We start from the raw sequence: 144,179 nt of genomic DNA on the forward strand, positions 1-144,179 counted from the left end.
ATCCGTCCAAAGAGAATTGGCACTGCTCTTGGGTGGAGGCAGAGTGAAATTTCAGTTTGCATTGTTGTAGAGTGCTGTGTAGTGGAAAGAGTGCAATAATTGAACAGTGACACAAAATTGCCGAAAATTTTACTTATGTCTGTGCTGTGTGCTCCTTATCTGGTCTTAAACTCTTAAACTTGTGTTTGTAATTTGAGTTTTAATGCAGCAGATTCAGACATATGTGCCCTTCAAGTCAAAACAATGTACACTGAACTTATACAATAAACTCAAGCTTACATGTTGCCCTGATTTCAAAATGTAAACTTGATTATAAATAATTGAATGAATGAGTATTGAGTGAAGGACAGTTGTTACCATGTGTTAACTGGGAAGTGTCCTAAATAGTGTAGCCATGACTATTTAAGTTGTGTGTATGTATTTTACAACTCCAGTATGCATGTCTTGAGAATGGTTTGGAAGGTGAAATGTGGACTACTTGTACCCAGATTCTTCATTTGGCTCTGGGCTTTAGAATGTGCGATAAATTTAAATTTAAAAGGAACGAATTTTGTTTTGAATTTCCATACATGCATGTATCACCCTTATTTCTTTCACTGAAGCAATATGTGAATTTATAACAGGTAATAGGTAGTGTGTATAGTGAAACAATCAGTTTTAGACATGTTATTATTTATGTAGATAAGTTTGGAAAGCTTTAAAAACCAACTAACACTAGTTTGGTGTGCATTATTTAAAAAAGAGCATCTGACATAGAGCAAGACACTCACACCCATTGAATATTTAAAATTTTTTGCAATGTCTGTACATCATTTTCTGACAATTTATGAATTTTCCACACAGCATGGCAAACATTTTAAGCTACCATGAATGCCACAACTTAATGAAACAATTCATGTATGTGTAGGACCATCAAGTCACCTCAAGGTGGAGCCAAGCAATTAGCAATACTTGAAGTGGAAGCTTTTGCAAAAAATCTGACTAAAAGGCAGCACTGACTGCATATAAATATAGCTGTGTGTCTGAATATAAAAACAGCATCTTTAGAATGTGATTTAGTGTTATTGAATTATATAAGACTTACAAATAAAGGCAATGATTTTAAAAATGAATTATGATACTTTATCAGATTTATTAGTTAAGAACACCTTACTTTTTTCAAAATTTTAAAGAATAATTTATTTGTTATTTATGACAATAATTATAAAGATAAAATACTGAAGATGGATATGAACTATTATAAGGTGTATTAAACTATGGTACCACTAGATGGCAGTTGTGGACAGTGGACAACAAAATCACAGATGGACCCGCATAAGGGGTTAGGGTGTATGACTGCAGCTACCTCATGCCCTGAACTTGACCTTGACCAATTGGTCACTGTGTCTGGGCAAAAACCGCCATACAGGACTAAGGGCCCCTAAACAATCACAGTTCACTTCGAGTAAACTTTTAAATACAGAGCATTACACTGAGCTAGATGTGCTTTCTCTATATAGGCAACTTATCAACAGAGGTTCATACAATAAATTAACTTAGTTACAGGCAAGGGACCCCAGACGTGTCACATTTATATTAATATACAGAAATTAAAATTGCCACAAAGTGAATAGCAGGTTCCATCTTGTTCTACAAAGACATATTTCAGATGATTGCATTCACCTTTTTGCATTAGTTTCTACCCAATAAATATTAGATATTCTTATGCCTGTCGTATCTTCATGGTAACCTTCTCTGTCATTTGGATTATTTATTCTACTTAAAACCACATCACAACAACCTGTGTTTCATGTTACTGTATTGGTAAGCATCAATCCTCACTTTCAAAGAATGATCTATCTTTCCTAAGAAAGCCATTTCCATGGCTGGTCATGATGAGGGCTGTCTGTGGATTGTCCTTTAGGGGGCAGTATGCAGATGTAATCACTGGTCCACTGGTTTTAAATGGTGTTGCTGTAACATCGACATTATGTGTCTGCCAACAACAAATAATTTTTTAAGCTCCACGTAATCATTGCTTAATTACAAATCGATTGCTGTTTATTTGCTTGCGAGTCACATTAATTGGATGCAAAGAGTCTAACATAAAATTTAAAAATCATATTGTTCAGAATAAAAACATCATAGCACAAACATTGTCAAAGATTGCGCTGATGCATCTTACGTTGTATGAGATGTCTATGTGTATTTGAGATGCTAGCTAATCAGGCAGCCCTTGCTGAGAGTTGAAAACGCTAAACAGCTCTGCCCCACCCCCCACCTCTGCATTTTTTGATAGTGCGCGTGCGCCGTGAGCCTCTAAATATGGCTGAAGTGTCTTCCACAGAGATCATGAATGATAGTGCCACCCTACCACCCCCTTAATAATACAGATGAGCGGGTGTCTGCTGACTGCCTGGTTTGGTGGAGGGGGAAGCCTTCTGTCTCCAACTGGCTTGACATTGACCTTGACAGTGAAGCCTGGGCTGCCCTGCCTCAGCTCCCGCCACCGGCCCACCAGAAGGCAACCTGCTATCACCAAGATCTAAACAAAGGAGGGGAGCGAGGGGGGACGGAAGGCATCCTGAAGAGGGGGGGGCTTTGCTGAAAGGAGGAGGGGACACGGGGAGCTCCTGGGAGGCACGGTTGCCATGGGTACCTGGAGCCATGCCAGGGAAGGGAAAACTCATTTGCATGTATTCAAATGATGCATGAATAATTTACTACCAAGCTCTTGAACACAGCAAACAATAGGTCTTCACATGCACACACCCAGTCTTCTTCATTCTGACCTTCACTGACTGTGTGGGAAACACGGGAGATTGGCGGCCAGACGGGCAAGGGGGGGACGGGATGGAACGATGAAAGAGTAGAAAAAAAGGTCCTAATTTACATCTGTCAAGACAGACTGCCTTTTTGAAAATATACATCTGGTTGGTAAAATATTCAGTTACGATGTGCTTCGCGCTACTGCTGTGATTTCGGTATTAATTGTGCTCCTGTCCTCATGTGCTTTTCTGAGAACTGAAGTCACCGGGTGGCTGATACACGCCATTCGCCCAGCTGTAACTATTTAAGATATAAAACAACAAAGCAGAATCCTACAGCACCTCTGCCGTTTACATCTGCCCGAGATCAACGCTGAGAAAACATGGCTGCCCATCTTTATCAGCAACCCTGTGGCACTCCTAGAGCTCTCTGGGTATTGTGCTGCAGTTATTCAGATAGCCGCTGTTAGCTTCACAGATGTCCACTGTTGGCTTTCATAAATTTTCCTGTATTAAAACACCCAGAAACACATTATGGTCCTGTAAAGCTAGCCAGTAAAAAACGACAATGCACACTCTTTGTCTTCTATGAAAAATATCTCTGTAGACCCTTTATTCATGTTGGAAATATTAACATTTTACAACACTTCGACATCCCAACCCCCAACTCACTTCCCTACCTCTGCTCTCCCAGTCTTGTTAATTTTATAAGATCCAGCATATTGCCACTTATCGGCTGGCAGTGTTGTAAAGGCACTGAGGTCACTGCATTACTGAAAGCCTGCGCTAGAGACTTCCATTACAGGGAGTGTTCAGACTACACTGTGCTTCACTCAATCAAATACAGTCTCCATGCTGGCATTCAAAGTGCACATGGTGTGTACACTTTAATGGAAACTCCCTGCCTCCTTTCTGTGGCAGAACTAAATTACACATAAATTTAAAACCCCCAAGAGCTGTCAAAAGGGTCTTAAAACTTCCACAAATGCAGCGCCTTCAGATTTTTGAAGATCACAGACATGCCATCAAGGGAATATGTTTAATGATGAAATATGATATATGCCTACATTATGGGAAAATCATTGAACATTGTACAAACAGGTGGACCAAATCTAACTGAAATCCGCTTTTCTCAAAGGCCAAAAAGGGGACTGAGGGACTGGGGACTGAGTCCTGGAGACTGAACAGTTACATTCTGAAGAGAACTGAAACAGGCTGCTGAATGTATGCCCGTCTTGAACTGGGAAAATTCTGTTTTGCAGAAAAACATAATGAAGGTGAACAGAATTTAATTCAAAGATATTAACATTTTAATATGTTTTCACTGGCAACCATAGTAAATGTACATTATTTCACTCCCACATATGTCACCACTTCCCAGTCTTGTTCCTGGTGCTTATTGTGGTTGTCATTCCAACTGAAAATCCAGTTTCTCAAGTTTAATGAGTTTTTAGCTAATGTCTTGTCTAAATTATTTTTATTGACCTGCTCTAATAAATGACATTATATCAATTAATATGTTTATCATGAAGAAGGAATGTTCAATTTACTAATCAATTGGAGTAGTGCTTTAAGTTTATTAAGTATGGCTTTCATTTAAGCCATACTTAATAAAAGAGATTCTTTTCAAAAAGGAGGTAGTCCTTTCATGCATTGATCCATTTTCAGAGCTGTAGTCTAACCTGAAAAGCACCAGGGCACAAAGCTGAAACACCTTGGACAGGATTCAAGCTGACCGTAAGGCACACACACGGCACGCATGGGAGGGATACAGCACCAGTTATTCAAAGAAAGCTTGTCTTTAGACTGTAAAAACAGAAAAAAAAAACAGACTGCCCATGGAAATCCAGAGCAGATATAAGGAGAACGTACTAACTCAACATCAACTGCGCTCAGGTTTGGACACCAGATCCTGGATATTTAAGGCGACACTGCTAAATGGAACATGTGGGAGCCCACTGGAGTGATATATGTTTGTACACCTGTTAACAGGAATGATTCTGGTAAAATCAGTTTTAAGACAACCCATGGAAGCATGGAAGCCATTTCAATTACCTTAATTAACAGACTGGAAGCCCCAGGTCAGCGTTTTGGGAAACCTTTATATAAGTAATGTTTCTGTCTAAAACTATCTATACAATTATATATGTGATGTGTAAAGGTCACCAAGCACATGGGTAAATTAACTGTGCAATACCTTTTTTATTTTCTCACAACAAACGTTACACACCTGATCCATCAAAACAATCAGACAGCGTTCACATTGGAAACTTAGAAAATATCTTAGAAAAATTGGGAAACTATCTTAGAAATCACAAAAGTATCTGATTAGTGCATCACAATGTGCTAACTGATTACATCTCACATCACCTCCAGATGTTTTCCTCCAACAACGTAAGTACAGAAGCTAAGTATTTTTACATATTAAAACACAGGTCATACAAAATTTTACAGACACAACCAGAAGATAACTGAGACAGACAAATAATGATTTCGAATCCTGTGGTTGTGAACATGTTGCCTCTTTTGCGAGGACTAACTTCTCTCGTCTACTCCCCACCCCAGACTATGCATTATAACACTATTGTTATCTCACATAACCTTGCATACTTCATGACACGCCAGGGATTGGGGCAGTCCTTTGCAATGTGCGTTTCATTGCCGGCTGCATTGAGCGACTGGTCATTTACAAATATATATGTATTTTTGAGGGGGGAGGGCTGGCTAGCAGAGTTAGCATGATAAAAGCCGAGGTCCTGTGAACCTTCTGCTCCTTGTGTTTGGTCTGACATTGCGTTCAATAGCGGCGGAATGGTTAGCATGACAAACTGCACGCAAAACTCTCGCGCCTCCCCAGGCAAGACTCAACATGTCAGTCTCGCTCCCCTGCAAAATGCTAATTGGCTTTTTAATCAGTAATCTAGGCCTGCGAGGCTAGAGGGCAGTACTGTATACATTTTTCGAATCCTACAAAACACTGCCAAACATTGAAACATACCTGAACTAAATTAATTTTACTCCGTAGTAAAATGAAACTATTTGCTGGATTTTATTCAACAACTTGTTGAAATCTAAAAAATGTTAGCAGCTAATAAGAGAGGACAGAAATGCACAGTGATAATATGGCTATAGAAATGTAACATTTAAGGTATCACCCACTTACTCGTTCAAGCGCGCCGCATACACTCAAATAAATACATTGATACGAAAAAGAACTGTTTCTAATTCTGATACCGATTGTTGATATAAAACGTAAGAAAGGTTCATCCACGACAGATAAAGGTATGCTTCACATTTTGAACTCAAAATCGCATGGTAGACTATTTTGGTACGGCTTACTTTCTCCTTTCTGTTTCAGTGTTGAGAATATGGTGCAAGTTTTATAATATTCATTTGCCATGCAGTGGGCAATTAATAATGATGAAAACAATTAAGCTACCTCATGTAATGAATATTAAGGGTAAAAAATAAACTAGTAAATGCATAAATTCATTCGAAAAACAAGTTGTGGTGAATTACAAAGTGTTGAGATAAGACTCACCCCTCCTCCCCCACCCCCGTGCTGTCGATATGCATGCATCAGGATGAATCCTATCGTCATTCAGTACAATTAAACGTATTTCGAAATAAAACATATTAAAGTGATGGACACTGCATAATTTGTTTTATGATTTTATGACCAAAACATTTGTATATGTGATCTCCAATATGTGGTCTGACTCTCCTGTAGGTCTTGTGTTCCTTTCTTTTCATTTTATGCTGATTTATCTTGATGATGAAACCATTATGGGAAATATTATGGTAGTGGGTGAAATACTAAAAAAAAAAAACAAAAAACAACCATAAGTGAAACAAATTACATTGTCTCATGTGACTGTATTTTAATCATACCTGGCTCAATCACTGGAATCCCTATGGGTTGTGCACAGTATACAGGCTTGTGCAATATGATTGCGCATGTGAGGCCAAGGCCCCAACAGGCATTCCCTGATTGGATGTAGTCTCAAATGCCTGAAAAGCAGACCTCTTGGATAGTAAAGGACCATTTCAGTTACACTTTTGATGTCATCACTTGGACATTTTAAAAAAGTAAATTTCTTACACAGTGCAAATGTCAAAACCGTGCACAGTATGCATCTTTTCCATGACAAAACACAGTCCTTACAAACCGAATTATCAATAGGCTTACTGCTGAACCAAGTGTTTGGATTGAGCCATATCATTACTAAAATGAGTGTTACATTCACACCAGAGTCTGAGCTTGGGATTTTGACTGTTGCTTAAACAGTTCTGGCAATGCTACAACAGAAGATATTATACTCCTAAAATATTTGCATATAACAAGACCAAACTTCCATCATAGTATGTTTGACTTTCCTTTTAGATGACCAGAGATGTTTAGGTCTATGTCACTCCATTAGACCTAGAATCAGTGCTGGAGCATTGCGATTCAGACAACTGTGCTTTAATCATTAGAAATAGGTTTAAATAAAAACAACACATTCAAAATGGCAGCAGTGGTGCATTTAGATAATAATCCAAATAAAATACTAAACTTAAGTATTTTTGATTCAGATATGAAGAAGGACTACATGAATGCTGATAAATTATTACAATGAAATAAACAGATTTTGCTGAATGCAATTAATGTTTGACAATATGGACTTGTTCACATTCAAGAATAAATACTTGCTGTGTCTGGCTTCTTTGAATCTTAAAAACAATACACCTGTACAGTGTACTCTTCCAGGGTAGTTCTTGTGAAATTGTCTTTGTTTGCCATACTTGCAAATACGCTTGAGAATGAACTGTATATTTAAAGGCGCTTTATCAATGTTTGTCAAATATGGACAAAAGCCCACAAATATTTGTCCACTAGGCGCACTTCAATTGATGAATTAACCTCTGGCTGACCACAGGCAGCACAGACCTTGCAGACCACAGTTCATTGGCCTGTGACACCTTTTCCTGGTCACACCAGGTTTCACTTTGAAAAGAAGAGGTACCCACTGTCATGAAAAGTCACTAATGTGGCAGCATGTATGTCTCAGCAAATGTACTTTTTTAACATATATTTTTATCCATCAAGAATAAAACTGACATTCAACTGAATTCATATTTGAATGAAGTTAGAAGAACAGAGAAATCATATTCGACAAATAAGTATGTATGTGTCCTTTTTCTTTAGCACAGGTTAATCATCAGTCTTTTTATGCACCATTTTTCATGTCCCTTATAGGAATTGGAATGTAATACTTCTACGTCCTCCCTTCCTGCTTGCATAATGTTCATATAATCTGAACAAAAAATAAATAAAATCAATATTTTTATGAAAAGGGCACCCTGCATGTGTGTGCCACCCCCCCTCCCACACATACATTCACACACGCACACACACAAAACTCCTGAGCATTTAAATTGTATTGCCTGCCTCATAGCAATGACTTCAGTGACTTCAGTTGACCTACCACAACTGACTGATATATTTAAAGAGCACAGTAGGTGTTCTTTTATTTCTCTATAAACCCAGTGTGTTTAAATCTGTCAAAAACTAGGAAGCTACATAATAAGCATTGACAGAAAAGGCTTACATATAATAGCTGAACAGTTGTTCCTTCAGGTGTCTTTTTTCTTAATATTGGGAAGCCATTCCTTAGATGTTATAGAAGTTTTAATTGTAGACAGGTTCATATTCATATTGCAGGGTTGTTACTGCAATACACAGTTATGATTCCCCTCTTTTATGGTGGTAATAAGAGAATGGGCCAGTGATTTGTTTTTCTTGTTTGTGTTTAGTAACAATTTAGTAAAATTATTCTGATTTTTCAGCCCCACCTTAGCAGGCTATCAAAATCTGTATATGTCTACAAACTGTGCAGATGGCCTATCAAAATGTCTTCTAAGAGTATATTTCAATGGGCCGTGTGTGGTATTATGGCACACAAAATTACTTTTTCTAAAGCAAACTCACCACAGTTAACTTTGCTATGATCTTACCTGGGCTCAGGTTTATTTATTATTCTATTTTTGCAATGGGCATTGGAGTTACCTTCTATCTCTGGATGAAGTGATGGGGTACATATCCATTTCTTTGTCATTATTACTGTTATATCAAAATGTATTTCACCCTTTGAGGAGCACCATCTCCTCAATATGAGAGATTTGTTCTTTCCAAATGGTCCTCCATCTCCTCACAGGGAAGAGACAATGAAAGGCCTGGATAAGTTCCTAATGGAGGTTTGAGAGGTGAGCAAAGCAGGAGGTGGGACCAGGTTGGTGCAGGAGGAACCGGGGTGGGTTGCTGTAATCTCCTGAGTGCTGTTTAAAAAGGAGGTTTGTACTCTGAAGTTTATCCCCGGTGAGAGTAGGGGAATCTGCCATGCTCGGTAAGCATGTATACCAGGCCATCTCACGGCTCGCTGGAGTCTCGGTGGGTGGCCCCTGGTCAATACCACACTGTTCACTGGCCAGACAGAATGGGATAATCTCCCTCTTTCTCTCAGCCGAGAGCCTCCCCTCCCGGAGGCCGAGTCACGGCCAAGGCGGCTTGGTCCTAATTTTGGGTCAAACTCTGTTACAATCAGAGCTTCTGGACTGAGGGGGGGGGGGGGGCTGCGTGTGGCGCTGCCCCCATGGTCCTGCGTGCAGGGAGCTCCGGAGCCCATTTCACCCAGCGCACTGGAGCGAACTGGAGCGTTGCGGTGAGCGGCTACTGGGGAAAACAATGGGAAGTGTGATCTCCACCAACAACAGCAGTGTGTGTCTGCGGGCAGCATTTTCTTCTGCCTCAGCGGCTCATCTCAACACCCCTCTCACTCGGGGAGCTAATTGCCACCGGTCAGGCTGGACGTGTACTGGCTTTAACGGTCAGCTTTCCTGTATCAGCGGTTACCCCAGATAATTGTGATGATAGTGAAACCAGCACAGTTGGGCTCACACTTTGCAATCATCACTTTGCATGACTTACAAGGGACATTTGCAGTATGTCTATGCTGAATACATTACACTGTGACCATTTGGTCATTTCAAATGAGCAATGATGTGATTTGAATGTACACTCTTCATAAACCTATAACACAATTCTCTTTACCAAACAAAATGAAATAAAATCAGTCAGACACAAGTACTTCAGTTTAACAGTTTTATTGAAAAGGCACAGATATTCATGACAAAATTATTTTTTGATTTGTTTTTTGATTTAAAAACAATCATTCAATAATTCATTATGTAAGTATAATTCTTACTTTGTGTAACCTCAATAGCCAGTGATAAGCTTGTAAAGCTATATTTTGTGACATGATTACATGAATGGGTACAAATCCACAAGCAAATAAATAAATTGAGCTGTCATTAATCTACAAAATACGTTGATGAGGGATACAGCAGAACGACTTCCTGTGCTGCCAACCATCATTTGACGGCAATGAAGGACCCCTTGGGAACTGAAGAGGTCTGGCCATGAATATTCCAGTGTCAAAATAAAGGAGCTTTCTGCCGCTGCTAATGCAGGCAATCAGTGTCTGGTGTCTGTTAATCCTTCTGGTTTGATATTATCACAGTCTGTTTAGTCTGGGGATCATTTAAATCTATACTTACATATTCTATGCCACTCTCCTGAGAAGTGTGCGCAAGTCAGGTTTGTGGATTATTTTGTTACAGTATTGGAGGATACAGAAATATTAGATGTTTAAAATATTCTATTACATTAGAAGCTACACCGATTTTATGTGAATAAAAGCTTAACTTTATATAAATACTCACCTGCTTTTTCCAGCAATAGAAGTCACTTACCGTTCCTGGGACATACTCCTAGTGTGATGTAGCAGTGTCTAAGGCATCATGTTCATTTCAGATGTACATGCGGATATATCTGAGCTATCAGAAGCCTTAGCTTCCTCTGCCCTTCACAGCTGTCCAGAACCGCAGACAGAGAGTCCACAGACAGAGGCACTGTTTGGTTTGGGGTTAAACACAGTGGCTATCCTTTGGCGACGTGCCCAGAGTTAAGACCTGTGACACAGTGCTGTCTATTGTAGACGTGTTTGCTTTGGGGCCATCCTGAGTAGTGCCATTCTGGGTTTCATCTGCAACCAGCTTTCACTGTGCCTGCAGAAACACAACAGAGTAGAAACAAAAATGAGTACCCGATAGGACCAGTTTCAACACTAGCATGGGAGAAATGCAGACCAGACCAAACTGGGATGACAATGCAGAACACCACAAGGTAGAATAGGTGACAGCAATGCATACACGTATGTGGCACAACATTCGCTCGTGGCTGCAGTAGGAGGAACAGAAGGAAGAGGCGTGTGGCTCAGTAACACCGCACAGGCTGCAGACACACGCGTGCTCTGACGGCGGGGGTGACGTGGTGCGCTGCCCTAGCCACGCTTTGGTGCTGTTGTTTACGTCTGGAGGAAGGGGCGGCATGCAGCCCTTATCAGCTAGGAGGTTGACCCTGAGCCCACAGACAGGCACAGGTCACAGCACAGCCTGTCTGGGCACTCTGCTTGACCCGTGAGCTGCTCTACATAAGGGGGAGGGGGTCAGCTGGGACCAGACAAATATCACCTCTGGGATTAAGATAGGGACACTCTCACTATTGACCCCACTCATTCACAAACACTGCACCGGTTCATGCTTTTGCTTTGTCACAATTTGCACAATAGTTGTGACACAGCAAGTCAGGGACTGCTGTCTAAGGTACAGTGATCAGGCAGATTTCCTTCTTATGATTAGTCAAAGGTTGAGGAAAAATGCTTACTTCTATGCCCATTATGGTTGGTATGTATTACTCATGACAAAACAGATATACAGACAGATACATACATACATATATGCATACATACATGGGTCCATAAGCTTTACCAAAATGCTGTGTATTTCAATCTGAATGGACAACTCTTTTCACTAGGTAAATATATTCAGCTAAGCACAAAGCTAGAAAACTGCAAAATGGAATTACACAGTTGACAAGTGCGTCAGTAATGGGTTTAGTGTTCATACCTTGAAACCTTTTATTATGGTTATGTCTGTTTAACACAACAAACGGACAGTCGCTTTCAAAGGGAACCTCACGGGCCAGTCAGGTGTGTACAATACCAAGCAGGCATCATGGTGGAGGAGTCTCAAGACTGAAGAGCGCAGATGAGGGGGGTGCAGTGTCAAGTTTGGGACAGAGCGGCTTGGGAGATGGTCTGCCACAATGTGCTGACTGGAGGCCAAGGGAACCACTTAATATATTCAGAGTTTGGCTGGGGGTGGATGGTGTCTGGGACCCCCTCAATAGCCCAGGGAGGTGGCGGGGGTTGCGTATGTGTATAGGGAGGGGGTGGGGTAGGCAGGGGGTCTCTGGGCCCTTGTTCAATTCAGACTGTCTGTCTGATGTCCCATGAAGGTTTGGGACAGGGCCGAGGGGGATGGCGCTGTTCAGCCCCTGCTACACTGCTGTTCTGGGGCTCCATTATTTAAGAAGAGCCATCCACTGCATACTAATTCTGCATCACCCAGACATGAATTGGGGCCTGCATAAAAAAACAGGGTGCTTGAGGGAAAAAGGAAAGAGGGAACAGAAATATCTAGTAGGACAGCGGCATATGTTTTAGTGTTTAAATACCATCTGGGAAACTAGCAAGGGTCCAGAGGCTTGAAGTAATTGTAATAAGAGCAATTAGTAATTGAGGTAACATAATTACTGAGTAATTAAGTAAGAGCAGCTCACAGAGTTGGTGATATGCTGTAGTACAAGATGATGACAGATTACATTCACTTGACAAATCCTGGTGATTATTTCTCCTTCCCAGGATTCCACTCCAGACAAACACAGGGACAGATTTCTTATTTTACATTGATATTGAGGAAAATAAACTTTCACATTCAAAAGGGAAAGGTGTTTGCTCAAGGGAGTTTTTAATCATCCAAAGAACAGTTTCATTACACAATGAAAAAATGTTATTTTCAAACTTGTCCTGAAATCCTTTCACACAAAGAATGAACTAAATATTCCACTTGTGTAATGTCATTACATTCTTAAACTGCAAAATTATTGGATTCATATTTCTTAAGAAAGCAGACAAACGAAAAAATTAACTATTCACGCTGTAGCAGTGGGGAGGACTGGTCTCTGATGACATTATCATGGTAACTAAGAGTTGTGGTATTGGAAGCAGAAGAAAGGCTCTCTGTGGTGCCTTTCTGAGGCAGGGGAGGGAAGCTCTGTGTGCTTTTGTCTCTGGGCCCTGGCTGGCCACAGTGGGTCTGAGAGCCTAGCCTGCTCTCCCAGCCTTGATATTGTGTCTGCCCGACAAAGACGTAGACCCTCATTAAAAATACATGTCATTGGATCACACCTCGCATGAATCAAGTGATTTTGCTCTGCCATAAGTGAGCATGACTGAGCCGTGAATGGGGGGCCGTGGACGGCTATGCCAATAGAGCGCCGTGCAGAGTCCCCATGGGAACCACCTCTTCACCAAGGGGCGCTCATTTAGCCATTGTTCATCTGTTAACCACAGCTTTCCTAAAACTCCTTTTTATAGACACTGCAAAGCAAACCTCAGCCCACATGTTTATGCCGAAAAAAAAAGAAAGTATGAAAGAGAGGCAGAGAGAAAGCGGGGGAAACGGCAAGAGAAAGACAGAGAGAAGAAAATTAAAATAGCAAGAAATGAAACTGATCAGAAGTAAAATGGACAGGACCACAAAATGTCCTGGGTTGAGATATGTGTGTATTTTCTGTCTGGATCTAACGATGTTAGGCATCACTGGGAGTCGATAGGTTTGCCACCCGCCCCCACCAGCCTATCCTCACTTGTTTTCCTGTACTTAGTCCACTGGTTCGGTGCATGGCTCAGAGCGCTTTACTTTCTTCCTTTTTTTAGCCCGTTATTCTTAAGATATCCCATAATACATTATCTAATAGTGCTCAGGTCATTGAAACGATACCTTGTAATTATCTATCTAAGGGAATGAGGCATGGTTGTATTGAAACCAGGTCATTCAGCGCTGTATCTGCAGCCTCACCAGACCTCTGAGGCACAGCCAGTCCTGATTCATTTACTGGGAGGATTGTGCAATTCCCACTAGAATCCACAATGAGGACATCAAGTGTGCACTTTCCTTTCCAATGGACACTGAGAGCAGTCTGTTCTTCTGGTTACAGCAAACTTTTACTTCAATCTTTGTTTAGAAAAATAAATATATTCATGCAGCTTTTGACAGTCTCTCTACACTTAAATGTGTCCCAGAGGGACAGCACAGAGTATGTGAATGACAATGAATTTGCCCAAAGTGAAGTTCAAAACACAGCAAAGGCTATATCTGAGGCCAGGGAGGACAGGACAGATCAACACTGATTCTGGGCCACAGAGAGAGTGAACTTGGTAATGTTGGTAATATGAATACAAAGGAACATATACGTGTGTGTGTGTGTGTGTATGTGTGTGTGGGTGCGCACACCTGTGTGTGTGTTGGTTTATGGTGTTGTGTACATACACTCCAGAATATATCAGTCGCATATATATCAGCACACAAATAACCCTGCTTTACAGGAATCACAAATATGGGAGCTTGCACATCCCCCCCCCCCCCCCCCTCCCTTTCCCACCTCCTTATGCTCACAGAGCAAGGACCCCTGGATTCTTTTCTGCAGCTGTCTGCTGTGTGCCTGATTGAAAAGTAAGGTGGCACGGTGCATGCTATTTCAAAGGCGTGAATACATGTTTAAATAAGTGCCCGATCGATATGTGGTATTTTACCGTATTATGTCAGGAGATTGAAGCCAATGCCACTTGCATTGATAACAACCTCTTGTATGCCCACTTGTATTGAAACCTGGAAATACTCATCTCCTTTGGGGTGAACCAAGTTCTGCAGAGCTGATGGTTTTTAAGCAAGAATAATCTGAATAAATTTGAAGAAGGATTATGCTGCGTTAGCTGGGACTTACCTTATCCCAGAATCCACCATGCAAATCAATGTCTAAAAATAATGATGATGAGAAAAAAAACATCAGGTTTATTCTAAAGATAACACGGAAGATGTGGTCATTGTAAGTGCTGCATTGGTAATATTATGTGCAAAAAACATTATTACTAATACACTGGGCACAGCGGTAAATAGGAACTGCTTGATTAAAAAAAGAAATTTTCACTGCCTAGGAGTCTTTTAAGGCTGTATGAATATCACCATTCATATTCTTCATCTTTATAAACACCAGCAGCACATCATCCTCCAGCTTCATGCCGACTGACTCACAGTCATGTCCTCATTTAGCTGCATTGTTCTCATATGTATATGCAAACCACTAAATGTACTATAACCAAGGATCTTAACAGTATGTAAAAAAAGCCAGTGCGGTCGAATGCATAGTGCAAATTACCTGAAGACATTTAGCGCTAATGGAGGTACAAAGAGTTCCTTCTAAATTGACAAATAGGTGTGTTTGTTTGCAGGTCAAATTCGAAGACAAATTATTAGTAGTAAAGGGCTCTTGATGTCAAAAGGTTCTCCTCAGTCGTTGTTTTTTAATATTTCCTGGGCATGTTCAGAGCTAGGAAAAACCCCCTTTTCTTATTATGCTGCATGTGTGTAGAACAACTTGCAACAACTTCTGAAATTAGACGTCGACATATCATTGAGAGACTTCAAACTCTTTGGGCAAAATACTGTTCGCAGTGTAATTGTTCAGAGTTCAGAGTATAACTGTTTTTCATCGGCTTGACTATTTTATTACCATCTTTGTATGACTTTACATGACATGTATATTGGTGTGTTGTTGTATTCTGTATTGTTCAATTCTGTTTTAATTTTTTGCTAATTCTTTTGCTCTCTTGGCCAGGTCTCCCTCAAGGAAGCTATAACACTAGGGACATCCTCATTAAATAAAGGAAATAAATGTCAAAAACTGTTATTTTACAACATTATAATAGACTTGTATGTTATGAATTTAATCTTTGAAGTAATAGGGACACAAGCATATGATAACAAGTAAATTTAATTATCAAATAAACTGACAATTTACAAATGGCTCTACACACTGTTATAATGCTACATTGCTACATAAATGTAGCACAAAGCTACATTTGTATGAGCACTCCGTAACAGTCATGATACAGTTATGGAATAGCAGTGTCAACAAAAACTTTAAAATTTAGCAGAACTGTATGGGTGCAATATTTGAGAAGCACAAACTAAATTTTTGTTGGTAAGATAATATGTTTTGAGCCAAAATCAAATATTAATATTCATTCACAAAAAAAGAATTAGCAAGCTAGTTTACACTCATTTTCAGTGTAAGAAATAACAAGGTGCAATGGGCAGCAAAGGCAAAGCTCCAGGGGCGAGAGAAAGTGAGAGCGAGAGAGAGCGAGAGAGAGAGAGAGAGAGGTTGGCAGGAAGGAGGATAAACCCCAGAAGCGATTGTGTGTCAGCCCCAGCTGAGCAGACATTTTGTTGACACGCTGATAGGGATTTAAGCAGTGGGTGGGTGGGTGGCTGAGCTAGGTGAGAGAATGAGGGAGACAGGGGTTTGGGGGGAATGAGAGACGGCTCACAAAAGTGCCGTTACTAAGCTTGATTTCAGCGCAAGTTGAGACGATTAGGCAGGGGAGCGATTGGGAGGTGGGGGCTCCTCCAGGCCAAAGACATGTCTATTGAGGTGATGAGGAGGGGGGGTCTCTTTCAGCTCAACTAATGAAGCATAAGCTCAGATGAATAATGGAATCTACCAGAGGGTGGGATGGTGTCTTCCTCGCCTGTTCAATCACTTCCTTTCTTTTGAAAACGTCTTATGAGGTATAAGCCCCACCTCTTAAAGGAATAACCATCTATATACTTATACAGTGTATATAGTTCATGTACTGTAAACAGTATTCATATTTACACAGGCACAGTGATGGTAATATGTTATTATTACCTAAGAAGTTCCTGTGAGAGATGTGCTGGTTTGTGCTGAGTGCTAATTTGACATGCCTTACAAAATTGGAAGTCACTGGTTATCTTTCACATATCTATACTTTTCCTACCATGATTTTCTCTTTCCTACACCTTCTGATATTATTTGGTATTTGCTAATCCAGCACCCTTACCCAGGGGAACCAATAATGCTGGCATGTTCTGTAAGTGATTTCCATGTTTTAGGTAAAGTATGTTGCTCCAGGTGAAATACTGGGATTCAAGTCAGGTCTGTAGAAAAACACTCTACCCACTACAAACACCAGCTTCCCTAGATCATGAGCCCTGATCCCACAAAATCCTCTGCTCATGGCCAAAGCTGCTTCACTACCCTTTTATACTGGCAAGCTTCCTATAGTTCTCCATGTTTCATTCAGCAGCAAACTTTGCCCCCACAGTGCGTCAGTTTCCTAATCAAATGCAAAAACAGGGCCACATGAACTCTTCGCCCACAGTAATGAGGTGCAGATCTATTCCAGGGCTCTGGAGTTCACTTCTTTCAGACTGGGTTCCGTGAGGTCTGAAGTCAAGGCAATGATCAAACTGAAAATGTATGTGAGATGTATCTTCCTACAGCTAAAGAGCAACAAAGTTTGTATTTTCCAAACTTCCACTTCTATATTCAAGTGTACTCAAGGTTGTTCCCTCACAAAGTCAGACCAAGGAAAAGTTTGCTCAAACATATCAATTATACATCAGTCTGTCCAGTTAGTCACATGTAGGGAGTGTGCATGGGTTGTCCAACCATATTCCTGGAGTCTAATTTACAAATACTAGGGAGACTTTCCTAGACATCCTAAGATTAAATCCAGCCTCCAACTAGATACATATTAAGGTTAAGCACTAAAGATGAATAAACTATGGTGGCATTTCAGGAACCTACACATTGATTTCACAAAAGACCAAAAATATCAGCAAAAAGAGCAAGTAAATTAATGTTTAGACATAAAAATACATTCAGGTTTAGATGAGGTGATCTACCTCAATATTCACACAAGTGTGTCTCATAAGCAACACAAATGCATAAAGTGAGGAGAGATGTGGCAGGGGGGGCTTATGCATATAATCAGATGAGTGTGAAACGGCTTTATACTTATAGAGACAATGGAGGCCTGCCCATCAGACAGCAGTGTCATAAACCAGTGAGATGGAGAAGTACAGACAGCGGAGGAGGGGGATGGAGGGAACAACTGACTGGAGGGCTGTGTGAGTGTGTGGTGGTGCGTGGGGAGACTGGTTAGGTCGTCTGGCCTGGAGCCCGTCTCGCCTCTAAAGCAGCCTGAAGTTGTCAGGTATGCAAACGAAGGCAGCGCCACTTATTCAACGACCAAACACATTTGTGTCTGGGCCCAGACAGCCAGAGCTGCATAACAGATGAGACCCCGTTCTGACCTTGACCTCTGGGGTCCTTCTTCACCTGCTGCTGAAGCATTCAGCGCAGCTGGGCTGTCTAGCCAGGGCCTGACAGTACGGCGTACACTTTCGCCCGTTCTCACGCTTGGTTACTGGTCCCTCAAATTCCGGCATGTCTCCCCAGCACAGTATAATATTTATGTAGTGCATTGTGCTCGGCTGCCATTATCTGAATGCCTGTGCCGGACCTCCATCCTTGGCATGGACTAGTGTATGCCGGGGCGGGTTGGCGGGGTCAGGGCTTGCCGACGTTGCTCCCCACTTCACCTGATTTTGGTGTCTGTTGAGTGTGCATCTTTCGTTCTACATGCAAGTTTCAGGGTTGGTTTTCAGGCCTGCTAAGCCCCTGGCCTACAGCATCTTCACTCCATATTTATCTGAGCTCTCTGTCTTGCCCATTACTCCCCTGTGCCTCTCAGTGCCCCCTCACATTCTTATTAACACACAGGCCCTACCCTGTGCTTCCACACACCCCTGGCTACAAAGCAGATAGTTTAATGACACATCTAGTGCTCCCTTGTCTGTTCCCTTTCATACACCTGTGTATTTCAGTGGTGCTCCATAATGCTGTTTGGAGCACTGTCTCCACTGCTGAGTGTTCCAGGAGTTTCTAATGACATAATCAGTGACTTGGATGAATGCATGAATACATTTCCCCTCAGCCTGCAATCTGGGCTGTTCCTTTGAATTGCATTTTTAAAGGCACCCCAACATTTCGGAGTACCCTTCAAGGGCATCAGTGATGCTTTCATTTGCATATTCCATTACTGCAATGGGCAAGGCACAAATAAAACTTTTTTAAAAATCAGACTTAAGCATCCTTGTAAAATACACTGCACAAAGGGGAAAAGTGCAAGTCCAGTCTGAGACATACATTTTTCAATGAGACTGGGCCTAAAAGCTAGTGGCTTGAAATAGTTCAGACGAAGCTAAATAAACATGTTAACAATAGTTCATACTTTCTTTTTCACATATATATATATATATATATATATATATATATATATATATATATATATATAAAAGACTGACAACATCTGGTGAATGGCACAGGAACTATTTTACATGTCTCTGAATAAGAACTCCTTTAAAAAAATCTAATTTCTATTAACATCAAGAAAATATATTATGAAATTTACAAAAAAAAGAGTTACAACCATAGTACTGTGTAAAACGCTACTGTAACTCATTCCTGGATAATATGAATATTTTGTTTGCAAAATATATATAATGCAAAACAGCAGAAGAAATTAATGACTCATAAGGTGTTTTTTAAATGTGGGAATTGTTTCTCTTTATTTGAATTTAACTTGCCACCTACACCATCTCATTATTTGTAGGAATACACACACACACACAAACACACAAACACACACACACACACAAACACAGAAAGGAAAATGTTAAATAGTTCTGGAAGGCTTAAGAAACTGCAGTAAATTATTTCAACAACATGAGAGGACCACATTCAATAAATATCTTGGCAAATAAAAGTAATGGGTCCTTACAGTAAAGAAAGCTTTATGAGAAAAAGCTGTTTAAGGACAGTGTATTTTAACAGCAGGGCTGTTACTGTGAATGAAAATACATTAAAAAATAAAAGCGATATTCTAATCGATACTAAAGCGATAAACAAATCATGTTAACCTATAAAATATCATTAACATGACATTATTTATTGTCATTAATATATTAATATACCTATTCCATTTTCTTTTTAGGCTCTTCATTGATGAGCACTTACGTGAAAAATAATCGTAATTTTGTATTTCTTTGAATAGAAAAGAGCATATATGGTTATTCTCGATCTCTCATGTTATGCATACACACACCATATATTGAGAGGGCCTGGGAAGTTCATCTGTTCTCACATTGTCTCATCATGGGCACGTTTGAGGACGTCTAAGCCTGATTGGCCGCAAATGAAGGCTGGTGTTAAATGTGTCGGAGTGTGGTCCTCTCTCGGTTTAACCCTGCTCTGTCCTGCTGCCTCTCTGTGAGCGGGGCACTGTCTGACTCTCTTCCTGCCGGAGGTGTACGTTTCCTCATCTCTAGCACCTAAGGGGTGAAGTCTGGCCGCCCCTCCCTCCGCCGCATCGCCTGCCTGCTCCTGCTCCTGCTCCCGCTCCTGCTCTTACAGGATTTAGTGTACCAGCCTCCCTTTTCTCCCAGTGCTGAATTATGCATAATTGTAGTGGCGTACTTACACACATGCCTCCGCTAAGCATTATCATAAAAGCATTTTTTTGTTCATGGAAGTGGGGGGGGGGTTATGTTTTCTAGTGAATGCATGAACATTCACTTTGAACTGTAAAACACCGTTGATTTGGTGTGCGTGTATGCGTGTATGTGTGTCTGTATTTGCCTGGGTGTAGCGGAGGGGGGGAGGTGGCTCTATATAATTTTGTTTGGAGCATCTGAAAGCATATGGGCTCCCCAGCTGTTCTGAATATGCAAATTGGAAACACAAGCGTGCACTCACTGACCCAGACACACCATTCTTCCTCTGATTTCCCCTTCACATGTGTACTGTCCCAGCCAGACAGTCTCATCCCCCAAAAATCCTCCCTCTTTATACAACCCATGCGCGCCCTCTTTCTCAACATCGCACGACTACAGACAACAACTTGATAAGCATGGCCGCCATTTTACCCACAAAAGCGACTGTACAGTCCCTCTCTAGCTCTCATGGGCAAACCCTGCCATCATTTTCCAAACTGCCACTACAATGCAGCTTGGCTGATTGTGGACTTGCTTCAATTAAAATGGCTTGAATAAGAAATTAACAGGGTGCTGCGAGGAGCCCCTCTTTGTGTAATTGAGAGCGCATGCGATTCCTTATCCCCCCTCATTGTTACAAGTACTCCCATTTTGCAAGCTTTTTCTCTCCTCCGTTTTAAATACGTTCTTTTATGTAACCCCAACGCCCAGCTCAATGATGACACTCCTGTCTAAACAGATCTGAACACAGATCTGAAAAAGAACTGTGTGGAAAATCGATTATACCCTTAACACCATTTTCAACAACTCTTAGTTTGATGTGGTCTGTCTTAATGTACAATAATTGGCTTTGAGGTTTATGAAAAACATATGGTTTAATCACAATGACATTATATCAAAAATACTTTCTACGTTCCCCTGTATGCATCTATTGTAATTTTGCGGTATGGTAGCTCACAATAGATCTACAGCCCCATTACGGATTGTCAAACATATTTCACACTCCTCGCATGCTCTGACACCACACACCAGCTACACTGCTTTGTCCTGTCTTTATGAAAGGACTGAGCGCTAACCAGTGTCTTCCAAAGTGATTCAATTGCTCAGACACATGAGAGCGCAAGTAAAAATGATATGATTACATGGCTTTCAGTTCCCTGTCATGGTTCCCTCATTGTGACAAGTCGGTCTGTGGAGTTGCTGTTGGACATCCTATTGCACTGCTATGGGTCTCTGACTCACTGCATAGCAGCTAAATGCTTAAAGAGCACCAAGGGCTAATCACAAATTTCCCTCACAATGAAAATCTACCATGTGCATGTGATTCTTGAGAAAGAATAACCCCAGGAGTCATGTAAAGGGATGGCCACACGTTGCTTGGCTGATAGTAATTTACTAATAACTTCTCTCTTTGGCAACGTAAATGTGTCAAAAAATGAGATGGAGTACAAATCCTTTAAGGCATTTTTTATGAAGTTCAGAGGAAGGACAAATCTTCCAAAAATCCCAAGGGCCTCCATGCAATTAAGAGGGTTATGGTTAAAAATGGATTTCCTAGCATGTTATTTCCTTAAAACTCTCAAGTGAAAGTGACTACACATGGTAACGAGTTTGAATCGCTGACTATATGACAGCGGAATTACATTACGTGAATTACAAAACTGAGTGTGGGCGTTTTTTTTTTTAATAACCAAAAGGCATCAGATTATTGATTCCTTTTTATCCTTTAATTGTCACATCACTCTGCCGTCACAATCAAAGCCAACAGCTTTCATCACAATATTAAATCAATCATTATGTGGAGCAGGGGTGCAATGCAGTGGATAATATAGAAGGTGTATTTCAAAACCTTTGCTGGACGGGCTTGATGAAACCCTGATTCACCGTAAACCCAAGAACAAAGACCTTGCACTGATGAACATGAAAAGAATATGCAACCCACACTCTCGCCCGCTCTGTGGCTTAACCGCTGATACCGTGATCCCATGCACGCTGACGAGGCCCCAATGAAACGAGCGTGAGGCGCAGCGCTGTCTGGAGGCGCACGGCGCCGCACGCCAAGCAGGGTGTCAAGGCCGCGCGCGTTTGAGTCCCACAAAACAGAAGCACACCAGGCCCTATGGTGGGGAGTGCTGTGCATGGTAATGAGGTCATTATGGTGTGTCTGTCTGGAGCTCGGTGTGGCGCTCCTCTTTACAGTGCGGGATTTGCATACGGGAGGCCGCATAACGCAGACGGTCACAGATGTCCCATATGGCGCAATGTGCGGATGCTGCGTGAGAACAGAGCCGCGCCTCTAAAACACTAAGAGCCACCAAATATTACCATTAATGACATGAGGACAAAAATAAACAGACAAAGAATAGGGTACCAAGGAACCCTGGCACATTGCGTGCCTCTATGCATCCGTGCACCTGCACGTATGTATCATCACCTCGCTGCCCGCTACCTGTGCTGTGCCTTCAGCCGGAGCACAAAGGGTTGATAAAATTAAGAATATGCTAATGTAATTAGTGTCCATTTGCATATTTTCACAGACAGGCAGATGGCATACGTTAAAAGCGGCGCCATCTTCAGCCATGAGACAGCCGGCAGACTGCGGCGGCCATTTTGTCAGCAGCGGTGCCCGTCAGAAGGGGATCGCGGCGCCAGCCTCCCGACATCAGCAGCCTGGCGTGGGATCCCGCAACCCACTCACATCCCAGGGAGTGGGCAGCCACTGCCCGTCCTGACAGCTGCTGTGGCAAGACCCTAACCATTAGATATGCAAGTGAGACAACATGCTAAGCACTATGCCTGCCATTTATTAGCAACGGCTGGAAGCTGGCCTCTGCATTCTTGTGCCACAGCAGAACCTGAGCCGTGAGTAAACAGCATTACGTGCCAATCCGGTCTGGACGGCTGGGCTTACCATGTGAATCAGGCATTGTGGAGCCTCCCCCTCGCTCAGCAGGTTGTGCCCGTGCTAGCCAGAGCTCGCTCTCCCCGACTCCTCGTGGAGGTCCATTTCACCCTGCGCTCACTGCGATGACGGTGTATTCTCTCCGGTCAGGACCAGCATCTCCCATTCGCAGGGGTCAATTCAAATTCATGACAGGATCTTTGTAATTTGCTTCAGACACTTTGGTAAAATAACAAAAGAATATGTCCATCCTCATTCCACAGTGTTTGTTTGCCTGCAGGTGTGTACCACAAAGTGCAGATTGGAGAGCATTTCAAAATCATCAAAAGGTTAGAGAGCATCACTTTAAAAAGGCAGTTGAGAAAGGTCACATGTTGCTTTCAGACAGATGAAGATGCCACTACGTTGGCAACGTGCTCGTAGTCCATTTGTTTCCGCCTTTGTTTCAGTTTGACTTTTGCACTTTTGTTGTCCTGGCTGAGCTTTTTGGGAATAACCTCTCCACAGGGTCCATAACCTGAAATCCATTGTGTTATGAAATTAAGCAATTTGCCCCACAGGAAATATTCAATGTCATTCCTCATGCATCCTGGTAGGATCAGCAGGAGTGAGTGAAGGAAAATTAGGGGTGAAATGCAGATCTGAACCTTGCCTTAGCTGAGAGATCGCTATTAATATTTTTTTTCACAAAGTCCTTTTAGCCTGGTTCATCCGATGCAGAGCTTATGATACATGCTTGGAGGAGGGCTAAAGTAAGGAGGCTGCTCACTTCGATGTCAGAGAGCTCCGTGCTGAATTCTCATGCAAACAGTCAAGGGGAATGTGTAATCAGAAAAAAATAGCAAAACAAGGACCTTTGCCTTTCTTTTTTATTCATTTTCTGGCAAACTTTTATGAGGCAGTGTAGGGCCGAAGAGCCCCTTGGGCGGAACCACACACACACACACACACACAGCGGCTGAGGGTTGAGCCCAGGCCTGATGCGCGCTGGCTGGGACCAGGCTGGGGGAGAGCTGAGAGCTGGGAGGTCCCTGGGCTCCGGTGGCCGGGGGCTGTGTTGGGCGACCCCTAGCAGCCTCTTTCCTCCGTATTGATTTCTCCCGCTGCTTGCTACTGGGGCGCGGGTAGCCGGCGGGGATAGCAGCCCGCCTCGCCTGCCCACTCCGTCGCTCCCTGCTTGGCCTCGACCGGCTCCCTGAGACCCAAAGACTGGGAGAGGGGGCCAGAGGAGGAGAGGAAGCGGAGAGCCCGTGGCGATCAACAGCTGTGCTCGCCTGCTCCAAGTTCACTCTTCCACCCAGACACCGTCCTCCTCCTCCTCCCACGCCCGCTCCTCCTCCTGTACACAAACAAGCAGAGAGAGAGAGAGAAAAAAAAGAAGTTCAGCTTTAACTTTCTGCATTTCGCCCATTCCGCGTTCCATGCAAATGCCAATCCGCCCCTTTGATCAGGGAGATGTGGAAGGTGAATATTTTGGCATCAGCTCAGTTCGCGATGTGAACTCCATAACCTTAAAAGAACAGCTGAAATGAGAGAATTTTGAGTTAACCGCACAGGCCTGGAAGAAACTACCTGCCAAGAAAACTCACTTCCATTTCCAAGACGACTTCTTATGGATGAGCCAGTGACAGTGGGATTGGGCCTATTATAAAATCACCAACACTCTAGAGGCATTCATTAAAAATGTTATCTCCCCAAAATGCACCTTTTACCCACAACCCCTCTTGCAATGAGGGTGTCACACTTGCAGATAAATACTTCCAGTTTGTTCAAGTGTTTTGTTCGTCACTAACAGGATGCCTGGAATACAAACACATTTCCATAACTTGTGTACAGAGTAGGACACAGACTCTCAACAGCTATACCATTCTTAATGTATAGTCTATACGTGTTCGCACAAAAATGTCCCAAAGCTAAAAAAAATGCCTTTCCACTTGTGTTATTTGAAATTATTCAAATGGTTTCAGCAGCCTGTTATCATGTTAATGGCTGCACACACATTCCTTTATGGACTCGCAGTCCCATTGTGTCCTTAAACTGTGAAAGACCACTGGCAACCCCCTGCCCCCTGCCACACACACTCACACAAGCACCTCCAAAAGTGGGAAAAGGGGAATGAAACAACCCTAGAGATGGTTGAGATAAAGAAATAAAGTTTGGAGAGTTACAAATAGTTTGAAAAGCAAGCACTGGAGTGAGCCTGGGATGGCTGAGACAGAGTGCAAGAGATAGAGAAAAAGAGAGCGAGAGAGGGAGAGAGACTGCAGTAGGGGGTGGGACGGGGGGCAAGGGGGAACTGGGGGTGAGGAGGATGTCTCAGACACAATAATACTATTCATTGGGCCCAGACATGGGTGTTAACTCCCCTCCGACAGGACACAATGGGGTTCCCTGGCATTCAGACAGCCTTGGTGATATTGTTAGTTCAGGGCTGCATTTGCCCCGCCACGGGATAAAGCGACGCCATTGTGCGGACCGGCAGGATGGATGGAGGGAGGCTTGAGAAGTGAAAGGCAAAGAAAGAGAGAACAGTGCATTTGTATATCTGTCAGCTCGGGGGGGGGGGGGGGGGGGGGGGGGGGGGCTAAGCCCCATGGCATTGGACTTGTGTAAAAAAAAATTAAAAAGGGAGAGGGGGAGAGACGAAAGATCGCACTATAAATATTATTGAAGCAACCAAGCACAGAACTAAAGAACCGCGGAAGGGGGCGGGAGAGAAAGGAATATAGGAATGAAGGAAGGCTTTTTGGGGTGGGTTGGGGCAAATATGGCAGTGATGCTAGTAGTCAATGTATTTTTTTCCACCCTGCCTTGGTAGATAGAGAGAGGGAGCTGAAAGAGAGAGAAGAGCGACAGAGGGAAAAAAGAGGAGAGAGAGAGAAAGGTGGCATGTAGCTGCCGTAGCTGCCGCTTGGCTTGAGATCAGGCTGAGCTGACGTCCAACTACCGCGAGATGCGCTTTCCTCCCGCTCTGTATCCCCCATCTTTTTTCAGTCCGTATCTCGAGAATGAGCGGAGGGAGAGGAGAGGAGAGGAGAGGGGAGAGGGTGACGGGTGGGTGAGTGCGATACCAGCTCTGTGCGCATGGCAGGGTGAGGAAAGGTTGTGGCCAGGAGCCCCCCCATCGAAAATTCAGGGTGCGCATACACCCTGGCGCACAAAACTCAATGCACACAGTCCATTTACACCTCCGCGGGCGTCTCCAAACGCATTTACACAATAACACGCGGGATAGGACAATGAGATTGCAGGGGGCACTTACGAATTTACCTATTTTCTGTTTATACACCGCCATACACTATGGAACATTCTTTATGAGATACAGTCCTTGTTTATTACCCAGGGTGGAGGTAGCAAGCAGAGGGAATAAAATTATAACCACAGTCTCTAAAAACAAGCAACAAATGATTTAATTTTTGCAATGTACGAAATAATATTCCAGTCTTGCTCTCTTAAAGTGCATCTTTATGGTTCACAGGTTTGAACTTAGAAGGACTGTGCTGTCCTCAGTCTAAGTGAGTCACAAGGGAAAAAACCCTGATATTAAATGTGGAAAGCACTGACTGCATGCACCGATTGGTTGACAGCCCGATAGTTCAAGTTCAACCCACGAATAGGAGCACTCACTCAGGGCAGTGCTGTCATTGTATGGATATCAAACACACCAGTCTATCAAAATCTGTCTGAAAGCCCTTAAGATATTCTTAAGAAATTACATACATTTTAACATTAATACAATTAGGCGGTATTGAAAAATGCATTGTATCACTTCTTTCCAAAAGACCAACTTGAGGACACATTTTTAGACAATGTAAAAATGGGTAGATTGCATAACAGTCATGGGCAGTGTTTGCACATTGTGTGAAAAAACACAACCAAGTATGCCAACCCCAGATGCATTGTCTACACGTTAGCATCCGCTACAGCTGAATCGTGCTGGATCCTTATGTGTGAAGATCTTTTTCCAGTGAAGCGTTAATAAATTTAGTGGGAGCTGTCCCTGATCTTGATTCCTTTTGCGCACACACACACACACACACACACACTCCTCCTGTTACACGATCGCTGCCCCTACTGCACCGCGCGCGCACACACACACACACACACACACACACACACACACACACACACACACACACTGTACACAACCTGCTTTTACTAACATCACTTTGTTTGTTCCCCCTCTGGTTAACTCTGACCATTTGTTCCCATGGCAACCTTGCCTCCTCTACTCTCCATGAGTGACGCTGGGCCAGAGGAGGTGCTTCCCGCTCTCTCGTTAGGGGGAGTCTCCCTGATCTCACCGCTGCTGTGCCACTGATGAGGACAGTTGGACAGGGAGAGAGGAGAGAGGGAGAGGAACAGAGAAGGGGAAGATGCTGTTTCTTTAGACCTCTGATCTTATTCTGCCGAGTGGTTCTGAAATTTAGAGGTAAATCATGCAAAATGATGCCTTGAGAAGCAGATGGTGGCTTGGGAACATCTAGCTGTGAGAAAAAAAAACAGATGAAACAGGTTGTGTAAAAGAATGTAGGCATGTGTTTATGAATGTATGCATGTCTGATAATTTTTGCATGAACGCAAACACACACACATACACACACACACACACACACTGTTATAATAATAGGATTTGAATTATCGGAATTTCTCATAGAACTTGCTCCTTCTTCTGCCTTGAATTTTTTTCAGTTACAAAAAATATCTGCACAAAATATATACACATTTAACACATTTAAGCAGAATATGGGCTTTTTCACTAGAATTGTTTTATTTTTTGATATACTTTATGTCCCAGATGTTCTCCCCCAAAGTTGGCCCTTGGTTTAAAGCAGAGCCAAAGGACTAAATCAAAACAAGTACCCTCAAAAAAATCCAAAGGTAAACTCACAAAAACTGTAAACATTTCTGCAAACTTGTTTCTATCACAGTCCCTGCCTGTGTTTTATTTCTTTGTAAGCTATTTCATGTCTTAGCCAAAATTTACTTTGATATTTATCTAAAGGAAAAAATTATTATAGATGTGGATGCAAAAGCAGGTAACACACAGAGACCTCTCTCTGTCTTAAATTATGATGAAAAGAAGCTGGGACACCTTGGATGCACCTGCATCAGGCTGGACAAATGTGTTGGGAATTTAGGATTTCTAAGTAAACATAAAAATCCTTTAGAATTTTCATATGCTGTTGAGCTGAGAAAGGAATATATTCATGACTGAGTCCTAAAGACAGCCACTTCAGTAAGCCTATTTTGCCTCTTCACAATACTGAAAAAAATCATGTCCCTGACATTTAAAAAATGAATAGTCAAAACACTTGAAACACTTTGAGAGTCTCCCTGCAGAGGACTTGACACTTTACTAAATTTGAAAAGATATTCAGCATTAAATTACAGTTTGTTCAATGCATCTGTGAGGAGAAAACCTGTTAAAAATGTCAATACCTTATTTTTATTATTGATTTACACTTGGATATTTAATATATTTTTCAATTAAATTAACCAACATCCTTTTTTCATAACTATAAAGCATGTTTGGGATATGAAATAAATGTCCTTTCAAAAAGCTGCAGCTGTATATTTCTCAATTGTAATATGAATTTGTGCTACAGACTCCCTTCCTTTGATATTGCAGTGCTTTTATTCAGCTAGTGGCTCTACAGAAAGGACCCATCTCACTTTCCATACCTCTGACCCTCAACACCCACAGAGGAGAACATTTTAGTCTCAACGGGCACCTTCCTGGGACATGTTCCTAAATAAACACACACACGTTGGCCTCAGCTTTGATGAAGCAGAGGCCCTGTGAGGGGCATTGTAGAGGGGTGTATTCTGGGATGGGGCTGTTTAGGGGGTGGGGTATAGCCCTTCCCTCCTTGGGGGGCTAATGCATCTCAGTGGCTTGGGGGGGGCAGCCATTGTCCCGGCCGAGGGGATTACATTGGCGGGACAGGGCAGACAATGTCCCCCTCCTGTGAGGGAGGGGTCCTGAGCTCCTGAGGAATGAAGGAGGCGGGGTCAACTGCTGACTGACTCAATTAAAGCACAGGGAGAGGGAGGAAGGAGAGAAGGAGATCTATGAGGAGACACTACCGGAGAGGGCGTAGGGAGGGAGAAAGGCTGGGGGGGGGGGGGGGGGGACGGGGTGGAAAAAGGAAAGTAAGAGCATCAGCTAAAAGGTGGCGAAAGGAATTCAAGAAGGGTTTTAGCATGGGATTAGGGGAGGAGCACAAGATAAGACTGGTCTGATAACTCAAAGGAAGCAAAATATTCAGAGAGAGGGGAAAACTGAAGTAGTGGGAAGAGGAGTGGGATGAAAACACGTGAGGGAGGAGCAAAGACAAGGAGAGGTATTAACAGGAGGAACGAGGAGAGGGGTGAGAGCGAAATGGGCGGCTGAGGCGGTGCTTGTACAGTCTCTAATGACTAATGTGTCTCATAACTAGTTGATTCGATTATGAGCGACTTCTACAAAGGATTTTCAAAGATGCGGTCAGAGAGGGCAGGGAAAATGCAGCAAAACCGCAACAAAGAGCGCCGTGGTTCAGCAACACTTAACTGCGGGGATTTGGCAGGCCTGCAGATTGAATGTGCCAGAGCCCATTTGGCAGAGAGGTGTGCGCGTTGATATTGACATGGAGACGGAGCCCTCAAATGTGCGATGCTGGCAGGCGGGCGGGCAGCACTCCCTGTCCCTCCAGGCTGCGGCGGAAACCCCCCGGCCACGCAGCCCCATCCCTAACGCCAGGCTGCCAGACACAAACGCTGAGCCGCTCTCCGACGATTATTGATCCTGAGAGGGAGCAGGCAGCAGAACCAGCACTCCTGCACCATACGGCGCTTAAGCCAACAACTTTCCCCTCACACTGCCGCTTTTATCGAGGTTAAGGAGCTCTTGAAACGCAAGTGGGGGGTCATGATAAAGTTATCTGACATCTTCCGAGAGACCTCTCTAGGCATAACAGTGAAAGTGGATGCTTTTCTGAGACCCTTATAAAACCACAACCTCATGTAAATGCCTGCTGAAACTGCTCATAGGGTTACTAGACACAGGTAAAGTGACAGTAAATGGCAGGAAACCATTTAAGGGAGAAACAGTATGAATTTAATTACAGGAAGACATTTAAAATTAGAACAAAGTCTGTTCTTCTCTGAGAACCGTAATGAAGAGAAGGGATCCAGATATATTACATTTCATCAATTTACATGGCAAAAATGTCAAGCCTCTCTGACAGGACACAGGCTTACTGGTGGCACTATATCTAAATGATTTTACGTGAAATGTCTTACAGGCATTGTCCAAAACAGCCCAGTGAAAACTGGCTGTAAATCTCTTTCTTTTTACAGCTACGCACTTCACAAAGAGTGGAGAGGGAGTTCCAAACAATAGAACAGCCACTCCGGACAAACAGCAAATTAACTTCCTGTTGGTTTTCCCACATTGTGCTCAGTGATTGCCACAATGCTTCTTCTCCTTAGCCTAATTAAGTGAGTGTCTTCTCACGCTGTCATCTCCATCACCATTTGAATTGTGGTAGGATGGGAGGGCAGGAAGGGTGGCCATGTCCTCATGTGTGTTTACAAAAAGGCAGGAACAAAGGCTTGCTGTCCCTGCTTGTAGGGGGGAGATGGTTCATAAAACAACATAAACAGGGCTGGAGAAGGACTGGGAGGCCACATCAATGAACCTGCATGCACACTGATAGGAGTTTTGGGTTGCCAGTGCTCAAGGCACCAGTGTTCCCACTGTGAGACATACACACATTATAATGCTTAAAGAAATTAAGGGTGCTTTCACAGTAGAGCCTTTGGTGCAGACCCGGGTCCGCTTGAGCCGTTAGTTTGGTTCGTTTTGTTGATGTGAAAGCTGTTTTCTGAACTTGGGTGCGCACCAAGGGACCGTACCCAAGTCCTCCAGAAAATGGGGGTCTGGGGTACGGTTCACCTGAACTCCAGTGCGGTTCGCATTTGGTGTGAAAGTTATCCAATCTAAAACCAGGAAGTGAATGCTATTGATGACGTGTAATTTGTGACTAGGGGACAATCACGTGGCAATTCACCCATCTACAAACTACTCGGGAAATAATTGCAGGTAGCCACACTGTTCGCTCACCTTGAGGGTATGCGTGTATGCTCTGCAAGCAAAGCTGCAAATTCATTTTGCATTATCGCCTGTCTCCGCAAAAACCTCCTTATCCAAGCAGCTTGCATCACTCTCAGATAGCGGGATGCATTTAGGGCATAGTGAAAATGCCGAACACGGTTATTTTGGTTCTGACACCATATTAACAAAAAGATGAATAAGAAAACAAATATAGTGTGGCTTTCCATTTTGCCTCCCATTTGCATCGCTGCCTAGCGACAGTGGTAAATAAAAGCTGCACGTTCCTTACGTGTTGGTGACGTAAATGGACCAGGGTTTGCAACCAAAAAATGTAATGTGAAAGGAGACCAGCGGGGGCAGGGGGAGGGGGGGAATAATCGCACTCGAGTTCGGACCAGCAAAACGGACCAAGTGTGAAAACAGCCTAAGCAGTAATTCCGTAATCAGTTTTCCCAAGATCCATCTGATGATGTTTATGAAGAGTAACAGGACATGAGGAAGGCTTCTTCTTGCCCTTGTTCTGGTCTAAGGCCAACCTGCCGTTACTCTCCCTCAGCTACCCCACACCTGCTTCAGTAGTTCAACCGTTCTTTATACACCTTTTTCCACAGCACCCAGAATCCCTCATTTCTCCTTGGGCCACAAAGGATTTCCTACTCAAGAAAGTTTTTCATACTGCATTAAAACTGTTGTCACGGATCACTTTCTAACCACCGTGGCCTTTTTTTTCTATTTTTTTTTTCCGTTGTGTGAATTCTTGCTTTGATTATAAAGGCCTTGTCTTGAAAAAGCAGCAGATTTCACTGCTAGTTAAGACCACAGAGCTGAACTGCCAAAATAAAGCTCCCCTCTATTATTTGGACATAGATCACAGGTCTAATTGAAAATCCAGCTTTAAGACATTCCTGGAAAGTTGCTATGTCTCCTGCCAGCTCTCCCGCCCTGTTTAAATTAGCTGTCTTTTACACTTCAGCCCAGGCAGCCTGGCTCTGCCTCAGTCCAGACAAGGAGGTGCACATGACTGCTGTGCCCCCAGGTCCTAGACCCTGCGCACGCCAAGCTTCAGTCGAGTGTGAAACGAAACACGGTGACATCACAGCCGGGACACAGGCTGACACCGTGCACGGCGTCTGGACCTGTGAGGGAGGTCTAAGCAAAGCACCTGCATGCCTCACCTTCTCCTGCACCTTTACTGGCTACATTGATTGAACTGATAAGCACAACGTGTGACACAGAAAAGTTCGGTTATGTTCGACAATCTGCTGTAGGGGATCTATGCATGTGTGCGACAATGAATTGTCTATGAAATTGAGCAGGCTATAAGATAACCTGTTTTTGTGACCATAAAGTTACAAGAAACAGCTGAAACGATCACAAGATCCAGGTTAACATTTCTGGTTATGGTTTGCCTGTATAATGCACAGCGAAATATACCAATAGATACAATTTACAAAATATTTTTTTAAGGCTGCAGTGAAAGTGAATTAAAATAAACTTTACTTAAATAAGTATTATCACTAATATGAAAAACAAAATAGGAATGCAATCTCTTCATCATTGGTGTAAATGCAATCTCAGTAAAAAGGCATACAAATAAAGACAGAAAACCTAGTGTTTTTCATTTATGTGTTTTTGCCCAACATTGCTAATTTGGTGACCACTTGGGCCAGAGCACAGCTCTTTGTAAGACTGGCAGGTGTCTCAGTGTCAGTGTGTGGGTCTCCGTGTCTGCTCACAGATAGCTTGTTAATTTGCAGAACCTTAGACAGTTGGTCAAGAACTAGACAATGGCTCCAACGTATTAGAGACTAGTGTCAGTGAGCTCCCTCTCCCTCTGTCTGTGTGTGTGTGTGTGTGTGTGTGTGTGCGCACATGCATACTTATAAGTGTGTCTGTCTGTGTGCACACATTAAATCAATGAGGGATGTGTATGTATTGTATAAGTACACAGACCCTGTGTATATATTAGCAATGTGATTTGACCCTGGCAGGCTGAACTACTGTTTTGCGTCGCACTGGGCGTGGGAAAAAGAGGAGACTTCTTTTCACAGCTGCTCTGGCCGTTGCATTGAACCAATGGAGGCCTACACCACAGCCACCCCCCCCCCCCCCACCCCATTTCTTTCCCATTCACTTAGCAGCCTGCTGCCTTTCAGAGTACTCCCCCCTCCTGCCTTCATAAATACACCTCACTATTCAAGGCCTAGTTTGCATGGAAATGCCAGAGGCCTGCTCTACTGGTGAAGCCTGCCGTTTTCCTGCTAGAAGAAATCTCTCATATGCACCGTTCCACTGGACTCATGTTCACATTTACACACTCCCATTTCTGACCCTGTGCTCTTTCCAAAGCCCAAACTCACTCCAGCTACTCTTTTAGACATTCCTGAAACTCATTATCGGTCAGATTATTTTCCGTCTGTTTCTTCATTCAGAAAGAACACTCTCTACCTAACGCCACTGTAGATAGACTTTAATTTATGTTAACATACGCCAATATTCCCCTCCTGGACCCCCCCCCCTCCCCCTCCCTTGGCTCCCCCTATTCACTGAATTCATTTAAAGAGATTTATTTCCTATCAAGCCGTATAATGCGGGGGCATAATTTAAATCAACTTATAAGAACAGCCGTGCAGAACAGTTTATGCATACAAATCTGTAAAGCTCAGAAAAATCTTGGCAAGTCACAGGCTTTCCAACAAATGCAAAGTTTGGCAGCCATGAATATTTGCACAAACCTGGGATTAGCTGTTATTACTGAGCCACATATCAATCTTATATCAAAAATATATGTAATATTTCCTATTTTTGACTATTTGTTTCACAGATGTGCTCTTGGTAATATAGCAAAGAGAAACAATAGGGGCTGGGAAAATAACATTCTCTCTAAATCTCCCAGTTCAAAGCAAGATTAAGAAATGGAGTTACAAACTTTATAGAGCAACATCTAAAATTATACAGACATTATGCATGGCTGAATTTCTCTTTTTGCCTAACTTGACAAATACAAAATATTAAAATGTTTTCACCAGTAGACAAGATGTAAAAATAATTGGTCAAACTTAAAACACATGTTAATGTACTAATGCTTAGCCATGCTATTGTTTAAAAGATTAACAGTATTATTGTACTGTTGTATTACAGTATTGTTTACAGTATTTTACTATTACAATCATGGAGTACCATATACAGGAGCAGCTATCACTTCACAAATTACTTACCCAGACATTTTGACTAAATTGTAGCAAATAAATTCTGGACTTGTGTCTATGTCCTTTTTAGCTAAACACAACATTGCATGGCAGAGTGTTGCAATGGCACACGTTTTTAAATGGCATCTCAGGACCAATGGCCACTGATGGAGCTAATATTCATTAGAGGATAGACCGTGAATATCCAAAGGGCATTGGCAGCAGGGTTAGACAAGAGAAATCTGCTGGAGAACCAGGGAGGAGCCCCTCTCTTCAGCCCAATAGGCCATGAAGACTAGGACGGAACCTGCAGGGGGGGGGTTGAAGCCAAAGATATGGCAGGGCAGATGTGGGTCTGCAGCACTGTAAATGAAGGGATTACTTCTTCCATACTGGAGCTTATCCATAAGCATAGGAAATGGTGTGGAACAGTGCTATGTGTGTGGAGACAGCAACCCGGCCTCCATTTCAAGAATCACTCTGGCATACATGAGCTTTCTTACACTGGATTCCCACTCCTACAAACATTAATACAGTGCCTTGTTTTGCAGGTTAGCTTCTGTTTTTATGCATATTTAATAGTTACTAGCTCTGTAATGCACAATTGACAAAAGAGCAATTAATTGTCAGATTGTAAAGGGCATACCACTTAATGTGTTAAGGCAATCCAAAGATGGTCTTTGTGAATTGCAGTGGTCTGCAATATTGAATCTGCAACTGAAATAAAAAGGAATTCACTAAAATGCATAAAATATTTACGTGTTATGTGTCTGTTAGTTAAATGTCAACCTCTGCACTCCATACATATTCCTCCAAAGCCCGTCTTCATCGATCCATCTACTTTGCAGATCTGATATTGACTGCTTATATGAAACCAGCAGCTCTATTGAGTCGAAACGAGAGTGCAGCAGAGAGAGGTTGAAAGGTGGCTGAAGAGTATGGATGATAGCCACAGGGTTTAAAATCTCCTCTGATCTTCTGTTTCTGATTCTCAAATGCAATTCTTCCTTTGGGCAACACTGATATAGAACTAGGCCAGTGTCACTGACTGTATTTTTTTTTTGGCCTTAAAGAAAAGCGTTTTTTTTTTTTTTTTCCTCGATGAAGGACTTCCTTTCACTAGACCTGCTTCACTTTTCTGCCTCCCTCTTTTACACTCCTTCTCTCCAGGAGGCTCTCCTCATGCTACTCCCTGAGCCAGCCTGCATGGTGCGGAAGGCAGCCTAGGTTAGCAGGCCAGTGCTGAGTGAAGTGAAGGCCCACTCAGTAAGCAGAATGTTAACGGCTGCATGACTCACTCTCTGGCTTTTTTCGCCATGCATTATGAAAAGTAATCAGAACCCCGTGCATTAAATTGAAAGGACGGGCAGGTTATATATGGCTTCAGCTCCACACTGAAAGCCTCCTTTACAGCTCCTCCTTGTGCAAACCGACCAGTTCCGCTAAATGCGCCGCCTGTTAACTAATGCTGGGAATCAGCAGATTAACACTGCACTCACACCAAAAACTGTGAAATTACAAAGAAATTATGAGGCATGTCGTGGTTTTATATGAAACATTAAATTCCATGTCTTTACAAATAAAAAATGGATAACTTCTCATTGCTTACTGCAACCCCTCATTGCTTTTGTTTCCACCATCAAAATGTGACATCAATTGTAAAATTGTGAAATATCAGGTCCCACAGTAGCAGGAAAAGAGTTTTAAATGCATGGGGTGAAATAGGTAGTCTGAGACATTTATTTGCTGAAAAAGTGCTCTTTTTTCCAATCTGTTTCAAAGTCCCTATGTGTATCCAGAGAACTGTAGCCAAAATTAAATTCAGGAGGGAAAGCCCCAGAACCCCCATCTAGAAAAAAAAGGGGAAAAGTATAGAGTGAGCAGAGAAGAAGGTGGCATTGAACTCTGACTTGAGATTGTGCTGTGAGAGGAGTGGGCGGGGAGGGTCTAGAGAGGGTCAGAGAGAGGGCTTAGGGGGAAAGGAGGCGGGGCTGGGTGAAGGGAGGGGGGGTGGGGCAGTGAGGGAATTAGAAGGGTGAGGGACTAAGCCACCCTCACAGCGTTTCCACATGAGCACACCTTACACATAGACTCTGCCAAGGTCCCCCAAGTATCTCCAAGGGATAAGGAGCTGGGACAAAGGAATTCAAATATAGATTACACAAACGGCTACCCTGCACCTTATCTGCCCGAACGGAGGCTCCTGACAAATTGGATCAGACGATTTAAAGGGAGGGAAAGAGAGAGGGGAAAGGAATGAAGGGTGGAAAAATACAAACATTTCAGAGAGAGTGGGTTTGACTGTAAAATGCATTTCTCATAACGCAGATTAATGGAAGGTTGAGAATACTACATTTCATGTGAAAGTGAGCACGCTTGCTTCCCTTTCTTCAAATAAAATCGCAATAAAGTTTAGAGAGGTGCCATTTATTATGTGGGTTTCATTACAGTGCAAACAAACTCAGATCTGGAACACCATATTCATAAACCTCACTTATTAATCAAAGAAGAGAAAGTGAAATGAAACAAGGCCAGTAGATTCAGATTCTCCAAAATCTGGGACTCAAGTCCCAAACTGAACGCTGGAGGATCCACCTAAATAGAAAGGCCATATTTGGGAATTACACCCATCTTTCACTCATTAGATGAAAATAAGTTAAGGAACCATTTCTGCTCAAAACCCTCACTACCTGCACTCAAATCTTCTTACATGACAGGGCATACATCTTGATTTAATCTCATAGTAATACAATTTGTCCTTAAATATGTATCAAATATAAACAAGTGTAACTTCTTAAACACTAGTGTGAGCTGTGCATTTGCAAAAAGGTTAAGGACAAATAACATTGCAGTTGCGAACACAGGTCACATTGCAGAGATACTTGATTCTTCACGCAGGCTCTGAAGAAAACCAAAAGAATCCAACATGTTTGTTTCATTCTGAGGACTTGGCCTCCGTTGTAATACATTGGGTGGTTTTTTGACACAGAAGAGATATCCTTGGAGTGAATTATGATATGTAATTACTGAGATACTGAGAACACTTGAGTAAACACTCCTCACATTCAATTGTAACTAAATAGAGAAATAAGGATCTGGCCACTTGTTTGCGACAATGTTCTCGGTCATTGTACAGGATTGACAATTACTGACTGTTTAAGTTGTAGCTACACATTAAACAATCAGAGTTTTGTAAATGCCCAACAAAGACGTTGAGCATTCAGCCAGGGCAGTTGTGATATGACGCATGTAGCCTGCACTCACAGGGCCTTGCACTATACAGCCCTTTCAATTATTTTGCCATAGCCAAGGAATTCACATTTTTTTACCATTCAGCAAATGGTTAAGACTTCTGTATTAAAGAATGTTGCTGCAGCCATATTGTACTGCAGTGGATGGGTCGTAGCATTCCTGACATTCTGAAAATGGCACATTCAAGGACTCAGAATACTGTATGACTGTGGCTTCTGTTTCTATTGTTTCCTAGAAATAATCTGATTAACTTTTAACTAACTACTTTTAACTAAGTTTCTGACTACTGCTGTTGAAAGTGAAACTAGGCCTTTCTCAGGTGTGTTTTTGTGTGGACTGGCTATTCTCTCATTATTTGCTTGTATCAGGTATTTCAGCACACTAAGACAATTTTTTTGTCATTCAATTTTTTTCAAAGATTGTCTTTTTTCAAAGATCTTTTCAAAGATCTTTTTTTCACTTTGCTGTCATGAAAAGCATCGTTTTATTTTATATTATGTTATTTTATTCATGTTAATCATGTCTTTGAATCAGAAACAACAATTACCTTCAACAATTACCATAATCCAAAAACCAAATCTTGACATTATGTATCTTTACACTCAAATGACAGCAAGGACACTGGCAAATGAGGACATGAAGTCATGTCACGATTAAAATCCTAACATTCTCTTGTTAAGAATCAGCCATTTATTGCATATTACTACATGCTTCCCATTCTCTTCTGTAGCTCTTATAGCCTTCCAGAAGCCTCTAGAGTGTAATTCTCTGTGCCACATGATACCCAATAAAGAGACCCCAACAGACACATGTTCCAGGCTCTAGACTGACAAACAGTGGCCAAAAAATATCAGAGGGAAGATATTTATCTATCTTCAGAGACTGGTATTGATCGTGAAGAATGACCTCTGTATGTTTTCAGTGAATGCCAATGAGAAACTGCAGGTACCAAAGCTTTGCTGTATCTATTTGAGGTTGTCCTGCATTTGCTGCCAGTGTTATTAGGTGGATAGCCGATACAGAACAGAGGTTGTGCGATTAATTCTCAGATGTGGCACTGATCAGCCAACACAAGTAATTTCATATGCAAACATAATACTGACAATAACCTCTTTGGCAGTAGTTTGAAAATGGGAGAAGACTAATACGGCTTTAATCAGCATTGTAGACATCAAACAGGTGGTTCACCAGAAAATAGTGTTGCAAGGTGACTTTATGCTGCTTTAAACAGAGGTAAAACCAAATGGTAGCAAATGGTAATGACTTTAGTAATGAGTATTGTAGGTCCCACAGTTATGAAAGAGGAGGTGTGTGACACATTCACCATCTCACGTCTCCATGCATCCGGCAGGCATCCCTCAGCAGGGCCTTCCATATGCAGAGAACAGTGAGATGCAACAGGAAGTTGTGCCCCTGGTGCTTATTGAACCACTGGACCCACAACACTCGTTTACCAGCTTTCATGACAACCTTTAGTCTGCACCCGAAATAAATGGTTGAAACATTTGGCACTAAGGTTCAGAAGTCCTAGATTTGGACATTTAACACGTTTAACACAACATGTAAGAACTGCCATGACTTGGCAAATATTGCCTCCACATGGCATGAAAATACTACTGCTAATTTGCCGTTTCTGCCAGCTTTAGTACAACGTTTTTTGCTATGTACATAAGAGTATTTTCTTTTTTTATAAAAATGTATTTATATTTACAGTGTTGCACATATACATGTAGACAGAGAGAGATAGAGAAAGCAAGCAACGAGTAACACCTACGGGTAAAACCTATGGATATATTGCACATTTTCCAATAAAGTTTAAGTATGGAGTAAGTATATATATAGATTGCATTGTAATGTATTATACACCTGTGATGATTTTCTCTGGAGGGGCACTCTCCTTACCTGTGTATCATGGCCATCCCACAGATCCCAGGTAATCTGCCCACCCAGCTGTCATTGGCCATTCCAAGGCTTTAAATTGAATGTGTCCAGGACTGGCATCTCTCTAGCTGTGCAATACAGCTCCCTGCAACACCAAACAAAGAACTGAGAATTTCGCCCGCACTGTAGCTGCAGTCCCAGTAGTAGGTAAAAAGGCAAAAAAAAATAAAATAAAATATTGAGCATAACATCCAAAAAAAAAAAAAACAGTATTGGACATAATGTAAGGATGATTGCTTTTTTACCCCTCAACATCCTGGTTTGTTTGCTCAGATAAATGCTAGAAAGCACAGAAGCATAAATATACAATATCTTGACAGTTTGTCTCTCTTCGTCTCAGTCTCCTTCTATCTCTTGTACAGACATGCACACATGTACTCATGTAGGTATGGTATTTCGGGGAGATCTCAACATTGTTCAAGTATAAGCTTTACAGATAAATCACAGTTACAAATTTTCCAAGTTACACATTTTCCACCTAAAAACACTGACAAATACCATTTTCGTTTCCTTAAAGTTTCATTAATTGGAGTCAATGAATACTACTGCAACATTCTAGCAGTAACAGAAAATATTTTGGTTGGGTTTGAAACGCAAATATTTATACCAGAACTCTATCTTGCCTAATATGGTAGATGTTTCTACTGTACCAATATGATCTGTAAAAATTTCATAACAGATACCTTTACCCAGGACAACATAAAATACTGACACTTTTTCACTTTTTATACATTACATGAGGCATTTATAACATTTGACATAATGTATGCTGTACAAGGGTACAACAACAGTGTCCCACTCAGATTTCACAGCCACAACTATAATGTCTTGAATCCATCACACTAATGATTCCTCCACAATGTTGCCCTTGTGTACGCAAGGTAGGTCTTACAAAGGTGACACACTGGTGCACAGGGCCAAGCTCTTAGCCGTGTAAACATCCAGGTCCTCACTGTGCAGAAAGCGGGCTTCACAGCTCCACGCTAACATCACATGTAGGGAGAAGGACTTATACATCAGCTGTGCTTCATAGTCAAATATGTACATCCACCAGTTAAAAAATCTCAGATTTAAAGTTGCCAAAGAAGATGTTAATATGAAAAGATATGGAGTGGTTGATTAGGAGAAAAATGACAATGTCCATGCCTCCAGTTTGTTGTGAAGTACTTTCTGCCTTGGATGCTAAGCCACTCTTCAAAATTTGCCATTAATGAACACTCACAACAATAGTAAAAACATGATGATGATAATAATAATGATGCTTATACTGATACTTATAAACAACAATAAATAACAAGAACAGCAACACCATAAAAATAATATCTGGTATAGACAAAATAATCCAGATTTTTGGATATTATAAATATTTAGAATTAAGATTAACAAATGTATATTTACAGTACTGTTCTTGAGCAAAACGGGACATGAAATGGGTATCTGTAGCACACCAAAGAAACTTAAAGAGGCTATTGCCACTGTATATAATCACACTATACTAATAACACATACTGAAGGTCAAATGGTCCCAAAGTTATTACAGTTACCATTCTATGATTATGAACTAAACTGCACAACAAAATCCTGACAATGAATTAAGCATTTAGCAAATTTACAAAAAAGGTGGGGTGTCCATGTATTTTTTCATATTTTATTCATGTTTCTGAAATGACCTCAATTTATGTTTATGAAATAGACTGTATTTTCATCATGACAGCGAATATATTTTAACTATGAAATTTTGCATGCTGTACATGATCTATTAAATTAAAATTAAAAATCTCAAAAAAGTAAAAAATAAAATGAATAAAAAGAATAAACACTCCGGAGAATAACACATTTGCTTCTAAAAAACAAAAATGATGCAATTCTGGTAAATGTTAGATGATAGCCAAACCCACTGTAAGACCGTATAAAAGGCCTTGTTGTGAGTACTGCTTAAGCTATCAATAGAAAAGCCAAGAGTACAACAATACATTCTGAAGATTGTATCCAAATTGTTATCTAAAAATAACAATCAGGTTTCTTGAAATTCTACAAACGGACAGACAGAATTTTGGAATTACAGTACAACAAGCATCACAGTATTCCTTCATAAACACAAAAATCACATGGCATGTCATCCACAGTAGCGCAAGTCTCATAGTCAACAAAAGTAAAAGCCACACAATCAGATGTACAATTACTGTTCTGCTATCTTGAAAAAATGTGAAATTGAGTGCATTACTATAACAACAAGCATCTATGTAGCACATACAGTATCAACTAAAATTAACAATGTTCTTAATCTTGACATCATTACTGTCCTCTAATCAACATAAGTTTAACCTTCAATTTCTTTTTACTACTATTGTGGCTGCCTATTTTGGAGAGGTATGTGTATATTAATGTGAAAAATAAAACGAAACGAACGAAATCCGCATTAATCCATATGCCCTTATGGTATAAAAATAAATACGTAAACACGGTTGAACTATTTATGTCCTGGTATGGACAAATAAATGGAATACTATGTGAATGTGTAAGTGAGAAAGGCATTCAGAAAGAGCAGGATATGCTGCTACTCCAATACACATAGGTGTAGTATAAGGTAAGTCTGAAATTATTCATAATATGGACATTTATTTGTTCTTTGTTCATGTATATTTCTTAGTCATTATCGGTCAATATTAAAAATATCATTTTTCAGAGATAAGGGAAGTCAGAGGGAGCGATTTGTATTTTCCCACAATTCTTTACCAAATGTTAAACCTACATCAGCCTCTCTTTTCAGAACAGCTGATACAATTACACTGCCAGAAAACTCTGTGGCTGTCATTGAAATGTATTGTTATGCCCCGAGAAAATGATTTGAGAGATATTTCATTACATGACGATTTAACTTAAGAGGCCTTTCACACAATTTTGAATCTATAAAGAATGCAAGTATTTCTGTGACTTAGGCTCACACGGAAATTTTGAAATCACACCCTATCTGCAACGTTGCCTTTCACTATATTTACATACAGTAACTACTCTTCCAAACACATTATTCAGTCCATTTGTTCTTACTGTGCGAATTCTCCTTTCAAGAGCCCTGCTGGCAAATGCTGCAACATCATCCAGTAACGTGCTTTCAGAATCAGTGCATTATGCATTAAATCACACTTTTTCAGTGGCGGCCATAATGTAAACCGCACAGGGTTAGCGCCCGCACTTCAGACTCCCAGTCTTTTATTTCATTGATGGGTCAGAGGCTGTTGCTAAGCTACCAAACTCAGACTACACAAGTTCGGACAAAAATTAATAGACGTTTGCTTTCTCGAGAAAATAAATAAAAATACACATGGTGTTACATTATTGATATAGTTACAATTATTGTGTTAATATCGCAAACACCTCACTTAATTTAAAATCATATTTTTAAAATGTTGCCTCATGCAGCGTTAATTTAGGCCAATGGATACTTATTCATACTGAACTAAATTACAACAATAATGATAATGATAATAAACATAGCCGTGAAATTTTTTTTTTGGAAAATCATGTACTATTGCATTACTTATCAGCATTGAGGCCAAACACAAATTCAGACCGGCCCTCCGAGCGTTGTCACGCATGAACACCAACGGGATTGTAGTTTAAGGTGGCTTAAGGTGGTGTCCAATGGACTTGGTTACATTGCAGAACAGTCATACAGTTACGTTTACAATAAGCTTAACCCACACCAAATGGACATAAAGGAATTATGAATCACCCTACATCAGGAACGAACGTTTCAACGCATTTTAAAATATATATGCACCTCTAAAGTATCGCCTCAATGCAATAAAATAAACATTGTATTTCAGGTGTAATGCGTACCTGTGCAAAATGGCTTGAGGAAGAAATGCACAAAACCTTTGCTTCTGGAAATCAGTTACTCACAGAGATCATTTTGAATAACAACTGTACATATCACTGATTCTGCAACATTTAAACATCTGGATATTCGGGAACAATGAAGGCAAACAGCTAATTTATTAAAAGATATTATTACAGTGACTGCTACTGCTACTCCCAATAATAATAACCCACCCATGATTTCAAACTGTAATTGCAAGGTTCTCAACCATTAAACAAAGACAGGTTATACTACCAGAGCGCAAAACCACTAGCTTTCACAAAGACCACTAGCTATGATAAAAAATACAACAGCCATATCCTTGTCCAAACCCACTCAAAGTCCAAATAGTGAAGAAGGGGACACAGACTGCTCTTCTCCTTGCCTGTCAGCACATCATAAGGGATTATTCAAAGGACATTTGTGCATTACTGTGAGCAAGACTCACACTAACATGAGAAATGAGAAACAGCATGCTTTTCATGGAATGAGACCTCTTATGGAATCAATATAGGAAGGAAAACTGCCTTCCCACGTGGGAACTTAGGATCGACATAAACAGCTACTGTAAAAATCTGTTTTATATTTTTTCAAATATACAGTATTACACTACACATATACATTCATATTCTGTCTAGTCTGTTTTTTTCTTTTTTTTGTAATTAAATGCATAATGGACTTGTATAAAATAACAATTTATGGGAAAAAACACAAGTAATTGAAGGAGACAATGGAGATCACTGCTAATGACAGGTGCTGAGTCAAGACTCCATCTGCTGGGGCCTTTATGTCAGACCAGACACATATTAATGTGTGTAAAAGCCTTGTCTAGTCACAGACTAGACTCTGACTATAATTAAATCTCACTGCATCCCAGTTACAACATAATTCTTAACAAATAAATTCTTAATAATTTCATTGTGCTTGGAAGATATTTTCCTACACCCAAATCTTTCATTTGAGCCATCAGTTCCAGAACAAAGATCACTTAATATTACAACTGGGTGTATTGTATCAATGCAATTCTAAAAAATGACCAATTACCAATTTCTCATTATATCATTAAGAGAAGATGACTCACAAGGACATAAATCAACCTTACACAAGGAGCATGTAAATTCTATTGTTTTTAAGTCAATTTAATAAATAGTTGTACATGTCACACCAGTCTTACTTAGTAACATCTATTAAGATATTCCATCACTGCCACTGTTTAAACATATCCCAAAACAAGTTTTGCTCTTTCTCCGATGCATCAATCTGCATTTATATTGTTTGACCAAGTCTGAATACATTTGCAGTCCAAGATGCATGCTTTCCAAACCATAAACTTACTGACTAGGATTGTTGCATTGCTGAATTTAGCATCTACTCGCAAGCAATTATTGAGGAATAGTCTCACAACAAATACACACTATTTGTAGATGACAATACTGCATGTTTTTCAAGACACATTACATGTCATCACATTTGACACCGTGCCATTTAACCACAAAAGGTTGGCAATCAGCTTGTGAAACACAGACATACAGTCACGATGTGGAAGAATCAAGACATCTGATTTCAGCCTGGAACATTATCATAAGAGCCTGAATCTCTCCAAATGCAGATCTCTGCCTCAAAAGGCAAAGCCCAGGAAAGCTAGATGGAATTGCCTGGGCTCCCGGTAACAACACTAGCTGGCAGGGCCCTGGATCATGCAGCAGAGCATGATCACTCAGTGCTGTGGTGCTGTATCTGCTCTACTTTGCGCCGTGGATTATGAACATTATCTCAGTGCCAAGGCAGCTGGGTAAAATTTGACAGCGTTCTGCAAATCGCACAACAAAGGAGTGGATGTAGAGGACACATATCCATCTCCAACAGGTAACCTTTAACACAGGGGCGGGGCTGCTAAATCCTCAGACACAACAGTTTGTCCATGACCGTTATTACCAAATTTAAAGTAGACCATGTTTCATATGTACAAACACAACGTAAAAGTTACAGAAATTAAGATTTTTTTTTTTCTTAAGAGTCATTCAAGATTTGCACTAAAGTCAAAGAGCCCAGACAGCAAGAGCTGCCAGCAAGTGTCAATTATAAATTCCTAAGGATATTTATTGCAATAGTGCCCTCAATGTTATTGGCATCTTCTATCAGATAAACTACAGTCAGTGACAGTAACCAGCCTGTAAAAGTTACATGAGCAGAGTAAACCTGAAGTTCAAATAAAAATGTAATAAAAGGATACCTCCGGTTTATATAGACATATAAATGTAAATTTATGTTGTTGTTTGTCTTTCAATACTTTCCAATGTAACATATTGAACTGAAGACCCAGAATTTCTAAAATCCAAATAACTTCTGGTGTACTGTTTAAATTCCATAGAATTCTGTCACAGTGTGGACAAAAAACAGTTTATATTGTATAGACAAAAACAAAAGGCAGTATGAACACTATGTCAGTGAAGCAATGAACACATGACTTCCAGACAAACTGAAACGTATTTTTTTTCAACTGAATCATCCAAGAATAGTCCCACTATCATTTAAACCCATAAATAAAGCACAGAAGCCCTTATATCCAATATTCTGCATTCAACACCCACTTTGTGCTTCCTCCATAAGGAAGTATAGACTATTGCTGAGTGCTGAGTATAGACTATTCACTAGATTAGATATGTAGGGAGACATTGAACAGTGTATTTGACCATATGTGAAACCACAGCCTTGTTGAGGTGACATGCTAAACCATAACCTTGTTGAGGTGACAATGAATTTAAGATGAAATACAACCAAAGAGCATTTTCATGTGAGCTTACATTCCAAAGTGTTCTTTGTCAAGTTTCTGAAGTCATAAAGACATAAAAGCCAAGTATTATACAACAATTAAACAACACAGCAGTATACCAATACCATAAAAGTCATACGTAGTGCTATGATAGTTCTTATTTTCCATATTGCATGGTACAGCATGCATAAGAACCGATGCTTGCCATAACACGTGACTCCTGAGAACGGACCAATCAGTCGAAACGCTCCATTTAACCATTTCTGCGCGCCTCCTTTTTACACGCCAATAACACGTTTACATCAATTATATAACATGTAACTCTTTTGAATATGTACATTTCTCACTGTTTACAATCATTGTCTCAAAATGCGCCAGCATAATTTTCATTAGGCCCCAGTATCCGGATCTTCAAAGATTCCTACTAACAGTGTCGCGTATCCAGCTCTCGGTTTGAATGGTGTCTGCCTCCGGTTGAAACGCTGCAATTTTGACCCGCTTAACACATAATTCTTTTGAAAGGCAGTCTGGGCCTCATATCCGTCTTTGACGCAGCACTTATTCCATTGATACCCTTTCGTCCACAGGAATCTCCACGTCGGCATTTTATGGTGTTTTAAACGGACACAGTCTTCTCTCAGCTACCAGCGCTCTCTCCCTCTTCCTCCGACTGCCCCCCTTCCCGATTCTCCGCGCTGCTTTGGCGGTTCCCGAAGTCTTCAGAATTAGTTTATACATTCGGTTCTCTAGCTTTATGATATCACATAAACTCATACAGCTAGATAACCAAAGAGAAAAACTAACCCACGTCTCTTAAAGGGACCGCTGCGTGCCAGAGGCTGCTTCTGTTGTGGTCACATGGAGCCATTACATTCGTTTGTGTGCGGCTTCAGCTCAAACCCACACACACGCACACACTATAGTGTCAGACTCGATTATAGGAGCTTGCTTGCTCATGGATGTATACATGAAATTTATTTATGACACATTTGTTAATCATTATGGAATAATAACTGCTGTTACCGTGTACAATATTCCTTTATACAGGATGTAGGCCGGTTGATGTCATAACGATTTGATTTTGTGCCAAGTAATGGAAGATACGATGCGACTGTACTCGGTGTTTATACTGCTCCTCAAAAGTGTCTCAAAGTCTAAGACTAATTCAACACTTCATGCGACCCAGACCCCGCCCCTCCTCCCCCAACACACACACACACACACAAACAAACAAGCAAAGAATAAACAGGAAACATTACTTACAATGGGCACTAATAACGTTTACATTCAAGTTCAACCTGTTTGTATACCAGACTGTCTTTGCAGCAGCACATGTCGTTTGTTATGTCTATTATGTCAAATGATCAACTGTAAATTGCTTATACCTATCGTCAAAAACCATTTCGGATTAAATATTCCCAATAGTTTTTCCTCTACATCTGCATGCAAGAGCATCTGCATCAAATTTTGGTTTGGATAATTCATGAACTTTGACAAACCACTTTTTATTTATTTTTATCTATTTATTCAAAGAACCACACTTGCAACTGTTGGACATTCTTTAAAAGCCAGCTCCAAGTAACCCAATGCTATAAACTGTTGTTAATGTTCATTATATAATTTAATAAATGAATTGCAAGGACATTCAAGTGTTACTCTATGAACTGTGGCGGGACTCAAAAGACTACAAGAAAATATCATCCCAAGACTTGATACAGGCCACTTCACAGCGATTCCATGGAGACACTGAGCCCACATAAATCCCATAGGATCCCACATAATTGAAAAACATTGTACCATTTTGTTACAAGCCAGGTCCAAAGTAATATTCAGTACACTACAAGTAAAAAATTCAAACGTCGTTTATTAAGAATATAGACAGTCATCATCAGCTAAAATGAGCTTTAGCTAAAACGATTTATATAGCCTACAACCTACAACGCACGGCCTCTCATATACAAGAGCACAAGAGTGCACAAGATAACATTTATCCTGAAAATTCAAATTCTGCGACCTCTTGAGCTTCGCCAGAGATTCACAAATCCAAAATTTCCCAATGCAAAAAATTTAAATTGTTAAGGACAGCAACACACACATTTTAATACTACTAGATCACGTTTCAACATGAAACACTTACTTGGCACCCTGGCAGTTCTTTCGTCCCCCAGAAAAGTATACCAACATCCATGTAAGAAGAGTTCGGTAATTAAATATTCATCTCAAAGACGTCTTACTCAGGTTTTGAGAGCGCATTCGTCTCGACTCCGAAGCTGTGGTCGTTCAACTTCCGTCCAGTCTTTTAAATGGATGTTAAATAAGCAGATATCGTGTACGTATTGCGTTAACTCCAACATATACATAAAGCAAGAGCGGAGGTCCTTGCCATCAACTCCAGCACTACGCGAGGAATCACGGTCTTCTTGCACTGACGGCGATTGAAGACACCGAACTAAATAAACGAGCGAAAATCGAGCGCAAACAAATTCACCACACAAGGCCATCACACATTCGGTCATAGTTCTGTGATAAAACAGCCGAGCGATAATGCCTAACACTCCGAACTGGACCAGTCTCTGGGAGTTCGAAAAAGAAAAGAGAAGAAAGAACTGCAACTGCCTCGCACGGGGACACTGAGGCTTCACTGGGCTGGGACAAATTCACATAGGCCACGGGGGTCACACCGCCAATGGAACTGTGATGTCACCGGCATTAGCCATGCTCATAGATACACACGACTGAGCAACCGAGAGACACCAAGCACGGATGTAGCCAAGCGTTCTACCTTGCGACAGATTTCAGAAAAGCACAGAACTACTACCTTCACCAGCCCTCAAGGCCACGTCATAAGAATTAGGCTACTACAAATAAAGTGCATTCGTCTTGAAGTAGTTCACACCAGCAAGTCAAAAGCGTTATGGTGAGTCTGATACATTAATCTACATATCAGAATAAAGTCATCTATTTTATACAATAAAATATAACAGAATTCTACAGTTGCAAACTTGATAGTGTGACTGGAACAAACCAAACCATTTAGACGATTACAATTTTCATCTGAATTTCAGTGGTTACAATTAATCAATTCAATGTGACTGAAAACATCTCTCACTCTGAACTATGCAGCGAACTTAAAAACGCATTGCCAAAATACGACGAGGGCAGGGAGATGCACACCATGCATTTTTAGTCTACTGTAATGAGTTCGAAAGGATTCTACCCAATTCCTTTAGCAAGGAGAAAAACGTCTTCACCTGTTTACCAGGGCAGCTCACTGGCAATATACACAGCGGGTTCAGATGTAAAACACAGACGCATATTGGATTGCGCCAGATAGAAAGGTTCTGTTCCGCGCACTATGTTAAATGTCTGCTCAAACGAGACGCTGTTCAGTTCTAATTAGAATGTAAGCATAATGTTGACCCACGGAGATTCCTTTTCGAGATCATTGGCTTGCCTCAGCAAAATTCCGGGTGACATTACAAGTAGACATTGCCCCGTTATATTTGGTCGAAGCACTGTTTCCTGCTTATACGACACACCATCATTGCATACCATCTCCATGGAAAACAGGACTATATGTTTAATAGGATCCGTTGCCTCCCCCAGGTCAACAGGTAACGCTCCTAGGGTTAAATGGTTTCCAGCCTCCAAATATCTGTGATTAATACTCATTAGCTACTCTTGGTTTGCTGGTTGGTGCTAGACTAAATTACACACTCCAGACAAACTAAACTGAGAAAATATTTTAAATAAAACATAGACAAATTCACATGACCATCCCCACCACAAGCTTATTAGTGACTGTATTTTCCCACCCGCCATATATAAAGTCTTGTGATTTTTTACTACATAAATACACAATGTGAACTTGAAAAATAATACACAGTTAAACAGACACCATCACCCTATGACAATCAATATGTGAGAGAACGCGTATTGCATGACCAGATTCAAACAGATAGCGAGCTGGATTTGAAGTATTTCTAATCCGTACATACATACATTTACATAAAAGTATGATTCTGTCTGGGACATACAATGGTGGGCTGTAGAAGTTACATCACATGACATTAGGAAAAACAGAGTATGTATATATAAAATAGTAGGTTATATGTGTATATGATTTAAAAACATGATTATACATCAACCACCAACCTAATACTGTTACAGTGTTTCGCTTGAGTTGAGGGCTATAGACCATCTTATAATCTTATAAATACTTTAATATAATACTCTATTTTCTGTGTGAAGAATAACTGTTTTCGAAAGCTAAGAATGAGAATACTTTACCTCTGCAAATAAACAATAACTAGATATTAATAAACTAATAATTATTTCGATTATAGATAAAGACATGAACATTTAAATATGGGGTATTGAAATACAAATACAAACAAACACACACACACACACACACACACACACATACGCCAGCGTGCATGCACACACACACATACACACACACACACACACACAACAACAACAATAACAACAAAAGGCAGAATGGGCATTTTATAAAGAACAGATGATTATACTGTAAACAATACAATATTTATTGTTGGAGCACCACCCATGTGACATTCAAAAATGGAATCTCCCACATGCATGATGTAAAAAGGCTGCCAAACAATGGAATGCACCATTTCAAGGGGAGAGGTGTTAAACACCGCACCTTCCACAGGCTTTTCTTCTTTAATATATAATTATTCATGTTCTACCATGTCTGTTTCACTTTTTAAGTGCCAGCTGCAAACTCAGGAGTTGCAATTTAGTCACCCTCGATATGTAAACCAAAAACCAAAACCAAAGTCAGCCTAAGCGGTTAAGCATGCAGGTACAGTCCAAGGTATAACAAATATTTCCCGGCTAAGATCACAGAGAATTCTAGACAGTAGAAACGCAGTATATTGTTCTGTAGCTTTCAGTAATCACATTAAATACAAGAGATTGTGGTTCATATAAAACAATTCAAAGAATGTTAGTCAGTATCCTTGCATTACATATTATGAAAATAGCGTGTAAGTAAATCAAAGAGGTAATTATTGCCCATGTGTAATTTAACAAAACAATACATTCGGGAGAACATAGCCCACATTGTTTCCAAACAGCGTAGTATTTTCAGTGACATATCAATTTGAAAAAATGGTGGCTGTAGCCCTGAAGGAGAGACTCGGCCTAGTGACTATTAAGCGGCATGTTTCTTTGACTTCACATCCGTACAAACCCATTCCAAAAATGCTGGCATATTCTGTGATTCTTCAACCAACAGCAACTGTATATTACTTTCCACATTGGTCATTATGTTCCATGAACGCAATTCATTCATTATTCACTGTCCTTCCAAGAACTGCACACCTTAAAAGGTGTCGATTTCCGAAGATGAGTTTATCACGTATTGTTAGCTGCCATGCATACATTGCAAGTGCTTTTGATAAAACTAATTTATGGGAATAAATACAGTGACCTTGTTCTGTATAGTACATGTAGATTTAAATAAAAATAACGTTCATCAAATTACTTTATGAGTCTGTAGATCCCAACAGAATATTTAAAAATATATATTTTGATATAATTATCTACTTGAAACAATGTTAGATAGTTCTGGTTTCATTTTAATACAATTATAAATTAAATAAATAACAAATTCTGTGTTCATAAATGGGAGCAAAACAGCCTACACACATTAAGATGTAGTCGTATTTTACAGGGTGTGAAATGGGCCTATTTTCTACCAAATACGAATGCATTTTGTACGAAAGAATTTTTGAATGTATGAATGTACGTTTTTTCTGTATAATTGATATGTACGACTGAAAAATAAGCATGAAAAATATAGCAGCTGGAGAAATACGAAATACACGATTACTGTTGTAAGTCAAGTAAAAAGCATTATGATTTATATTCCTATCTACCTGACAGCCATGAAGGTATACTGTCTAAATAAGCAAATCCATCTATGTTTGTGTTTTTTTTAATTACACAGGGACTGTATCTGAATTAGCATGAGTAGTTTACTTCACGTAATGAAGTTGTGATGACAGATTTAACTGAAGATGTTTTCAGATAAAAGTAAAAAGAAACCTGTATTGTTATTAGTAGTAGTAGTAGTAGTAGCCGTAATAGACGTATCCATATATATGTGACAGGGCATAAAAACACAATACATTTAATAAAGACTAATAATAGCATTTTCGTGTTCATTTACGTTTCTTATTTTCCATCAGTGGAAAGTAAAATCACATTAACCACTAAAACTCAGTCAATTTCACTTACATTTTCGTTGTAAACAGTGATGTTTTCTGTTTCATTATCATTTTACAATCTACTGTAATTATTTGTGAAATCCAAAAAATAATAACAGTAAATGGTGCATATATTTGCAATACAATCCTAAGTTCAATCATCGCTTTTTACACAAATCATGCATCTTATTTAATCCTTATATGGATCTTTTTTGTTAAACATGATAAGCAATGTTATGTAATGTTTTTGCAGCGATTTCCCTCCTCGTCAAATGGCATGCTGGATTTTTCTGTCCCACAAAGGCAACCGTTTCTTTAAGCGTCCAAGGATATTTGACCACTGTACATTTCCCTTGACCCCTGTTTCTGATATTCAAGCTGGGATGGTGTCCAACAGCCGTTCTCCTCTGCCCAGATTGTTCTGTCTGACTTTGACTCTGTTAAAAGCCTAATACTCACTCCATCAATTAGAATGTGCCCTCGCACTTAGCCACAGATTAACTGGCACACGCTCTGCCAACCAATCACGCCAATCGAATTACCCTCGAAGTTTAAGACATGGCGATGCCAGGGGTGTGCTCGGTCTTGTGAGGGATTCGACGGTCTATGCAAATTCTGTGCAATTATTTTTTAAACAAAGATCACGGATAGACAGTCAGGAGATGCACTCCGAGGATACACACAACGGCGTAAGGAATACTTGGAAAATGGACTTCTGAAGCGCACGTACATCCAAAGATTTATAAAGAAGTATTTATTGAGCACACAGTTGATTACACGAAATAAGATTCAACATTCTGCCACGAACAATGCACTGTAGTTCGAATTGGAAAAAGAAATGGTGCTGGTGAGTAAAACAAAAGGTAATACTGTCATCATCAATCCGATTCCAGACCTCCCTATTACGAAGTTTAAAGATGCAGGTAGACAGTGTGCCCTGGCCATGGTGCTGATAACCCTTTATGATTGTATCAATAGAACTATATCGTGTATATTCACGACAACCGTAAAGCTGTAGTAACTACAAACATTAAGGATGAGATATAATATAACAAATTAATTCATGATCACTACCATATATTCTAATGCCAATGTACGTTGTCGTGAAAACGGGCAGCCTTATTGCACCATTTGATACGAGAATTCAGTTGGCGATTATATATGTGTTGTCTTAAAACTGAACTGTATAAGAACTTCATGAATAAGGTCTACATGGCGATTCAAATGGCATATCCAGTTTACTCTTAAAGGACACCAATATGCCAGGTATGACAATACGGTCCAGAACAGACCATTTTAAACACTTAGGGTATCTCTGTCTTTCCGTTAATAGGAAATCCCCAGTTCTACAACTGAATGTAATGTCTTTATAATCTTCCAACTGGAAACTGGCAAGAATGATCTGCATCTGGCAGTCAACATACACCTTGCCGCTTTCCGTTATGGGAATAGGGGGCATCCAAGATTTTTAGGCATCTTAGATGTCCTAAAAAGGAATCGAATGCGATTATAAATTTGGTGTGTGTGTGTCTGTGTGTGTGTGTGTGTGTGTGTGTGTGTGTGTGTGTGTGTGTGTGTGTGTGTGTGTGGCTTCATTTACAGTCATTCTTTTCCCTTAATCTTGGGTCAAATATGAACCGTAAAAGGGTTTTTATAAACGGGTCATAGACCTACATTCAGTACGAGCTGGACCAGTCTGTGCTTGCATGCATGCAAATGTGTATATGGTCCAAATTAATGTAAATATTCACTGCACGTCACGACAGTAATATGTATTGTGTGTATAAAGGTCATATATTTTATACTTACATTCTGAACGTGTCATTTTAGTGCCTTTCCAGTTATTTCAATCACCCTATTATTCAAACAGTAGCGAATGGCCGCTTTGCATGTCTTATTAATTGCATTTCTTTAAATATGTTACATTGCTGTGGTGTTACTGATATCGAGATGCTACATTTTTACAGTCCCTTGAACATGAAACGACTTTTCGTGGTGATTTGACAGGGATTATCGATAACTCCGTTACCTATGGTGGAATTTTACAAGATTAAACTATTGTCAGATTTTCGAACGCGATACGTGGTTTCTCCAACAATGCCAATGGACATGTTCTCGGCTGCGGCCGAAGGCTGATGATGATGTTCTTAACTCTTGCTGACGCACATTTAAGATGTTACAGAACAAATGAGGGCTAAAAGGCGCGTGAGGTTCTGTCCTTGGTGCTGAAATAAACCTGGTCTTAGTTTGATCTGGTCCTTTATTTTGATACAATTACAATCTTTTCATATAGGTGATACTGTTGCTGATAGCGAGTCCAGTTACATCGAAAGTATGAATGTAGTGCATTATCGCAACTCCTCTCATATATCTAAGTCAGTGATTCAGTGATAACACACAGACTGAGACTGGAACATTTCTTTTGTGATAACAGAGTGCCTCTATATCCTTTAAGGAAATAAAAACTTGTAATTAAATAACTTATATGAAAAGTTTTATAGCACAAACCGATCGTTGTTATTGAACACTTATTACATAGTGGTAAATATAATTTATATGTCACACTGTGTCATTCAATATAAATAGTACATCCGACTGACAGGAATTTGTTCAATCAGCTGTTCTTTAATTAGCGAATAATACGAAATCAAATCCATCAATTGGAGAATTGAAACCATATTGAGAGCTTAAGTGTCTCAAAATGACACTGATAGCAAGAGAGAGGCAGAGAGGGAGAGGGAGGGGAAGAGGGAGAGAGAGAAAATCAGAGGAGGGGTCTTTTGGTGTTGTAGCGATTGGTTGAATTGCTCCAGTGAGGAGAGCACGTTGGTAAAAAAAAAAAAAGGCAGGAAGAAGGTGAAATTAAATGCAATAGCCAAGATCTGATCTTTCAAAATGGAGCGTTTTATCATACAGGAACACCTTTCCATATACTAAACTCACCTTTACATACTGTAAGGAAACACGTTGCTTTGGGATTGCAGGGACCATGAAGTAAAACAACCGGAACCAAAAGGCCATATTTTGACTTAAGCACAGTTTACATAAATTATATAATTACTACATGTATATTTATATTCACTGCACAGAGCTTGCTATTGTATTTTCTTGTTTTCATCAAAGCTGAATAACGTTTTAATATTAGTATATGAATCATCGTTCATATTGTGGGTGACCCCGAGAAAGACCTGAAGAACACTGTTTTAAACAGGCTATAATGTTGTTCAAATTAATCCAATGAAATCGTATAAAGAAATGTGAATGGCATTTCCAGGATATACATGCCTGACACTCTGCCCCATCTACTGTACTTTAAACAATGCGGCCCACATAGCCAAGCACGAGAGACGTTCAGACGATGCGTACAGCATTCAGTTACGATATAAATTGAACAAATCAGAAATCAGCATGAGAACAAGGTACGGCACCTAAAATGCTGAATTTTATAAGCACATCTTTTGTAGCATGTCGATTTGGAAGGGAACGCAATGAGTGGTGTTTGCTATGCGTGGTAAGAGTAATTCAGTGCAGCCTATGTGTAATTTTTACATAAGACAGGCGCTCTAATCCATGGCCTAAGCGAAGAAAGCAGCTGGTAGCAATCAAGGCGCAACGTGTGAAATCAAGTTTCAACTAGATTTTGATCATCAAATGTCATCAAAGGAAACTCATCCACAGTTAACAACTAGTAACTCTGTAAAAGCCACTGCATCAAATCCTTTAACTGAATTACATCTATCACACGGTGACGATATTTTCATTCAGACCATATAGGATATTCATGTTATTAAAAAATCAACCCAAGCAGGCCTGCATTAGTATTTAAAGGGGCACAATCAAAATCATTGAAATACAGGTTTGAAATTATTGCACAAAAGTTGAGTTGACATATTTACCTCTTTCGCATAAAAGAGCGGCCTTCTCTCTCAGCACCTGTTGCCTGTAAAATACGCACACATAATACTGTCCATCATCTTTCTCTACGAAAATGTAAAAAAGTACGACGGGAAAACAGTGTGAGACACAGACGATGGCTAATTGTTTCCTGTTACAAATACAATACGGCTTTGTCATACGCATTTACAGAGAGTGTAAATGTTTGAGAAAGTCACATACATCGATGCATACTGTCAATAACAAACGGACACATTGCCTCTATTAGGCTACTAAAGAGCACACGGCATCGTGGCTTTACTACTACAATCATAAAATCAAGATAAATCATATGACCAGCTTCTGTGGAATAATTCAAACCTGCATGCTTTAAACTGTAAATACAGATTAAGCTAACCATGAATTATTAATGCATAACGCCTTCCGTTCAAATTGGTTAATACCACTCATGATACATTAAGAACATCAATTGTAGAAATTATACATTTCTTTAGAAAAAAGAGAATTAATTTTGCGTGCACATACATGTCAGCGTCAATATTTAAGTAATATTAAGGTATTAGCAGCAACTAAAGGAATGAAATAAAAAGAAAGGAAAGACAATAGACTGGAATTTGTATTTTGCTTGGTAAATATCTAAATATAGCATCGAAAAGAACCGAACCTGAATAAAGAATAAAAACGCTTAAGCATGTCACTTTCCAAATGAAAACAGAATCTGTGCATATACAATACAATACACACACACACACACAGCCCTGGGCGGCCCACTTAAAAAGAACTGGTGCTATCGCAATATGATTGTTTGGCTAAAATAGACAAGCACGCTCCCCCTGTCTCTCTCACACACACATGTATTCACATTAAGGCGGGGACACACACACACACACACACACACACACACTTTTGGGATACATTAAGTTAACTTCAATATTTGGCTCTTGTGAGCACTCAGGTTTATACTAGCAATTACAACTATCAAATATCAGTCCTGTGTGCATTGCTTATTACTGACTAAGACGCACTGTGCTAAAGGAATTTAACCGCTACCCACAAAATGTAAAGGACACTTAACAAACAACACGAATTTTAAATTTTCACATTTAGAAAATATAGGGCTTAACTTTATCTCAGGATATATTGTCATGGTATGTTTCAGATTTAAACTAAATCTAATATGTTTTGTTATTATTTCTTTTTAACTTTGGTGAAATAAAGTTTATATTACGGAAAATAACCCAGAATCCTCTCTATGTTGCCAAGATCTCCTCAGCTCTTTTGTTACCAACTCCAAAAGGCCTGATTAATTAATTTCACACTGTAGCTCCGGAGAAGATTTTCCCACAAACAAGTGACCGAGAAAAATGTAGCCCCAAAGAAAGAAGTCAACATCAAGTTCAACAACGTGCTGGCGCTCATTAACATGACAATAACGTCTGGGCGCACAGAAGTCTTCTTAACAAGAGGGTCTGGCGTCAAGACACTCCACCTCCCAGACCCCGAAACATTTTCCCAGGCTCTTACAACAATCGCACAACTGTTTGCTTTAAACGCCAGAGATGGGGCCACAAAGTTCGCTTCATCATTACTTAGAATACATAAACTAAGATTTCGCTATGGCACAACGACACATTCACTGGAGACGTGTTTCTCTATTTCTGTCTTCACCTTACAACAACGACGACAACGCCGACCAGCAACAAGAACATGACATTAACTATTGTGCAACAAAGAACACATATTAAGAATATAATTTAAAAGTCAATTAAAGTTTAAAGTTTTCCAAGCATGCATGGCCACTCCAGTGCTATCAATATATTTTGCCAAGTAGTTGTAAACTTCTGGTATCTTGATATGAAGAGATATCACCAATCTGGACGATAACAATGGTAACAACAATGACGACGATAATAATAATAATAATAATAGTAATAATAATAATAATAACTCATGCATTGGTACTTACATGCCAAGGCCTTTAAGGATAATCCATTACGATAGGCCTACCAGAAATAAGGTCCACTTTAAACATGTTAATATTCGTAGCAAACAAAATACTCTTCAGCATTCACGATAAGACTGAAATAGTATAGGAGCTGACGATCTAAGGGTGAAAACCCAGCTTCTCTTTCACCGTAGCACTTTGTAAGAAAGCAAAAACAACATTGTGAGTTCATCCCATCCGGAGCTATTTATTTCAGACACCGCCATTACTCGTGCTTGAGTGATCTGTGACAGCTAAAGTTTGGAGGCAGAACGATCCCCTGATTTCTGTTAGCATCCAGCCTCACACAGAATTTTCTCACAGGCTCGGAGTGAATCTGTTGAAGTCCGTTGTTAGTTCCCTCCACTCGCCCGGCTGTCGTGAACGTGTACAGAAACCCAAACAGTGCAGCTCCCCTATTCATTGTCCATTGTGAATTGTATCTATTGTTCCAACTCTGCGTGAACGTTTTTTTTCGTTTAGTTACGCCTTGTATTTTTTCTGAATCATTTTGGTCGACAAAAGCAAGAGACATATAAACAGATAGGGAGAGAGACATAGAAAGAGGATGGTGAGAGAGAGAGAGAGAGCGAGAGAGAGAGAGAGAGAGGGAGAGAGAGAGGGAGGGAGGGAGGGAGGGAGAAAAAAAGGAGAGAGAGCTACTAATTCTTCAAAGACGAAAAACGAACATGAAATGATTTGGAACCAGCCCCCATTTGCTAAAAAGCCTCAACATGAAAATAGAAAAGCATTTACCTATGCACAAGTGTCAAAGCTCACAAGGCTACACCACAGTACGGACTATTACGACTATAGCGATGTACTTTTGCAGGCATCCAAACTTTAAAGTATACTTTTCTTTTTTCTTAGATAATGTAAAACACCAGATCTGGCCACAATATACCATAGACATGTCCCTTCATCCCCATGGACTTCGCGTTTACTTTTCTCCTTTCAGTGTACACGGTTGGCATTTAACAGGCGTGATGACACCGTTCCAATGGCTTGTGAAGGAATTATTCATGCCTAAATCATACACAGACGAGAAGACGAAATGGGGCCGGAATATGCAGCTTCCCCCAAATCTGCACCTTGTTGCCTAAAGTATCACTGGCGTCAACTCTGCGCTCTGAAGCTTGGAACCACAGCAACAGCAAAAATGAAACGACACCGATCGAGCCGCTTATCCTTTTAAAATAACGCAGACCAAGCCTGTGTGCAAGAGGGAAGAGAGAGACGGATACTGAAATCGAAAGAAATGGAAAAGGAATTGCCTTCCATCTGTTAAATAAAAATAAAGGCGAATCCGAGAGCCAAGTGAAGGTGCTTGGAAAACAGTTCTGATGCTTCTCTGCTCGGAAGAGCAAATGTAAGACGGGTACGGAAAACTATAGGTTCTGGGTCACGTTGCCTTGCGTGAGGTTAAGTAGATACGTCTCCGGTCATTTTCACCGCGTACCTGTGCTCTGATTGAGATTATTTTCGTATTAAATCACGCATCCTCATCACCTGCTTTAAACCAGCTAGTGTTCCGTCCTAATGCACGATGGAGGTGCTGCATGATGATTCGCCGTTGCCTCGGGAGATGTTGAAATTGTGTTCGCCCAAGCTCTCCACATTTTACTACGTGAATGATTGCGTCTTGACGTCAGGGACCGGGATAGGTTATCCTGATTCATATTTTAAAGCCATTCAAAAAAGGTGTGTACTGTTTAAGATACGTGTGACATTCTGTGCTATACTGGTGTTATCCTTTGCATGTGTTTGCGTATAAGCATCGCTGCCTGTGATTTAAAACATCACAATCTATAATAATATCAAATACAATGTAGGGTAAAAAGACTTTTATACTACTGTTTAAAAATTTAACAATGCGTACATATAAACATTTAATTTCTCTGCTTTTAATAATCCATATTTCAGCTTTTTCTGTTCGATAATGTGCAGTGAGCGTTATTTCTTTGAGACTGCTTAGCTGGTTACTATTTTAGCCTGCAACATGGTCTTGGCCTATGTTTTTTTTTTTTTTTTTTTTTTTTTACAGCTGACATAATTAGAAATAATATTTGAAGTTAAAATAGCTGGGACTTTGCCACTTTACATTTCAGAGACAATAAAGGATAAGTAGCCATTCTGGCAAACTATCAATGATGCTTATAAAAACATTTTCTAGAATGCATGCATTTTAACCTAGCTTCAGCGACTTCATAATACATGCTGTATGCATCATCCATCATTGTGCTGGACGACTCATCAATGAAGTCTGTATTATAATAACCCCCATTCTACGTTTGTTGATTTAACCCCTTTTGTGCAATGCCCCATAACTATATACGGAAATAGTGTTGTCTATACTTAAAGTTTACAACTTATTAAGTTTACATGTGTTTTGGGGGGGGGGGGGGGGGGGGTCTGGAGAGTATACATACAGCGCGCGCTCACACTCACATAGTTCCATGTGAGAGTTCCATATTTACTGAATAACTATTAATGCAAACCGTTAGCCTATACAAATTTTGACAAAACGAACCACATCTCGCTATAACGCTTTTCTGACAATGCAAAAAATAGGCTGCAGATCGTCATATCTTCTGGCCCAGGTTTTAATATCCCCTGTTCATATGAACGACAAAAGAATATTCTAATCCGCAAAATATGAAATAAGTACATTAACAAGTACATTAGTTCACAATGTGAGGCAGTTTTATCTTGGGCACAAGTGTATCGTACAAACGTGTTGCAGTACTAATCACAATCAAGAAGTACGTGCATGATATATTATTGATATTTAAGGGAAATGATGAAAGGTAATCCAGAGTAATACCTACAATTTAGGAGGAACCAGCAAATACAAGTTATAAGAAATGTAACATCTAGGCTATATAATTTAGAGATCAGGAGTATAGGTTACCATAAATGTGGATGAATAACTTCATGCATGTGCTTTTTCGATATGACAGTGCTGCTGTATACATTGCTGCATTAGAAGCATATACTACAATTGCGGAACGGCATTAGGGAGACCCCAGCACAGAGCACAAGACTATGCAATAGTATATGTGAAAGACTTTGTTGAGAACCGTTAAAGTTTGGCAGTGGTGTTCCGTGTTAAAAGTATAATAATAATTGTTTCATAACATAATGTTCAACTGATGTGTTTGAGGAACGAGAGTCTTCGATCCAACTGAAATAACTAACCTGCAACAATAAAACTGCCAGGCATTGTGTTTTACAGTATATACTGGGTATCCCGAAATATGACAGGAACCTACTGCCTCCTTTATGACTGGCATACGAATCATAGTCGTATAAAACGACAAAGTGTTGAAACCTTCATTTGAATGCAAGGGCATTTAAACGAACACACATTTCATCAAAATTCATTGTTTTGCTGCCTTTTATGTGCTAAACCCAGTGAGGGCATCTATTTCACACGGACCGGAAAAACAGGTATTGACACGTGTTAAACGCACCTCGGCTGCAACAACGGCCTCATGGGAAATGGTTGTCCAATCAAATAACAACGCAGAGGAAGAACGGAACATTACCGACGCCAATTTCGCCATTCATTACAATGGATAGTATGCACCGATGAAACAACTATAAAATAGCCATACTGACCATAGGAACAGTGGGTGGGATTACTCTCCGCTTTAGGAGTTGTTTTGTTGATGTATTTATTCTGCACAACATTCAATGTTTTTTTGCTGTGTGTTGTATACACCAATGATAATGTTAGTGAGGATTGTGCAAATACTAATAGAAAAGCAGTCTAGTTTTTTGTATTATTATTTCTTGGCAGACATCGCTAACCAAAGCGAATGGAAGTACAAGTGGTAAACATCATCATCAACAACAACAGTAGTAGTAATAATAACAATAATAATAAAAATAACAAGAATGATAATAAATCTAACTAAATTATTACGAATAAAAGAAAATTAAATGCATGTGTACGTTAATATATGCGTCTCACTTAAAATTTAGATTAATTAGGGGTGATAGACACGTAAACCTCACAGAAAAAGCATTCTGTGTTGTGGTCATACATTTTTTGTTGTACCTCATAAGAAATTAATTTCGTTATTATGTAATGACTTTATGGCATACACAACAGTAGTATGTAATATTTCGGAGCATTACATTCAAATCCAAAATCTCAACATAAGAGCACCTAACTATTCGTTACTCTGTAAATTCCGTAATGAAATTAACGTAATAAACTTATATAATATCCAACCATTCAACACTAATTTCAGTTTAACCGTTTTCTAAGGAAGAATTCTAAACGCCTTGTTACATCTCATTCGTGTTTACATTCAAGGCGAGACTGAATTTGATGCTCAACAAATGTTGATAGTTAATTTTAGTATTTCAGGTAATTATCGGCTACCAAATGTGTTTCAAATGTATGTGTCTCCCACTGGACAGGCGAAGTTTAAAAGAATACTATTCACTTTGTAAACAGAGCAGTATATTACAAAAAGTAATAAAATTATTCATCACGAATAACGCCTTGATAATAACCAACATCATGAAAATTCCGGTAGTTTATGCCTGTGGGAATCACAACCAACCAGAGGAACTATCTATTCACTCATCCCAACCTGATGCTTGGTCAATGCCTACATTACAATTCGATGTAGGCTACCACCATATCTGTCCTGTAAATAAGGTGATAGGACTAATGCTTTTTCTTGTTGTATAATGGAATAATGGTTATTCTAACCACTTGGTTTTATAATTATCACTGAAATTAGAAATATTCCTTAGCTGACACTCAACCTAAATCAAATCGGTCAAGGTTCTGGCCTTAACTGCCAGTCAAGGAATTTAAGGCAGAGTTACCATCTTCTGTTACATAATATGCCTAAAACAAGAAGGGAAAAAATTACTCTGATGAATTCAGTATGGTAATGAAATGAAGGGCCTGCTTCTGCTTTCCCGCTCTGAGGACTGTCATTTGTGTGCATAGCGTATTTGAGTGATTTTTACCTTTTCGCTTACCTCAGTCGCTGCCTAAATCACATGGCTCAGTAAATAAAGAAAAACATTTCAATTTGTTATTGTTGTATCATGTATATAGAAACGCAAAAGAAGAGCAATCAGGAGATAGGCCATGAGAAAAAAAACTTATGAATAAGGCTTGTGCATTTATTATGATACTGCACAAGACATACACCAAGGAGTTTTGTAATTGCTACCTGTTCTTCTCATAATAAGACGTGGTCAGCAGTTCCGCGTAAACGTATACAAATAAAATCACATTGGAACTCTGAAAAGTTCCAATACGAGGAGAAACATCTGGAATAAAGACAAGAAGAATGGCCAGTGGCCCGTTTCAGCAAATGAAATGTAGAACTGAACGCATCAGAAGGAGTGTTCACATGCTAATGATACATACATTACATACACACATTTATGTGTAACGTTTATTTATGTGTAACATTTATCTGTAACGTTTAGACCGTTTTCCTTTTCTTTCTGCTTCTGAATTCGTGACACAATTCAGTGTTTTCATTGCTTAAACTTCGCGAGTATATTATTATTCTTAATACTATGGCATGTGAAACATACACTATTCGCTCTCTTTGCTTCCAATGATGGACCACGCTACGTGTTCATGCTATAACTGAGGCAGAAGGCTTCTACAGTGACCCTTTTACAGTACAGAAACAGCGACACTCATTGGAAATAAGTAACAGTGTAGGCTACGTGTGCAACACAGTGGAATCCAAATCTGACAGTACTCTGATTTTACATCACACCATGCGTTCAGTGTTGGTACAGGGGGAAATGTTCCCTTAACGTCAGATTCATATGATTAACTTGTTGACGTCAAATTCAGAAGTTCAGAGACTTCAATAAATAAGGTGAAACTACCACTACGACAGGCACTATCACTATTACTACGTTTGTTATTACGACCACTGTAACCCTACCTGACTATGACACTACGTCTGTTTCTAAGACTACGACTAAGGCTAAGAATGGGAATAAGAATAAGAACATTTTTTAGAAATATTTTCGAAAATTAAAAAAATACACTATTTACACTAATGCTTTAGCCAATTCACAGACCATCTGGGCAAACTACAGATTGTAATAATAAGAACGATTATTATTATTGTTATTATTATTATTATTATTATTACGAAGAAGAAGAAAAAGTAGAAGAAGAGTATCTGAATTTCCTCTAGGTATTACTGTCGTACCTATTATAGGTAGGCTATTACTACTGAGTAATCAAACCACGTGTTTGCGTGCATTGGAACAACACAACATGTTTTAAGATTTGGAAATTAATCAACTTAAAGTGTTGTGCATGGAGTATGTCAGAGAGGAGGAGTGAGACTGGTAATTCTAAATGGTGAGTTAGTATTTTATCCTGATTGAAAAGGGCTCTTGATTTCCCCTCATGGCAGATTTCTAGGGATTGCCAAAACTCCCATAAATTAGATACAAATTAGATTTACATGGATTTTTCTTAGCGTCGTTTCCTGAGTTTTTCTAATTTCTAGCACTGATGCAGACTATTTCAATTTAAGATATTGACAAAATACACAGTTCATGCCACAGTTTATCATGATGGCCTGGAAACAAATTTTCTATGAATATGGCAATTGAATCCATACTCGAAACGTGAAGTGTACTTGCAGTGTATCATCAATTCTAAAACTGAACATGTCATTAGTGTTTCTTCTGTGCCCTGTAAAAGAATAAATAACACAAAATCATAACAAGCAGAGTAAGTCAACCTAACCAGCACCATATCCTACGAATTGTGAATTTATTAAGCGCTCACGAAATACTTTTTTTCTGAGGCCACTATGGTTTTCTCTTTTTTATTTATTTTAAGGCGTACTTGAAATAAATAAAATCCATGACGCATCACAGGAATGTATAAATTCGCTGTTTTGCTTTTTTCGCATCATATATATTTTTGCAATCAGCATTTACCCTTACCCGTCACTTGCAATTAAATGTCGTTACTTTTATTTACTTCTACGTACGTCTTTCCATTTTTTCTTCAAAAAAGGAATGGCCAATATCAATTAAAGAATGTTTCCATAGAAGAAGTAACTCTTGTGCTTATGTGTGAGTCAAAGTTTATGACCATGATACAGTGGTTGGGAAAATACCATTACGTTATAGTAACAGAAGAGGTATTCTGTGGCAGTCTGACCCAAATTGTGTAATTGCGGTTTACGTCAATAAAATGAGCACGTGGCTTTTGATTGTCAATGTTTTTCCGCATGATATAGAGCTGCTGTGACTTCATTATCATGTCACAACACTGGATGAACGCATTTAAAATTGTTTTTCTTGTAGTGACTAGTATTTCCTGGTGCTATAACGCATGTAGCGAGTACCTTTCAAATATTGGTTTGGTTACGTTACAGTATTCAAATCTTCCTTCACTGAAATGTAATGTAGACCCTAGAATGGAATAATGTATTTATTGAATGATCGTGTAAACTGTAAGGAACACCACACTTCCTAACCTTAAATTTGGTTTGTTCTGTTTGTTCATTATCGTTATCTGTACTTAAAAATGGACATTTATTTCCATTTGGACATCAGAGGGGACAGCGTCCTTTCAAATTTACATATAAAAACAGAGTTTTGAAAATATCCCTCTCATGTTCGTGCGTTAGTACTAAAATGGAAATGCAATTCCCGACAGCAACATATTGGTTGAGCTAACTATTTCCTATTATTTTTTAAACTTTAATTATGTATTGGTGAAGTTTAGCCTCCACGAATCCAGCCCACGTGTCCAGCCTGAATGTCTCTCTTTTCTTCGGTTGACATGAAAAAAACTAATATTAGTCGTTATTTGTCATTGCTACATAGGCCGCAGAGACAATCCCTTTTCACGAAATAAAGGATGTGTAAGTAATAGAAAGGAAGAACTCGTCAAACAGTCATTCTTTCCGCCCCTTGTTTACATACATTCTTCCTACGCAAACGCAAACATACATAAACCAACATTCCAAATGATGTGACTTGGGCATAAATGGTAACAAATTTACCATGAAAACTAGAATATGCAGGAACCAAAGATCAACAATTCAATGCCTCAGAACAATACGAAAAACAAAGTGAATGTAGTGTGTGTGTGTGTGTGCGCGCTGGATTCTGAATGCTAAGAGGTGGTGGATGGAGTGGTATATGCATATCCAGTTTTGCTGTATTAATACTGACGTTTTCATGCATGTTTCCTCAACATATCAAAATGTAAAGTGGGATTCAGAGGATATATAGAGTGATCAAAGCATGCCTTTACATATCGCGTGGCTGTTGAGTACTTCCTATCTAAATACCTTAATATTTAAATTTTAGCAGGATTAACCATTGCACTTAGCATTACCGTAAATGCCAGTGGAGCAATCTGAACTGTCAGTAACAAATTTACTTTACGTTCTTACACGGAATTTTTTCCAATAATTTCAGTGTGAAACTAACTCATAATTTGATGTGTCTGTGCATTCATCATTTCTTATATAGAAACATATATATTATATTTATTATGTAAAATATTATTATAAAATGAGGCAACAAGATCAAAAGGAAAAACACTCATTCAATGTACAGCCCACATTTTTAAATACTGTGGCTAAGCATATTCAAGAGGTTAATGCTGGCCTATTACAAAATAATATTGAATGGGGGTTAATGGCACTTTTAAACAGAACTACATCTCTACACCTCTGATTGTACGTTTGCCTTAGCCTCCCATATTTTATCCTTACAGTTCAATGTTCAATGCTCCTTCATATTTTTGCTGATATGAACTAAATATAAACATGTATTTTCACATCACAAATATGTAAGAAATATGTAATATTTTATTCTATATACGATATATTAAGAATAAAAGATTGTGATTTTTTTGTCACTTTGACCTGAATTAGTAAGAATAAGTACATTTCAGTTTCATTTCAGTCGATCAATGATTGATACAATTAGTTTGTGTTACAACAGTCATCCTGAAGTGGAACCTTTGCATTTTTGAACTGCAGCAAGTAATTGAGTATAATGATAAGCTGATAATGCAAGTCCAAAAACCTATAGACCTGAGGTAAAAGTGGCTTAAATGTTACATGTGAAATATGTCACAACCGAACAGAATACAGTATGAACAACACCCTTACACCAATAAAATGATACCGGTCCAGACAATCCAGGTTTCTGGGGCAGCGCTGTTGTAAGAACATTTTATACTATATTAACAGCCAGTTACACATGAAGATGTACTCTATGTGTTCATTTTAATACAGTTTGCCCCAGTTTACCCTCTTGAGACAAATATATTAGTCAACTCAGTGTGTAAAATCTATGGGCATTCATGATCACATACCTATGCTGGGAAACCCCATTAAGATGCTGAATAGTCTTGATGCACTCATGAAATGAGCATGTTTAAACATCTTATTTTAGATATGTAAAATATGTAAAGTACAGTATGTAAAATATACTCAGGATTTTCCCTTTTATCATGTGCAGGAAAACACTGACCAAACAGAAAAAAAAAAACTTTTCAGCAGAGATTGATCTGTAAGTAATAATGGAATGAATGAACAAAATGAATGAATTAATGAATGAACAGATTATTTTTCTAATGCAAGATGGTGGAATATGAATATGTCTAGTACAAAGCATGACTGAGCCTAAACTTCATTCAAATGAATTAGAGGGGTATGGCCTAGTAACAACATTCATCCTTAAATCTAAGCTACTGAAAATTACACTAAATAGTAACGCTATTACAGAAAATGACTGAAATGCCACATGTTAATACCACTACTGTTGATATGTAGAGAAACGGTAAGTACTCCCACACACTGAAGCCTGAGAACTTCCATGGGGTGAGTCTCCATGTGTGCAGCTGTATCGATGGATTATTCACGCTGCCATTTCATACATGAATATCTGTCAGGTGCCATCATTTCTGACCTCCTTCCACTGTAATGGGTATCACTATAATTTCTGCTGCAGACATCCAAGATGCTTTCTAAAGGAAAAGTGAAAAACGACAGCTTTGGCTGTTCTGTTAGCCAGGAGAGTACAGCTTATAGGCTGTTATGAACGGCACAGTGGAGAGGAGAAATCTGATGTTGAACTTTCTGTAATTATTTCGAGGAATAATGCACTACAAAATGCTGCAAACTGATCCGAGCACATTAGAGCTCACATTTCTACAGTTCCAAACCTTTTTAACTGATCCATGAGCACTGTGGTGAAATGTTTCTCTTATATAATAAGCACACAGGGCAAATATGTGCTTGGTGGAAAAAATAGCAAATCATTACATTCCCAACAGAGACAAAAGAAAAACTGATGAAGCCATTTTTGGGACCACGCTACCCAAGAAGTTTCCCCAAAAAGACACTCAGCATCCTTAAGATAGTTTCAAGGAGTCTGGTCGTTTACCAAAACTGAATCAATATCTTTTATCAGCGGCAGTTTCTAGAACAGGGAAGCATCAATTTTGCACTTTCCTTCCTGGGTACAGACAAGACAGATATCTGTTATTGGGGTTCAAAATATTCACAGAGTGAGGAACAAGAGTAATATCAAGAGTAATATAACAACAAGAACAATAATCAAAATAACTGAAGCTGCCTAATAGAAGAGCATGAGCACAGAAACCCCTCAACAGCATGTCAACAATTTAAAGCATATATTACGTCATGACTTATATTAAGAACAGTTTCGTTTAGTTTTCAGTTCTTTGTCCTTAACTTTCAATCTAAACTAACTAAATTAACTAAATCAAGTCTGTTTCTTTCTTCCTTATTGACCCTGTCAGCCATCACAGCACATATCACAAACATGTGTAAGAGGTGGGATGTAATTTGCTTAAATGAACGTTGAAAAGTTAAACACAACACAAGGGGGGGTTGCTGTCTTAAAAATTCCAAAAATTAATTTACCATGCTCTGTTTTCAAATGATAAATCTCTATACAGTCATGACAATATACATAAAACAGAGCATTGTGCAAATATACCCTGGTTATTGGCCATGACCCACAGTGGGTATCAGTAGATGTAATCAAGGTCTCACTGGAGGGAATTGCAGTATCCCTACTTCAAAGGGATTCACTTGACATTATGACCGCAGGGTCACACATTAAGTCACAGAGAGAGTAAATATTTGAGGACTGAATCCATCCCTCTAGGTCCACTTCACTTAACACAGGACTTGTGGCACAAGGAATAACTCCTTTGATAGTAAAGAACCCAAAAGCTAACTTTAATAAGCCTCTAACAACACTCCGTAACACAAGGCAATACCAGACAATTCAATGTGGATAAGGCCTAGTAACAGTTAGGACTTACGTGCCTACATTTAGGGTACCATAAGAACTACTTCTGGGCATGTGTATTGTTGTATCATGCTCTGGATCATCGCTCTCACAATTCTCACAAGCTGTATGCTCGTAAACATGACATTTTCCCTGCCTTTTCACGCGCACTGTCAGATGAGGACTATTGTCCTCGAAAACACCCAAAGGCTGGTCACTAAGTAAAAGCAAAATTATATCCCATTAGGTTTTTAAGATAAAATTCCAGGTAAGAGATATTTTGGTACAATATGATCAGATGTGCATGGTAGCAATTCAGCTTGACTAAACAAATAAGCAAGTAACTTGATGAAGTGGTCAAAGTATTTCTGTCTTGGATGCTCAACAATAATTCACTTGCTGGTATAACTGTGAGAGGACCATTCTTTAACGAATTTTGCAGACCTGATTCTGAGCAATAGCTAACTCATGGCCCACGCCCTCAATGCCAATGTGACACCAGCATCTGCCATCTTATACAAACACCAGTCATTGCCTATGACAACTGATGCAGGGAATTACAAACATAGCCTGTACAATATCATATTAACATGATATTCAAGTACACATCAAAGGCACAGTGGTTATAGAAGTGTATTTGTCAAATTTTCCAAAAATCACTACACTGTGAGGGATATCACTTTACTCTTTTACACAAATGACCAATAAGCTGTTTCAACAAACTAATAAAGTTTTTATCTGCATACACACAAACCCACGCATGCACGCACACACACACACACACACACACACATTGACTCTAAACATGCTGGAGAAGATGACTCGTCTGAGAAACAAATAATTTTCTGTAAGAAATACATTTTTTAATTTTTTTTAACTTCTAATTGAAGTACAAGGTTTTAATTTCTTTTCTACAGTGTAATACACTTTAAAACGTTTACTATCATTACACAAAGTAAACCAATTACAGTTACACATTTACTTCACAAAAAATCATCTGTCTCATATGATTACAGAGAAACCCCATATATTTTTATGCATCATGTGTCCATTGTATGCAGCTTCGCATGTCTGCAAACTAACTTCTAGCATTCACTGTGAGACCAAAGGGACTGACATTCTAAAACACTGTGACTAAATATTTATGACTGGAGATTTCAGTCAATCTGACATCCTGTCACTTGGCATTAAAACTACGATTGTAAAGTCAGTCCGTTCTTCAGTTATATATTTTACCTAATTATGAAAAAAAAACCTTTAAATGTATTAACAGGAAATAACATGACTAATATTAAAATATGCCTCAATAAGACATAAACGAATGAATCCTTGTTATAAAATCAGCACAACACATCCATTTGACACAGTTTACTTTCTATGGACCGATGAACCTTATTCTGCTCTAACAAAAAAATTATAGCCTAGTGGACGCTTTCGTGATGTGAATAGTGCAATTACAGCACAGAAACAAAGCGTCCGTAAACCCTCAACAGAGTTGTAGGGAGGTGTAAGCGCACGTCTAATGAAAAGTGATCATAATGCTTCCAGTGTTCACAATTGTTGCTATCCGAACTAGTCCCTCAAAGTCATGGCATTTGGTATAAAAGACATTTTTTTTCCTCGGACGCTATTCCAGAGCTGTATGTGAAAGTTAAGTGAGTGCGTCAAATCCCTGTAACTGTCGAAGAACACTTTCCTCAAAAAGCTATCGACGTTTTACTACTTACCGAGTAACATGCCTTATTCGGGTCCTGTGAGAGAGAGCTGCTAGATCGGTCTCTGTCTCATGAAAAAAGACTGGCTCCCAACTGTTCCTGTCCTTTAATTAGAAGCGGGCTGAATTTTATGATAATAAGGATTGACATCAGCCGTAACAACTTGAGCAGCATAAAAGAAGGGAGCAAGGGGCAAATTCGCGTCTCGTTTCCCATGCAATTCCGACGGTCAAGTTCAAGCGCAAATCTCAAGTCACTACAACTTGTAGCCAATTGCTATTCAAAACGCGTACGTGTATAGCCAACGCTGAAGCGCGTATTTGGGGAAAATCTTAAAGCACTTCTTAGCCGTTGTAACATACAAACAACATGTGAAAGAGGCCTATACGTCATCTCAGGATGTGTTCATTGGATCACGGAAACAAATATATGTGCGTTGTAGCTATTGAAGCTCGTTTTTTTCTCCAACAGCTCAGCGTAAAATATAAATCATGTTTATGGTTACATAGTATGTAAATGTTACGCTATGAACGCAATATTTCCACATTAAAATGCAAACACAACTAATTAAAGAGGCATCATAAGATTACACATTTCTACGAACACCACACAGACACTACATTATTCACTTTACATTTTACCACCGTTTATAATTACGAATGAGCTAATTAGCTATAAGACAGGGTTTGAAGGCGAAATAGTCTCTATAGAAAACAGAGAGTGGTTGATGTGTTATAAAAATATTTAATAATTTCCAATATATGTGAAGTTTAAAGTGTTTCCACCAAGCAACAAAGCAAACAAAAAAACGTTTTTTCTCCGGGTCACTAAGAGGGACGACTGTACAATGCACGTTTTTTCCAACCTATAATAACTCTGCCTTAGATCTTTAGATATATCATTTAGTGGAATACTGTACATTTGTTGTTGTGGTTGTCTTTTTCTTGGTAGTGGTTTTCTGAAGCTTCGAACAATTCCTTGTAACTTAGATATGAACACTTAACTCATCAAGACGTTTTTTTTTTCCAACAACCATGAATTTAAGTTTTTAGTGTACGATAACACACTCTTCAGTCTGTTATTCGTTCGCAAGTGTCACAACTGTTTTTGGAATGTTGAGACGAAATTTAAGTTAATAAAAGTATGGCAACCCTAAAATGAATTAAAGAATGGTATCAGAATTGAAAAACAAACCCTCTCTTACATCGGTCATATTGCAATCACTGTAAACAATATTTTCTTATAGAGATTGATTGGTGCTCACTAATAAATACGATGCCCGCATATCCTGCAAGACATAGAAATCCATATGGTTAGGAAAAGCAAAATCCAGCTGGGCACGAGAAGGAGTGGCATCGTCGGAGAGATGATGCCATTACCACTGTTTAGCTATCGACCCAGAACAATAAGCAGCTCACTTAGGCTTCCGTAAAATATATCATATCCAAAAATAAACACTAAGAACAACATCGCACAAATGTCAGCTGAACACAAATTCCAAGTCTCTGCTGCAATGCTAGAACTAGAGCTATTGCTAATACACTTGCACTAGTACTGCATCAACTACTAATAATGATAACTGTAATAATACATTATTGTTACACCATTGTCCTTGTTCCAATTTAATTGCATAAACAAGTATAAAATGTAAAGATTACTGAAAAAATACGCATTTGTTTCACCATGTCATAACTTAGAAAACAGAACCAGAGCATTTGCAAGACTTTCACAAATGCCATATTCTTCTTGGTTCAAATTATAGTACTGTTAGGGTTGTAATATCTGAACACTGTATGCTTCTGGTGCCATGCACTGTAAGACAAGTGAAACTGGGCCATTTCATTGGATTAAAGAAGTTGTTTTGGGCCAGACACCTGCAGCTGTTTTTATCACTGATTGTTGCAAAAAAAAGAAAAATTAAAAAACAAAATACCTCATTTCAGGCACCACAAAGCTCAAAGCAACACAGTTTAAATTCCACAAAAAAATCAATTGGTTTAAACACTTTTATCAATTTTCAAACTAAAGCAAAATTATTCTTTTCCAAACTGAAAAGGCGGTGGCGGTAAACACAAAGTAAAGCGCCCTTAAATATCTGACCTTGTTACTGAGACCAAACTATGATCTTAGAAGCTCATCCTTGATTAAGTCACCTGTTGTTAAGCTGTATGAGGACGGCTTGCCAGCAACTACAGCTGCAAACACTTGGCTACCAAACTTTATTCCAATATTAACTTCTGATTCACACGTATTTAGCAATAAATAAAAATGTTGGCAACATTGCTTTAATACTGATACTGGCAATACTTTTCAGCTACTACGAATCCTGTAGCACTGCACCTCAATGCCTCAATTTACACAGCAAAGCCCTTCACTGAACACTGAGCACCAGTACTGCCTATGCCTTGCACATTCAGGCTAACAGCATGCACATGTCAAGGATTTGAATATTATTATGAAGAAACATGGATAATAAACGACATCAAATTAACCATTCAGGTAGTAAACTCTTCTTCTGTCACCCTTACTGCACAATATTCACTGTAACATTTCATGGAGTGTGCTGTCAATGATGCTATTGTATGCGCTCAGAGGTAGTGGTTTTAAATTTGATGTTCAAAGCCTTTTGAAGTTCTCATTACAGCTCTTTCGTTATTGCACTGGAGCAAAGAAAGAAAGTGTACAGGATACAGGAAATCATCTATGGGACGGACTTTTCCCTCTAGACGCCCTACCTACTTATCATCAGAAGAATTAAATGGCCAGTTTGGCCACAGTTTGCCCAGAGGGACCTGAGCTCTACACTTTCATTTCAATACAAAATAACTACCCTGAAATTGGGGCATGTTCTACCTGAGTCAGTGTGAAATAATTTTCAAGCAGAAATTATAATGAACTTTGACTGGATGTTGCTGCCTTTGTCCCACTACACAGCACAGCTGGTGAACTCTTGTGGCTGCGCTGGCTTAATGGAGAGCTTGTTTCACAGCAGAGTGAGGCATGATTTTTTAAAAACGCTGCATGATCAGTTCTCTACAGCAGTTAATCCTAAATATATGTAGATTGTATATGACAGATATATTGACTTATTGGCTAAAAGGCTGAAGATGCAAAGCTTATAGACACCACCTGGCATGGAAACAATATTAATAAGGTGCAGAGTGCTTTAATGCAGGGCAGACTTGACACTGAGGTAACAGCTTTCATGTGCAAAGCCGCATGTCCCCTCTGCAGTGCAGTCTGACACAGCCGTGTTAGCAGATCCTCTTTGAAAAAGGTATCTGGCACCACTAGCCACATATTGCGTTCATAAGCTATACAGTTAAGTACAGTATTAGATAATGGGTGACAGTTATGTACAGTACAGATAATAGATGACAGTAGTGTTGGGGTGGAGTGTCTCAGTTCAGGGACCCTTCCTCTGTGGTGCCCTCTGTGCTTCCCCTTGTGGATTATCCCCATGAGATACAGCTCTGTCTGAAATGTCACACGCACGCGAGCCCCAGCCTCCTGCCACATCTCGTTGAGAAAGCCGCCTGGTCTGTCCCGTTGCCATAGATATCCAGGAGCCATGCACATGCAGGGCCACGCTGGGAGTGTGCGAGGGTGTGTGGACAGAAGCGGGAGAAAGAGCAGACTCATTTGCATGTATTCAAATGAGGCATGAATAACTCACATCCAGCAAACAATGGGAAGCCAATCGGAGTGTCACTCACCCCCTGCTACCCCCCAACTTCTCTCTGGTTCCCTAGGGGAGATGTGGGGAAGGAGTGTGGGAACTGAGAGACCCCTGAACAGTAAAGGGTATGCCATTTGTGCCTGGTGGATTACATTGTCTTGGGGTTTGCCTGCTTTCTTTTATTGTATTCATTCCCTAGTTATTGTTGTTAAATATTACTTTTTTGAGCTTCTCTTTTTATTATATGTAGAAAGAATGATTTTTATGGATATAATTCATTTATTTGTTAAAATAGCACTTTGGGGAGCACTTCAATCCATACAGTTAAAAAAAAATACAGGAACATCTATGAGTCTGTACCTAAATTTATTATGCATTTTGACTATTTCCTCACTGCAGACGCTGGTGATAACCCTCATAAAACTCACAACATTTCCCCTTTGGCTTGAATATTGTGCAAAGATATAGAACTAGCGTGTCCACATAGCTGTCATACTGATTGCATAGTGAATAAAATAAAGCCGAGGACAAAACGAAGCATGAAATTGCCATGTATAGTGAAAATCTTACACAAGAAAAGAACATTGGTATGGGTTGGTAGAGTGTTCTAGAATGAGATAGTTTAAGGTGAAATAGCTGAAGCACCCAACCCCTAGTTTCCCAGCTTACCACAGTGGAAAAGGAATAATGCTTACAGATGAAAGAGGGACAATATGAGGGATACATGTTTGCCCTGTTAAATTCAAAGAGGACATACCTGTTATGTCTTTTCTGTGTTCTCTGTAAATGAATGACTCTCTGTATGACACAGATACCTGTCAGCAAGGCTGCCTGAGAGGCTTGATACCTGTCAGTCTCCATTGCACAGAAAAGACTGCCCTCTCCTGCCTCACTGCAAAACACAGGCAAATAAGACTCCTAGGAGCATCTGCAAAGAAACAACCATTTTAAAACAAGATTTGTCAAAATATGCAAGGAACATTATTTTTCTTCCAGTCTTGCAAGAAATAACAATATATTAAGATTGGTGGTATATGTACTTTGGTGTTAAATAGTACAGAGGCACTAACATTGGATCTCAAGTCAATTTAATTGTTTTTCCCTTTTAAAAATATCCTTAAGAAAAAAAATGTTCTCTGTGCAAATATGCCTTTGAGGAAAAGGTTCAGCATAGGCAAAACATATTTAAATACATGTCAACTGAGGAGTTAAAAACTGAACCGCTTATTAACAAAAAAAAATAAATAAATAGAAAATAGAATGAAAACACCCGACAGTGGTGCGGGCTTCTCGTACAAAAGAGTATCTCAGAAACATGCATACACATGAGCTAATCTCTGCAGATCCAACCTGGGCCTGGCAGATTTGAAATCCTCATTTATTTGGCAAAGAATCAGAGGGAAGTGCTGCTCTTGCGTGCACCATTAGAGGAGGACGGGCTTCTGCTCCACCAGCCGATCTGTCATTGGGATGCATGTCCAGTGTTTGCCCGGTGGAGGACAGCCATGCTGATCCTGCGCACTGAAGCACACCACGCTGCAGATGCCAGGGAGCACACAAAGACTCCGGCTGCCAAAATGGCTCTCTAATAAGGGCTTGGTAATGCTCAGGCAAAAGCAGTCTCATTACATCTCAAGTATTAGAACCCAGACTTTCCTCCTGTCAATGCCTGCCTGGTATCTCCCAGTATGGTTGATAGCCCAGTACACACAGGGTGTGGCATCTGAGTCCACATACAGTATATGTAATAAAACTTTTATCACAAGAGTCCTTGTTGATGCAACATGGTTTAAAATTAATCTTTTTTCATTTTGTTTCCTGAAGAGAAGGTGACAGTGTTTAAGCTACAAGTATATCTTGCTAATATTCTGCTAATTGCATGCTTTCACTGATGGCAGAGGCATACTTCCAACTGAGCAAATAACTAACCACCAGAAACTGATGGGTTTGCCTGCTGGAAAATAATATAACCAAAATATACTCTTAGAAACTCATGTGTTGCTATTCTTTGACTACCAACAAATCCAAAATAAACCCTTACATCACTATAATTGGGGTATGTCAGGGTATAGGTCTATGTTCTAAAAGCCCTGTCTCTGAAAGTAAATACTAATAAATGTAATACCGCCCTAGAGTTGCTGCCAAGAGCATAGTGTGTTACATGCATATGTAAGGCCATAATCTTGATGATTTGCATAGTTTTCTCTCCAGGCTGACTAGCATAAGACCACTGAATGCCAAGTCGTGTTCAAAGCATGCCAAAGGGAGATTATCATTAAAGAGATTTCTAACCAGGCGCTCAGCATATTCTGAAAGACTGTTGTAAAACTAAAGCTGAGGTAAAACAACCAAAGAACTAAGACATAATGCAATTATTGTGAACAAGGTGACCCTATTCTCTCCATAGACAAACTAAAAGACAGATTCAAAGATGGACAGAATGAGGGAGAGAGACATATAATGAGACAGACAGACAGCGAAACAGGCAGACATTTGAGTTTTAAGGGATTTTTAAGTGGATCCCAATCTCTTAATTCTAATAAAAGTGCAATATGATCTTTGTTATAATGAATGTTATTTAATTTGAGCCACACAAAGGTAATGCTACCTCATTAAACACAATTAGTTAAGAGGGAATCAGCTGCTAATGGATGACCTGTAACAAAATTAACTCTGTTAATGACAAAAATAAGTTGATGAACATTATCATTTTAATCAATATGATGATGGGAAAGGACATGCTGGCAGTGCATAAATACAAGAATGAATTAAATAATCTAGATGGCTAGCATCTTATCAGACAGAAACATTAAATCCATCCATTCAACGGTATGAAATGGTCATTTCACCACACTTTGTTATATAAAGGGGATTACCCACTGTCAAACAACTTCTGAAACAACTTTGCTGTCTACACTTCAACAGATTTGGTTATATAGCCCAAATTTTAATTTTATTAGATCCATGTTTCCAAATGACGGCGAAAATTGGAAACTGGAATTTTCCCCTCGGTGAAGTTATGACAGAAAAGTCACGAGTTGCAATGAATTATAAGTCAACTAGCAGCAGATGAGAGAAGGTCACAGTTCAGACTACTACAAGAGGTGAGCTCTGTATGGAATTTCACTAGCATTCGGTTTGAGAGCTTTCCCCTAGCTATATCAAAAGCTCTCGATATTTCAGTATTAGTTGGCTAGTGTTCTGTAGCTAGCAGCAATGTGTCATTACAAATAATACAGTATACACGTTGTCTGTACACTTTATGTAGAATGTTGTAATAACTCATGATTGGTCCTGGCATATAGGTAGAACAATGCTCATGGAGAATTCAATGGCCAGTTAGTAACTATCTTCCGCGGATAGTATCTAATCAGCTATTCTGCCTACCTTACATACGAGTTGCAAGAAGTAATATCTTTTGACAGTTACGACTTCACAGTCAATTCAGTCATCATTTTGCTTGATGGTGACAACAATATTTAAAACACTCCTTCACTTTAGCTGGAAGTAGCCTAATTGTATAAAAACTACAGCTCCCACAGGCCTTTGCGTTTTTACCCTTCAACCTTTCAAGACAGTCATAACTGGCCGGTGGATTGTACAGCTGTTCACCTATCCAGTCATTGGAAGCTGGCGGTGTTGTCCAATCATGAGTAACTATGGGAATTTTCTTCGCCAATCAATGTGAACGTTCATTCTGGAGCGTCTCGGGGCCATTATCCAGCCCTTTTGTATGGTCTTAGGAATCGCGGACGGAGGGGCTGTCTAATTTGTTACCCGCAAATCCCTCCTTTTCACAACTCTGTCGGCTAACCATTGGAAATTAGCTCACCTAGCCGAGTATTTTCCAGAGAGTCTATTTTTCTATCAAATATCGCATGTACTTGTAGGATTGACTGTCACCTTAACCAAAGTGTTGTGGGGTATCAGAGGGGTTTCGTCGATAAACCTCCTGAGTACAGGTCCTAATGATATATGGGCAATTTAAACGATCCTGCTGCTGTATGCCTTGTAATAAATATCTCTAGAAGGACGAAATGATTCAAATGCATAAAGGTTGATCAGCGTCGAGTGCACGAAGCACAGCGGGGGAAGAGCTTGCTTTGAAGATCCCAATGAAGATAAAATTTATTTAATGATATATGAAGAATTGTAGGTAGCCCTCTCACTACAGTTTTCACGTTGTCGTTGATCATTCACAGCACAAGTGAATAAAACATGGATTTCCCCGTTATCGTTCGCTGTGGCTATAGACCTCATGGTATTCATTCAATTTAAAATCTTTTATTACATCTGTGCTCTTAACATAAATTATATAGTTATAGTGCCTTGAAAAACTTTGTGGTTACCAAGTCATTGCCTACCAAGTAAAAGTAGCGAGCGCTATTTCAGAATGTCTATTTATGGCACAAATTGATGGTGTGAAAATGGTGCAGGATGCGGAGTGAGAAAGACAGTTCAGGAAAATGGGACTGTCACGGTGCATCGATACAGTATTCACTTCGCTCTATGACAAGCCAATTGGTTGTAATTCAGAAACTTGGTTACGTTTTGCAAACGCTACGAACAGAAGACCCAGAAATTAGTTACTTGTAACTTATTACTTAGTTAGCCTCTTGTAGCCTTTAACCTAAAATGTCTACGACGAAACGCTCCTGATTTTGTAGGTTGTAAGAAGCATGAAGGAAAAGCACATATTACCGTTATTTTTTGCAGACTTTCATATGTGTTACCTTTGTTCAACTTATCTTGGTGTCCCGCCTTATCAAATTGAAGACCAATGAAACCACAGGCAATATCGTATGAGGACCAATTACAAGGCAATCCCTTGCGCGGTTCCTAGGCTTCTGTGTTTGGGGCTGAGCGATATATCGCATGTTAGATGTAGAGGGGTTCAGCCGTGTAGGAATCGAAACACTACGCTTGAAAGACTTAAAGGCTGAAAAACGAGTTAGCCAACCTCTAGACTACCTGAGTGTTTAAAACAGAAGTAAAAGAGCAATGGTGGGTAAATATATTTTACTCTTTCCCCGTTCATTGCTCCATGTTTGAGTTTCAAGAAATATATTGAAATTATGTCCTTAATAGTACAAATGCTAGCTAACGTTAACTGAGAAATAGCAAGCTAGGTGTGAAAATGACTCCACCTGCAGCCATTGTAACAAGTTTGCAACCAGTTTATGCATTTATTTCATATCGTTAAAACAACTCTGTGTAAATGCCACCCATTTCCCCGTAAAGCTCGCGAAAAATATTGCCAGAATGTTGCCTAAGATGTAGCGAACATGCGAGTTAATTATCATAGATTCCCCTACATAAATCTAACCAAATAGCTTACAAGTAGAAGAGACGTGCACCCAGCCGTCAGAAGCTTAATGACTCCCCGTCGCATGGAATGCGTGTGTTCTCGGTGGGATTGTGTGGTGACACATAGCCAGCCATATGGAGTTAAACCGAATGAAAACTAGCGGACAGCATAGTTTAATGTTACAGAATGGAACTGGACGTGCTGGCGTTGTTGTCCATAGTGTATCTTGGTGTGAGGCTGTGAGCGTATACCTTAAGTGTGTTTTCTGATAGGCCCTGATGGGAGTGCAGCTGGTGGTCAGCTTGCTGGCAGCCAGCATCATGCAGAGAATGGCCCCACACTGCTCTTTTGCTCGCTGGCTCCTCTGCAATGGCAGGTAAAGAAGTGCTGATCATGATAAAATTGGATACTTCGTAATGGGCCATTCTCAGTCCAAGGGCTCACCAACACACGGGATTGTTAAAAGTCCAGTTTGTTTTTGAAGATGTCTGCTTGATTATTATTTGGGTGGTAAGTGCTTTTAATTTTTGAATTGTGAGGCTCCTTCCTGTCTTCCTTGTCCAGTCTGTTCCGGTTTAAGCACCCCACGGAAGGAGAGCTATGTGCTTTGGCAGGGAAACAGATGCCCAAGACAAGCAGGAGAGAGAGGTATGGATAAAAGAGCAGGACAAGCTTCAGTTCAGCTGTGGTAGTGAAAGGGCGTTTGAGTGCAAGATATAATGCAGGTAGGTCTGTTGCGGGTTTTGAACATCTAAGGCCTGTAGCCAAGGGGTGTAATGGCACTCTTGTTCTGTAGGGACTGAAATCACCTTCTCTAACAGGTGCTCTCATGTACACATTCATACTACCGAGCACCACTACAGAAAGCATTGGACACTTGTCCCTTTTGCAGGAGACAAAATGGTGCTGGAGACAGCAAGCCACTCACAGTACCTAGAGACATCGACCTCCACTTGGAAGCGGTTCCTGTCAATGTTCTGGATGCCCTTGGTAAATATAGTCCCACAATTCAGGGACACTTCCCAATGGGTTTAAGCAGGTGCTGCATTTATTTCTAGTTCTGAACATTTTTTTTTTACTCTGATTCTGTGTTCCTGTTTCCAGTTCTGCGTTTCTTTGTGGAGTACCAGTGGCTGATTGACTTTGCAGTGTATGCCCTGGGCATCTATCTGTTCACTGAGGGATACTATTGTGTAGTGGATGCCAGCAAAGAGGTCAACATTGGAGCTATCTGGTGTGTGCTGACCATTCTCTTTTGCCTGTATCCTTCATCAGAGCCAGTCTACATACCTCTCTATTTTCACCAGTTATGATATTAAGTACAGAAAATGTGTTTGATCCTCACAAGTCACATTAGAAAATTAATAACACACGCACTTTTAAAAAGCTATGATTATTGCATTTGATTATGACTTTCCTTAGACTCATTTACCTGGCTTGGATAGCCAGCGCAAATTCAGTTCAAGAGGTTGTGTTCATCATCCATAGTAACGTCAGCTGTGTGCATCATAGGTCTCTCTGTCTCTGTAGAAGGTGACTGGTCCTTTTCTTAGGCCGGCCTCCTGGCTCTGTGTCGTGGCCCTTGACAGTTGTCCACAGGAGAATGCTGTACACACTGATGAGTCACTACTTCCGCTCAGACGAGGGGGGTGAGCGCTCTGTGTGCCTGGCCTTTGGGTTCCTCTGCCTGCTGGTGGCCATGCTGGTGCTGGTGGTCAGAGAGGACTACCTGGAGTTTGGTCTGGAGCCTGGTAAGCCCCCTACCTTAGATGTATCACTTCCACCGATCTATGTCATTCATACCTAGCTATCTGGAAGAGATCCATATTAATTCAGCGTTACTGTTTTCCCCTCTCACATTTTGTAAGGAAGACCTATTCTGCACCCAAGTCTAATTCTACCAGAACAGACATGGGCAACCAGTACAACTTGTGTCATGATGTCATGGTCCCAATTAAGTCTACAGTGGGCAGCAGTGTAACATAGTGGTTAAGGAGCAGGACTCATGCCCAAAAGGTTGACGGTTTGATTCCCCGCTGGGGCACTGCTGTTGTACCCTTGGGCAAGGTACTTAACCCCTAATTGCCTCAGTATCCAGCTGTATAAATGGATAACATTGTAACTGATGCAAGTTGCTCTGGGTAAGAGTGTCTGCTAAATGCCAATATTGTAACATACAGTTTGGTATGCATTTTGAATTGGAGAATGGTGGTGTAGTGAGGTGAGTTTCTGCTGGTTTTGTGCATTTTCTGTGAATTCATCCAGAGCAGGAATCCTTTTGGGCATTATTTGTACTTTCTGTGGACATTGGAGTGTTTGAGGAAGAGGCTTTGTTTTTTGAAGTATGCCAGTGGAGTGTGAAGAATACTTCTGTGTCCAAATTAATACATCAGTTACACATTCATTCACGTAACTTGTCCATTAACCATATTTTGGGATTTTCTGCAACTTAATTTCCATCTGTTAATCAGAGTAACTGAGAGTTATCTGTACATTGCCAGTTTGTGTTTTTCTTTTAGAACCTTTGTGAATGAATTTAGAATATTTGTGGAATGCATATAAAATATGAGTGCCTAGAAATGTCAGATGAATTTTGCTTGTGGTTTTAATGTTGCACTTTTTTTCCCTTTTTAGGTTTTGCCAGTCTGTTTGACAACCTGGAGGTCTTTGCTAAGCAGCAAGGATATGAGTGGTCGTGAGTATCTTCCTCAGGGATGGTATTACTCTCTGGTATTTTCAAAGTATTTTGAAATGCAGTGTGAAATGTTATTAAATAACTGTACCTTTTTGTAAAGTGGGACTGTTTTGAATACTTTCTTGTTGTTTCTTCAGGGTCCCTGTCACCAAACTGACTGTCAAGTTGTGCTTGGCAGCTGTCTGCGCATTCATCGGTGCTTTGCTTGCATTTCCTGGCCTTCGATTGGCCCAGACTCACTTAGACGCAGTTCAGATGAATGCAGACCGACCTCTAATACAGTAAGAATATAAGAATGCTGTCCGAGAAATCTCAGCTGTTTATTATTTCTTTCCCCATCTTTGACCTGTCCCATCATGTAATGTTGGTCTCAAAGAAGTGTTAAAGTCTTTTGATGTAAACCAGGTATATTTGTTGCTTGCTAAGGTAATTGATCATACCAAGTGTGTTCCCATGAATATGGTTTTACTCTGTGTTCTCTGGGATGCACTGATTAACCTCTCTGGCTTCTCTCCAAGGATCCTTCTGCATACCGGATTCCTCTCCCCTCTGGTGGTCCTGGTGTTGTGGGTGAAGCCCATAGCCCGTGACTTCTTGGGGAATGCCCCGATGGGGAAGACATCCGTCACCTTGTGAGTCACCTATACCACATACTGTACTTTTTCCATTGGTCTCTGCTTTCATTGTGTTATTCAAGGCAGCTTGTGTGTGTGTGTGTGTGTGTGTGTGTGTATGTGTGTGCACGCGCGCACACATGCTGCTAGCTTGTATGTGCTGATTCCCATGTCTGCGTGTTCACTCAGGATTTCCAGCTCCACCTTCAGCTCTGTGCGTCTGTGGACTGTGGTTGCCCTTTGCTTCCTGCGCTTGGCCCTCACCCGCTACCACCTGCAGGCCTACCTCAACCTGGCGCAGAAGTGGGTGGAGCAGATGAAACGGGAAGCTGGGCGCATCGCGGCTATCGATATTCAGAGAAAGGTGAAGTGCTGAGTCTCTCACCACACAGCCCAAGAATTGCAGAGGTGTCATCAAACTATAAAGCCTCTAGAACCCATGTTGAGTGTTTTTTTTTTTTTCTGTCATGCCCCTTCAGGTGACTCGAGTGTTCTGTTACTTGACTGTGGTCACACTGCAATACCTGACGCCCATTCTGCTCATCCTCTTCTCCACCCTGGCCCTGAAATCTCTGGGTAAGGAGTCCCCTGGTCAGGACAGGACCGGTGTCAAAGAAGTGACCACTAACATTCAGGCAGTCCAGTTAATCTGAATCTGAGAGCTTTCATTACTTACATTACCCTGAGAGCACGTTCATTACTTTGGAAGTCACAAAATGTTGCCTCTGAAAAAAACAGTATTCAATTGGTGTGGTACAATCGGTACAATCGCTTTGAACAACTATGCTGAGCTGCATGTTTGGTGACGTACAGATCGTCAGATCTGCACATACAGACCCTTCAGATCTTGTGTGCAGTTTTTCAGCCCCACTTCACGACTTGCCATCGCTGTTCCTTCCTGTGGTTTGTGTCTCAGGGGACTTCTCCTGGGGGCTGGTCCCTGAAACCCCTGGAGTCACACCCGCGGTGGTGCCCCCCACCGCCGCACCCCCGGTCTCTGCACTGGAGGATGACGAGGAGGGGGAGGACATGGAGGAGGACGTCCAGGCCACGGTGGCCCGTCTGTCGGAAGCCCTCGGCGCTCTGCGTGCTGTCCTCACCCCTCTGTTCTACAGGGGGCTCTTTGCGTTCTTCACCTGGTGGGTGGCAGCCTGTCAGGTCATCAGCAGCCTGTTTGGGGTCTACTTCCACCAGTACCTCATGCAGAGCTGAGTATGGGCCCCTCGCTGGCCTCCTCCTCCGTGCACGGCTCAGGGCCCTGAATGTGGTGTTACTTTATTTGTACATGCTGAACTCGGAAGCAAAGACATATTGCTCGCTCATAGTTTGTTCTTGGCAAACACCCGATACTGTTTTTTCTCTCTGTTGAGGGGCATGTAACGTGATCATGAGTGTCAGGGCTTTTAACAATCCCTTAACGATTACTTTCATTTTCAGAATCTGAGGTAGTATTTTCAATAATAGACAGTAGATTTTAATTTAAATGTAATGCAAAGCAGTCCAGTGAAACGGATCTTTCAGTTTGTAAGATTTCATTGATGAGTTCATGTGATGTCTTAATTCAGTAATGTTACAAAGTGCCTGGAAACTCAGGGATTTTCAGGAACTGATTTCTTTTCCTGGACAGGTGTGTAGCATATAAACAAATGATAAAAATGACTCTGTAGCACCAAGTAACTGAAATTTTCTTCAGATTTAAGTGTCAGTTGTAGTATTTATTTATAGTCCTTTTGCACCCAAAACCCATCATTTTTGCAAAATCCGAATAGTATAAAAGGTATTCTACATTTAGACATATCATTTTGTGGCAAGTTTGATTGCTTGCGATGTGACTTTGATTCCTTAGTCTAGATACTCTTAAGTATCCATTGTAAATTGTAACACGAAAATGATAAATACTTGCCAATCATTTTGTTTGTTGTATGGACACTTTTATTTTATGAATTAAATGTTTATTTAAATTGAGTGCGTGGTGTGAATGAACTCACAAGTTGATGTTTTAAAAGTTTTGCTTGGTTTGATGAGAATAAAACAATTTAATACATGCAATTTTTGACCTTGGTGTGCGAGTGCATTTGTGTATTTATATAGTGTTATGTAAATGCCAGTATGTTTCATGCAGTTTATATGTGTTCAAAAAATGCATATCTGTCCTCAGATGCAGAACTAAACACAAGTTTCTGACCACGGACATGCATATCAATGACTCGTGTAGTCATCCAGAAACGAGCTGTAATGACATTATCCTTCAGTGTGTATACTGTATTCCATCATCTTACTTGCCATCTTAACGGCTTGTATCTGCTTGTGTTGATGCCGTGACGTAGCCTGTTTGTGCTATTTCTGACCATAAAGAGTAAGTAGTACAAATATGGAGATACTTTTGTGCCTTTCACGTTTTGCTTGTTTACACAAATTATGTGTGATAAGTGAGGACAGGAAGCTCAAGCCCTACCAGCTTAATCTGAGGGCGCTACAGTTTTAGTAGTGTAGAGTGAAGATGTGCACCAAATAAACATGGGTTTTCAGCAATAAAAGAATGTTCATGCTGGCATCAAAAGCGCCTCCTGTCTCTCACCGAGGGCCTGCAGCATGTCCTTGTACCAGCGCCCGGCCAAGGCCCATAGGGCATCTGTCTGAAACCTGACATGATTTATTCTTGATATTATTTGATTTCCACACCCAATGAGGACAGACAAAGGCGCTCAATTCAGGGTGGTTTGGTCACATGTCTGTGTTTTATAAGTAGGGTGAGGCAGTAGAGGGGTTGTTGGAGACTATTAATGTCAACGCTGTCAAACATTGGAAAAAAGGAGGACAGGTGACTTGCTGATCAACACCAACTGTCTTAATGTTAAGTGGATGACAGAGTTTCTTCTTTTCAAAGAAAAATTAATTCCAGAGGTACGTAATTGTTTTTTCATAATATGCGTGATTAATTGATAAATGTAAAGTTTATTGTAAATGTGATTAATCAATAAAATTTAATTAATGTTATTTGATTATTTCCTTACAGAAAATTATCCTGTAACTAGTCCCATGTTTATAGTGAGTGTAAAAACAAGTTGCTCTAGTTGGCCAAAGAGCAATCTGGAATGGTCAGTGAATCACAGCCAACTTCCGCTGACCAGGAGGGCTCACGCTACCAGAAGGTCATTTGACCTCTTGCCCTCTGGAGGTCAGGAAGTGTGTCGATGGAACAGAACAGTGGTGAACTCTGGAGCTCTTTTTCTAATTTAACAATTCCCTGGGTACCAGCCAGCCAATGTTTTCAAACAGTTCCTATTGATTAGGGTGTGAAGTGTGTTGTCAGGGGCATTGTCTCTGTGGGGCTGTTATCAGCTTTGAAAAAAAAAACTCTGCATAGAACTGCTCAATCATTTTAGGATCTTCATTGCAACATATTTATTTGTGCTATTACGATTCCTGAATCACTGATCAATCATAAAAACGAACAATTCAAGGTAAATTATTACATCTTCATAAGTTTGAAACTTAAGTTTGAATTTTAAAGCTCCGGCATTACAGCAAAATAGCAATGAAAGCATTGATGAAAGTTTCAAAATGTCATGACACAAACTGCAAACGTGTTGTTATTGGTGTGGATGTTTTTGGGCTAGCACTGCTATCCTTTCATTTAAATGTCAAACAAACCACACCAAGGACAGTGCTCCACCATTTCAACACAGTGTAAGGAATGCATAATCACAGTAACTGTGCCTAATATCCATGTCACCCTGCTCCCAGCGTTCACACACTCCATAGTCAGCAAATGCATAACGCTGATCTCCTTCATCACACCAGGACTCCCAGCGTGCTCATGTGAGCAGCCAAACTGGGGAGCCATTTCCAGACTGCCCAAATCTGGCAGCATTCATAAATAAACAACCACATCCACACAATATGCCATGCAGGGATTAGCCAGACTAGAGGCAAAGAGCGCCATCTGACAACCTCATCTGGCAAGACGTGAGAACAATGACATGGGGGTAAATAAAAGCGGGTCACTTTCTTGGGTTAGAGAGCAATTGGGATTTTTTTTTTTTTTCAGTTTTACCGTGAGAGCCGGAGGAATTTCCATGCTAGGTTATTAAGATGCTGTGGCTTCTTAACAATGACAGTGAAACAGCTGTTCTGAATGCCGTGACTTTCTGAATTTCCTCCCCTCCCGATCGCACACTTCTCACTGCCCCTCCTTCTCTGCCTCACACTTTGTACATATTTATTGTAGTATACCTCTAGGCAGACCAGCTCAGCTTTCTTCCAAAATCAAGAGCCTCCTGACAGGTCTGGGAGAGAGTTCTGGCTTAATGAACTGGAAGGTGACAGGACTGACATATCTATATAATTACATTAATTATGTGCATCTGTTTGCAGACCCAGTCTGAGGCTGGCAGCAGCCTTGGCTGTTGCTATAGGGACCAGGGAGTGTAGAATTCAGACGTGTCCTGCAGTCTGGTACGACTCTCAGGGGAGCTGCCCAGACATAACCCCAGTGGCTTTCTTTTTATTTGCGGAGGGAAGAGGGTGTGCATTCAAGTGTGAGTGATGGATAATTTACAGCAATTTTGGAACACATTTTTGTACAAGATTCCAGGAAAAAGATAGAGAATAAATGTATTCATAGGTAAAACAATTAAACTGTGACTGTAATTGCATGCCTTTTCAGTCAATAGATATAAAAAAGCAAAAAAGCATTTTTTCAATGTTCCTTATATCTCGTCCGCATCCTACTGCATCTATCTAAAAACTGATGCTCATTTTTATGAACAGCCACATGAAAACACTGAAAATTTCAAAGCTGTGATACAAGTATTATTTTCTACTCTCTAACTGCTGACACAGAATTCAGCTGAGGGAGACGGACTGAATTTTGCCACAGAAGTGGTCACGAATTCATTGGTAATTCATATCAGTTTAAACTGAATTGCAAAGGAATTATGTTTTTTTAAACCAAATAAATACTGTAAAATGTCTATGAAGATGTCACTGAATTAATGTTTTGATCATGTAAAATGCAGAACATTTACTTTGAGCCTGAAAAGTAATGAGCCCTCTAGCATTGTATTTGACAAGGTGCCCACGTATATATATAGTGTGTGTGTGTGCGTAATACTATTATATGTTACATTAATCGTTATTTATTACTATTATTTAACATTATATATCATACAATAATATATATGCACACACACATATACACAGAAGAGAAGCAATAAAAATTGAGAATAAGCGATCTTCACATTTTCACATATGCCTGCCATACTCCAGTTCTGCATAATTTAGAGAATGACAGACACTGCCACAGTGCACTGCTAAACTTTCCCAGGCTTTTTTTGATGTGCCTTTTGTCAGAGAAAATAAAGGATCCATTAATGGGAGGCAAAGTGTGGACCTGAGGGGAAAAAATTTGCATGAAAACATGACCACTTTCGACTGTGGCATCAAAATAGGGATAGGGTGACCCCTTGTGGGAAAAAATGTCAACCTAAATTTCTCTGCTTATGAGACCATCAGAAAAATTGATACACATTTGAGTTACATTTGGTAACCACATTTTAAAAACTCATTTATTCATTTATTTAATTCAGAGTTAACCACTTTCAAAACACTCAAATTGATAAGAAAAAGACAGCACACAAAAATGAATACAACTAGTGTATGCAATATACAAAGGATAAAATTACCATTAATTTAAAAAGTTTAATGATAACTTTAAAACAACCTTGAATTTCATTTATTAAGCAATATCTTATAGCAAAAATCATAAACCATCTGTGTTAAAACAGTGCACTGAAAATATTGGATACTTTGTACTTGTACTTTAAATCATAGAGTCGAGTAAGACTACAGTTACAATTTTGTTCCCTTTTTTATCACCATGTCCCCCTTGTAAAGCACAAGTATTTTTATTGTAAAAAGCAGAACTTTCTGCAGCTCATGTCTAAGTGTGAAAAGAAAAAAAAACTTTTAAGTGTCTGTGCCATTATCGAAACACATCTGCCAGACAAGCTGAGAAAGTATAAACAAAATCTATATTCAGGTCTCTTCTCTCCCACATAACCAGTGCAAACAGAAAATTCAGATACATAAATTGGTCTTTGACCCTCAATAAATGAAGTGACCTTTTAAGGAGCGGCACCAAAAATTGCTTATATATTTAAACCTGAAATCAAAAGCATTTTTCTTGCAAGAGCTAAGACAAAAACAGCTAAGACAAAAATGCAACCTCTAGTAATGCATGTATTGTGGCAACACGGCAAAAAAATCCATACAAAAGTTTAGAGAACATAAAAATAGTTCAAATAATATGCCTTCTATAAAACCTTGTTTTTCCAAATGTATTCATTTATTTTGTATTATTCCTATAGTTTCATGTCAAATATTAAGGAAATCATTGACGAGCCCAGTACCTCATAATGTTAAAATGTTTTTAAAGGCAAAATTTATCATAAATTTCATGATATATTGATCATTGTTATAAAGCTAGAATGAATTTTTTTGACATAGTCCCTGAGAGGTATACTGATAAATTGTTTTTCAATACATTAACCAAGACTATTACGCTTAATTGTTTTTCCCTGTCATCAATGCCCACAGCCAAGTATACAGAGAATGTCCAAATGATAAATGAGGTAAACTGTGTGATGTCTAATTGGTCTCATGAGGCCACTATGATATCAGTTCTATCACCTCACCATGAAAAGATTATTGATTCTGGGGCAATAAAGTCCCCAGTGCCAGGTATGGATAAAAGAGGTCGCTGGGCGTTGTTTAAATATGATTTAATATTTGAATCACTGAAGGCTTGAATGTAAGAGACTGATGTGAAACACCGTGCTGTGCGATGCACAGGCTGAGCAGGCGACGAACATGCTGCACTCTACTCACTACTGTGGCTCGGTCAAGGGGAGCACAGCGTCATGAGGCTCTGCTCTCCCCCATCCACTCAAACAGACTGGAGCCTAATTAAACACAAAACCCAGACTGTATATCCTGACAGTGTCTGGAAGAAATGCAGAGTCGCATGCTCATGGACTGCTGGTTAGAGTCCGGCAGCGGGACTCCTCCTCTGGGGTGCTTAATTACGGAGTCACCGCTTCCCATCTCTCTCGTGTGGAGAGCTGCGGACCCGCCCGAGGAGCAGTGCTGCCCAGCTATCTCTGCCACCCGTCCGTGACCTCTAATCGCCTGGTCGGGAGCCGCACCTTGTCCTCCGATGGGGTCTTAGGCACACCGTGCTGGGACGGGTAGCTCCCTTTTTGGAAATCCTCCCTCTCACCAGCAGGGTATGTCTCCTGAGGGGCGTGGCTTACTGAGCTGGGGTTGCTGGCGGGTGAATGCTGCACCATGTGGTGCATAGGGGGCGTGGCTGGGGAGCAGGTGTGCTCGGGGGAGACCTGCTCTGCCTTGATGCTGAGGCTGAGGGATGACTGAGGTGGCGGAGTCGGTGTAGAGGTCTGTGCAGAGAAAGAACACCCTCCGCTGGACACCCTGCCAAAAGAGATGTGGTCTCAGTTGTATTTTTGCATTTTTTGAAGGTAGCTTCAAACACATTGTGGCAATACAAACGTGTGGCAATACAAATCCACAGGAAATGAGTGGTAATCATTTAAGGTTGTGCGCCCTATGACAGCATACCCCCCATGTGGCAATATTTCCTACAAGGCACATTATTTTATGGATGGCACTAGTGATTCAGTTTCTGTGTGGATACTTGTCCAATCCTACTGAATTTATCTCTTGTAAGTCGCTCTGGATAAAAGCGTCTGCCACATAAATGTAAATGCAAATGAAATCAAATAATGCTAGTGAATAGCAATATATCCCATATATTACTGCAAGCCACTTAAAATGATGGTTTACATATTTTATCAGAGAGCACGACCTGTAGATGCTGACACCTTGTATAAGTTGTTCCTTTACTTTAATAAATTGAAGCTGTGCAAAGAGAACTCTGAGTAAGAAATACACATACTTTCTATCAACTTAAAATTGTACTTTCATCCACATTATACTACATATAAATAAGTATCAACTGATTTCTTAAAGATGAAACTGAAGAAGTGTGAGACAAAATACAGGCAAACAGCAGCGCAGCTTCACTCTTCTTCCATTTATATGCAATACAAAAACCTGTCTGCAGATGTCACTAACATACAAGTGTGTGAACTCTGAGGCAAGGATGAACATTGTAAATTTCACAGCGGGAAAATTTCACACAAAATTATCTGCATTCATCAACAGAGCACACAAGGTCCACATGCACATTGCCATGTTTCCTGGCAACATAATCAGCATTCAGAAAAGCTCAGTTATCACTTATCCATTGATCATATTCAGTAGAACACCATACTATGACATTAATAAAGAAATGCTAAAATAAGAAATTAGTCTCAGGATATGTCAGAGATATGTCAGCATAGGTTTTCCTTCATTGCTGCGTGTGCAGCAGGTTTCATGTAAGGGACAGGGGAAGGACAGTGGTCTTACCCTTGGTTGGTGTGAGACACATTTGCTTCTTGGTGCTGAGACAGCTGCCAGGAACTCACCGAGTTGTGCTGTAAGTGGGAGAAACCTGGGTGGGGGTATTCTAGAGAGAGGAAGAGGGAAGTCACGAAAATCATTCTTAGAATGATCCATCCGATTCTAGCTGCATAATTTTCAAGTGATAAATAAGTATCTGAGGGGGTTTCCACCATGTGACTTTCATACATATGTGCGTGCAATGACAGAGTGATCCAAGTTTCACTGCATTCACATTGGTAGAAAGACGGAAAGAGAAGACTGCAACAATAGCACAGTGCTATGGAAGGACACCATCAAGTGTAGATAGAAGAAGCTGATGAGGAGCTTTCTTTATTTTGAGCTGCTGATTTAGGAAGAGGGGATCGCTCAGTGCAAGGCTTCTGGCTTACCAGGAGGGCCTCCAGATGAGAGGCCATACTCCCCCAGACCATTACCCAGCAGGCCTGCTTTTCCCATGGCCATCATGTGGTTCCCAGTGTGCATGCCCTGGTAAAGCACTCTCTGTCGGGGGAATGGAGAAGAAGTCAAGTGGTGGTGCAGAGGTGGTACCGAGGATCAACCTGAGGCATTGCAGGTTCACATAATCTGAGGCCATGAAAATCAGAGGAAATGTTGCTGCTGCTGCTGCTGATCTGCAGACACCCACTTTGGCACTCAAAAAAGATTCAGAGTACTGCTGTGAGCATTTCCCTTTATCTCATTAAAGCCATCAGGAAACAGTTAGGAGCAGGGCTGTCTCTTACCACACTGCTTAGGTTGGTGCGGGCACCAGGCAGACCAGGGTGTGCTTCGGCACGCCTGTTCTCATAGCCCAGGTTCAGGGGAGGTGGAGTCTTCATCTCCAAGGCTCTGCTTAGGTTGCCATGGGAGAACATCGAATAGCCAATGCCTTCAGAGAAAGACAAATAGGAAGTGAAAAACAGGATGTGGGTAAAATGGACTTTCTCTCACTCACTCAGTTGAAGAGATATTTTTACAAATGACCTTTGCATCAAGTTCTTTACATGGCATTTCATTTTTCCTTGATTTGATATAAGCTGTTTTATGCAACTCCTTTAAGCGGCTGCAGTTGCTAAGACATTCTTCCAGTAAAGCTCTGTATTCCCTTCATTGCCTTTCTCCAAATTAAAAAAAAAACAATCAAACAGGGACATTTTCCCTATAATTGGTTGCATCTTGGCAAGTCTAAGATCTTGAGTATCTTTACTAGTTCAGCACAAGGGCCCACATAAAATGTTTCCAAGAGCAAAACAAGAAACTCCCCTTTCTTTCCAATTATCAACAAAGGTAAATGTAGGTGAGTGCATTCAAGCAATGCTGGCAAGAACGATGGGTCTTTTTCTTCTTCACACACATACATGCATTGGACCACAGAGGTCAAACAGGGCATTATTTATTTTTTTTTATTTTTATAATTTATTTTCTGCTGTATCATTTACATCAATATTAAAGACTAAAGCACTTATAATGCCAGGCAAGTTTTATTCTAGCACATGTTGCTTTTATTTAAGGGCATGCTTTAGTTGAAAAACACATTATTGCAATCTTCTCAAGAACACAAAATGTTTGAATAAAATATGCAAGATTGTGAAGGTGGGTGTGGCAATAAATCTGTACAGCAAATTAAAATAAGGAAATAAAGATGTTTATAACGTACATATGAGCTGCTTAGAGTACTTAACTGACTTTATATAACTTACTACATTTTATTGCTTATTGTGTTAGTTAACTTTTTTATCTTTCCATTCTGTACATTCATGTTTTAATTTGTCATTATCCAATGGATAGTGCTGGTGAGGACATCTAAACCCTGACATTATGCAAACACAAATTAGTTATTGCCACAATATATCTTTTTCTCTTTTTATTTCAATGTTACATTTAATAGAGACAGATAGAGAAATCAGTGAGCATTAAAAAAAAACCTCTGTTCTACTACAATTCAAAGACAAGTTGTTTTAAGTACGGATGACTAATTGTCTAGCTGAACTAGCTATTTGCACCTCGTTTTGTTAGTTGTTGCCCATGTCTGTAAATATTGTTGCTTAAGAAACTCAATAATGCGACTTTCAGTGCACACCTCAAGTCATTTGAATTTTCCTCTCATACAGCACTGAAATGGTTCTTCATTAAAACCCCTATACTGTCATATGAGTCAGCAGTAAAGTATTCATTTACCACAGCATGTAAATAACTCCTCCATGACTACACATTTACAGAGCTGTTACAGTGCAATGAGAGCGCTGTTCATGGGTGAAGTACAGCTTGCTGTCTGTTGCTGGCTAGGAAATAATTAGTGTGAATGGCGCCTCATGCACACCCAAATCTGACCTCTTCATGATAGATAAGGACTTACGATTTCGAATAGGCCCCTTCCCCTTGGTCTTAGTTGCAGTCACACATCGATTTGTATTTTCACACCCCCCCACTCATAGTGTAAGGATGAGCTTGAGATGACCTGCAGGTGTGATACTCTGATACAGAAACCGCAGATCGGCTTGCACCCGGTCTTTCGCATGTGGGGGGGTGGTTGAGCACAGCATGGAGGCTCACTTCCTGTGTGCACAGCCAGCTGAACTGAACTGACACAGTGAGCTCTGCTGATCTAGACCTCTTAAGATAGATAGCTATCTATGGTGTTACCACCTCTGTTTTCCTCTTCCTGTTTTACAGGTTTATCACAAAGGGACAGGTTAAGGAGACCGTCCTAGAATCAGTCACTTCAGACGAATCTCTTTGTGGTCAATAAGGGCAAGTGATGTTACTGTTGATAACATCCCAAGGACATCACTGCAAGGACATTGCTGCATAAGTATTTTTTTTACACAAAACCTTTATATAAAGTTTAAATGAAGTTTTGTTTAAATGAAATTACATCACCAAGCTTGATTTCCCTTCCTTCCCTTTCACTTTAGGTCAAAAGTCACACCATTTTAGTCTCTCAGGTGCAAGGATGCAATGCAATACTTGTATCAGATATATATATGCTTTTGGGGATTCTACAACATATAACCCCCCCCCCCCCTCCCCTTACCTGAGTGTGGTGGTATGAGCGTAGAGAGTGTGTGGGGGCCAGCCGGGCTTGCAGAGCCTAATTTGGGACCGACAGGTTTGAAAGCTGGGCTTCGGTGTGACCCCAGGTTGGAGCTGGGGGGATTTGCAACAGGGAATCCATTCTCACAACCCGCTGACACCAAATACTGGGCCTCAGATGGGTGGAGAGGGGGAGCCTGTGAAATAAGAAATTAACACACAGGAAAAGCAGCTTGAGAAAGAGAAATCATTTTATTTTACCATTTACTTTGGTATGTTTATAGGATGCCTCTTAAGTACTAGGCCACCTGCATCTGAACACAGAAAGATGGTGCTAAAGTTCAAACATCAGAATCAGTCCAGCAAAGAATGGTCCCTTCCACAGTTAACAAGCCAACACAAGATTATGCACCAGGAGACAAAACAGAGTTCACTGGGCAATGACACACAACCTGGATCATTTACAGTTTAGAACGAATCTGTATCATATGGAGCGATGTGATTTGTCCCTAGACTCTGCTTACGCATGGAATGATAAATAACTGTGCTCACATAGTAGCGCTGTCGTGCAATAGAAAGGTCCAAGCCCTCGTTTAGCTGCTGGTATTTCTCTGCTGCCACCTGCATCGCCTCCTCCGGGTCCAGCTCTGCTCCTTCAAGCCCCAGTCCCTTTCTACGCAGGGTCTACAGCAGGAGAGGTGGGCAAGAGTGTCAGCCTTCAGTGCAGTGAGGACACGCAGTGAGAGCCTTAATGTCCGAACCCTTTATTACTCGCTTAGATAAAGGTGATTTACAAGCCTTACAAACAAGCACGCACCCAATCCTGTTATGTTTTCAACCCTAAATGGTGGTATGACATGACATCATATCACAATATCAATGCACACATATAAGGGTTTTCTTCTTTCATTTTACTGAGGGACTCGCACGGTTCGTTCAGAGGGCGGGGTCCCTGTGGGAGAGCTGCGACGCCGTACCTCCAGGATGTCTGCATTGGTCCGGCTCTCGTGGGGCTCGCTGTACTCAGTGTACTTGAGCAGCACCTTGTCCATGTCTGTGCTGGCGTACTGGAAGAGGCGGTTAGTGCTGTTGAAGATGATGAGGGCAATCTCACAGTCACAAAGCACACTCAGCTCATAGGCCTTCTTCATCAGCCCAAACTTACGCTTTGTGAAGGTCACCTGGAAAAAGATTTTGGCTGTGAGACTGGGCAATGACAGAGGGCCTGAAATATTTACACACACAGTTTCAAGAGGAAACCATATGATGAAGCAGTATTCTAAGGCCACACTTTAGGTGCAGATTTACATTTATGTGAAGAGTCAAGGTTTACAGACCAAATACTCATTTCTCAAAGGCACCATTAATCCACTATCATCAATTCACCAGGCACAGTCACCATTGTAATAGTAAAAACAACTCAGAAAATTCATCACTCAGGTTGGGGGTTATTTTCCAAGTGTTTCCTCTAAATTGCAAATCTTTTGACTAGTATTTCACCTGTCGATTCCTCTGGTCAAGGATCCGAGAAATCTGAATCTTCTTTCTCCCCATTTTTGTCTGTGGGGTCTTTACACAGACATGTAGTTGACCTGTGAAAAAGACATAAATATACTCTTATTTCAATCATTTGTTCTACATTTGTCTTTAATCACTGAGTCATTTAATGGAGGTATTCCATAATTTTGAACATTAATATAACAATACGAGATCATTCAGACTTTTCAAACCCACCCACCCATGAATACAGAGATGAATGAAATAAATTTGTGAGGCTTTGTAGTAAGAGGTTTTGAAGTGAATCACCAACATTATATTCATTGTCCAATCTTAGGGGCAAAATGGCAGTTGTCTAGACAAACCAAAACGAGTCATTCAAATCCACTTCATAAACACAGCCACTGTATAACCCCATACAAGAGGAGCATCTTTTAAATGTCAGGGTTATCAAAATATGATCACAGATGTAGGGGGCAGACATTTCTTACAACTTCTATGGGAAAATTTCATCCCTTTGTTTAACTGACGAAGCAGATGAAGGTCCCATCCCGCCCGACCCCATAATGGCACACAGTTATTTATACCCTGATGAGTTTATGTGTGCTAATCTTAGCTCAAGCCCAAACTGACACCCCCTCAGTCTGGGCTACCCCGGGACCAATACTCATTTCCGAGAGGCAGAGTTAAAAATACGCCATCTGCCTTTAAAGGTAGAATAAGCAGGATTATAAGCAGGATAATAAAAAAAAGATGCTAAAGAAAAAGCAATTTTTTGATCCACCCCCTGTTCTCCCATGTTTGAGTTCAGTAAACGTACACAAGAAAAGGGAAAAAACCCAAAGCAAACAAGTCTGCTTTTTCACTGACAGGGTTCAAAGGGCACAGTCACAAAGCGAAGGAAAGCCAAGTTGCTGTGCCCTGTCGTGTAAGGCTTACCCACCCACCCTGCAATGTAAAAACTCAGCAACATTAAGGCACAGTGGCACTACAGGGGTGACAGCATCCACTCCCACGTCTCCTCCTCACTGAGGCAGTTACTGAGGAAGTTGAACACCCAATTTGAAAATGAAACTCACATCAGGACATGAGTCATAAAACATAGCATAATGAGGCTGCTCAGATTCTTTTTCTAGAACTTTAAATCAAAATACTTGTTACAACATATACTGCTTCTTACCAGGTACTATTTATTGGTAAAATGCAATGTTACAGTATTATGAGTCTGTATTAGAACCGAAATTGAACGTATCTTTGCAGTTGCGAAACCACGTCAGGCCTCACTAACTCAACATTAAGCTGCAGATCTGAGAGAGCTGAGAACATGCCGTACTGGCTGAACTTGCTGAAGCCCCGAGCTGTGCTCAGAGTAGAGTATGCAGCGGCCAGCATCACTGGTTTCAGTGAGGGTGACATCGTCTGATGCAAGGCCCAGGGGAACTTTTCTGCCTCTTTTTTCCCTCTCAGTTTTGACGTGTGAGAGCCTCCTCTATATTTAGACTCCATTTCCAATTGGTAAGCGGATATAGTGCCGGTGTTCCCACGACCCCCAGAGTGCCCGCTGCACCCCAGCCCACGCTTGGCACACTGGCATTCAGGGCATTTCTGAGGAATCTGTCCCCTGTGCCACCATTTCCTTATAAAGTATACAACGAGTTTGTTGCCCTGGATGGGACATTCACACCTTCTTACTAGGGAGAAATGATCAGTGTTGCTGTGCCAATGTGCATTAACTATTCTAATTAAACATAGGCTGAATCAGAACTAAACCCATCACAGGGGAACGCATACATCTGAAAACTACTCAATTACTATTTTTATATTAGTTGAAGAATCTTACATGCTATAAAATAGGCTTTCCCCTCCTGCTTATGAACTAGCAGCTTGTACTGGAAACTCAGCCTATCTTTGTTACCAAATCATTTCAAAAAGCTGTACTACTTATAAATACCTTCTTGATCAAGGTGATTTTCATGACTTGCAACTAGGCACCTCTTACACTGTGGGCTGTAATTTACTTTTTCTCACCTGAAGTGAACAAATGAATATGAAATATGACAACTTTGACGATACTGAGTTTCACATTAGTTAACATGTAAATTGCTCACTGGTTACTAGCTCCTAATTCTATTAGGAAGTAGGAGGTCTTAGAAAGAAAGAAAGATATGTTTTATCAGCTCACATTTCTCAAAACAGTAATTAGAGTAAACAGTAACTATTGTTGTAGATAATCCCTTGTGGCAGGCCTCTCACATCTACGAGACTGAAATCTAAATATATAAATGATAGAGGTGTGCTTTCTTCTTTGTGGTTTTGCAGGGGCTGTTTTTTTTCAATTCACACGTATCTGATACCTGCTAATTTTGGAAGACACTCCCCATGATGAAAACTCCAGCCTGTCTGGTGTTTCTCACTCACAAACACACACACAGCCACATACGAAAAAAAAAAAAAAACAGATATCTTGGCATAAATCAATAGCCAATAAAAGCTAAAAAAATTGCCTGTGTTAAAAATGTCCTAGTTCAATGTAAGAATAAAGTGTCAGAGTAAGAAGAACAAAAAGCAAGTAGAACTCAGTACAGTTTCAACAAATGTTCTCTAACCTTCTGTTATATCTGTATGAACATCAACACAGTGCAAATGGTCCCTTAGCAGAGCCTCTCAGGAGTATCACTCCTGCTCTGCATGCCGCAAAGGAACACTTCATTATCTGGTCATCCGTGGTACACATCACCGCATTAGGGTAGAGATGGAAAACCTGTTGGGTTTTTCTCTTGCTGTCTTTTCAACACTTTCCCTGAAGCCTTTACTAACAGAACCTTACAATTCACAGCATGTGAACGACATTCATCATCTGGGCTGCTGTGAATCTTTTTTCCTTCAACGTCACAGAAACTCCCCTAAAATGTCAACATTTATGTAAAATGCCGATGCCCATGCTCTTACCGCAGAATGACATGAACATAAATTCAATATCGAGTACCCCATGATGCAGTGTGCTGGAACTGCAACTTGAAATATGTGAAACACAAGCATCTAATGTATCATAAAATCATATATCTAATATGTAACATTTATTTACAAGTACCCATTTATTGCTGAGGGTTTAAAAAAAGCAGAATTTAACCAAAGACCACAGGGGCTTAAATGCTATATCGTGGCATCATGTGAAAAATATGCACACTGAGAATAAGGCAAGCGATCGGTGAGCACTCGATGCTGTAGTGCAATCATTGCAACAAAACGGTCGCCCCTGGTCCCCCAGTCCCTGGGAGAGTGCACGGTTTCCTCTGCTGTCTTCCCAGAGGCCAGAGAGTGGAAAAGAATACACAAACAGAGCAGAAGCTGCAGCGCTAGCCCACGCTCCCTCAGACAACCCACCTCTTGGGACAGGAAGATCCTAATTGCTGACTGCTTCACCGGGACAACACTGCCCGAGCACCAACAACAAACAGATTTGTCATGAGGAAGCTCATCCACCAGCACTCAACAAGGAGAGCAACACCTACGTGAGCAACCATTGCAGAGGTTACAGTTGCAATGTGTTAATGTGTTAAGCTAATGTGTAAAGCGATTCACTTTGTATTGATCTCTCAACCAAAATGATGCTTTCTCTGTCCTTGCAGGATGAAGTAATGACAATTACATCTGCCACAAAATGAACTTCTCTGTTTATGACATAGTTATGGAATGTGCAGGTTTCTTTTTTATTTCTTGCTGAGATTTGCTTTGTATGCTAATGAATGTTTACATTACAACATCACTCATTGTATAGCAAAACTAGAAAATAAAATCAAGCTGACAGATCAACTATACTATATAATACTAGCTCAAAGTCATCAGTATTGACTATGACTTAACCTTGCCCAAGAAATAACATATTATCAGAATTAGTTGTTACTTGTGCCAATAATTTTAGTTTGTCTAAACACTTCAACAGGGAAACATAGTCCAAAATGACTGGCTGCTAAAAATATACCAGAATCCTATTTACATAGCCACAGACCATAAATCCCCCTTGCTGGTGCAAATATGCTGATATAAGACTGGAAGTAGAGCAAAACTGCACAACTAAATATCCTACTCTTCAGACTTCTACAGTTGAAAGAAGAATGACTTTTCCTCTCAGCTTTTTTATTTATAAAATCAATGTAAATATATTACACACTGCATGCAAATCACCTACTGACAATGGGGTGTTTTACTGTATTAAAACTATCCTACATTCTGCTGGCCTCAAGAGGGGGAGCACCTTACTGTGCACCCAAAGTGCTGAGTTAAAAACAATCTCCCAGGTGACAGCATCTCAAAGCAGAGATAAGGAGATCATGGCCTAATCCAGTTCTGATATTCACTCTACCTATTTGAACACACTGACTAACAGCACAATATCTAAATGATTTTGTTAAAATAATCATGCATTCCGGAAAGATTTTAAAGATATATTTAATAATTGTAAGCATGTCACTGATGAAAATTTAAGTAAGAGATCACTGTGATTTTACTCATCACTGATGTGATGAGAGAGCTATAAACACTTGCAAGTTTCACAGGACAACAAAAGGTCACACTAGTCACTAAAAAGGATATCTGTGTTTGTGCGATATCTTGTTGTCCCTGCTCACCTTTGGTGAACTTAAGTAACTTTTAGTCATTTTTAGTAACCTGTGTAACACAACAACAGTTAAAATGATCATAATTATTGTTGCCACTAATGCCATGACATTATTCTAAGAGCTTTCCTCGAACAATGAACATTGTGGAAATTATTATTACCAAGGTGGCCACGCCATGACCACAGCACCACAGTGCTGGTCTGAAGGTCTGCAGCAATAACACATTTACCTGTAGTTCCTCCTTCATTTGATGTCCAAAATATTAGCCACGGTGATCAGAGGATTTTAATGCATTAGTCCTGAGTACCAGCCTTCATGTTACATGTTTTCTCCAAATGCACATTTTCAATTGATATAAAATCCTCACAGATAAAAACACATCAAGAGTTATAATAATAATTATAATATTTTCAGAATATATAGCAACAAGTATTATGTATTCCCATATGTGCTTCAACTTAAATACAATGAATGGTATATCATAAATGGAGTATTGGTATGGACACTTCTCACTGTGCAGGATGATGTGCATGGAACCTTTCTTCCTTTTTGAGCACAGCCAGCTGAAAAGGGACAGTACTTGATAACACAACCACCAAAGTGGGAAACAGACAGATATATGCAGCAGCAGCAGGGTGTGCAATCGAGGGTCATGGTTTTTGGCTTGGGGATCATCATTCTTTCATAAAGGAAAGGAAACCTACCTCGTCATGGTGACTGAATAAATCTGCGCAAGTAAGATCTAGATAAGTGCAACTTCTTTCTGCCTCGCTTCAGTACCTTACAAACAAAGTAGCGGTGAATGCATATGTGACACAGCTCTACCGGTGATACATAAAAAAAACAGCAGATGACGTGAAGGAGCAAGGTTGGTTTACTGGGCATCCGTAAACTGAAACAGTCATTTAAAAGTCTGTGCAAAAATCGCTTTGGTTTGAAAGCGTCTGCGAAATGCCAAATTGTAATTGAAAAATAATGGGAACCTCAATCTGCAAACCCACTGAGAGAAAAACAGCAGGATGACATTAAAAGCTGGTTATAAGGTTACTACAGATGGCCATGACAAAATGTTAACTTCAATTTTTTTCAAAAATTGTGCTTATTAAACACATTCTTACAATTTAACACTGCCATGAAGTCATACGGTGCGTCCCCCTTAATTATCAGCAATGACCTTTGACTTCTGATGCATTTTAAAGGTCAGCTCATATATCTGGAATATTGTGTATGATGTTTAATGTGTCCAGTAAGTTACTAAACTTGTACAATACCTTTGTCTTGGAATTGCATTATTTGTTTTTATCATTGATAACACAAAAATGAATCATATATATATAAAGAGCAGTAACTTACAAAGGCTTTAGCTCTGGTTTTCTAGTTATACCACTCACTACTTGACTGCTGTTGCAAAAGGCCCTGACTTTTCTACAGCTGGATATTTACTGAAGCAATTCTAATGAAATACCACACTAAAGGAGGTGCCCCATCTGGGAATGGCATCACCAACCTTCAGGTAGCTCTTTGACAGCTTTGCCACAGATGGCTGTATGAAAATAATCAGAGATATTAATAGGTTGAAGAATGTCCTCAGTGTCTGAATGTTAAGTTGATTACCAAATATCAGAATTTCTACAAATAAGGAAACATAACATTAATGCAAGGTGTTAATCTCATTATACATATGGTGTATCTCAAATGGCTGAAGAAAAGAGTCATGGAAAAGTTAACTGCAATTAATGAAGTGTAAGCATCTTAAGAGTGAGAAGTATAAAAACCAAATGAACTAAATTCGAGGCAGTAATTATCAACACTCCTCTTTGACAATTACACCTACTCTACTCTTTTACCCACAACTTTACTCCTGTTTTTACTTAGATTGAGTTTTCTACTGGACAACTGGACAATAAAATGAGCATATGAACTTCATTATTGTCCTAGTTCAAACTTAATTTTATAAAATGTTCTCATTTTTCAAACGACACATAAATGCATTGGGTTTACATCTTTAACAACGCTGCGATTATTTTGGTGCTAGACCTAAATATAACATAATTGCGTATATTAAAGGTCCACGCACACAGACTGGTTCTTACAAATACCTACTTCCCCGGAGATAGCTAGGCTACTTGCTGTTGGGAAAATATGCACCCTATTTCTTTTGCTCCGCTCCACTTGAGTAAAGTAACAACCAAACGCGACTTGAGACAGGCCTACTAGATGAAAAAAAAAAAAAAAAACTAATTAACCACTTAACTCTGCAGTTTCGTTAATGTCTTTTTCCTAACAACTAATAATAGCTAGGTCTTTCAAACGATTGAGCTGACGTCATTCACAGTCATATATTAAAAATAAATCCCATTTGCTGTTAAAATCTATTGAAGAAAGTCGATTGTCTAATTTAAGAGTCACGACGACTGTGTTTCACAAAGGCACCCGTTAATCTGAACATCTAATAACAGACATAACCCACAATTACTATTATTAGAGATTACATTCAACCGTTTGCAATGCACTTTGCATTTAAGGCTACATCAAGCGCTACATAGCTGAAGTACTTCACCTGCGCTTGATGTAAATCTTCCTCGCAGCTTCGCGCTTCTCTTCAACTGTGGTACGTTTGATGTAAAGCTTAAAACAAATCCGAAAAATAAAAAGAACAGAACTTCATAGTTACACGTTATACAGACAAAAGCCAAACAGTTACTTCCTAACTTCTATGAGGACCTCACTCAATCAAGTTGTCAATGACAGGGACAGTAAGAAGCGTCCACTTGATGCTCGCAACAGATACAAGGACCTTCGCAGCAAACTGCATGTTGCCAGCTGCAGATAGCTGCGGTGTATTTCTTAATTAGCATAGAACGCCCCCTTGGCTGTGCCATTGGCGTAACGCTTCCTACAGCCCTCCGCCGCCTTGTTTCTTGGTAATCGTCTCAAGAGTTGGACTTGTACAACTGTTATTATATTTTATGTAGTATGTTACTCCCCCCGTAGAGCCTCATATTTGAGATATGTTTCATATATTTAATTTCTGTTATGAGGGCTTGTATGTCAGTTAGCGAGACTAGACAAACTAATGTTAACACGGAAACAAGCTAGAACGAGGGAAACTATAACAAGGTTTTCTTACGAGATAAAAATAACACAGTTGCAGAAAGATATTCTGGGGTTCAATTATGAGCGCAAGAAAACATATTGCTATTGTTTAGATTTATTCATGTATTTATTTTAATTTTAAACATTTGGATTTAGAACATTTGTCCTTGTTGGTTCCACAGTCACTAATGTGGGTAATTGTGAATACCCGCTATCTCGTTACCAAAACTTGTTAAATCATGACGCATGCTACTGACATTCAAACAATTCAGTAAGCATAACTAATTAACCAACTACAGATCTCAATTTAAACAAAGCTGTGCTGAGACTATGTATGCGTGTTTATCTTATGGCACAGACAAACATATTGTAAGGAAAAGGCAATCTGTCAAACCTATCAGTATTTTTTTCAGATTTTAAATGTGCACATGAAAAAGGTTGCAAGTAAACTGATAATATCTGAACAACACAGGCCTATGAGAAGAATATGGATGACAGGGCATCTGACTATTCTTCTTTGGATCAGATATTGAGGTAAACCTCCTTATTTTATTTCTGAATATTCTTTATATTGCTGTAGACAGTATGTAAATTGATTTTAGCTGAAACTAATGAATCTTGCTTTTGTATACATTAATTTCCTGTGCCTGTGATGGCATTATTATTGGACACTTTCTTTCTGTAAAAGTAAACAGCCTAAATTATATTTGTTCCACAACACTGACCTCACATCAGTATTTTTGTTAATAAAACATTGTACATCTCACTCACTGTGCTGGTCTACATTGTACTGCGGTTGATAGTTCCATGCTGTTATGTTTGAACAAGTTTCTCCTTAAGTAATGATTGAATAAAAATATTTAATGCCCTAATTAAACGATAGCATTTTAGATGTCAATGTTAATATCAATGTTTTACAGTACTTTTGTCAGAGTTAACCTTTACATCCTTTTTAAAATATCAAGCTAGCTTCAGAGCTGAATGTACTTAAGTACTTGGGACATTTAGACATATGCAAGGCAGATTTCTAATGGGGGGGGGGGTATGAAGATGACAAAAGCTCATGCGCGAAACATTTCCTCAATCAAGTGGCCTCTCATGCAAATAGGGAACTTGCCGTAATTAACCACTGCTTGTCTAAAATCTTGTTTTTGATATATCATTTTAAGAGTTCCCAAAAGTTGCTGACAAACACCTCGCCAAATTCAAAGAGTGGTCAAGCAATAAGACTTGCAACCACGATTTTAAGGTCTTAATCCTTGATGGAATTCTGCTGTAGTGCTATTCTGCAAGGTAATTCACCAGACTTGCCTCAGAAATGCAAGTTGCCCTGGATAGTGTGTCTGGTAGGCAATTAGATAATAATGATCAAGGGAACACAACAATGATAGCACCAGCCACCCTCCCCTTTGCTGATCACTCCTTCTGGGTATAGGACTGAACATGTCCTCTGTATGTTTTTTTCAGTCCTTCCCCCCTGCTTTGCTCTTGGGTCTAACCAGGTTTCCCCCTGTGCATCCATGACTATTTGTGAAACTGAATGGCATATTTTTATATGCTTACAGAAAGAGCTGACAAGAGTTCATGTGCATCATTAATAAACTGATAAGCTGCTCACAATTTCAACAATTGTTTTATCAAGGAGGTTTACAGATTTTATGCTTATCACTCCACGTCTAGGAGTTTGAATTGTTTAAGTGGTTTTATCTTAAGGTGGGCTATTTACTGTCCTTGAGTTTTGTCACACAAAATAAATATAAATGTGAGTAATGCACAATTATGATCCACTTGTGTATAAAGTAGCAGTATGTGTATGTAGCATAATTGCACAGGTGGGTCATTTTGAATACCCACTATTTAATTAACAGTATATGTTGAGTCACAAAGACTGCTACAGGTGCCTCATGAATTAAAATTTACCACTGCATATTTGATACAACAAGGTTTAATATGTGTATTAACAATGCTTTGTGTCAAGGAAGTCTGTAATTCAAATGCAACATTATCATGAAAAGTGATTTCTCAAGCAAGATAAATTTTCTTGATAGATGAATGCCACTCCCATCTGCTAAATGACTGTAAATTATCTTACATAAAGCACCGTGGAATTATTTTTCAAAGTGCAAATAGGAAGTGATGGCCAATATTTTTCAATAAGCTGTCACACACTTGTCACTTATTTGTGCATCTATGTGAAAAATGGCCATTCCACATCACTAGTATGCTTTAGTCATGGGTTCGCAATCTCAACCAGAGAGGAGCCCAACAAGACCCTGAGTAAGCCTGCTACACACGACTGGTGGGGGAAAATCTCAAAGAGACGAGTCTGGTTTGATGAATACAGAATAAAGGCATCGACATCGGAGGGAGGTATGTATCCCAGAGGAATGTGAGAAGTGTTGCACCAATGGTTTTTCCCAAGCAGAACAGAAGGTCACTGCACTCAATGTAATAAAAAGGTCAGCAAACATGTGTTTTTAAATTGAATTGACTTCAATACATAATGTTAACAATGAATGTTGTATCATGAACTCAAACATTGACAAATTTATTTTCAAAACACAAAGTTTTCCATAAAAAAGATCAATACAAATATGTGTCTTTACCCTTGTTTTCAGATTAAATTTGCTCCAAGGAGAAACATGTTGATTGTGAAAGCCTTAAGTGCTTTATTTGCCTTGTAATAATGCATATCTTAAGCCTACAATACAGCCTCATTCTGATGAGCATGGCTATTACACTGTTAAATTTCATCCATCAACTGGAGACACACTGTCACAGCACGGTGGTCTGCATTTATTTCTATTGATTACATAAATGAGTAGCAGACTTTACAAACTAAATCAAGACAGTATTTTCCCAATATCTCTGCATGGATCACTGATAGATTTTTTGTTACATGTATATAAAAGTATGTAAATAATGTCCAATAAAATTGAATTTTTACCCCTGCTAATTTCAAGTTTAACTGTCAACAAACATGGACCAAAAAACAACTGTGTCAGCTAAATTTATTGCCATTGATGGTATTATGAGATCTCTTAAAAAGTCAATAACAAGTGCAATTCTTGCCAAAGCAAGATAGTACCTCAGCATTGTTGTACAACTAAAATTATACTTCTTTCCCAAATGGTGCAGGCTTGCCACCTCTGTTCTGCTAACACAGTCATCTTCAAGCTATTCTTAACCTGTGAGAAGAGCTCATGAGAACACCTAAATTCCTTACAATTTAAGAGTGCACTTACAGCTAAAAAAAGCTTTATGACCAGCTTTTATTCTTACTCTTACACGTAGAACAAATTTGCCTCAGCTCTCAGATTTTTTCGCCTTTAGTGTCCTTTAACTTTTCACTCTCATAAGCTTTATGCATACTGCCCCAGAGCTGTCCTCTTTCCTTTCTCCTTTCTTACAGCCATTGCTGCAATTTTCTTTTGTAAATGAAATGAGCGAGCAAAGAGCCTCTAACGGTTCAACACAGACATAAAAATAACCTCGGCAGGCAGTGTATGGTTAGATAACTGAAAATAGAAGTCCATTCTCAAACAAGGTGAGGAGTCAATTTCCCCTTTGAAGCACCGTCTAACAATAGAGAGACAGAGAAGTGGCTGGAGAGGGAGGGAGGGAGGGAGATGGAGAAAGAGAGAGAGAGAATTCGCTTATCAGAGGATCAAAGGAGAAGAAACTCTATAGTGATACACTAGATCAGCTTTGTCTCCTCCTGATAAGTATTACTTTACATTTTTTTTATTCCGAGTCTGGGAGATCTGGAGTATTGATGAGGACCAATGGACGGTGGCGATGCGACAGGTCAAACAGTGATACAACCTGCCACTGGCCCAGGAGGTTTCCTCACGTTCCCCTATCTTCACTATTATGGTGACACATCTAACACAAGAAATACATGAAAAAAGGAAAATAAGTCAGTTATGATTGTTTTGAGAACAAATCAAAAGGAAACAGTGAACAGTGATGAGGGCTGTTGACAAAGGACAACCATCTATGTGAGGCCTAACATGATCAGAAGTGCTGGAGTGTTTTTGTATGTAGTTTCATCACTGGCTACTAGCAATCCAAAACAAAAATAATGAGAATAATGTGAATAACAGTTGCAATGAACATGAATTATTGTCAATGTTTACAAGGCATCAACTATAGATAAGCAACTCTACTTTGTATACCTTTGCTACTTGATAAAGGTCAAAGCACTGACTTTATGCAGAGTAAGCACAAAGCCCTGGTGCTACAAGTAATAAATCAGTCACTTATAAATGGATATGCTACTTTTGACAAATTAAATTAAAGGCACTGAAAAAAGTTTCACGCTCTTGAACCAGTCTTGCTGGACTCATGTCAGACACCTATTAATATACTTTATTGCGTAAATTCTTATGACAATCACCTATAGAACAATTACTTTGAGCATGTGCTCGCAACACGCATTGAGAAGTCACGATGAGTGCAGAGACAAGCCAAGGTCTCTCCTGGCTTCTAATGCTGAGTGTCATCTGATGCAACAGTCAGCAACACCCTAGCTGGCTGCTGAAACTCCTCCACCCCAAGGCTGCATGCCCCTCCAGAGCACAGGGTAGCTGAGCCTTTCCAATCCTGCAGAGAATTGACATGCTCCTGCTTAACGCAGAGGGAAATCAGCCAGTGAGGCAGGCAGAAAAATATGCACAAGCCTGGGAAAATACTATAGATCCATCCATAGGAAATTTACATGGGCAATAATGAACTGCTGTTATTGTTCTTGATCAATAACTTTGGACAGACCCATTAATTGTAGATGAGTGCAGGGTTTGGTACTAATGAGGTGAAAACTGTATGCTCTTTAATGAAGCATGGGAATGTGTGTGCTCATGCAATATGTGTACATAAGATTCCGATCATGTACACTGAGGCTGTCATTTGTGTGTGGCTGTGGGTCTTTCTCCTGAAAGGATGATTAAGTCAAGTAAAAAAGAAAATATATTTTTGGGCTCTGGTGTGAGCTGAGGGAGCCTTTTGGAAATGGTTCATACTTAGACTTCTTTTTGTTTTCCTGAAACTGCTCACTTCTGCTTTCGGCAGCATCAATGGCTGCCATTTTGGTGTGTGGTGAGGCTGCCGAATTCAGAAATAGCCTACATGGTCAGTGTACATGTGTGAACAGTTCTTTGTTTTTTTTTTCTTTCTTAAGACATGAACATCACCTGTGCTCTACTTCTGCAGGTTATGCCTGCAGCACATCCACTCAATGTTATAGGCTGCAATAAAGCATCTATTGCTGGTAAAGCATAGGTAAATACTAAAGCACTTTGGATTTGTTCTGTGCTGACATTTTGCACTGTTATACTTTACTGGTCTGTGTTTACTAATGAATTCTGTGTCTGTGCCCAAATCTCATAGTTTAGTGACTTTCGGTCATAGGATCCACCATTTCATTTTGTTTCATTTCATTATTATTTTCTTATTATCTCACTCTGCAATTCCGAAAATTACTAATTAACCAATTGTATCATGGTGCCACACAACTATCACAGAGGTAAGCATGGTCTTCAAAATCGCTGAGATGTTCCAAGTCGTTCTTTGTTAAGGGTCGTTGGACATTGTCGCCACCATGTGATATGTATCGAAACTGCATATTTTAGTGCGCTCATACCTCAACGGTTTTTAAAAGTTCTCTTTTAAAACATCTGGGCGTAACATTTCTAATATCTTATTGCCTAATCTTTTTGTACATTTGATCAAACCCACATTAGGTACACAGGAAACGACGGTTTAACATATCTACGCAGCATTACTTCAACCCTCTGTTACTTTCACGATTAGACAATGCGTGCACTGTGTGCCAAGCGGACACATTCCAGACGCAGTCCTTTCATAGGTCATTTCGCAGCTCGAATGTTACAACAAGCGGAGTTCCATGTTTCGTATACTCAGAAATATAACCTGTTTACATCAACATACAAAATGAAATTTAACCAGTTGTAGGAAATAAACTCCCCCAATTTCCCAACAACTCCCAACTCCCCTAGCTTCCCAGGGAGTAAGCCATCGTTTCCAAGGTAACGCAAAAACGTTAATGGGATTCAGTGCTGGAGATTTGAGTTAGAAGACTATGCCAAAGCATTCCAAACTCTCGGAGACGTTAAGAGTTTGTAATTACATTGCATAATGCCTTAAGAAAGAAAACAGACACCTGAGGAATACAATATTTTGTACATTTCCGAGTAAGTTTACTGACGCAGGAGCACAGAGCGTCCATATATGTTAAACGATCTTGGATATATTAACCACGGCTTAATTGCCGTTCTCAACATTTAAAAATATTAATATGCAACTGCAATGTAACTGGCGTTCCGTTAAAGGTGACATAACTTCAAAAATTGTTGGTGGGTGAAACATTTTAAATTGGAGACCAAAACAAAATGTTCAGTGGTGTTATATTCTATTTAAACTTTCTGAAGTGGCCGAGAGGTTTGCAAAGACGAGCACGTCAATGCATTGTTTCGGAGAATCCATGTGAAAAATCCATTGTTGTAGTGAACTTCTTAATCTGGGGATTTAAAGGACATCACATGCTCAGACTGAGCAGCGGCCGTGCCCTCTTGCTAAACAGCAGCTTGAGCGGACGGACTTACTGCGCTCGGTGATCGGTACGGCAGGCGTTTTTTTTTTCTTTTGTGGACACGCGAAACTAATGGACGGAACTTAAATGTGTCACTTAAGTCGCAGTAGGTTAAAAAATTCCAGCACAATTGAGTGAAGAGGGGTGAAACTGTTAAGTGTCTCTGCAACAGAGCAGAGTCCGTGCGTCCGAGGTGGAAAAAGCCTCAAGATCTGCTGAGAGAGATACACTCCGACGTCACCTGTTTAAAAAAGAAACTACGCTGTATGCGGCATCTTCAACCATGACAAACACTTACAGTCAAAGATCGTTAACAGTTCTGGCACTTTTGGGGATTCTGTCTGCGATAATGTCTTTGCTGTCAGTCGTCCTGATCTTTCAGCTACAGTCTCACAACTCGGGAACCAAAGAATCTTCTTCCCGTCCATCCGTCGTTCCACCTGGAGTTTCGGCAGTTCTGCTGCCCGTATCTACAGTACTCACAGCCTTGTCTCTGACACTCAATTTGAGCTCTGTGATAGTTTGTCTTCTACACAGCTACTTCACCACCGAGATTTGCAAGGGAGTGGACGACACAGACAGGTATTGTGAGGCCGACAAAGACACTCGCCACATTTAGATTTTTTAACGTTTTAAAAACATGATTTTTTAAATATCTGGTTCATTTTCTCATATTTCACAGCTGTGCATCCAAAATCGGTTTTGATGCTTTAAAATGTTTACAGTTTTGATCTTTTGATCGTGACCGACCGGACTTGCCCTGTAATAATCTCTCGGGTTTTGAGGATGCTCTCCTATTTGGGACATGTACCGTAGTCCAAGACTACCGTGAGATATTTAAAACAGGTTAATTTGCGAGACGTGCAGGCGTATTTTTAACTATCTGGTAAATGCTGTGTAGCAAAAGCTGCAGGGCCCGCTTTTCTTCAACTAACCCCAGTCCCAGAGGAACAAAAGCTTTCCCTCATTATGCTCTCAGCTCACGTCTGCTGGCTCTTTCCCACGTTGCCGTTGTCACACAGAATTACAACCGAGCCCCTCAGTCAAGCACTAGATGAACTGTTTTGGGGGAATTTATATTGTATTACACAGTAATTTGTATACAAGGCACATTCTGTTATAAGCATACAACTGAAAGGCTCAATTAAAGTCAGATCTGTTAATTGGCGGTGACTTTAAAAGTTACAAAAAAATCTTAACGTTCTGGCCAAGATAAAGCACACATTTCAGTATTACACCGTAACTGATGTGCTTCCTCTCCCACAGAGCAGACTGGTTCTTACTGGACAGCAGACCTGTTCGTCATGTGGCAGTTGGACTGTTTTGCCTTGGGATTTCAGTGTACTTAGCAGGTAAGGAAAATGAGAATTCATAAGCACTGTATGAACCAGAAAATTTTATCAAAACACCAAATGAGCTTATATATTTAATGTTGCCATATTTTTACTTTTGTCACCAAAAAACACAATGCAGTAAAATATATACATACTACCCAATCATTAGTTTTCTTTGCGACATAAGCGAGTTAAAACATTTCAAACAATCTGCAACCTCAAGTTTATCAACAATTATATAAGTACTAATGTTGATCTGGTTAAAGCTGATTTACTCACTGAACCTTCCACCCATTTAAAGTCTGCACAATGAGGTAATTGTAAGTAACTTAAAACTGTTTTCTAATCGTTGTGATCCATTGCTGCAGACTGCTGAGAACAAACTTAAAGCCACGTGAACACTGAAGCCATTTCGAGGAAGCACCTGCTTTCTTTCAACTGTACATACACACAGACGCTGAGAACATACAAAGAAATATCCTCTTTTATGAAGATACATCACAGATGTGCCCCAGTGTTGCAGGAAAGGGTTAGCAGTGGACTATGGAGGATTCAGGCCCTGCTGAGAAGGGAAGAGTGCTCAGTTGTGTGAGGGGAGGGAGTGCCCCTGTATGTCCACTGTGAGGTGTCCAACTCAAAGGGACCAATGTCCTGTTTGGCAAATCTTCACACCCCCGAGCTGTGTCTCTCTCCACCCTCCTTCAGGATGGCAGCATCCCCAGCTCTCTTCCTACAGAGACACAAAAATAAGCACCCATTTAACATTCCCAGCTGAGAACTGTCATGTTGATTAAACCTTTGCCCATTATCATTTACAAGACGTAGGTTCCTTGTAACATGCCCTCTCCCTCTCTCTCTCTCATACTCCGTAGCCATGTCTATCTACATGCTGCTGGTGTTTGAGGTGGAGACCGGCATAGCGAGTGCCTGCGTCCTGGGCTCAGGAATCCTGGTCCTGCTGGTCATCGTGGCGCACTCCCTGGTTCGGGCTGCCTGCAGCGCCAGGCACTACCACGGCGAGCTCCCCGACACCATGTATCAGAACGACCACGAGAGCTGCCCCGGCGTCCGCCCCTCCGAGCTCGGCCTCGGGGACAAGCCCAAGAAGCACCGCAGCCGCTCCAACATGCACCGGCAGTTCTCCTACCCGCCCTGCGCCGACCCGAAGCAACAGTACTCCTCGCACAGCGGCAGCCACAGTCACGCCAGCGACAAAGAGGCCTATAGCAGCGGCGGGAGCGTGCCCAGGATGCACCGGACCCTTTCAGCAGAGTCCGGCCTGCTACAGGCACAGGCTAAGCCCTGGAATGGTATCAACAGTGAGATGAGGACAGTGCTAGCGCGCAAGTCAGGTGGCACGGGCAAGGACTCCACTCTGGTCTGATCAGCACTGACTGTGCATGGGCAGAAGTGACAGAAGAGGGCAGGGAATGGGGCTAGATGTCAGCTGTCATGAGCATCTTTTTATACAAGCTGGTTTTAATGCCAGTGCATCATCTACAGGCAAAGTGCATAGCATATCCATTCATTCACATCTGTTAAGATTAAATGCTCAATATGTGCAACAGCACTGGATGTTTTCTGCATTTACCGTTCAAACAAATAAAAATAGCCAGACACAAGTACGAATACATGCCCCAGTCAACAGTTATCGCGGGGAATACAAATATAAATCAACAGTGATAATCACTAAACAATACCCCCAAGTGCATCAATCTGATTAACAATGTAATCAACTATTCAGTGTGCCAGTCACATTTTTTGTAATGGGGTGACAGGTTCAGCTTCACACAATGACAGTGGTACAGGCTGCTTTAACCTTACTCGCTCTATTACTTACCATGAGATTATTTGCTGCTGTGCACAGTCAGTGTTTGGGTAAAGAATTTCCCCCTTAAATCAAGCTGTTATAAACATTTACTTTTGTACTGAAGATTTTTTATACCAAGCTTCTATCACTGTTAAAGCCAGACTGACTTCCACTTTGCAATTTCATTTAACAGCTCACCCAAGGGCACTATAGTAGAAGAGACAGTGAACTGTAAAATAAAAATAGCAACCAAAAAGGCTTTAAGCATTTCAGAAGTGTGTAAGTATTAAAGACCAAGGATGGTCTGTGAAAACCGCAATAATTACTTTGCCAAAACTATTGTAATACACAATGTGTAGATTAAGTAGTATAGTGCATTGCAAAAACTTTTGTTGCTGTAACAACCTTTCATAAATAAATAAAATAAATGATCTCAAACCAAGAATATGGAACGATTATTGCACACAGAATAGTCTGGAAGACATCAAACAACTTTAAAACCACAGGCGGGCTGAATGAGATGAATGGAAACCACCACCACCATACTAACCTCCCTTCTGCAGTTTAATATTTAAGGCTCAGGAAACATAGGACAGCTAGCACAGGTAATGGAGCCTGAGAGTTTAGACATTATGCCTGACAAGCCACTAACCTTCACCACAGCTCTTCAGAGGTCAGGAGGTGGATGGGGGCTGTGCAGGGTCAAGGGGGCTAGGAGAGGGATTCACGTCACTAAAGCCACATGCATGCATCAAGAAAAATAAAGAAAGTAAAAATGATGATAATCCCATTAGCTACAGTTTCCAGAGAATAACTGAGTGAAGAAGACTGTAAAAAATAATTAGCGCTACTAAAAACAGTTTTCTGAATATTGGTACACATTTTACCATAGCTAATGGGATCCCTTCAAATGAACAAATCAAAATGTAACTCCAGTAAATGATTAATCAGCAAAATATAAACACAAAACCAAAAACACATGACATAAACAGATTTGGTGTGAACAAAGAAGCAGTAGGCTTTGTGTTATGAACGCTATCATAAAGTAACTTCATTGTATACCAACAAAGTATTTCATATTTTTATTTTTATCCTTTCATATGAGGAAAACTGGCTAAAAAGCACCAGTTACTCAACTAATACCTCTTCCTGTCCTTTCAAATTTCAGATTTCTTGGTCATCTACCACTAAAAACTGTACCTTGGCTCTTTGCCACCTCTTTTGATCACCGACCTGCACTAATGTAAATACACCTCCCGTTCTTATTGAGTAATATTATATGATGGAAGGCGGTACCATTTCAGGGTATACCAAGCAACAAGACTTGATTGTCTCAGATGTTTCTCCAAATCAAACAAAAATGTAAAACAAATCAGCAGGACAAACTAACCCCTTCCAACTGTTTGTAAAAATCTGTACAATAACAAAAACACTTAATGCTAACCGATTTATGTTTATTTCATGCAAATGTGATGCCAGTAACATGATGGCTCTCTATTTCCCCCTACCTGCGCCCCTGGGTAGCACTAAGGTGGTCCTTGATGGTGATGGCTTGACGGAGCAGCCCCTCAATGCTTTTGAAGTAGAGGCTGCTGTTTGTCATACTTTTCACTGCACTGCAGAGGAGAACATAGACGGTTTTAGGTACTACATTACAATGCTGACGGATTAAATGCACATACATTCTCTAAAGTCTGTGCAATGTTACCTGCATGCATACTCCACAGTGTAAATTGCTCCTTGACTTTGTTCCTCCCAGCTCTGCATATCTGTCTGGAATTAAGGGCAGGAGGTGACTTTCATTATGGTGAACCATTTACAAAACACCATGGATGACCAATACTACTACCACTGAAACAGAATCCAACATCACGTATAGAACTACGCATGAAGAGAAGGCACCCACTGATGGCTCACAACTGAAGCTTATAACATTGGTATTGTAACGTTTTACCTCAGTGTTTTACACACTGATGTCAAAAGACATCATACGATTATTTAAAATTATATGGTTTTAAAAATGACCCTTCAGATTCTCTAATAGTCAGCTATGATGATTAACTAATATAAAATTTGGCCTTGAAACCGTACAAGAAAAGCATCCTAGCTATAAATCGATACGTAAAAAGTGATTCAGCAAATGCAGCCAAGTGAACTAAGTCAAACTTTTTCAGTAAGCTAACCTGACGTTACTAACATTACCTTTGGGGATGGGATGTTAGACAGGCTGCCCTGTCATCAACCGTAAGGGAATACGGTCAGATGGCGAGCGCATTTCAGAAGGAATGGTCCCAGACCATACATCGCAACACAGCTCAGGTAGTATTTCACAACAAGGCAATTGACTTAAGCATTATACTAGATAGCGAACCCCGCATTCCGATGTACGAGCTCACAAACTAGCTGTTAATTCAGCTACTGGCTAGTTAGCTAATGTTAAATTACTGAAAGAGAGGGAAGTTCACTTACTTTATGCTGCACGAGCTCTGGCAGTGACCTTCTCACATGCTCTTGCAACCGGTAAAGTGCGACCGACGGCTCGTTTGCCAACACGTACATGCTTTCGGTAAATTTATCCGTTACTAAAAGGAAGACAAATGAATAAAGTGTAGGTAGCTAGCCAATGCATAACACTGCGCACTGTGTTGGTCGTCAACAATTAGCCAGTGGACAGCCAGCAAGCAAGTTAGCTACACCAAAATTACATTACCTCGCTTTACTTTAAGCTGCATCTCCTGGTCTTCCATACCGAAGTACGAATGAACTATTAGGTATACAATAAAACTGCCAATGTAAGTTTATATACTAGCGTACAGCTTGTAGCTTGATAACGTACCTCCTGTGCACTACAATAAAGGGTCGATTTAAACTAGTGACTTGAATGTTAGTTCCTAGCCAGAAATTGTGTTCCTTATTATTCTCAAAAACGCTGTTCATTGGTGCTTAGATGAAGCTGTCAACTTCCTACAAGTAGATTGGATAATGTGCCTTTATGTGCCCGCCACTAACCACCCTTTCGTTGCTGAATTTTATGGCAACATCGTTAAAGAAAACAACGTCTTGGTGGTCGGTCGTAGTCCGCAAAACACGAAGCACGCTCCCTGAATAAAAAGAAGACCATTTGACGAAGTGTATTTCTAAAACTTACTGCCTCTTACTCTGTACACAAAACCCCTCATTGCATTGTGGGATTTCGTGGATAAACTTAGTTTCACTTTTGATATTGATATCAGGAAGTTAGCTTGGTAATAACTGGGGAATAAAATATATCGCCAGCGCCACTAACACTGGAAGAATTTTCTTTAAGGTAGCAAAATTGCCAGCTATAGCTTAGCCATTCTGAACTATAAAATATAAATGTATACCTCGACCTTATATTACTATTATAATTAGCTGAATGTAGTTAATGTACACTTAATTAAAATTGCTGCGTGGCTATGTGAGCTAGCTAGCCAGCCAGGCTTAAGACCAGATATGAATACAGCATCATTGTATCCATACAGTGACATATGTATGAGTGTTATGCTATGGATTTAACAGTAGGGGAGCTTTTGCACTGATCATAGAGAAGGCTTAATTATATATAAAATTTGAAATGTCTGCTGGAGTGATTTTAAAAATAATGGAAGTCAATGTGTTATCTTTGTCATCTGTAGTATCTATGAACTGTTTTATTCATGTCAGGGATTTAATTTGACCTGCACCATATCTGTTGCTCATTCATACATTGTATTTATTAGCATTACTTAAAATCTCATGACTAACAACTGCTTGCATGCAGTTTACTTTCAAACTGTAAACATTTCTATTTCCCAGAGACAGGATGGAAGGGGCTGATGGACATGTGGAATCTGAGCAAGCAACCAGCCTGCAATATCCAGTATCCATTGATGTCACACTGGACACAGAGACACACCAAAAACCATCCTGTCTGCAGCCAATATCCAGTGATGTAACTGTGGAAATACAGACATACCAAAAAACATCTAGCCTGCAGCCAGTATCCAGTGATGTCACAGTAGAAAGAGAGACACACCAAGAAACATACTGCCTGCAAACAGTATCCAGTGATGCCACAGCAGGATCACAGACATGCCAACAGGAAACCCACAGTGACATCTCTGATCAAGAGGAGACATTGGTGCTTCAATTGTATGCCATTGACCCGTCAGAAATCAGTCACGAGCAATGCAATGTTCCTGTTGTCTCGAATGGATCGCCTCTCAGGGGTAGGAAATGATGTTGCCTCTTCATCATCACCAAAACATAGCATATTATCAAAATTAAGCCTTATTTCATTTAAATTACCTTGTCACATCCCACCTTTTTCAACAACCATTGTGACACCCAGCTCTCAACCATACGTAATTAGTTGTGACAGTATATAAATTAGACTTCTCACATAACTGAGAGCAGAAGATTAGAGCTGAGATGTTAGGCTGAAGACTGTGGAGAAGCCCAGCGGATTTGGATGGTGCTGCTTGGGGATGCATGGTTGCTGCTCTACCTGTACAGTGGTACTTTGTACTTCCCCCTGTGGCTTTGTATCCTCTTGCCTACCAAACTACTACAACCTACAAACTAATTCTGCCATTAATCTTGAAATGAAATATGCTTATTAGTATTTTTTCTTCCAGGCATAATGATCACCACAGAAAACAAAAATGAGGAGAGTGTACTCAAATACTCTACAACTCTAACCAACAGACAGCGTGGGAATGAGGTCACAGCCCGACCAGCAACTTTAGACAGTAAGCCTCAATGAAACAACAATCTACTCTTTGTTTAGGCAAAAATACTTTATTGGTTAACACTGACCAACTCAAGGAAACTGTCCTGGGAACCTCATTTTAAATTTACCACTAATGTGCTCTGAATCTACTGCATACATCTTACTAAACATTGCCCAGTCTTCAAAGAAATGATTTGCTGTTTGAACAAGGGGATTGGTGTTCATTTATTGAACAGCAGTTCAAGATTAAATTATGATAGAAGTGAATATGGGTTGCTAGAGGACTATGAACATTTGGCATCAGTTTCAGGCGACTTGGCTTCCCACTACTTCATACTGTAGCACTGACCTTTGACCTGTCTCTTCAGCTCTCTCAGTTCACCAGCTAGCTGCACAAGGGGAGGTAACCCAGCTTGCAGCACACCTGAGCAAAGGTAGGAATCAGAACTCTTACCTCTGACTTACAGAAAGCTATTTGAGACTGTATATTTGGTGTTCTGTGGTTGATAGTGTATGAGAAATCCTAAAACTAAGTGACTTTTTGGGCATAGTTATTGCTCCATAAATGTCATCCTCAAGACAATGAAAACTGAAAATTATCATTAAATGCACATAAAGAACTGAAAGGTATTCATGCATATCAGAATTAGAGTGCATGGAGACAGGCTGCATGAGCTGTGTAAATTACACTTGTGTACCATGTATTGTGACTCTTGTAGACAGTTCTTTGGTAAACAGTCAAGATGAACGGGGCTTCACGCCTCTCATGTGGGCTGCGGCATTTGGGGAGATAGCAGTGGTCGAATTCCTCCTGGAAAAGGTCAGGTCCCACACATTGAATTGATTTCCACTGGGCAGTCGGTTTCTACCCGAGAATGTGCATACACATACACTGATTGGAAAAAACGTGTGGAAAAAAATGGATGTCTGTTGCTGGAATCCTTGACCAGAAGTGCCCATATTTGTTTCTCAGGGAGCAGATCCAAAAACTCTGGCTCGCGAACGCGAGAGTGCCTTATCATTGGCAAGCTCCGGGGGCTATGCCGACATTGTTAGCATCCTTCTCAAACGAGGGGTGGACATCAACACGTATGACTGGGTAGGAACTTAAACTTCTCATAAGTGTTTCATAATTAAATGCAATATGGAAAAAAGCCATAGAAGTTTAGGTTTACTACCTTTCAATAAAATCTTTCTCAGTAAAAGATGAATTTATAAATACTACTACCACTTTTCCACATTATATTTCAGAATGGTGGGACCCCTCTCCTCTACGCAGTACGAGGAAACCATGTGAAGTGTGTGGATACCCTCCTGGGTGGGTCTTTGCATCTAACAATGCTCTCACCTTACAACCCTGAGCTCTGTTTATTCACTGTCACATTTGGTGTTGCACTGTATTTCAGCTGGTGGTGCAGACCTCACAGTGGAGGCAGACTCTGGATACAGCCCTATGGATCTTGCTGTAGCTCTCGGACACAAAAAAGGTGAGCGCTCTAAAATCATGCAAGCTTTGTAATGGACAAAGCACTTCCACACAGCTGAACAATTTATCACACAAAAAGTCCTGCCTCTTCAGCGGCAATTTACTATGCTTAGTATTAACTGTAATCTGCATTAAAAGGACAAAACTGTCTTTATGGAGTCAAAATAGGACTGAGAATTAACTGATACATTGCTGAGTGCAGAAGCCATCAGAAACAGCAATTATTTTATGTTTACAGTGCAAAGGGTGATTGAGGATCACATTTTGAAACTTCTGAAGCACAAAGCCTGATCTTGGGACGCAGTGTCCCCTGTGTGAGGACATTCCCCGATTGGAGGTGCTCTGAAGAAAGGAAAGCCTGTCTACCTCGGCTCTGCTGGCAGATTGCAAAACGAGGAGACATGGAGGACTGGGCCAGACCCTGCACAGCATTCCCCAGATACAAAGGAGAGGCCCCAAGCATTTCACTTCAAGAAGCACCTGTCTTTTTTCTCCAAATAAAACTCAGTGACTGCACTAGTTACACTGCAGCTGTAGATTTTTGCAGCATTTTGTTATATTTGGGGTTAGTTTTTAAAGGTGGGACTTTCTTACTGAGAATGAATACCTGGGTCCATTTATTGTTAAAATGGCAAAACCAATTAAAGCAGTGAAGCAATACATTTGCAAGTTGTTTGGGTTTGTTTGCCTGACAGAAATGTTCAGATTTTTAAAAAATCAATCTGAATATGTGTGATCGTATAATAAGTATAACAAATAAAAAGTACAATAAGTATAAAAAATGGAACAATTTCCATTTAAGATTTTTATATAGCATGTAATTCTGGGAAACTGTTTACTGAAAATAAGGCATATTTCTTCAGTTATCCAAAAATAATACCATACTCACAGAAATGATTAAAACAACAAAAAATCCATCAGTTCAGTCAGTTGTTTGGCTTTGTGTGACACAAGTCATTCAGATTTTCCTCACTTTAGTTCTTCACTTCATCTGTGAGATGAAAGTGAGAAGCTAACCAAATCTGCACCCTCCAAAAAAGCCTAACAGTGTTTTCACACAGCAGCAGTTGAGAGGAAGTATTTGCTGTTCTTCTCTGCTGCACCTCCATCTCCTTGGTCCTTCTCTTTCCAGAAACACAAACATAATCAAGCTCTTTCTCCCAGGATATCCAAAGAATAAACAATTATTCTTCCAAAAAGGTCTGTACTGTTTTCAAAAACTATTTTCATCTTCTGTGCCAAGGGGGCTTCCTGAATGGGAAAGCTGTGGGTGTGTAGTCAAGGAACAGGACAAGAAGAACAATGATACATTTGTTACACCAAGTGGTACAGACAGGGTACATGAAATAGCTGTACTTGAAGGTCATGTCCTCTGTATGACTGTTTAAGCTATTCGTGGTTAACTTAAGTAATGCTACTCTTTCAGTTGCATAACAGCTATACTCATTTGTGAGTTTGGAAGAGTGCACTGCAACATTTTTGCATTACAGGAGCAACAGTAGTCTTCAACAGTCTTCAGTTGTACACACATGAAGGCACAGAACAATGAACAAATTTACACCATACATCCTTTTTACTACAATGTGATGTGCCCTCCAAGTTAAACCTGCAACATAATTACCCTACTGTAGACTTTAGGCAGCTTTTGGAGGAATTCAACTCAGCAAAAAAATGCTGCTTGTGACTAAGCTGCAAAGGATATCTGTAGAGAGTTGTTATCCTCTGGATAAAAATATGAGAATGTTTTGAATTCTCCTTCTTTTGCACACCCTGAAATGAAAAGAATAATACTGTACTTAATGGCTATGTTGCAGAACATGCAATAATACAAAACACCATTTTGCACACGGTTTGTTTAATAAACTATATCAGCATTTATGGATAGAATCATGATAAAACATTACATACAGTGGCTCTGGAAAGTATTCAGACCCCTTCACTTTTTGCACACTTTGTTGTGTTATAGACTTAATCTAACATGCATTATATCTATTCTTTCGTCTGTCTATCTACAAACAATAACCTACAATGACAGAGCAAAACATTTTTTAAAAATATCTGCAAATTTATTAAAATCAAAAATGGAAGTATCTCATTTACATAAGTATTCAGACCCCTTGCAATGGCATTCCAAACTGAGCTCAGGTGCATCCTGTTTACTTTGATTATTCTTGAGATGTCTCTAGAACTTGACTGGAGTTCACCTGTGGCAAACTGAGTTGACTGGACATGATTTAAAAAGGCACATATACCTGTAAGGTCCTACAATTCACAGTGCATGTCAGACCAAAAACCAAGCCATGAAGTCTACGGAACTTGGTGCAGACCTCTGCCATCAAATTGTGTCAGTGCACAGATCTGGGCAAGGGTATGAAACCATTTCTACAGCTTCATCACTGAGAAATGGAACAAGTGTGGAACCACCAGGACTCTTCCTAGAGCTACTATGATGCAGCCATCCCGTGCCATACATATGATAAATGTAAGGGCAATATTCTGCAAAAAGTAAGACGCAAAGTGTAGGGCCAGAACCTTGTCTCTGTAATGCTGTCGTGGATTCCATTCATACTGTAGATGCCACGCCATCACAAGTCCATCGAGGAAACAGTCTGCTTGTGCAAAGCAACATAGAGGGAACCTGCCCCAACATCAGCAACACACTGCCCATCTACCCAGGTGCAGGAAGTGACTAAACCCAAACTGAATGTGAAGAATCCACTAATTTAGATTTGGCCAATGTCTGTTGAAATACCTTATGTGCCCCGGAATAATGTGGTGCCCTGCATCAGTAATTCAGAACCAAGCTGACATGTACACTATAGGTTCTAATGCTTTCAATCTGAAAATTCCATCTTAATGTGTGGGAGCAGATGTGGCCAGGCAGCATTTTAGAGTGCAGGAAAATGCTGATCCTACAGATGCCTCAATTGGAATACTGACCTTACAGAGGCTTGGTGATGGTGCTAGGTAAGAGAATAATGCTTTGCTCCTCTGAATCAGAACAACTGCCCCACCTGAATTATTTCTTCGACACCACCCTAGTGGTTTTCAGTGAGGCGTTGAACCTGTCTAAATGTCACGACCACAGATATTGCTGGCTGGTGCACATCAAAGTAACTGGCAAACCTGGGCATTTGACATCCTTGCCTTCAGTATCCAAATGGACTCCTCTCATCAACCATACATGGTGCATTTCACATGTGCAAGTGACCAGGATAAGTTTTCATTCTGTACATTTACTTCTGCAGAAATACTAATGCCAAGTATGCCTTGTAATTCAAACGTCTGAATTGTTGTTTCTTAATTCAATGTCTGTATCTCATCTCATTTGTTAGCTAACTGTCCCTCAAATAAAACTGCACCTTTGCTGGTTTGATTCATGGGGCTCACCAGCCACATCTAAAGGATATAGCCCCATACTCGTTCACTACAACCCTTTAGTGGAATCTGATATTGTGCAAAGTACCACTCAAAGATCTTCATTAGGCACTGTAAGACGGGCAGAATGCGCAAAAAAGCTGGGTTGAGATAAATGGCCAGGGTGCAGAAAGCAATTTAATTAGGTACTTGGAAAAGTGGGGACGACGAATGGAATGCTGGTACACCACTACTAAACGCCACTGAAGAAAAAGAGCATTTTACCTTCCAATCTGCAGGTTTTCCCTGAAAATCCGCCCTGGAACTGGACCTTTACTTCCGAGACTCTAACCAGCTGTGGAAACTCGAGAAACACCCACTGGCAACCACCCTGGAATCCCAAAGAGATTTGCATTCTTCAACTTGGATCTTCACAGATGGAAAAAAAAATGCATTCATGAAACTTTACGATGACATTACAAAACCTCGCATGTTCTTCAGGTTTACCTGGTCAGAATTCCAGCAGGTCTCTTCATTAGAATCAAACATGTACTTCTTCCCGAATTGTTTGACATCTCTATTCAGAACAGAACTCACCCTGTTAAGGTGAAAAGCAAAGCGTTAGCCACCAAACGTTAACTACATCACTATAGTGCAACTTCACTGAACACTGCAAGGAACAACAGTAAGTGGGTAGCTAGCTATTGCCGCATGTGTCGTGACTTAAAATCTAAAGTTAGCCAGCTAGCAATCCATCTGGACGGGCTAGCTAACTAACACCTCTGACACCGCAAACTATTTTAGCAGCCTATCCTACTCTCTTTACGGTTCTAAATTGATTAAAAGTGATCAAAGGAAAACTAATGTCACTACAATGTCACAGTGTTTAAACGCGCTATTAAAGCGTATTGAAGGCATTAAACACGTTTTATTAGCTACCTGCTTTCTGTCTTGCTGCAAATCAATGAGGCTGCCATGTTTGCCCCTCGTAAGCGAAGTACCGTATTCGAATACAGTACAGCAAAAGAGTGTCTTTACGACAGTATTGGCATAACGAGTGTGTGAGGTACCGCTGGCTACAGACTGCTGAGAAAAAAAAGACATATATTGGCGAATAACATTCTATCGTACATTGCGGGTTTAGAAGTTTTTCAAATTGTATTTCTTTCTAAAATGTTTTACTAGTTTGTTATAAGTACCAACACTCGTGTCTCCCGCAGATGGCAGTGTCGTACTTCCACACCATCCTTGTTCTCTCCTCACACCAAGACCAAAATGTGCGCTCAGGTAGAAACTGGTTTTTCTTTGGAGAATTGAACATGCTGTAATTCGTTGGGTAACTTAAAAGATGACATGCTGGGATCGACCCTGCAAATGTGGTTTTTTTTTTTTAGACCTTTGGGGAAATCTTAAAAAAACCTAGGATAGAACCGATGGGCTGGGTAATTGGATGGTAAAATGTATATACCTGCCTGCCAGTGTACATGGCTAATTCAATGGAATCTGAGTCAGGTTGTTGCATATGTATCAGTTTTTCATATGCTCAGAAGATTCACTGACTTGGTGGCTGCATTATCTGCCTTGCTCTTCTGTTTGCCATTTAGATCCACTTTTAGAGTTGCATCAGTCCCTGCACTATGTTAATATTAAGTTTTTGTTTGTACATTCTTGTGTGGTTGTGAATGTGAATGATTTTGTCGACCTACCATACTAGGGTGAGGGTAGGATGGGTATAAATTTTCCTTATGGGAATGGAGAGGCTAAGGCCCTTGTTAGAAAAGTAGTAATCCCAATATGGCAATAGAGTTTCGATAATTAAGATCTGGAACATAGTTTTCATAACATTCAAAGGTTAATTATGTCTGCAGGGTTTTCTTGAAAGTGTAGGGAAGATGACTTGACTGAGGTTTGGGCATAATGATCTGTATTGGTGTTTGTAATGGGTAGCTAAACACTCAAATGGGTAGTGTGAGGCCTTCATATGCTGAGCGTATATTACTTACTGGAATGTTTTGGTGCAGGTTTTTGCTTTGTTAGGTTGGAGAGAGTAACATGTTAGTATGTACTGGGGTACATATTTAGGTGTTTGAGACATCCATAATTTGGGGTGTATGAACTTTATCTGATCTACACTTTGAGACAGTAGGTGGCGGTATTCACTCCCAGTTAGTTCATGACCTGTCAATGAATTCACCAAAGAGGACCGAGGCAGAAGTTGCCCATAATTATTGATCTAGGACCAGTTTTGCTGATCAACTTATCATGGTTAAGGTTTTGAGTTGTGGCTGGGGAATCTGGTCTTAGCTCAGCATTTACAGGCAATTTCTGCTTCAAATTATTTTTACAGTATGAGTAAGGAAAGAAGACTAACATCTGCAGCCTGGAAGACCTGGAAGTCTTGTCTTTGAATCAGTGCTGTGCAGGCACTGCACACAATCATAGATCCTTGTGGTATGAGTATTGGTGAATATGTGGGTGTGGATTGTGTGGATTCAGTTAATAGGATGTGCCATTTAGAGAATTTGAAGATCAGTAGAGCTACACTGCAGTCTGTGCAGACTGTGCAAATGATTGATCTTTAAATCATTTGAATGATTTCTGACAGATACCATTTTATCAAATCAGTCTAATTCACTGTGCCCATCATATCAGCCAATCCATAATCTATACACAGAGATGTTTAATACTAATGTCACCTTTCCTTAGTTAATAATGTAAGCCATTTGCTATAAAGACGATTGAACATCCACAAAAATCTGCATGACACAACACCATCAAACACAACTGTTTTTCCACCTGAATACATCATAATTAAATCAATGGAATACACATGTGAGAAAGCTTTACCGTTATTTAAATGTGTTGCCAAGTGCGCTTAGCATCTTAATAAAAATATAAATTTAACACATTATCAATATTTCTATATAATTTGCTTTCATCTGCCAAGACATTTTCACCATTTGAGTCCAAGGGTGTAGTTTTGGTATCAACATTGGTAGGGATACAACAACTGAGGGGACATTGGAATTATGTAATATTACTTCACTCCAAAGATAACGAGTTCGCTCAAATATTGGTAGGGACATGTCCCTACCGTCCATATGCAAAATTACACCCTTGTTTGAGTCTGCAACCATCAACTTGCACAATACAATACATGCAAATCCTATTTTGATAATTTGGTCACATTCGCTAATTTCTGACTAAACCTTTTCTGGTCCAAATTCTATTCAACCAGACTGAAGAATGCCCGATCCAAGACAAGAGGAATAATCTACTATTGTTTTAGTCTATAAAGGCAGAAATTAATAAATAAATACATTAATTGCTTTATTGAGCTGAAAAGTGGCTTACTGTTTAGTGTAACTGGTTGTAGCTACTTTACTTTCCTGTGACTGTTCGAATAGAATAGATTGAAAGAGGACTGGAAGTAAGAACCACAAAATCATGTGCTGTGCCTATAAAAACAGTTTCGATGTCACGCTTTAAATGCTGTTGAAGTACAATGGTTACCATTTTTGCACATACTGTAGTACATTGAAAACAAATAAACTTATTTGGCATATTTGTCTTGGTATAGGACCCACATACAGGCAAGCAAATTTTGTATTTACTCATTTGCCCTCTACCCTCTGTTTGAGGTTAGTATCTTCCAGTCCCTCTCCAGGATTTGTCATTTCAGTCTACAGAGCTTTATGCATGTTCCGTTACTCAGTTATGCAAAGCAGAGCCTTCAGTGGATCATAAGTGTTTTCTGCATCCCAAAATGAGCCCTCAGAAGTGAGGAAGATATAAAAAAAACAGGGAGCAATGCGTGTTTGTATTATCTTTGTAAGCCTGTTTCTGACAAGGTCATTTTATATGATCTTGGTAGGTGGTTTCAGTTTGAGGATGGATCTATGGTTAATGCAGAGTACAAAGCAGCTTGCTGTATTGGGTTGACAGGTTGACCCAGGTTCTGCATTTTCTGCCCATGAGTCAATACCATCCTCTGAGTGTTGAAAGGAGAGTGCGTAAAAGGGGAGGTCAGAGCTTTGTAAAAGCAGTGGCTCGTTGCAGCAGATCCAGGCTCAGGGCATGGAGCACAACGCTTTGTAGATAATCAATAAGTCTGAATTACAAAACCTGATGGAACAGAGCCTCCGTGAAAATTGCCAGCAGGGGATTTTGGATCGGCCATGCTGTGGAGGACATCTCCATCACTAGCTTTGCAGTGCATTACCAATGATATGACACACATCAGGCACAGCTGTGTCTTCGGTTTGCTCAGGAGCGCCGCAATGGATTGTGCAGCCGTGGCCTGTATGCCCTCAAAGGTCTGGTCTGTGCTCAGAATTGATCGAAAAGACAGAGACATCTGCAGCTATTTACTGACATTGGAGAAGTAAATAAGCCTCCCCTTACATAGCGGTTTGATCTATTCCAGTGTTTACGAGCTACAGGCACTTGCGCAGATTGTCCTGATGAGGTGGACCATTAATTGCTTTGCTTGCAGAGGGAGAGCACCTTCTCTGTAGGAAACAGATTTAGGTCTGCACTTCCTCTCTCTAAATGACAAGCTAACTCACCACCTGACAGTTTAAATTAAGCACCCCTATTTGCAGTTCGGCTTGGTAGTAGTCTGTGTTGTGACCTGAATGTCCATAGGTCTAATGAAAGGTAGGCCTGCTACTGGGTTGGAACAATATGGAACACATGAGCTAAAACTTTAAGCTAACAGGATTGGATTGGTTGTGCTGTATCTCTCTTGTTCTTGATATCTTTATTTCCTTTTAATTTGTACATTTGAACAATAATAGAAAAAAAATAGTATCATATGAAAAACCTTCGATCTTAAAACCTAAAGCTCTATCGGACTGAAGGGCACAGACATGTACTTTGAAAGGAGACAAATAGCATGATGATCAGACGGTGTTGTACTGCAGGTAAATCGCATGGTTTAAACAACATTTGGCGAGCCTTGAAGCACTTCTCATTAAAAAGGGGAATATAGGAGAAAAATGAAGACACATCTGCTTCTGCAGGAGCAATTAGCAGTATGTTCGAGTTTTTCCTGTTTTCTGGCACGGCACTCGTTCATTCCTGCGGTGGAATCTTCTGCTCCGATTTGAGTGAGGTTCTTAATTAAACCATTAAGAAGCAAAGCATTTGCACAATATGCTTGACTGCCTTCATTACAGAGTGCAATCATTTGTAATTTATTCACTTACACCTGCAAACACTGGTTTTCGGTCTTTGTCTGTTTTTTTGCATGTGCAGTTTTGGAGAATCGGCCGGCCATTATTCACTCTGACACATGCCTATACCTGGACATGTGCAAACGCGCCCTGCTCTGCCTAGAAAACAGCGAGGACAGGAGGAGAGGATGGATGAATATCAGGAATGGCTTACCCCTCTGTATTTCTCCATTATCATAGCCATTTGCAAACACAAAATTGTTTTGCTATGTATTGACTTGCCCTTAGTATTCATATAGCCTCTCCTGCTTTCAGCCATTTAGTACATGGGGGTTTATTGCCTTATCGGTGGTTCCAAAATATGAAATAAGTAAAATACATGAATAATCGGAGTAATAAGTCTTGGCAGTAAATTTGGAAAGGATTATCATGCATCATTTTGCTGAAGGAGCTGTAACGAAATCCTGCTTCTACGGTGCCTCTAATATACCAGAATTATCTTGAGCTATTGTGTCATCAAAACTGAAAATATGAATGTCTTGCTTGATTACCATCAAGAAAACCTCATGGGAACAAAATTCTGTTAAATTAAAGTGAAAGCATAGTGTTGATCTTAAGCAATAAGTTTTGATAAGGATTTAAATGCCCAACATTTGGACACTGTTAGAGAACGTGGATCTTTTATCATCCCCTGTGTTCAGATGGATAATTTCCTCCCTGAGCAAGTAATGACAGAAGGAGGAGTAAGTAGTGACTGGATTGCTTTGGTAGACAGTGTACATTTCCATTTCAGTGCATAGTAGAGTTCTGCATTACAATCCTGTTGTCAGTCAGGGCTGGCTGCTGCTGCGACATTGTTGCCTACACCAGTGAGTCTCCCTACACTGACCCCTGCGTCCAGTGCTCACATATGAGACATGGGAGGCCTGGCCCTGGCCACCAAAGAGGCCATCAACGTTGATGGGCTCGTTTTTGTTAGGCTGCTGAAGTGTGCCAGTCCATTGACTTTTGGTGCTTGCATGAAGCAGCTGCATCAGCAGTGCCTATTAAGTATGTCTGCTTCAGTTAGTACTTCGCTCCAGCAGGCAATTTCCCCTCTCACTGGGGGCGTGGGTGAAAATTGAGGACACTCTCTTTCCAAAGGAGAGGGGTATGAGGGGGGAATGGGGCTGCCCAACAGTTAGACATGTCCAAACACCTGAATCCATTTTGACCAGGGGAATGGGAATGAAAGCAACACCTGGGTCATCCGGGGTAGCTTGACCAATCAGCTCTTACATTGACTCCAGTCTTGGACCAGTGAAGCGCAGCTTTGCCAATACCTCATACCCCTCTACTACTGAACCAACTGCCAATCTAATACCATCAACCAGGTTGTTTGTGGGAGTTTGCCCTACCGTCAGTGGCTCACCTCCTCACAGTCATATCACACGGTCTATCCCACTGGCTTCACAGAAAGCAGTTCAGTCCAAACACACCAGATTTGCGCAGAGGGGTACCACTGGGGCACCAGATCGGTGTTATTCTGTGCCAGCCGAGCATGCCTGTACATAAAGCCCCACTTGCTTGTAGCATGACCTCTCAAGGTAGGATCAAAAGCAAATAAATAATAAAAATGGGTTGGTCCCCAGCCAAGTGTGATGTGGTCAATGAGCTTGCTGTGGTAATATATTTGAACGAAGGTTCAGGAAGAAGAGAGAATTGTGCGTGTGTGTGTGCGTGTGTGTGTGTGTGTGTACGTGTGTGCGTGTGTGTTGGGGAGGGGGGTCAGAGGTGAGATACTGAATTCACTCTGACCTCCAAAGAAGCAATCTCCAGGAGCCCTCTGTGGGTTTTATTCAGGGCTTCATACACAGTAGAGGTCAGCAGGCACTGTTTGGTGCTTGCATTTGTCCTTGAAAACTGTAACCTGGCATGGAAATGACTTGCACAGAGGGAGGGATAGGTGCAGAATGAATATGTGATGCGTAAAATTGTTTAATGTTGATAGATTTATTGGCAGACCTGCATTAACCATGTAAAAACAAATGTGGCCAGACAGAACCTTGAAGGACTAAACAAAAGCTTGAATAGATCAGCTGACTGGTATAAATATTTTATATGTGAAGGATTCAGGGGCAGAATAATCAAAGTCCTCTCAAATATATTAGATATATATTTCATACAGTGGTGATTAAAACGCATAGATTAAAAGAAGGTGAAATGCGTCCTTCATGTTTCCTATTATTCATGGTCACTGTTAAGTACAACACCATCATCTGTCCAGCATCAGTTTGATGGTTTTGAAATTTTGACTTAGAGGCATGAAACTGTACATCAGAAAATGTTTACAGCACTGTATGTTTAAATCACCTTTGTGTGCATTGTAACAGCCACCCCTTTTAACCTTTTAGTATTAAAATAATATTATTTGTGTGATTTAGTCATCTAAAAAATGTTGAATGGTAATTGCCCACAAACATTTTTCTTGTACAGTCACACAGCTAACTGTACAATTTAAATGCATAAATGGACAGTTCTGCTGCTGAGACAGATAAGCGATAATTAAGTGACTGGGTATCTGGGGGCAAGGAGAGCAGCATTTGTTTTGGAGTGTGAGTGCTACGTTTCCAGAGCTCATTTCTCCTCTGCGTCCTCACAGGTGCTGTGTGGCTCTCTTGGGTCACAGAGGTGCGAAAGACCGAGGGAACACGCACGTCACACTTCGCCTTTGGTCCCAGTCAGCTGATTGTCTAGACACTGTAACGGGGCGGCTTAGTTTAACCCTGCAAATTGTACTTACCGCAATTATCACAAAATAGCACCTCCAATTAGAAGAATTCATTCTCATTAGCTGTGACTAATACAGACTGTGACAGTGTCCAACACCTGCGCTCCGCTCTGCAAGTTCCACGGGTGGGGGGTGAGGGATGGCGGTGCGCAGGGGTGACGGGGCCAGGTGTATTGTTATGCAGGAGCAGCACTGCAGCAAGGGGAGATGTAGAAGCACCTACAGCTTGTGCTGATGTCAGCCCAGCTCTTTAATCTGCTGAGACAGCTCCGTAATAGGAGCCCTGTGCGGAGACATCGGCGTGTTATAACGTTCGGGTGGCAGGGAGTGGGGGGCGGAGCAGGGGCAGCTGCGGCCATGTGGCTGTCTGCGCCCATTTCTGGGGTTCACTTCCAATTCCGCAGTTCAATCATGTCAAATCCAATTGGGATCAGTCTCAATGGACTTCGGCTCCATCCATAAATAGTCTAATTCCCATTCCAATGCAATTCAAACAGTTTCACTTTCAATCCAATCCCAGCCTGAAATGACACTTGGCCTCGCATAATGGGATCTCCCCTCCTTTACAGCGGCCCCTCAAGAGAGAATGATGAACTCTCAAGGTATGTGGTGCTACCCTGAATGTAAATTCACTTTTGGAAATCAAATGCAGTCATAGATCTCAAATGTGTCATTAAACTGACTCAAGACCTTCAGCTGATTCTGTCTGAAAGTAAGGGGATCCCGCACATCATATGGTGGAGAGCCCGCCGCCCTTGAGAAAAAAAAGGAAAAAAAAAACAGATCCAAGGCAAGCCTTAGAAAAAGGTTTATGTTATCAAAACCTTTATCAATAGGTTGACCAATCCTGTCGTTGATCTCATTGTTGCTAGGTGACAGTTTCCTTATAGCAGTGCCTAAGATGAGGTGATACAGAGGACGGTAGGGCCTGTATGCACGAACACTGCCTCTTTCATGTGAAAGATTCAAAAGACAGCTCTACCACACCTGTGATAAAGGATGATATGATTAGATGGCATGTACTCTCCATTCCTCTTTGGACTTTCTCATTTTTTCAGTGTTTCAATCACTGCTGATACTGCTGAGTTATTGTCATCCTCTGACATTCTTGGCTTGCACCAGCTAGTCTGCAGGCTGCCATTGAGGTCTTGAAATTACTCTCCAATTGCATTAGACTCCATCAGGTCCTGTTTGTTTGTTTAGGTTATTTATGCTTCTAGGGAAGAATGCTAATGCTGTGCTCATCGTATCGAGTCTTACTGAGAACAAGTGCACGGTCAATATTAACCATGTGGAGCCAGTACTTGTGTATATGTATAATATTGGGACTCTGTGGCTGAAGAATCAATTCACTCCCATTTTCATGTTGAAAATAGCAAAGTAAGGAGATTAAAATGTGAACGCTGTAGTATTTGTAGTGAGGGTATAAGCATAATGAACTCATACTGCTCTGTCAAAAAAAGCAAAGGAGCAGTTCACTAGTCAAAGTGGTCTATAAATTTGAATCTGCCTTCGAAGAAGCAACATAAGCTGCTCTGTGTCTGTCATCTGCTATCTACATATCTTTTGTCATTATTTTTCTGGTCACACATGCACATTTGTTTAAATTGCACCGAGCCAAGCTTAAGCACCCCATGTTATTTAAACTGGATTTGTGGTTTGTCCTGACATGATCCTGATTAACTGTGTTGGGAAGTGCTGTTTCAGCAAATGCCGATCTGAAATAGCATTTCATATGAGGATTCTGGAGGAGAGAAGGGTGCCATTGCCACCAGACCACAGGTCTGGAAAGATGGAAAAAAAGTGGAAAGCCATGGTAGGAAACATGGGAGCTGACTCAGTGCCCATCCTGGTCATCTCAACAGTTATGAAGAGGAAATGAGCCTGCTGCATTTCTTTCCCAGGATGAGGTAATATCAAATTAGCTGCCGCTGTCAGTCTGATTGCCATGCATTAGTGAGGAGCACCTTTGTCGGTACTACGGGGCTCCTGTTCTCCGCGATGAGGGCTGTTAGGAGCAGCAGACTCCTTTGATTTCTGTAACTCAGCGGCATGTAATCACTTAGGCAGTCAGTGTGAGAAGACGTACGGACACATTCGCTGAGTTCACATGGTGTAAAGTGATTGCACATCCCTATAGGAAATCTCCACATTCAACTGGGCTGTCAGAATAAGGTGTCTACATGTCAGATAGGTAACTAACGGAAATGTTATCTCAGTATGTATGATGCTGATGTTATTGTATTAGCATGGATGATCTTTAGCAATACCTCTTCTGCTGTCAAACTAGCAAGGCAGATTGATTATGTGTGTATTGTATCTGGCATAATAAAATGAGCATGGCTGAAGCATTGCAATATTTACTTTTATCTTGCTACGCTTGTTCTCTTCTGTGTGTTTTGCTAAATAAAGCTGTTTGTCAGTCCATTATACCCTCCTATCAACACTCACAGAACTAGGTGTTCCAAAACAGCTATTTATACTGTAGCTCTGATGTTTTTGCAACATCGAAAATGTTCTATTTAAAGTACAGGTAGAACAGGTAGCATCTATGACAGTGTAAAACAAAAATTGATTATGAGGACTAAATGGGATATAAAACAACATTAGCTATTGAATCTATTACACTTAAAAAATAGTATTTATGCCCAATACCTGTCTTTTATTTTTATAATTTGCATCGTTTCGTGAATAAGGCATGGCTCTATTCCATTTTAACCCTGTGGAAAAGATACCTTCCAAAATGTAAGGGCCAGTGTTTGTGTGATGGGTTAGATATTTACAGATTTGCAGCTGGTTTTACACAAACCCATGAATCGGCAAGCACTTGAATTGTGAAGTCTTTGGTTTACATAATGACAAAAGGATCTGAGTATAGCAAAACATCAACAAAAATTCCAATGTGATAACTTGAAATGCTATAATTGAATGAAGCTGAATTCCTACTCCTGGTTGCCTTGTTATGTGTCATGTGAAGAGAGGTCAGATTCATCCATGAGTGTTTACTGACCCTCAAGTGAATGTGGTAAGGTTTTTAAGTGTAAAAAAGACAGTAATTTAATACAAAGTTGTATGATGATCCTTCTCCAGTAAAATTACAATGTTATGAAGAATAATTCAAGTGCTGAAATTCAGAACACTCTGTGATGCAGGTATCAAAATAATTAACAGACTAGGGATCTGGTGCAATGGAAAGAATGTGCATATGAATTTGTTTGTAATGTGATGTACAAGGCGAGGGAAGACTGCCTTTGCAGCTGTAAAGATGATTCTCCACTTCAGTGAGTATTAAGGCTGCAGTCGCTGTGGAAATGTGTAAAATTTATTATCACGCAGCATCCATTCCATTCCTTTTATTTATTTATTTTTGCCAAAGCCGCCATGGATCAAGTTTCCAACTTAATTTGTTCAAGTACTCAGTTGTCTCCATTTTAATTAATATTATCAACCTGCCCCTTACAGCAATGATCATTCTATACTATTATCTTCTCACACTTGATATGTTTGTAGACGACACAAGAGGCAACTTAAGACACAGGACTGGAACTTAAGGTACAGGATTGGAAGGATTGAAACACCAAGTGCCCTGCAACCCTGAATCCCCATCCCACTCTCTCAAACACACACACACACACACGCACACACACTCATGCACATAAAGAATTGTACACAGAGACATGTCTCACTGTTATTGATATTCCGGTTATTAGAAAAAAGGAGCCTTGGTCTGCTTTTCCATTTTAGATTACATTAATGCAATTACCTCTAATTTGTGTTTGCTTTTAGAATCCTGTTGTGAGTGCCAGTTTCTCAAAGCACAGGCATCCTTTTCTTTCACTTCAAGTGGAATCTCACTGTGTAAATGGAACATGGTGCTTCATTAACAATGGATCGTTTTCATTTTAGAATTTCTGCTTTGGAATGAGGCATACTGTACTTCATTATGACGTGCACTAAAATGATCTGTACATTATTAGCTATATCACAGTGCATTCAGGCTGACACCTAACCACACTATACTGTATTTTTATTGTAAAGTTTATAGAGGCAGATACAGTCTGAAATTGCAGGATGACAAAACTTGGTCACTGTAGCCACAAAAAAAATGCTAGTTGAGAGGGCTGTGGTAATTTCTATAGCAACCAAGGACAAGGAACACTGATTTGTACAGGCATAAATTTAGCTTGAATCTTGCTGGTTTTTCATGCTGCCCTGCAGTTGTGTTGAAGTAACCATGAATGATGCTAGGTTCAAAAAGATTTTTCCCTTTTTCCCTCCCATATTTTCTTGCATTCTTGTATATTTCACTGCTTCTGTTCTCATCTTTGCCTGTAAGCAATGTGTATTAGTGTACCCAAAAGACGTACAGTGATGTGTGTATATGTGTATGTGCATACGTGTGTGTGTGTGTGTGTGTGTGTGTGTGTGTGTGTGTGTGTGTGTGCGTGTGTCCACGCACGTGTGTGTTTGTGTGCGCATGCATGTGCGCAAGAAGGAAAGAGAATGAGAGAGAGACAGTCTGGATCATTTAGGAGAATATTTCATGCTTCCTTGTACTTTATATGAAAGGAAAAAAATATTTATGGACAGGCAAGGGAAAGGATAGAGAGCACAATGGGCAATAGGCTTTCATTAACAAGAGAGGTGGTGTCCTCAGTTCGTAATGTGGTGTGTTGCGTCTTCCTCTAGAATTACCATTTAGGCTTTGTGGAACACACTGAGACTTACAGCCCATATCTGCTTGTCAAGCTATTAAAGACAGGATAAATCCCCTTGGACCGTGTGTGTTTTTCCTGAGGGAATCTTTTGATTAGTGTGGATGCAGACTGCAGACTCTGCAGACAAAGAAAATAAGTCTTATACATCCTTAATCATCTTCTGCCACAACTTCAAACACTCTGGCGTACGACATGTGCAATGGCGTCTTGAAAGGGAATTCATCCATAACTTCAAATGCTCAAACAATAAGCTGTATACAAATAAATAAATAAATAAGTCGGGGAGTCTTGCTGATAAGAAAACATGCCTTTTTGCCTCCTCTGAAGAGCTCTTGTTCTGGTTGCAATTAGTGCAGTCAAGCAAGTCTGTACGAATACATAAACAAATGATGAACGAAAACAGTCAGCTCTGGTCAGGGTTTTAGTTCTTTTTGCACAAAGTGCTCCTAAACTGACAGCATGCGGCCCCACCGTTTGATGTTACAAATCAAGGAAAAGAACATTTTCTATCCTGCTCCACAGCAAGCTTTTGTTAGAGCTAATCTTTCATTTAATTACTTCAGCAAAGAAGCCAATTAAGTATTTAAGCATCAATTAAGTAATTTGCATGGTGATTGTACTGACGTCTTATGATGGTGCCGTACTAAGTAGTAGTGTAAAGCAACAGGAGAATATGGAAGACCCCTTTAACAGCTTGATCATGTAAAATGTCTGTCTCCAGTGTGAGGTGCACTGGCGGCTGGCTCTAGTCAAGCAAACTACAGTTTGGATAGCAGGTTGCTCAGTTTTAAATTAGATGATTGAACAAGAGATCTGCCTCATGCTTTTCCTAAGTCTTAATCAGCTTTTAATTAAAAGTTAGAAATGACAAACACAGATGAGGCCATGGAGGACAACAATTGTTTGTGCAGCAATATCAGGCGAGAACTCATCATTGACATTTGAATGGGCTGTCTTGGATGACAACAGCAGGCAGCAAGGGGCTAAGTCTGCTGCTGGCAGAGTTCAGACCCTTACACATACTGTCGAGAGAACAGAGACAGATGCGGCAGTCGTGCAATAAAAGCAGGATGAACATCAATAATGTGAAGGCATGACGTTGAGAAACAGATGGAGAGGTCAGGTGTGCTGGCATCAGAGAATGGGTCTGTTTCCTCACTCTACAGGCGGCTGTGGGGTTAGCAGCAGCAAAGAAAAGCCTTCCCGAGGGGAAAGAAAAACATTGGGGAAAGGCCCCAGAAGAGCCATACCCTAAGGAGACCTTCCCTCACGACCTCAGAACTTCTGTGCGGACTAGAATAAAAGAAAAAGGGAATGGATATTTTAAAGATAGGATAATTCTCCCCCCCATCCCCTTCCCATCTCCCCTCAAACCAGCCTTACATCTTCTCTCAGAGATACCAACATCAAGAGACATGAAAGGTCCGAGCTTCCTTTTTCACCTGGATGTGAATTTAAAAGCGCAAGTGGTCCATGTTTTTGTAGCCGAATGCATTTTGGCAAAAGCTGTCAAAAACCTGGATCATCTGGAATTGAATTCTCTTTTATTAATGACATAAGCAGCAGTTAGACTCCTGAATAGAGTCTTGAAATTGATTTTTCATAGGGAAAGGCTAGATAAATCAAGAATTATGTCCAATACACATAGCTATAAACATAGTAGAAGACATCTGGGAATGACAGCATTATGGACAGAGCTTACTGAATGAAAACAACAAACTAAAATACGAAAGACCCCCAATCAGTAAAAAAGCCTTTGTTTCCCTTTTCAGACTTTTTGTGATATACTGCTTTTGTTTGCAAGCTCTTTTTCTCACTCTTGTTCTCGCCCCTGTTTCTCATCCACCATAAATTAAAACAATTAATGGTGGCATTTTTAGAAATGCCATAAAAGTAGATCATCTCAAACCAGATCATCATAAACTGGAGACTGCCTGTATTAAAATTTATTGTAGTGAGTTTGGCTACATGTCTATTAATGTCTAAGTTCTTCAAGAGTATTTAGACCTTGGTTAAACATTACAGGAAAGTGAATGCATGTGTAGGTTCCTGTCATGGAAACTGAGACACAGGATGTTGATAGAACAGTTGGCATTTGAAGTTCAAAGCCTAGAGTTGGCTGTAAAGAAACATCATTAATACATTTCCTCTGTCAAAAGAGTCAGCATAGTATCACTGCCGTTGTGAATGGAATACTGTAAGAGCCACAATGTCGAGCATAAGCGTGGCAAAGGCTGGAGAATATTTCAGGGAAAACTAAGAAATGGTTGGACCCAACAGACCATCGTTTCCTATGAAACGCTCTCTGGTTCACTCCATTTGGTGGGGCGCAGCTTCATCTCTGATGGGGGCAGGGGGGGTTGGGGGCTGTTGGTCAGGACAAGGGATGATGATGAAGAGGAACGGGGAAACGGGGAAACGCGGAACCAGCGCAGGGAGAGCCATATGGCCCCAGCTGCCACTCAGGAGCGTTCATTACGGAGAGAGACCGAGGAGGCGCACCGGCTATAGCAGAGCAAACTGCTGCCTGGGTCGTGCATGAGATGAATTTTAAATGCTGGGGGTGGGACATCAGGGGGAAGCTACCCTTTATTCTCACTGCTATTAAAGTGTCGGAATTTAATAGAGCGTGTAAAGGTTTTTTTTTTTTTTTTTTTTTTTGGAGGGGGATGGTGAATGGGGGATGGGGAATTGCCACCACACCTCTCGCAACCACAATAAAGGCAAACCTAACTGATAGTGGCAAAGAAAGAAATTAAACATTTATTACTTCAGGGTATTCATATGTCCAAACTTCAAGCAACCTATAATAATTCTTTTTTTTGTACACCAGAAGCTGTTGGAACTCCATTTCCCCCTTCACACCTTTTCTAATATCATTCATGCACCTTTTCTCTAGTGCCCAGAAACAATATGATGATCGTCCATTACCTTTGTAAGCCTTAATTCATAAATAACAGTGAGTGCTGCTCCACTAAGGTTTACACAAACTGTATTGCCTCACTCACTCTTTACAAACCAGATGGTAATATTTACTTTATTATTATTGCTATTTCTCTTCCTCCCCCCTCTGCAGTCCTTGAGAGAGTACCATAAGTGAACTATGTGATCAACAGTGTAGTAAAGCTTTTTATTAAGTTATTTTTTAAGACCACAAATTTATATTACTGTTTATAGAAAAACAAACCAATGTGTGGACACCTAAACACACATTTTTTTCATCATCACACAACACAATAAGCTATTATTTCAGACACCTTTATCTACAGAAATATATATACCACATGCTGCAGTTTCCCTATTATGCAGATATGCAGCTGGATATTCAGAGAAAATTTAATTCAGGTCTTGTTTCAAAGTTACAACATTCTGGCCTCAAGTCAAAAAATGTGAATCCCACTCTTAAGTTGCTCTCTGGGGTTGTGTCAGTGCAGATCCCAGCATGTCCAATAATGAATTACTGTGATTGGTCCCTAGTGTCTGTGTACCAGTCACTCAAGACTTATGATTCCACAGACATACTGAGATTGTGCAGACACCAGAAACATAATTCCCCCAACACCACATCTGCCTTCAGTCAACCCACCACAGTATCATCCTCGGTTTTGTTCTATACAACTGCTGCTTTCATCTTCTTTCTCTCCCAGAATTGGAAAAAAGGAAAAAAAAGTGCCTGAAGGAATGGCCTTGGGTGCAAAAATCTGCATAGGTTTTGGAAGATGGGTTGGTGTCTGTGACCCTAAACATGTTGCTGTGATGTATTGTCAGGGCCTGAGATTCTCTGAAAAGCACGTAAAACAGGAAACGGCCATTTAAACAAACCATCTCACACTCACAGTGGGGCAGGGAGCATATTCTGACTGGAAGCCTCACTTTCTGTCTTCACTCTATACGGTACTGTAGGCACCCCCAAAAGTTGCTCAGTCTAAACTACTTAACACAACAGTCTCACGCAGGAGACAGATCTACATTAATATATACATCTGAGAGTTTATTCATAGCAGGACATAGATACATGTTAAAAACTGTTGATGCAGCAGTGCTGCTACTACTTCAAATGAAATGCACACGTTATAGTGCAAATGTTATTGTCAGGGTATGAGAGAGCAGCTTGCATGCTGAACCAAAGTGGGAGGTAATGAATGAAAGCATATGGACAGCATAATTTCAGGTTCTTAGTAAAATTGGTGGAGGAAATGAGATCGGTTTTGAATGACGACCTCCCTCTGGTGACACAGCTCTGTGAGAATAAAATTGTCCATTTTGCCACTTAATTATACAAACCCCCAGGTCCAGAATATACTAGGGCAAATTTGAGCCATTCACAACTTTTTAAATATAATTTCATTTTGCAGTTCATTTATTTTTGGGATGCCCCTTAGCACCACATGAGAACATACAATTTTTAACTGTCAGCCTACGCAGTGTAGCTTGGACAAAATCACAGAACGCAGGTTACATGCAGTGACATGTCCTTTGGTTCAAAGCAGGAGCAAGGTATAGACAAAGGAGAGGTCTGGTTTGATTTTAGAAATTCAGATTCAATTTTCTACCCTTTTTTCTTTTTAACAAACATGAATTACAGCTATAATTAACAAGCATTTGTCTATTTATTTATATGTGCTTTAGTGTGTATGTTCAAAATGCTTTGCAGTACACAAGGTGCAATAGTGTAAGGTGCAGCACTTCCCAGCTACACACAAATCTGAGTACAAAAGTATGATGAATGGTAATTATAGATATTTGAGTGAATCCATTACTAGGATGAATGCCACAGCTAGTGTGGGAAGAATTGCCTTGATTGCCACCCTCGTGTTCTCTCTTTGTTCTTGCGCTATACTAAGGTCATGTGACTGTGCCTGATAAATGCTGTCTGGAGCCACTTGGAATGAAAGGGAATGTGAAGGTATATTTACAAAAAAAGGGTTTGGTTGTTGTTGCTTCTTGTGTGCGGACCTAGTTATTAGGTTTGAACATCAGAGATATTTATGTCAATTCATGAAAACAAATGTTTAGCATTTTGAGCATGCTGGTCAGAGTAATTAGCTGTCCGTTTAAAATGTGCTGGCTTAAAAAAACACTCTTCTGTGTATCCATTAAGACAACAGATTGAGTTTTCCTTTGGCTCATGTAAAATAGATCCTCTCCGGTTTGTTTACAGTTGGCTAGCCAAGCAAAGCTGACAAAAACCCTCCCTGTTTGACTACTGGAGAATTTGCCCATAGCCATCATTCAAAATGCCACATAGAGGTACAGGTACACAGGAGCATCCCTGCCAAGGGATGAGTAATATCGCTTATTTAATGCTGATCCAGTGACATATGGTCATTGTGGTTCTCACTTTCACTTCCCATTTACACAGTCTGGAAGCAATCAGATAACCCATACCGTATGCTGACCCTAAACTCATCAATTAACGTTGTGTTTTAGGATGAATGGTTCCCAGAATGAGTACTCACTCCTGTATACTCACTTCTGAATACTCACTGGACATCTGTAAAAGCCACTGTGCAGCACAATTTTTCCTATGGTCTGTGGCATTGTAGAGGTTTAGGAAACATGGTGGATCTAAGAGGGATAGTGTATTTTTGGGGATGCTAAATAATTCAGTCATCCAAGGGCAGCCATCAATTTGTATTTTTAATGTCCATGAAAGAAATTCCTTTATTGATTTAGAGCTGCTCCAGCTGAAGGGAACAAGGAGCTGAGGAAGGGATGAAACACTGGCGATTTTGATTTTGCTCTCCGTGGCCAGTGATACGTGTTTTCAAAAAACTGATTGTTGCGTTTCTTTTCTTTACTCTGTGGAGACAAAGGACTTGTGATGGAAGTCAGGCACGGCTGAAGCTAAACGTCCCCTTGTGTTTAAAACAGGATTATAGGCATTGTTATTCTACAGCACTTACTGTAATTTATTTCTGGTCATTTCCGTAACTCAGAACAGATATCTCAGCATCCTCAACATAATTGTATGTGGTCCATATACCTCCAAATTGTATATTCACAAATAATAATAGGACTCCTGCAAATTATATAGATAAATTGTGGATTGTCTACACTAAGACATGCTATTGTCTTAATGGTACTATAGACTAGGTGCTTGTAGATTCTCTTGGCAAGGAACATAACCAGGTTATGGTTGAATCAGAGGTAATGCACTGTATATTGCTAGGTTTTGGTTGTCAATACGTACAGTATACCAGTGTCTCCGAAAAAAAGCTTAATATTGTTGAGAAGTGAGCTGGTCTGGCTCCCTTATTTGATCAAGGCTCTGTGTTCTTTCCTTTCTTTAGCTATACAGACCCTCCTATGAAAAATTCCACTATACAGTAGGACATGCCACTTTTCGATGCAAGTTTGCAATAGGCCTATATACTTTAATTCAACCCCTACAGAACATTATTGGAAGGGCAGTGGGCTACAACTATGGGTGCCTTTAGATTTACATTTGCTGGGAGTTTAAAGAAATGTCAAATTGCCTTCAGAATGGAATCAAAGTCATTCAGAACAGCAAAGGACCATGGGGTGCATGACCAGCTTTGTCAAAAATCATCTCCTTCAGTCTTGCCCTCTGGAGGTGGATAGCTCCAGTAAAGTGAGCACGGTTTTCAGTGTCAGTGGTGATGGGTCATAGAGTTCAGCGTGGCTCCATGCTTGTAATACAACCCTGCCCAAGGACACTGTCTGATACAGACATTGTCTCAGCCCTAAGCTATGGGTGGGTATTGAGTTTTCTACTCAGAATCAAGGGCAGCAAGTAGGTGGTTATTTTTTAATGTGGAGCAGGCTGGGCCAGATTCAGTTTTCACATGCTCGGCTTTCAGTGGTCATGCATTCCACAAGCTTATGTTCTTTGGAGCTACTATTTTTCTCTGCAGAAAACACCACTGGATATGCGTGCAATGCCTGTATGTCCATGGTTGTGTCCTTGCATCTGTTGTGAGAGAGGAAGACGGCAATACACAGAAGAGGGCCACACGGCCAGAACATCTTGCGGTCTTTGCAGTGAATAAAAAAGTGCCATCACATACTGAAGTAATTAAGTCATCACTGCTTTCATTTGAGTGGAGTGAGGACCTTTGGAACAAAGACGTGATATCAAAGTCTACAGATCAAAAAGCATTTCAGTAAAACTGAGCGCAATGGTCTGAATTGAATTCACATTAGATTCATCACAGCTGTGGTGGTGGTTTCATGGAGCTGACACAGGGACAAATCTCAGATGCAAATAAACCAAGGAACACATTAGCATATTGTTGATTTTTTTGATTGATTTATTTTTTACCTAAAAAAACTGGCAATTTTGTCTCTGTGTGGGGGGTGATGGGCACATATATTAAAGGAAGATATTTTTAGGGCCAAGAACATTTTCTTTGATCAATGATTTCAACTGCATGGGCAAATGAGAGAAGCAAGAGCAAAAGTAATCATTTCAATGGGAAGTGTGCTGCCAAGAATAGCTCAATCAGAAAACACTCCACACTCTTTGTAGTACAGGCGGCAGAGTACCCATATGTAGCACACACTGTCTCTACCAGGACTGTACTCGTTAAGAACCAGGTACATTTTATTCTCTCTTTATAAATAAAATTAAAATTAGATAGGTTCTGCTACCTTG

At 40.2% G+C, this 144,179-nt stretch overlaps 6 protein-coding genes and 1 long non-coding RNA gene across 12 annotated transcripts; 3 read left to right on the plus strand and 4 right to left on the minus strand.

Annotated features, from left to right (window-relative positions):
- Positions 1-10,014: 10,014 nt before the first annotated feature.
- LOC118772514 lies at positions 10,015-71,822 on the minus strand. 2 transcript variants are annotated; one of them, XR_005004704.1, is made up of 4 exons: positions 71,510-71,822; positions 39,679-39,802; positions 23,245-24,574; positions 10,015-10,853 (listed from the first exon to the last, which is right to left on the minus strand). It is a non-coding gene; the product is annotated as an uncharacterized LOC118772514 (long non-coding RNA). The 2 variants fall into 2 exon arrangements; XR_005004705.1 differs by lacking the exon at positions 71,510-71,822 and adding an exon at positions 58,452-59,045.
- Positions 71,823-80,054: 8,232 nt separating this feature from the next.
- tmem161a (transmembrane protein 161A) lies at positions 80,055-85,533 on the plus strand. The gene is made up of 12 exons (XM_036522006.1): positions 80,055-80,180; positions 80,757-80,860; positions 81,049-81,132; positions 81,377-81,474; positions 81,589-81,745; positions 82,084-82,235; positions 83,119-83,179; positions 83,317-83,460; positions 83,698-83,811; positions 83,983-84,157; positions 84,273-84,369; positions 84,710-85,533. The coding sequence occupies exons 1-12, from the start codon at positions 80,178-80,180 to the stop codon at positions 85,003-85,005; spliced, it is 1,485 nt and encodes a 494-aa protein (XP_036377899.1). The 5' UTR covers positions 80,055-80,177; the 3' UTR covers positions 85,006-85,533.
- Positions 85,534-90,910: 5,377 nt separating this feature from the next.
- mef2b (myocyte enhancer factor 2b) lies at positions 90,911-104,170 on the minus strand. Its single transcript, XM_036522633.1, has 9 exons — positions 104,032-104,170; positions 96,856-96,947; positions 96,333-96,536; positions 95,908-96,039; positions 95,357-95,552; positions 93,066-93,211; positions 92,712-92,823; positions 92,287-92,386; positions 90,911-91,287 (listed from the first exon to the last, which is right to left on the minus strand). Exons 2-9 carry the CDS (start codon positions 96,907-96,909, stop codon positions 90,951-90,953), a joined length of 1,281 nt encoding a protein of 426 aa, XP_036378526.1. The 5' UTR covers positions 96,910-96,947; positions 104,032-104,170; the 3' UTR covers positions 90,911-90,950.
- A 7,290-nt stretch (positions 104,171-111,460) lies between these two features.
- On the plus strand, positions 111,461-114,571 carry tmem221 (transmembrane protein 221). The gene is made up of 3 exons (XM_036522138.1): positions 111,461-111,759; positions 112,444-112,529; positions 113,384-114,571. Exons 1-3 carry the CDS (start codon positions 111,461-111,463, stop codon positions 113,893-113,895), a joined length of 897 nt encoding a protein of 298 aa, XP_036378031.1. The 3' UTR covers positions 113,896-114,571.
- borcs8 (BLOC-1 related complex subunit 8) lies at positions 112,618-117,159 on the minus strand. Of its 3 annotated transcripts, none has more exons than XM_036522143.1 (6): positions 117,032-117,159; positions 116,791-116,903; positions 116,030-116,094; positions 115,830-115,937; positions 114,974-115,032; positions 112,618-113,241 (listed from the first exon to the last, which is right to left on the minus strand). In XM_036522143.1, the coding sequence occupies exons 1-5, from the start codon at positions 117,066-117,068 to the stop codon at positions 114,996-114,998; spliced, it is 360 nt and encodes a 119-aa protein (XP_036378036.1). In that variant the 5' UTR covers positions 117,069-117,159; the 3' UTR covers positions 112,618-113,241; positions 114,974-114,995. The 3 variants fall into 3 exon arrangements, with proteins under 3 accessions (XP_036378036.1, XP_036378035.1, XP_036378033.1); XM_036522142.1 differs by having other exon boundaries at positions 114,974-115,053; XM_036522140.1 differs by lacking the exon at positions 114,974-115,032.
- Positions 117,160-117,551: 392 nt separating this feature from the next.
- Positions 117,552-121,032, plus strand: rfxank (regulatory factor X-associated ankyrin-containing protein). 3 transcript variants are annotated; one of them, XM_036522137.1, is made up of 9 exons: positions 117,552-117,628; positions 118,138-118,550; positions 118,959-119,072; positions 119,422-119,487; positions 119,773-119,873; positions 120,027-120,152; positions 120,305-120,371; positions 120,460-120,540; positions 120,778-121,032. In XM_036522137.1, the coding sequence occupies exons 2-9, from the start codon at positions 118,145-118,147 to the stop codon at positions 120,828-120,830; spliced, it is 1,014 nt and encodes a 337-aa protein (XP_036378030.1). In that variant the 5' UTR covers positions 117,552-117,628; positions 118,138-118,144; the 3' UTR covers positions 120,831-121,032. The 3 variants fall into 3 exon arrangements, with proteins under 3 accessions (XP_036378030.1, XP_036378028.1, XP_036378029.1); XM_036522135.1 differs by having other exon boundaries at positions 120,305-120,540; XM_036522136.1 differs by lacking the exon at positions 120,778-121,032 and having other exon boundaries at positions 120,305-120,544.
- A 336-nt stretch (positions 121,033-121,368) lies between these two features.
- LOC118773277 (nuclear receptor 2C2-associated protein) lies at positions 121,369-124,889 on the minus strand. Its single transcript, XM_036522139.1, has 5 exons — positions 124,836-124,889; positions 124,404-124,494; positions 124,182-124,287; positions 122,242-122,309; positions 121,369-121,805 (listed from the first exon to the last, which is right to left on the minus strand). The coding sequence occupies exons 1-5, from the start codon at positions 124,871-124,873 to the stop codon at positions 121,686-121,688; spliced, it is 423 nt and encodes a 140-aa protein (XP_036378032.1). The 5' UTR covers positions 124,874-124,889; the 3' UTR covers positions 121,369-121,685.
- Positions 124,890-144,179: the final 19,290 nt, after the last annotated feature.

This window comes from Megalops cyprinoides, chromosome 2, assembly GCF_013368585.1.
Source record: "Megalops cyprinoides isolate fMegCyp1 chromosome 2, fMegCyp1.pri, whole genome shotgun sequence".
Classification (NCBI taxonomy): Eukaryota; Metazoa; Chordata; class Actinopteri; order Elopiformes; family Megalopidae; genus Megalops; species Megalops cyprinoides.

Coding starts and splice junctions, on each gene's coding strand:
- tmem161a (XM_036522006.1), top strand. Junction 82,236..83,118: donor GGAGTTTGGTCTGGAGCCTG/GTAAGCCCCCTA, acceptor TTCCCTTTTTAG/GTTTTGCCAGTCTGTTTGAC. Junction 83,812..83,982: donor GGGAAGACATCCGTCACCTT/GTGAGTCACCTA, acceptor GTGTTCACTCAG/GATTTCCAGCTCCACCTTCA.
- LOC118773277 (XM_036522139.1), bottom strand. CDS start 124,873: ATGGCAGCCTCATTGATTTGCAGCAAGACAGAAAGCAG. Junction 124,495..124,835: donor TGCAGCAAGACAGAAAGCAG/GTAGCTAATAAA, acceptor TCACCTTAACAG/GGTGAGTTCTGTTCTGAATA. Junction 122,310..124,181: donor GAAAACCTGCAGATTGGAAG/GTAAAATGCTCT, acceptor TTTTCATTTCAG/GGTGTGCAAAAGAAGGAGAA.
- rfxank (XM_036522135.1), top strand. CDS start 118,145: ATGGAAGGGGCTGATGGACATGTGGAATCTGAGCAAGCAACCAGCCTG. Junction 119,488..119,772: donor TGCAGCACACCTGAGCAAAG/GTAGGAATCAGA, acceptor TGACTCTTGTAG/ACAGTTCTTTGGTAAACAGT. Junction 120,153..120,304: donor ACATCAACACGTATGACTGG/GTAGGAACTTAA, acceptor ATTATATTTCAG/AATGGTGGGACCCCTCTCCT.
- borcs8 (XM_036522140.1), bottom strand. CDS start 117,068: ATGGAAGACCAGGAGATGCAGCTTAAAGTAAAGCGAG. Junction 116,095..116,790: donor CAGAGCTCGTGCAGCATAAA/GTAAGTGAACTT, acceptor CCTTAATTCCAG/ACAGATATGCAGAGCTGGGA. Junction 113,242..115,829: donor AGTGCTACCCAGGGGCGCAG/GTAGGGGGAAAT, acceptor GTGTCTCTGTAG/GAAGAGAGCTGGGGATGCTG.
- tmem221 (XM_036522138.1), top strand. CDS start 111,461: ATGACAAACACTTACAGTCAAAGATCGTTAACAGTTCTGGCACTTTTG. Junction 111,760..112,443: donor GGAGTGGACGACACAGACAG/GTATTGTGAGGC, acceptor CCTCTCCCACAG/AGCAGACTGGTTCTTACTGG. Junction 112,530..113,383: donor GATTTCAGTGTACTTAGCAG/GTAAGGAAAATG, acceptor CATACTCCGTAG/CCATGTCTATCTACATGCTG.
- mef2b (XM_036522633.1), bottom strand. CDS start 96,909: ATGGGGAGAAAGAAGATTCAGATTTCTCGGATCCTTGACCAGAGGAAT. Junction 92,387..92,711: donor CTCATCTGGAGGCCCTCCTG/GTAAGCCAGAAG, acceptor TCCTCTCTCTAG/AATACCCCCACCCAGGTTTC. Junction 91,288..92,286: donor GTGTCTCACACCAACCAAGG/GTAAGACCACTG, acceptor CTCTTTTGGCAG/GGTGTCCAGCGGAGGGTGTT.